This window comes from Meriones unguiculatus, chromosome 10 (assembly GCF_030254825.1).
Source record: "Meriones unguiculatus strain TT.TT164.6M chromosome 10, Bangor_MerUng_6.1, whole genome shotgun sequence".
Taxonomy (NCBI): Eukaryota; Metazoa; Chordata; class Mammalia; order Rodentia; family Muridae; genus Meriones; species Meriones unguiculatus.
Window position 1 is genome coordinate 83,668,319 of NC_083358.1, and position 144,179 is coordinate 83,812,497.

At 46.5% G+C, this 144,179-nt stretch overlaps 1 protein-coding gene and 1 long non-coding RNA gene across 2 annotated transcripts in view; one reads left to right on the forward strand and one right to left on the reverse strand.

The window, feature by feature from the left end:
- Positions 1-1,624: 1,624 nt before the first annotated feature.
- On the reverse strand, positions 1,625-106,240 carry Abca4 (ATP binding cassette subfamily A member 4). The gene is made up of 46 exons (XM_021645014.2): positions 106,124-106,240; positions 99,561-99,758; positions 88,067-88,156; positions 85,176-85,416; positions 83,637-83,776; positions 82,416-82,532; positions 81,589-81,786; positions 67,840-68,045; positions 67,111-67,287; positions 64,978-65,200; positions 60,422-60,643; positions 58,528-58,732; positions 55,337-55,402; positions 52,686-52,775; positions 51,682-51,856; positions 49,432-49,563; positions 47,534-47,673; positions 46,832-46,969; positions 45,521-45,714; positions 44,358-44,442; positions 40,927-41,132; positions 40,524-40,572; positions 38,366-38,628; positions 37,278-37,402; positions 36,699-36,797; positions 35,805-35,991; positions 32,526-32,620; positions 30,758-30,790; positions 28,543-28,648; positions 28,345-28,419; positions 27,950-28,119; positions 26,785-26,962; positions 21,322-21,437; positions 20,219-20,366; positions 19,093-19,216; positions 18,575-18,704; positions 16,038-16,158; positions 15,575-15,637; positions 15,019-15,125; positions 12,941-13,082; positions 10,083-10,217; positions 9,281-9,384; positions 9,093-9,185; positions 6,905-7,154; positions 5,179-5,265; positions 1,625-1,977 (listed from the first exon to the last, which is right to left on the reverse strand). The coding sequence occupies exons 1-46, from the start codon at positions 106,205-106,207 to the stop codon at positions 1,927-1,929; spliced, it is 6,378 nt and encodes a 2,125-aa protein (XP_021500689.2). The 5' UTR covers positions 106,208-106,240; the 3' UTR covers positions 1,625-1,926.
- Positions 106,241-142,766: 36,526 nt separating this feature from the next.
- The window catches only part of LOC132656908 (uncharacterized), a 4,448-nt gene continuing 3,035 nt past the window's right edge, over positions 142,767-144,179 (forward strand). Inside the window, exon 1 of the long non-coding RNA XR_009594706.1 lies at positions 142,767-142,869. This is a non-coding gene — a long non-coding RNA (uncharacterized LOC132656908). The remainder of the gene's footprint in view (positions 142,870-144,179) is intronic.

Below are 144,179 nucleotides of genomic sequence, written 5' to 3' on the forward strand. Positions count from 1 at the left end.
ATGCATCCAGCTCTGCCCGCTGATTCCCACATTAACGTCTTCCTGCTACCCACTTAGTATTTACTGAAAATCTACTATGTAGTAACACATCAGAAAAGAACATATAAAGAGCAGGCTACAAAGATGGGTAAATGCTCGAGATCTAGGATCTTGAAATCTAGTAGAGGATGACAGACGTGAAAGAATTTGTCACTTGAGAGAGTTTACAAACCTTTGAGATGGTTCAACAGGTGTTTACTGCCAAGCCTAATGACCCAGATTCGACTTCTGGGACCCACAGGGCAGAAGAAGAGACCCCATGCTTTTCCGAAACCCTCACATGGTAAGTGACTACTCCTGTCCCCTCCTTGCGTAGTCTTTTCTCCCATGGCATCACTGTTAACCTGCCTCTAGCAAGGCTGAACTAAAAGCTTTCCCACAGGTGTTCACTTTCCCACGTCCTCTCGGCGGCGGCAGTTACTGCCTCAGTGTTTCTGTCCCACAAGCCCTCTGGGACTCCAGAGAACAGCCACATTGTGATTTGGCCTGAGAAGTACCGCTAAAGTGAGGGGTTCCACAACAAAGAAGACTATCCGTAGGTCTGACAGGGGAGACGAACTTGGAAAGAGAAATCTGCTCCCCTTCTTCTCTCCAGGTGCTTGGGAAGAGTTGGGGTTAAAACGATTTGGTTTCTAAATCTCGGTACGTTTGGATGTGAACTGATTGATGTTAGCCATGTTAGCCGTAATCTTCTGATACCCCCGCAGCAAAGACACACCTTAACACCATGGGGTGCATCAGAACAGTCCACGAATGAAGCTGTGTGAGGAGATTTCTGAGACCTCGTGAGAAAACTCCACATGAACAAGACGAGAGTCCTGCAATCTCCGTTCCTCCCTGAAGTGGGCTGCTCTTGGAACGTGATTTCATGCCCCTCCCAGGTGTAGCGGATAGGAGTGAGTTCTCTTTAGATTATTCATTACCGCTGACAGTTCTTATTTGTTTATATGCGTCTACGGAAAAACATGTTTTTGTGGCGTGCAGCTTGTCCTTGTGATTATACACCTGGCTCAGGCGACTCTTCCTAACCCTCAGAGTATAAACTGTCTGATGCTCTGAATAAAGGGGGCTATGGCATGAGACTTCAGTCCACCTTGTTTTTAGACCCTGCTCTTCCAGGTCCACACTGCCAACTAGAGCAGTAAACAGAGGAGACTTAGCATTTTGTAACAAGGCCTTAGCTTCTATAAAAGGACATGCTAGGTGTGATCATCCTCCAAGATTCACCCCTGCTCATTCGTGTCCCCTTTCCTCCTGTCCTAATTGTATCCGAAGGGTGCACATTCAAATATGCTGAGCAAAAATGATGTAAAATTTACCTTCAGAGAGTAGATGTGGACAGAGCTTACATGCATTACCAGATGGGCACTTTCCTTAAACCCTATGAAGATTCTGACGTGTGACATTACAATGATCCCATTCACTTGCAGTTTTGCAGAGTTTTTGCCTTGACTGGTAGGACTGTGTGGGTGACTCTCATGGACGCTCACAGCAACTTAAGATGCACTTACCATCTGAGAAAGCCCGAAACTGTGCTGAACACTAATGAGCTTGTGTTTGCGGGGAGATTAATGAGAGGAGTAGCTCGAGAGGACAGCGCATTTTACTTCTCTCCCCCAAGTAACACCCACACACCTCCATCCATCCCACTCCACAAAAGCAAGGTCCACTTAGAGTGAAAGTGACGCTAAGGCCAAAGCCACTAGTCAGGGGTCTGGGTGAAAAGGTGGCCATGCTCCAGTAGGTCAGTTTTGTCATCAGGAATTCCCGTGAGCCAGTGAGCTTTGGTTTCTTTCTGGAAGAGCCTCCTCCAGTTCACCATGGGTGCCCCGTGCATCTATCTTCTGCTGCGCTGGGGTTGCTCAGATTAGCCGGTTGTTCAGGTGATCATGTGGGCAAAGGCTCCTGGGTCTCCAGCCGCCCAGATTTGCCTTGAAGCTAGACGGAACAAGCAACATGGAAGGAAATCAGACCCGCAGAAATGTGGCTGAACAGTTCTCATCCTGGGTTCCTGGGGCAGTAGAGTTTTAGGTTTAAAAGGGTAGCCACTGTCAGTCTCTGGAGGGAGCACTACTGAAGGAGCAGGGATCCTATCAGGCCACCAGGGTTACAGGCTGCCTTGATTTCTTATCTGTGGAGTGAGCAGACCAGATGTGCTCAGAGATCCATGCCATTTGTGTGTGCATGCCTCTGTGTGTGTGTGTGTGTTTACACTTTAGAAGGAAGCTATACCCTTGGTGCTCTTTCCAGTGGATGCTTTGGAGACTACATTCCCCACTCCCCATGCTGGGGACCAAACCTAGACCCTTGTAGTACTAGGGTCCTGGGGGAATGGACATTTTTCTAATTCAACCTTTCTGTCTAGAAACATCTAATTTCTAATCTTAAATTGTGGGCTACTTTCCTGACCCAATAGCAGCTGGGAGATGGGGCAGTTGGGGGGAAGGGTTGGAGGTGGGCCTTTCAAGTCTAGCTTGCCCAATTCTCTTGTTTAAACATATGACCTCTTACTGATTCCCCACCTCCACCCAGGCTCTCTCTGTGTAACCCTGACTCATTCTGTAGTTCAGGCTAGCCTTGAACTCACAGAAATCTGCCTCCTGAGTGCTGGGACTAAAGGTGTGTACCATATCTGCCAGGCAGAAGTCAACAATGGCATGTAAGGCTGAGCACAGACTCTGAGATGGTTCAAGGATCTCAGTCAAGGCTGTAGGTACTTTAAACACATAGGGATAAACACGATGTGGGGGAGCCTCTGTGTATGAAAATAAGAAGCAGACACCGTGCTGAGTGCCTCCTGATTGTCTAAAGCAAACGTGATCCGAGTGAAATGATCCACTTGTTTAGCAGATTTTGACCAAGACCTTGTTGCTCAACTGTTTCCGTGAGGATGTATAAAGATTGTGAGGATGTATAAAGCCAAATCTCAAGAGATGTTTCCTAAGACCGGGTCCTTTGGAGAGCTTTAAAACATCCCTGATAAGCAGATTTCCAAATAACAAAACATCTGTTCAGTCTCTATTCAAAACCAGGAGCTCTGAAGCCATCAGTCTGCTGAACTTTCCCAAAGCCTAGCTTTCCTGTTTGTTCAGAGAAGGCTGGGGATATTCTTTAGATCGCCTTGAGAAAATTCACCTGTTACTTTTTTTTCAGGGTACATTAAGGAAAATTATTTTTAAGTGGTATAATGTAGATAAGAACTTAATTCCTATCCATATATATATTTATATTATATATATATAATCATATAAAGGATTTCTGTGAACTTTTATAAAGATAGTATGTCATGAGGTCAGAGTTAGATTTTGAATAAAACATTTATTATAAAATAATAATTTAACCAATGTGCTATAGTAGGTTCTTAAACACTGGTAAGAAAAAAAGAGAGAGAGAGAGGGAGGGAGATGACAAACATGACAGTAACATGATTACAGCCAACAAGGGGAAAAGTCGGAACTGACCAGTCCAGACCACAGACCATGGCCTGGTCCAGAGGTTATCTGGTGTTAGCCCTGTAGGAGGGACTGTGCTGTTGGCAGCACACACCTGTCATCCCAACACTCAGGTGCCTGAGGTAGGAAGACCATGGCTTGGAGCCAGCCTGGACCACGCAGTGAGATCCAGTCAACAAACAAATAAGAAATAAATAAATGAATGAATAAATAAAGAGCACGATGTGGTATGCGGAAGGAGCCACAGATAGTTCTTAGAAATAATTTTCCCATCTGTGTATTCTTCGTTATAAAAAGGACTCGCGGACAGTAAATGACTCTCAAAGAATAATTTTCAACCTGTATCAACCGCAACTGCAAGACCTTGAAATGAGAGCTAGTACCTAGAAGATTGGCAAAAGCAAGCCACCCTGGACAGGCATTCTGGACATTCTGGGCTCTCTGGATGGTGACAGATGGGAAGACAGATTCAACCTTGCCAAGCAGCCATGGCAAGCATGACCTTGGAAAGACATGCTTTGCTCTTCAGTTGTATTTGATTTTTCTTGCAATCAAGAAATTAGTTGGCAGGAGAAATTTTATGGGAAATAAAGCTTTTTATATCTGTTCTTTTGAAAAAAAAAAAAAATACTGAATTGATTTGAATTGCTGTCTAGTAGTCCGGAAGGAATGGCTGAGTTACTTTACTTGTCCTTGTAAAGTCTTACGATTAAGCCTAGCTGGCTTGCTACTGGCATCAGGACTTTCTCTAGCTTTCTTCCGATGTAGAAAACTGAGAAGTGGGTATACTCCTGATGAAGGAACTGTGCCCTGCCCAGCAGGACTGAAAGTCCATCCCGGGCATTACCTTGGACCAAAACTCGCACCTTCTATCACTTTCTTTTTTTGGTTTTGGTTTGTTTGTTTGTTCGAGACAGGGTTTCTTTGTGTAACAGAGACCTGGCTGTCCTGGACTCCTTTTGTAGATCGGCCTGCTGCTGCCCACAAAGTGCTGGGATTAAAGGCATGAGTTACCAAGCCTGGCACTTTTATCACTTTCTATGACTTCTTCCTTTTCCATCTTGATACTTCCACGAAGAACAAAGAATCTGCCTCCTAAAACCGGTCCAAGTCTTGGCTCTAACCAGACATGTCTACCATTGAAGCAGAGTGTCAATTAGTTAAGATCAAAGGTGTGACCAAGATGGGTTGTCAATATCTCAGCAGCTAAGAGGTTTCAGTATTCTTTCTTCCCCGTTTATTCCTACAACTTGAAGTTTAGAGATCTTTGTTTTTTGCACTGTTAGCAAAAATTGTGTGGGACGGTTCCTTCCAAAATTATCCTTGGGCCTGGGAGCTGGTATCACTAGCTCAAGGCATGTGCCTCAAGCTTGACAACTTGAGTTGGACACACACACGAATACACACAAATAAATGCTGTTAAAGCATGGTTCATCCACACCATCCAAATGGTTTTCAGATGACAGTAGGGAGCCAATTCAGCTACTCTGTGAAGTGTTTAATTGAGAACAGCTGGGACCAAGCAAGGTGAATTTGGGGCACCACGGGGGCAGGTGGAGATGTGGCAAGGGCAGGCTCTCTGTAGAGCCTCGTCTGAGCCTCAGAGGACCTCAGGTGCAGTGGGCCAGCGAGGCCCCTGAGCGGAGGCCCTATCTAAGCGGTGGTTAAGAGAAGGCAGTGGAAATACCTTGGCTTGCCAGCTGGCTCCAGCAGCTCTCGGGTGCAGAGGGAGGTCATAGGTCTCGGTCTGCTGTTTAGCGAAGTTCACAAATACCTGCAGGCAGGAGACGTGTAAGCAGTTGTTTCCAGAAAGATGGGGCCCTAACACCTATGTGCTTTGTCTGTGTCTCCCACAGCTGATGGACAGCCAGGCTGGTGGAGCTTGTTTCCTTCCGTGGCTTGCCACAAGCCTGCACAGCAGTGCCCTGGACAAGGCTTGCTTCCTGGACTCTGAGTAAAGTAAACGGCTCCCTGCTGTGTCCTCTGTTCCATAAGCAATGTGGCCACATCTCCTGCAGAAGGAGTCCAAGGTGACAGTCACCTGCCTAAGGGTGGCAAGAAAGCACAGAGCTCCTCTAGAGGTAGACACTTGCCTGATTCCACTGCTTTACAGATTGTCTTTAAGGATCTTTATTAAAAATAAAAAATTGAAATAAAAAAAAAAAACAACCACCAATGACCCAGGAAAAAAAATCAAATGTTTACTGATGAATGAATAGATATATAAGTACAGCGTGGATATAGTGACTATTACTCAGTCTTAGAAAGAAGGGCTGACACGACTCATTGTGGGTGTGAACCCTTTGGGGCATTATGGCAATCATAAAAAAATGACAAGTACTATTTGATTGCACTTATAAGAGGTTCACAGAGAGTAGAAGGACCTGAACTTGTATATATTTAGTAATGTGTGTCTGTGTGTATTTTTATCTCTATAAATAGGTAGAGATAGTTAGATGATAGCTAGGTAGATAGATGATATGTAGATGATAAATATATAGAGTGATATATAAAGATAGATAGATATGGACATCAAAAATTTTAAATTTTAAAAGAAAGAAATGAGAAAGAACCATACATGGTGGCACAAGCCTGTAATCCCAGCACTAGGGAAGCTGAAACAGTTTATATATAGTCCTGGATTATATATAACAAAACCCTCAAAAATAAAGTACAATGGTAATTTCCAGGGACTGTCTGGGGAAAAAGAGTGGGAATGCAGTATTTGGTAGACAGCATTTCAGTGACAAAAGATGCAAAGAGCAAAGATGGTCTATGGAGACAACTCAGCCGTTAAAATGCTTATCATGCTAGTGTGAAGACCCTTAGGACCCTCATAAGTGCCTGGTAAGTATGGTGAACTCTAAGTCCAGTCTTGGACGGTGGAGATAGGAAATCCCTGGAGCGGGCTGGCTCCATTGTTATTGGAAAGCTCTGAGTCTGATTGAGAGACTCTTCCTCAAAGAAAAGGAGGAAAAGCAATGGATTCCTATCAACCTTAGGCCTCCAGATGCATAGGCGCGGGCGCGCGCGCACGCGCGCGCGCGCGCACACACACACACACACACACACACACACAAACATCACATCCATACCAATAAAGAGCAAATGTTTATCAAAACTCACTGAGCTGTACAATTAAAGATGTCTATCTTGTTCCTTGAAAATTACACATGAAAAAGTTCATTTGGAAAGAAAAAGAAAACAGCTACCACCATGGGCCAGCAGGTATGAAATAACATGTAAGAAAGAAAAATGAAGTAAAAATAATCAGTGAAGATTGTGGATGACTAACATATTGTTAGAAAAACACTTCTGAAATGCCAGCCTTTACTGTAAGGGACGGAGACCAACAATGTGTTAGAGCTGAAGGCATCCTGCCTGCCTTCCATGTTACCCCTGGGTGGACTTGCCTGGTCCAGCATGGTCTGGGTGACTGAGTATTCCTCGATGAGCAGGCTGTCCTTGTGGGAAATGAGCAGCTGGAAGATCCTGGCCAGGGAGGAGGACGAGACCTGGAACTGGAGCATGCTGTGGTGCCTCTCCCTCTGCACGCTGCCCGGGAAGTTGCCCTGGAAGAACTGCTCCACGGGATTCAAGTCAGGAAGCAAGTCATCCTTCGGGGATTTGATCTTCATCGTGACAATGTAGCCGTCTCCAAACCTAGCAAGTGCCCAGTAGGTGAGGTACTGTTAGAAGAGTACACTCATCAGGCATAATAGGGATTAAAAGCCCACAGCATCGACCTTCCATACATATTTAAACTGGGAGTGGAAAAGGGTTTTGGCATCAGTTTCTGGAAGTCTGTGTGGCGAAGTCAGATGCACACACTTGCTGAAATCTAAGGTGGTTGTGGCCACTGGTGGAAATCCCAGGCACACCCATAAGGACATATGGCCGGAGCACTCAAAGGCTTGGGAAGGCACCATGTCCTGAGGAAAGTTCCTGAAGGACGTTGACCTCTGTTGTGGTTTGGATATGTTATATACATGCAAGACTTTATTGAAGGCTTGGTCCTCAGTGCAGTACTGATCAGAGATAGGAACTTAGGGAATGATATGGTCATGAGAGGCTCTCACTTCATCGACGAAGGATTTCATTAGAGGTGGGGCTTAATTGGAGGAAACAGATATGTCCTTAAAAGGTGTGTGTGTGTGTGTGTGTGTGTGTGTGTGTGTGTTTCTTCATCTCTCCTGGAATCCACCAAGGTAAGCAGGCTTCTCTATAACACATTGTTACACCATGACAGTCTGCCTGAGGCCCAAATCAATGAGGCCAGCCAGCCTTTCCGTCTTGATGTGTTGTTTTTGGTTTTCTTTTTCAGATATTTTGCTACAGGGATATAAAGCAGGCTAACAATGATGCTTCTCCCTTCTCGTTAGGTTTGCTGGTAACCCTATGTGGATCAAGGATGGTCTACCAGGAAATGTATGCGTCAGTGGCTGGAGACTGTGGAGACTTATACCTGGTACAGTGTGTCAGTTAAAGTCTACTCTAAAACTTGCTTTATGAACTAGGCCTGTGTCTACAGTAAGATGCTATTAGCTTTTCAGTTCCAGGAAATCGGTCATTTTCCACATGGGAACACTCTCCCCTTACCTCTCATATCATAAGGACAGTGAGGAATGAGAGGGAAATCAGGAGGATGTCCTCTAGTAGTTGGGCATGGGGAACAGCTGACATGGGTCTGGTGACCTCACATGCTGATGTCCTCATAGATATCTGTGTAGCATTCACATGGTGGCTACTGAAGAAATCAGGGTCAAGTACCCACTTGCCAAATGCATCTTATATATTAGGTCTTTCCTTCCTGACCCAAGTGAAAGATGGTGTTTTCCATGTAACTTGCTTCATGGACACCCCAAGATTTGGATCTCAGCACAGATAAGCTAGGTTCTTTGTCCTTTTCACCAGCTAGTTTGATAGCTTATATTCTGGGCTCTTGATAAGTAGGTTAAATATATGAGTGACAACTATAAAGCTACTCTTTTCCAGGCATATTAGAATGCAAGGAAAGATGAGCCTGTTACATTAATCTCATTTTAATAAGTTGTTATCTAACAAACTTTAAAGAATAAGGAATTATCTGCAACCATTTAGAAGTTTATGGATACAAGATAATCTTGCTCAAGATTACAGGTATAACTAGTTTGTCATATAACATATGGTAATTTTTTTTAAAACTCAATCAGATACAAAGTTGGTTCTCAAGCTTGGTTCGTATTCACTCTTGCATTGGTTGTGGAATCTCATAAAGCAGGCTATAGTTCCTGAATCTGAAGGGAAATGTGGGTTGATGCTGGATCAGTGATGGAGGCCGTCCCCCATCTTAGTCAGGCTCTGCAAACGTCCCAGTCAGAATGCTCCTATCCAGAGACTCCTAGGAGCTTCCGACCGCAAGCAATCAACCCAGCAGAGAAGATCTCATCCGCTTTCCCCATCTGCCTCTAGAGAGTCTGGCCCAGCCACCGTTAGCTAATGCCCGTGGAACGAAGAAGCAAGTGTCCCAAATGCCCTCGATGCCTGGCTGGTCCCATAGAATGCAGTAAAAGGCGTGCTCTCCCCCCCACCCCCCACCCCCCACCCCCCACCCCCGCTTACTTGTACTTGAGGTGTTGAATTGTACCCAGACACTGAAAGGTGCCCTTCACCATGATGGCCAGCCGCGTACACAGCGCCTCGCATTCTTCCATGCTATCAAGCAGAAGAGAGGAAGTGAGGCAGAAGGCAGGAGCACGTTCTCCCCTCCCCCCCCCCCCCCCCCCCCCGCCTCCCTGGCGACCGCTTGCCTGTGGGAGGTGAGAACCACGGCTCTCCCTTCCCTGATGATGTTCACAATGGTATTCCACAGCATGCGGCGAGCCTGCGGGTCCATCCCTGTTGTGGGCTCATCCTGTCGGGCAGCAGAGAGAACGGGACGATATGGACTAGGAGTTGGTCTTTCTCCATCACTACATGTTTCCCGGGCTAACACACGTGCACAGCCATTTCCCAGAAAGCAAGGCAGAGCCATGAGCTATAGGACACAGCGGGTAGGAGGGCAGTGGGAGAGTACAGGAACACGGCGTACACCCGTGGACCCACGTCAGCCGTGAGTGAATTAAGGTCAAGACAATAGGAATAAAAATAGTGTAATAAGAACAACAAAAACAACAATGATAAAGGCTATAGTAGAATTAGCCTTAGGAAGGGTCGGGGAGGGAGATAATTCAAGTAACTTTTCCGGTCCCTTCTATGTCCTGTGTCCTCTTAAAACACAGACTGCATAGTCTCAGGGAGGCTAGTCTGGTCTAACTCATGTGAGGGTCCCCCGAGCCTCTGATTCGAGTCAATGCTCCGGTCCACACAGACTTCCTCATCATAATTCCTACCCAGATACCAACATTCCCAGGAGCTGACAGAGCTTTTCCACTCTGAGTTTCGGGCTCGGGCTCCTCAAGAGACTTCCCAGGCACTGAAGGCCAGACTGCGCTGCGATCAAACACTGGGCCAGTCTGCCTAAAAGGGGCAAAGCGCGAGCAGTCCAGACAAAAGCAAACTGTTGTCTTTTCTAAAGCTGCAACCCAGCCGGAGTGAGGCTTCTGCCCTCACCAGCAGCAGCAGGGGCGGGCAGCCAATGAGTGCTATGGCTGTGGAGAGCTTCCGTTTATTGCCTCCACTGTAGGTGCCTGCCAGGCGGTCAGCGTAGAGGGACAAGCCCAGGCTCTGGATGCCCCAGCTGGCAACCTACGAAAGAGAAGAAATTTCAGTTGATGGGTGATGATCAAGTTAAGGCCCCAGGCGCAGGCACAGTTCAAGGCTGTGCCGGGCCCAGAGCTCTCGCAGCAGCGCCACCTGCTGGCCCGTCCTCATCAGCCCATGCTTGAAGGTGAGGAGGTCACTTTTCCACTCCGGACCTTTGGTCTCACTAGTGTGGCTTCCTTACTTCTGCAGCCCCCTGGGAAAGAGACTTCGGCCTTCCAAAGACTACATTTGTCACTAAGATTTCCAAGGTCTCTTAGAGAAGACCCTCCAAACCCATTGGCTCTACCACCACTCAGCGGGGTCACATCTGTAACCTTCCGGTGCATCTAATGAATATTTACAGAGCATCTCTCCTGAGCCAGGCGCTGTAGTAAGTGGGGAGAGCGGTGGGGTAAATCGTCATTATTGTACTTCCCAGGTCAGAGGTGACAGATTTCTTTCTTTCTTTCTTTTAAATTAAAAGGGTGATGGACTGTTAACATTTCCACAGACTTTGATATTCAAAACATGTGTAGCTCCCTCTTTCTCACCTTCTTTTAAAAGGAATGTTTTGTGTTTTTTTTTTCAGAATTTGCTTTATATTTTTTAATGATAAGATTCAGGTTGTACTCTGTCAGTCAAGATTCTACATAAGCAAAGTTGGAGCCTTCCAGAATATCGTATCTGGGAGCATGCTATGTAAAATTAATTTTGTCCGTCTAATTAACATGTCATCTATTTTTTTTATTGAAAAATTACATACCTACTTTGAAACCAACAAGCAACTTATGCATATGTTATTCTAAATTATATAAAATGCCTCATTTCTCATTTAAAAACTTCCTCAACTATCTGCTGATGATTGTTGTGTAATCCAGTCTTTAACACGGTGTCTTGCTTAGGGGTTTCTATCGCAGCCATGAAACACTGACCAAAAGCAACCTGGGGAGGAAAGGGTTCATGTCATCCAGGCTTCCACGCTGTTGTTTGTTATCAAAAGCATTTAGGGCAGGAACGTGAGCAGGGCCGGCGCCTGGAGGCAGCAGCTGACGCAGGAGCCACGGAGGGGTGCTGCTTACCGCCTTGCTCTCCGTGGCTTGCTCAGGCTGCTTCCTATAAAAGCCAGGACTGGCAGCCCAGGGATGGCACCACCCACCATGAGACGGAGCCTCTCCCCATCAATCCCTAATCAAGCCAGTGCCCTACAGGCTTGCCTGAAGCCCAGTACAAAGGAGGGGTTTTCTCAGCTGAGGTTCCATCCTCTCGGATGGCATTAGCCTGTGTCAAGGTCTCATAAAAACTATTCGGGACATATGGTCATGGCAAAATGATCTTCCAACCCCAGATCCTCCCTATGACGCCCCCAAGTCAGCCCTCATTTGCTTGCAATATATGTACATATGTACGCATATATGAGCACACATACATTATGTACTCAGTGCTGATTGTAAACAGAGAATCTTCTCTTTTGTGTTTATTTACCTGTATAACAGTATACGCTTATAAATGCTTTATTTTCTCTCAATGATTTGTAAGTTATCATGGTAATAAGATTCTACTGGCACATTTTAATGTTGTGTGATATTGAGACTTGTAAGGATATATTTCTTTTCTTTTCTTTTCTTTTTTTTCTTCAGTGCTGGGACTTGAACCCAGGGCATTGTGTGTGCTAGGCAGGCATTCTACCACTGAGATATATGTTCCTTCTTTTTCCTTTTTCTAAATTTACATGATACTTCCTCTATGAAAGAAACTAGCTCCCCAAACATCAACACATTTGTTTACTCAATTCTATTATGTATCTACAGTTATTCAAAATTACTTTGTCCATACCAATATAAAAGGCAAATATATATATTAAAAAATAGCTCAGAAATTGAAGAGCTTTGTCCCAGTCTACCTTGTCCACATCTAAAGATAGATACCTCACCATCTGCATGATTATTTAAAATAGGCTCATGTGTTTTGATTTACAGTCAACACTAGGCTTTTCTTCTGTTTTGACTTTTTTTCTTATTCTTACTGATTCTGTCTTGGTTTTGAATCTGGACAGCATGGACACAATTGTAAAGTTAAACAAAAGGATAGCCTCGGAAAAGCATCATTCTCGCCCGTCTTGCTTTCACTCCCCTTTCTTCCTGTTATCAAATCAACTGTCTGGCGCATTTTCCCTGTGCTCTACCTGTAAATCTCAGCATCCACACAACTGCCTTTTTACTCTCCTGCACTCTTAGTAACAGTAGCATCCCACGTGTTCACTCTCACACCTTGCCTTTCCTCATATAATGACATGAGAAAACATTGGCTCCAAGTCCCTAACAGGCTGAAGAGACCATCCTTACTCTCTTCCTATAGCTGCATCAGACTGTCACATGTATCCACACGGTCAACTACGCCTAAATGTTTAGGTGACGTCCAGTATTTTGTAGTTGCAATTGCAATGAATGACCTTGCGTGTAAGCAATTTGTGCTGCGGCATGTATATCCTCACGATAAATTCCAGAATGTTGCTTGCACGATCAGACTCTAGGGCAGGGATTTCCTGTGTGTGCCTATCCTGTTCACTGCTCTCCCCAGATTCTGGGCCAGTGCTTGGCACATAATAGATGTCACTATTTTCTGGGATGGGTGGGTAGTGTAAAAAATTGGTTAGCCCAGTTTTCTGCCTCTAAACGATTTACTCCACAGAGCAGGCATATATTTTGTCATACTCAACAGTTTTTCACCTTCTCAATTTCCTCTGATGGCACACCCCGCAGCCTGGCATAGAGGTAAAGATGTTCTCGGCCTGTGAGTAGGCCGTCAATTGCATCAAATTGAGGACAGTAGCCCATATTTTGATGGACGTCAGAAATATTCGTTAAAATGCTGCAAAAAGAAAGAGCAATTAGTGAGTTTCCTTCACAGAAGGGGTGACCAGAGAGTGGCTGCGGGGGAGGCTTCGGCCAAATGGCAAGGCCTTCTCTGTTTTAGAAACACACACTGAATTTGGAAACCAAAGTGAGGATTCCTTAGTTAGAAACATGAAACTTCAGGAGTGCTGAGCTTTAAAACTAGTCAGATCCTTTCGGGTTTCCATGGCGAAGACAAACTGTACTTGCCCCTTGAGTGAGCAGTTTGCCTCATCTGGCTTGAGGGCTTAGAAACAATGGTTTAAGAAACGACCAGTGAATCATCAATGGATCTTAATCCCTTCCAGACATTTGGGGGCTTGCAAAAGGTGACGCCTCCCAGTGGAAGTAAACTTCTTCCTCTGTGTTTATTGGCAGACAAATGGGGGCAATCAGCTACCCAGATCAGGAGTCTGGCAAGCAGCAGATTAGGCTTCTGACTTCCCCATCCTTGAATCTATTACCCCACTACAAAAATGTATTGACTTGAGCAACAACAACAAAAAACTGCACAAAGATAATTTCATCCAATCACTTCTGTCTAACCCTTTACAGCTTAGGGCTTATTAATAAAGGGTGGCTACAGCAGGATGGGATACAGAGTCCATTGCAGTTCTCTCTGTGACATAAGTCATTCAAGGCATAGGTAGGTCAGTCAAAACCACCCAGGGAAACAAGGAAGGAATCTTGCCAACACAGGACTTATCCCACCCGAGAGCCCCAGTCTTTAAACCTTTGCTTCCTTTCTAACGTGTGTTTCAGTTTTACCTTCAGATCGCAGGCTCTGTCTCCCCTGTACTAAAACTGGTGTCACCTAACAATGTCCTGTTACATCTGCCAGTGAACCCTCTCTCCATAACTCCTGCTCTTACCACTTCTACCACCACTTGCTTGGTGGCATACAGCGGGGTGGCAGGTGAGGTCCACTTAGCCACGGGCAGGCTCTATCTTTGTCAATACGTTTGCTTCGGACACACCAGGCATTGCCATGGAGGGCTGGGACCCCAGATTCATCTTAACCAGGGTCTTCAGAGGTGTGCTTAGGACTCTCCCTGCCCATTGGGCTGTGCTGAGCAGGGCTTATGGGTAAAGGGGGGGTGCGGTCTCAGTCAAGCAGATGCTGGGGAGCCAGCAGCAGTGCCTGGGTCCACATACAAACTGGAGCAGAGTGCTGTGAGCAAACTCACTGTATGTGAGCATTGCTGTTCTGGAGCAGCCAGCGAAGAGGCCAACCGCTGAGAGGCCATTCATCCTCTATGGCCCTGCCCCATAGAGGACAAGTCTGTTTAAACTCACATTACAGAGGCCAAGGGTCACTCTCCAGGAGCCAAGTATACAGCCCAGCTTTCTCTTTCTCATCTTTCCTTGGTCTGATGAGAACACGGATCAGCACACAAATGGCTAAGAATGCTGACGATGTCCTCCTGAAGCCCCCCAATGAGGACCTCAGTTCAGAAACTCAACCCAGAGAAGGGTGTATCAACCTAGGAGTTCTTAACCTGGGATCCATAGACCGCAGTGGGTTATAGATGTACCCAGGGCTCAGGAAATTCCTCAAAGCTTTGTAAGCTTTCAGGAGGAAGCTGATGGAAGGGTATGAAATATTCTTACAGAGGAAGAAAGTACAGGCCTCATTGGTTGCTCGAAGGAATCTATAGCCCAACGAGATGAGGAACCACCGACTTCGTATTTTCTAGAACTTTCTAGGAATCCATGCTAAGAGTACTCTTTTAACCACTACATTTTAGTTTGGTTTTCCAGCGCATCTATGCCTTGTGTGATTTTCAATCACTTCTGTGGGAGGCCCCCTTCTCCGCATACTCTGGCCTATGACTTAGAATGACGTTCCATATGCTAGAACAAGGACACGGACTGTGGAGGACACCCTGCAACAGAAAGGGCAGAGCGCTCACCTCTTGCCTGCTACAGTGGCATCACCTGATGTCACTGTGGTGTCCCCAGTGAGCATCTTGAATGTGGTTGTTTTGCCTGCACCATTCACTCCCAGGAGGCCAAAGCACTAGGAGAAAACAGAGAACAGGTGTTGCCCTAGTGACCAAGGTTATCTTCATTGCCAGCCCCCAGGCCAGGGTAAGAGCTGGGAGAGCCATCTTATTCCTTGGCCGCCATTACTGAGGTTATTGGCCATGTGTGGTTACCAACACAAAACATTCCTAATCCTAACCAACATGGGTACTAAGTGTGTAACGTTCTGGCTTTGAAGACTTAGAACAAGAACGAAAAATAATCTCAGTAATGTTTCATATTAATTACATACTGAAATAAGGTTTTAGATATATTGGGTGACATAAAAATAGTAAATTTAATGCCCCCACCCACCCCGTGTCTACTAGAAAGTCTGGCTTTCACTAGATTTCTACAGTCCAGCTCTGCTTAGAGGGAGAAGATTCATGGTTAAGGGCTGATTTTCCTCGAGAGCTGTTTCATGTTAGTCTCTTTGGTACCCACCTCTCCAGGGCGGACTCCGACACACAACCGATCTACTGCTGGACTGGAAGAGCCTGAGTAAACCTGTAAGATTCAAAGAAACTGAGCTGACGACCAGGACAGGGGCAGAGCAGGGCGGGGGAGTGAGGGCGAAAGGCAGCAAGGAGTGGTTTGGAAGAAGACCACCAAGGCGATGAGGTCACACATTAACATGGCATTGGGAGAGGAGCCATGGCACCGAGCCATGTAAACGGCGAACCGTGACACGCGCACACACAGAACAGAGAGCAGATGCCGATGCTCAGTTGGAGAAGCTCCTCTAGAGACCGTGCGGTACCCAAGGTGAATGGCGGGGACAGGACCATGAGAAAGAGGTGACAATACAGAGGTGGTCTGCTGTTGTACAGGACAACATGATGGCCGTGTGCCACCTGTGCGCTCAGCTTACGGCTCCAAGATAATATCGCCCACACCTGCTCCTCACCTTGGTTAGTTCATTTAGCTTTAAGATGTCAGTTTTATTTCCCCCACTAATAATTCTTTGTCTTTCTTCAGCTACGTCATCATCTTCATCAAAAATGGGCTCTCTAGTAGGCTCAGCGATCCTAGAGGAAAGAAGGTGGACAGGATCGTGCTGGGCACACAGTAGCCTTCGCACCGATCTTCCCACCCAACTGTCTTTCCCATTTCCCCACTTTTATTCCCCTGAATCTTTCCTCTAAGTCTAGTCTAAAAACAGCTCCTGACAGGAGGGTCAGGGGTCATGGCTTCTGTTCAAATCACTCCCGGGTTGCAATCCCACCTTTACTTGCGTGACCTTATGCCTGTCACTGGACCTCTCTGAGCCTTGCCTTCTTCAACCATGTGAAGGGCTATCTCAGGGTTTTGTGAAGATGAATCCTGGATGACACCCGGCACAGAGGAAAGATGCGGGCACTCTCAGGGCCTGGATGCCAGTGTTGGATTATTAAAAGCTTCCTTCTATGGCTTCTTCTTCCTCCAGCCTTCCCTACCAACTCAATGTCAAGATAGTTTCGTCATCTTATACATGCTCCCAAATCTTTCTTGGTCTAAGCTGTAGGTTCCAAGTCTAACTTCTCCGAAATGCTGTGCCCGGTAGGCAGGTTCCACAGGCCTTTGCCATTTGTACTGTTTTCATTGCACTCCTCTACCAAGCACTGGCACTCACCCCTGGTCTCTACCCCTTGCATGCCATTATCCACCCGCGAGCCTCAGCATGTTCTCTTGCTCCTGCCTTGCCAAGAGAATCATCCCCACCCTTAAAGGCACAGACACTTCTCTGGATATCTTTCTGACACCCTGCGTCCATTGTCTGACCTTTTGACCCCGATATATGACATTGTGTGTTGTGTATTCATAGCTCTCCTTGGATGCATGCAGCCTGTAGGCTCTAAGTTGGACACACCCAGCCTCAGATTCCAGTCTTTCCTTTCACCCTTACTGACCACATCTGCTCTGTGACTAAGTCTTGTCTAACAGACCTTCTACTAATTTTCTCTACCATCTCCCAGTGCCGCCATCTATAACCAGGTCGCTCTTCTCTCTTTGCCTCTCAACATGGACTTCTGCCTCAACTCTCATCGTGGCAAGATCATGTCACTCCCCTGGTTAAAATACCCCATGGATTTCATGTTGCTCTTGGGCTTGAGCCCCAAGTCATCAAGATGAGGAGGAGTATTTCATGACCCAACACTGCCTGCCCCTCCTTACTCATCCCACCTGCTCACTCATCTTCCTGTCCCACGGCTCCCTGGACGTCCTTTCACCCCATGTACCCGCCTTACTCTCTGGGGTTGTTCTACTCTTGGGCAGGCCTCGTCCTCTACCAACAGTATCCTTCTTTCTCCCCTCTCCCCTCTTTGCTTGTTAGTTAGCAGGGGTGTGATGGTGGAGTGTCAGTCAGAGAGCCAGGCCTCTCTGACGCTCTTTAGGACCACTGAGTTGTATCAGCATCAGAGTTTAAAGCTAATTACTTAGTTTTGGTAATCAACCCCACCCCTCTTCTCTTCTGAACTCCATGGCCAACACAGCAAAGGGCTGAGAGGCTCACGGATACAGGCTCTCACAGTCTGGCGCACAATCAGAAGCACGGCTGATTGTTTTACTCCATGTCCATTGTTTTACTCCATTGTTTCTCTCTCAGTCCTCCAGAGAAGGGAAGTGGGTCATTTATAATGCACCAAACCTTGCAGCCTCCCTCCCCCCCCCCCTTTTTTTTTACAGGTGATCAGACTCATCCTGAGAGGAGGAAATGCTAAGAAGCAAATAATTGTTCTAATAGTCTCTTAGGGAGGGCCTGGATGCTCAGGCCACAGGGCCCTGGGGGTGGACATCTGATGGACATCTGAAGGGGTTGCACTCGGGAAACCAAGCTCAGGTTGGCATGAGGCAAGCAGGGTGGGGCAGATCCTGGGAAAGTGTGGCTGGGCAGGAGCACAAGCTGGCTCACCTGCCCTCTGAGATGTCCTGGTAACACTAGGGTTGGCAGATATCTAGATACAGGGATGGAGGCTGGATTGCTTTTTTTTTTTCACCTTTTCATAAGCCCCTGGCTGCCCTCACCCTCATTGGCACAAGGTCCCAATGTTACTCTTTGCCCCACTTCCCTGCCCTGCCCCCAGTGTTCTAGCTAGCAAGGGAGTTTGCTTTGTCTCACTACTTACAGATGGAAAACACTGCTTTCTAATGTCTTGCATACTCCATAAGGATCCTCATTTGCAGTATTGTCATCCAATTTAAGATAAGTATGTAGCAATTACATGCTTAAATATTAGCAATTGAAACGAAACCATTGTATTTCTAAAAGTTGGTTAAGATTTGTCTCTAATTCTAACAGGCCTGTTCTAACCCATCTCTCCCTGTGGTATGAAGAACAGAACAAGCCGGGCCTGGAGAATGAGGAGAAATGAAAGTTTGTGAGAACCATGGTAACACTGTTTCCAGCCCAGGGTTGGAAATGCTGAGCTACCCAATGGCCTCTCAGGGTGTAATAAGACGTACCACCTAGTGAGAAAAAAGTGGTGTTGAATGAGGAGGGTCAGAAGGAAGTATGCCACCCCTTCTATTGCCATAGCAACCAGGTTCTTCCCAATCAGGTCCCACTGGAATGGGTTTGAAGAGTATTCCTCACCTGGGGATGGAAGCAACAAACGGGTCATCAGCAGGAGTAAAATGTGCATCAGGCTGCCAGACTCACCCATGACAACTCAGCTGTGACCCAGATGCCCAGGCCTTATATGAGAGGCTAAATGAACCCCCCCCCAAAAAAAAATCAAGTTCCTCTTGGCTCCCAGGCCAGAGTGCAGGAGGGTAAAGTCCTGCCCCTGGCCTCACCTATAGCTCTCCAGCCATAGAAATAGAGGCATTCTATGCCCTTCCAGGTCTGGCATAAGGCCTGACCAGCAGTTAGGTGCCATTCCAGCCTCTAGGCTGAAGGTCTGAGGTCAGAACCCTTGTTACAATTCTCCCAGCCTGAACGGATCCACGGTTGTGACCCACAGACCTAGAATGCTACCCACCGAACTGGGCATAGACGTCTGTCACAGCTTGGCTCAGTGCCAGATCAATGAGCCCCCTGCCCAGGCAGAAGTGGGGGAAGACGATGAGCAACTTCCTCAACATGGCGTTGAACCTGAGCAGCGTCTGAGAAAGAGAAGCGAGGCTGTTAGGGGTTTGGAGGCTGGGGCCACCTGTCCCTGAGTGAGCAGGTAGACTCCGGACTCTGGTCTTCTGGCAGGCCCCAGGGCAGATGTGTGGACACCCACTGGATGGTGAAGAATGAGGGAGAAAAGGAGAGGCTCGGGAGGCATTTGAAGACACCCCCCTCCCCAGAGAGCTGGAATGCTAGGAGCACAGCCATGGCATAGTATAGCCATAGCAGGACTCAAATACAGTAATCAAAAGGAATGCAGAGCAAAGACAGCCCCCCCATAAGCCACCTACTCCTCTCTTTTTAAAGGAGTCCAGCCATGACCTTCTCGAGATGTCAGGGAGAAGTCAGAGGGTATGGGCAGGGCTTGTAAATGGAGTGATTTGGCACCAAGGCTTCCTAGTCCTTAGATTTCTTTGGGAGCAGGGCAGCACGTGCTAGTATGTTGTCATTTATAAATTAGAAAAAGTTGGGGAAGGAATATGTGTTTTGTATGTCTTCAGAAAACACCAGAAACTAGAATACGGCGGAGTCTGGAGGAGGGAGCTGGGTGAACTGAAGTGGGTAGGGAGGTTTTTCGCTGTCACGCCTTCTTGTCTCTTTTAGATTTGAAGTCACACAAACAGAAGCAAATCCAGTGGCAAAATCAGTTCGTGTGTGGCCTTCTTTGAAATCACCTGACTGTGTCATCAGGTGATTCCCCAGGAAACTTTCTACCTTCAATCTAAAAAGTTAGAATCCTGAGTGGAAAAAATTGTGTGTGTGTATGTGTGTGTGTGTGTGTATCTTAAAGAAGAGGCTTACAAAGCCACGGCACTCAGAGCACATAAATCAGGTATTGAGAGTAGGGAGTAGTGCTTGGTGAGGGTGGGGGAGACAGCCCTGCTCATCTGCGCATGTGCATCTGCTTACACTGTGTTCTCCACAGCTCTGACGACCGGCATATCTGTGCTAACATCCCACTAATTAAACCAAGAAGCCATGAAAGTTCTCACCCGGTTATTCTCAAATAATTCCAGGATGAAGGTGATGGCGCTGCTGTTAATGCCAATGAAGAGGTTAGCGCAGGACAAGGCCACGTAGGCTGTGCTGGGGACATCAAACAGGAAGGATGCAGGGTACATCATGGGGATGACTGCCCACCTGTGCAAGATGACACATCTCAGAGGGAGAAAGGCCCAGGTTCCATCTCATTAGCTATACCTCTGGATATGATGGGACATGTTTGGACTGGCCAGAGTCCCAGGGAGAGAAAGGAGATACTCCATTCCTTGTTCTGTGTGCCTCATCTTCAAAAGGGGTTGGTGATGCCTGCCCTGACCATCTCATGAGTTTTATGAGGAGCAAATGAGGCAGGAGCTATGTGTGAACTTATGAGCTATAAATCTCAGAGGCCACCCACAGTCGTGCCCTCTGCGCTAGATAAAGGACAATTGAAGGTCCCAAGAGCTCATCTTCACAGTTCATGTCAGAGTTCACAGAGTCCATTTTCAAGAGAGATAAATGGAGACCATTGTTCTGGGATGAATGGAGACCATTGTTCTGGGACAGAACCCACTGTTCTGGCAAGACTCTCCTCCAGCCAGGCATCATTCCTTCCTTCTTTATAGTATGGAGTCTGAGGTCCAGATAAAGGAATCATTTGTCCACAGTTAAATGTACAGCATGTAGTAGGCCTGGGGCACACAGCAGCATGTAGTTCTCCATTAGATCGTGTTCAGTCTCTGTGCCCGCCTGTAGCCTGACCTGGGATAGTGTTTGTGGCTTGGAATCCTCTGCTGTGCTCAGATAATTCTTGGCCAGCACAGAGGGAGACTCTACACTGGGCAGCTTGCCCACAGAGCTGGGGAGGAAGTGGGGACTGACTGAGTCCCAGACTTTGGTCAAGGTCACAGTTGGAACTGAAGGATGTTCACGCTCTGCGGCACTCATCCCTTTATCCCTAAGTGGACTAGGACTCAGAGAGACCTACACCTGGCGCCAGACGGGCAGGTTCCTGATTAGCGACCACTGAAGCTTCTGGAGCCAGAGGCTAAACCACTACAGGAAGACCCATGCTTGCTATCAGAAAACGGCATCTCCGCCCCTGATGGCTTACCCATACAGCATGAGCAGAGCGACGAGAGCAGGAAGGTTGTCTGCAGATGTGTAGGCTTTCTTTTGAAATCCAAAGAAGATGCCCACCACCAGGCCCGCACTCACAGCATAATTCACCTTAGAGAGAGGAGGCAGTAAGTCACTGACCGTCTATGACCTGGGGATCAGGCTCCTCCAGCTCTTGTGGTCTGGGATTGGGTCCACCTATTTAAACAGCTTTTGGTTAGCAGATACAGAGTTAAGGCATAGGCTAAGCAGTTCACGGTTCTCTTGTGACCTCTTTCCTACCCCTGTTCAAAGACCTCCAGTGCGTATCTTTGGAAAAGAACAGATATGAAATTCTATCTGATCTCTCTTACTAAATTGACTGTAAAGTCCTGGTGGTTGTTCTTTTTAAACATGTCTCCAGAATTTAGGAAAGCTTAAACTATGGTCCTTCTGTTTGAGGCGCTCACATGGCTGAGGTTAATTCTTCTAAACCATGCAGTTCTGAAGACATCAGGTCTGACGTGGAAAGGTGGGCAGTGTGGTAAGATGACGTCTCCACCAGGGTGAAAGCCTAGTGAGCATGAGGAGGGCATGGTACCGAGGGTACCCGGAATGGATGCCCAAGTCCCCATTGAGACAGACAGGGAACAGCTCAGCAGCCCAGGGCTCTGCTTGGCTTGGGCTATACACACAACCATTTCCAAATGATGCCTGTTAGCAACTTAGGACTCTGGCCTAGATCAGGCTGCACGCATACCTGTTTTCAACAATGGAAATGTTACTCCTCTTAGCAATCCTTTGACATACCCAATTGGAATTCCAGAACTTCCTCAACAACCATTTTGGAGTTATAGGTTATGGACCTATATTGTGTAGCCTAGACTGGGTAGAGTACATGCACAATAAGGCAAAACTGTGTCCCCAAATGAGGCTACCCAACTGGGCACGCACATGATTAAAATCAGACAGGGCATGCGCATTAAGCAAAGATTTACACAAACCTAGTCTGTGTAAATCAGGAACTCAAGCAAGCTCTTCCTCCTCTTGAAGTAATTGGGGCCCTTGCTAGCCTCACTCACTTGGCCTGCTGTCAGTCTTGATACATGTCTCTAATCTGTTCCATTGGTTACTTTAAATAAAATTTCTTTGTTAGTTTGCAGTCTGTGCAGGATTTTAAAGATTTGCTTATTTTTATTTTATGTGCATGAGTGTTTTTGCCCGAGTGCCTTTGTGCTATGTGCACGCAGTTTTCTAACAGACCAGAAGAGGGCATCAGATCCTCTGGAACTGGAGTTACAGTTGGTTGTTAGCCGCCATGTGGGGGCTGGAAACGGAACCTAGGACCCCTGCAAGAGCAGTAAGCACTCTCAACCACTGAGTCCTTTCTCCATCCTCTGTGTAGGCTTTTTAATTATTATTATACTTAAATAAAGGGCCAAGAACCTGAGAGCACCCATTTCAGATTCTGACCCATGAGACCATGGAGTGAGGAAATTGTCTGTATAGGGGGATGGACCCATGTGGAGCATCAGGGCCAGGGTAGAATAAGGAGGACTTCCATGTGGCAGCTAGAGCCGGGAGAGGAGAAAGGTATTCATACAGAGAGGGGACCGGGGCAGAGATGGAGCACTTACTACAAGTGTCTATATCGCTGAATTGGGTAAATGACTGGGGGTGGTAGAGCCAGTTTCTTACTTGGAGAAGAGAGTTACGAATATGGGAAGTCAGAAAGCTAGCACGGACTCTTTGGTTGTGACTTGAGTCAGAGGTGAGCGTCACAGCTAGTGCATAGAGAGACTCCGAAGCACGGGTATAACCCTGCATATGTATGCGAATGTCTTCTCTGGTTCTGTCTACTTAACAGGCTGTCCTCAGTGCTGTCTTGGTGTCATGGAACAAGCCTGGTGCCCTGATCTTGGTTTATGAAAGCTGCTTGGTGTCATGGAACAAGCCTGGTGCCCTGATCTTGGTTTATGAAAGCTGCTTCCCACTGAAATGAACCAGGTCCCCTGGTGAAATATCTTGCTGGGGGGGGGGGGGACGGTTGCAGGATGAGCCTGGGTCTCTTGCCCATCCAGAGGCAGTGGGATACTCCAGGCAGAAGGACACAAATCAGCAGAACACAGCGGGCAGCCTGAAGGCGTTCTTACTGGCCATACTGTTAATTACCTCTATCCAACAGTAGTATCATATGATAATGTGCCAGTTAACAAGAGCTATGGCGGCATAGAGACATAAACGAGTAAGTGAACAAATGGAAAATTGGCTAACAAACCAGTTGTTTGCACATCTTCTCTTCAAAGTTTCTGTTAAAGTTTTCACTAATAACAAAAGGGGAAAGAATAATTCTTCTGGCGGAGAAGCTGCGCAGACACCTTGTGACGTGACAAAGCGAACACCCCCAGAACTAGGACAAGTTGAAATCAGACACAGACTGACAGGATGCAAGGGGAACCCAGCTTCTGCACCTTGGCACTGTCGCCAAGGACTCATGACATCCATCCGGTCATGAGGAGCCTGGGGTAACCCTGAATTGACAGACTCCCTGCCAAGTAACTGGCCTGTAATCTTCCAGCCTGTCAAGGCCATGTGTGTGAAGGGGAGGAGCAGGAACCGTCTCAGGCTGAAGTAGACTTAAGCAGCAACAACCTAGTGCAAGGCGTCGGGGTGGAGGCGTGTCCGTGTTTGTAAAGGTACACATCAGAGGTGTGTGTGTGTGTAAGAGAGAGGGCACACACACACACACACACACACGCACGCACGCACGCACACTCACATACAAAACACCTTCCAGCCCTTACCCCCTGGCTAGCACCCTAAAGACTATAGGACGCCTGGAATTGTGTAAAAGCTGTCAGCCAGCAGGTGTTCCATCAGAGCTCTGGCAGCCTTCCTCAAAAAGCCTGGAAGGCTGAAAGCTCCCGCTTGGGAGGACGCAAACTGGCCAAACAAGAGGTCACTCTCTGTTGTTAGAAGTAAGGTCTCCACAATAGCTGCTTCCCTAGAGCATCAGAGAAACGGTGTCAGGCCCTGTCGTTTCAACAGAGGCTCTAAGAATACATCTTCCAAGCCCGAGAGGGGCTGAAAATGGTGGAAAGTGACTAAGATGAGGGTCACAAGGTGGCACCTCAGGAGCAGAGATATCTGGACAGAATTCCAGGACTGGTGGAAGCTGGCAACCAGAAGCGTCAGAACAAAGAGTCAATAAATTGCTTTGTTCTTAAAAAGAGAAAAGAAAGATACTTTCATCTAACTCAGAAGGCTTCAGGCTGTGCTTGCCACTTCCTTAAGTCTATGATTGCTTCAACATGAAAAACCAAAACCAAAACCAAACAGATGGCACATAAAAGACAAGAATTTACAGTGTCACAGGTGTGCTGAGTGGATTAATTGTTAGTTCAACAATGTCTCCCCAGGCATCCATTGTCTTTCTGCCACTGACTAGCAACAGTAATGAGTACCTTAATTCTAGACCACAGAGCTCAGAGTTCCAGCCAGTGAAAAATCTCCAGTGGCAGGAGGCCTGCCAATGCTGCAGCCACCATCCTCTGGACCTTGAAAGAATGGCCCGCAGGCTACTTTGCCAGTGCTTGGCCCCTTTATCCAACGTGTTCATCCCTTCCTTGTAGCCCTGTCTTTCCACAGGCTCCAAGACCTCTCTGCGTAGCCACATACAGCCCAGGCCAAAGCGTAAATTATATACCTTGTCTTTAAAGTGGAAAAAACAGGAGCTGGGAAAGAGCTCAACAGTAAAGAGCATTTGCAGTTCTTGCAGAGTCCCCACATTGGGTCCCCAGCATCTATATAGCAGTTCACAACAGTTTCAGGGGATCTGATGCTCTCTTCTGGGCATCAAACATGCACCAGGCATGCGTACGTATAGGCAAACATACTCACACACCTAAACTCACATAAAATAAAAATACAGCTAAAAAACAGAAAAGCAGTTAACACTTTTTAACAGTTAGCTTTTTAAGGTAAGTGAGCCCAAGCTCTTTCCTGTTAACATCACCGTGCCGAGAGAAGCTGGTAGCTCCTGAACGGCCCATGCACCTGGGTGCATGAAAAAAGGGAAATCATTCAATTGCTGGTGAAGTCTTCCGGTTTCATATTGTGAGGTGACAGCTATGGTAACAGGTCGAGTGAGGCCAGCGGAACATGTCAGCCAAACCCCTGATATCCAGCATTATTAGTAAAAGCCACAGGAAGAGGTTCATTCACACTGGTCTCCATGAGCTGGTATGTTTCAGCATCAAGAGAGAAGCCTCAATGCTGTTCTTGTAACAAAAGGAAGAGCTCAGGGGCCAGCTAGGGTGACATACACCTTTAATCACAGAACTTGAGTAGCAGAGGCAGGTGGATTTCTGTGAGTTTGAGGCCAACCTTGTCTACATCTTGAGTTCCAAGGCAGCCAGGGCTGCATAGTGAGATCCTGTTTCAAAACACACAACAGAACTACTCAAAGATCTCATTATTCAAGACACCGAGAAAAGGTGGGTTGGTGTCACAGTGGCCCTGTCATATTATAACTAGACTCTTAAAAGTTCCTTTTGGGGGGCTGGAGAGATGGCTCAGAGGTTAAGAGCACTGTTCTTCCAGAGGTCCTGAGTTTGATTCCCAGCAACCACGTGGTGGCTCCCAACCATCTATACTGGGAACTGATGCCCCCTTCTGGCCTGCCAGTGTACATGCAGATAGAGCTCTCATGTAAAATGAATATGTCTTTTAAAACAGCTCCTTTTGGCCCTGTGGCTGTAATGCATTCTAATCTCTCTTTGCCCTCCACCAACCTTGTCTGTTGTCTGCTGCTGCTGAGCTGATTTCTTTATTTTTTATTTTTATTTTTTTATTTTTTCCTAAAGTCTGATCTAATACAGTGAAGATCTGGTCACTTAAAATAACCATTGTGTATGTGCGCATGATATGCATGGGTACACATGCCACAGCTACGTGTGTGTGGAGGCAGAGAACGCTTTTCTGAGGGTGCTTCTCTGCTTCTGCCTTCACACGGGTTCCAGGGGTTGAATTCGGGTCATCCGGCTTGTGCGGCAAGCACCTTTACCCACTGAGCCATCTCACCAGCCCCTGGATACTCTGAAGAAGTACAATGAGGTTTCAGAGCAGTATTTCCAGATTTGGCAAACCAAAATATAGAATGCCCGATTAAATCTGAATTTCTGAGAAAACAACCAGTGACTTTTAGTGCAAGCATGTTACCATGTAACCGTCGAAGTGGGAGATACTCAAGACTTTCGCTAGGAGCTGTTCATTGTTTATCCTGAGATTCAAAGTAGCTATTAACTGCGTCCTGGGGTCTTCTCAGGGATTGGTTCCCAACTGGCTTTTTAAGAAGATGTCAAGGGATGGCAGTCACCAGACTGTTGCCCCAGCAGCCCCGACAAGCTGAAAGCCCTCTCTGCCCAGACGTGCATCAGCTGTGCCCTGTCTTGGAGGTTGGGAAAGGCCTGGTACTCACGATATCCCAGAGGAAGTTAGTCAGCCAGTAGGTGGTGGGGCTCACGCCACTGATGAACTGCAAGTGCTTGGCTTTTGTCACTCTCTCCTGGATCAAGTAAAGCACAAAGCTGGCCGGAACGAAGGACATGGCGAAAATCACACATATGGCCACCACAACATCCACGGAAGTGGTCAGCCTGCGGCAGGACCAGAGATAGGGAAGGTCAGAAACCCAGAGAAGGTATGCGTTGGGCTCTGGGCAGTCCTTATTCAGTCCTATGGTATGTCCCCACGTCCCCGGCTTGAAGCACTGCCTTAATCAAGGCTAAGTGGATAGTTTTATAGGTTGCTTTTTGGGGTTTTGAGAACATCCTAGATAGCCTTCCATTTTATTACGTTTCTACCTGTGTATTATGGTATACACAAATGAGCAATTCCAAAGTCTTCTTAGCTCGGAGGTTTTCTAAAGGCTCTTGAGTTTCCTGCAGCCACAGGCTTACGTTCTATGAAACCACGTCAGAGGAAATAGTCACGTGTAAACTCAAGGAATAGGAGGCGAGTTTTGTAAGACTGGTCTCTGGGACCACACAGAAGGCATTTGGCTTGGGAGCAGGTAGACACTGAATCCTGCCTGAACTCTAGGCAGTCCTGAGAGCTTCCCAAAAGTTTGCACTTCAGAGTGCTTCTCCTCAAATCTCTGTAGGCCTCCAGTAGAGCAAAATGAGTGGCACACGGAAGATCAATGTTCTACCTGAAGCTGAGACATAAGAGCCCAATATTGAGGAAAGCAAACAGCTCCAAAGCATGGCTACCTGATGCAAATTACCAGAAGCTAGAACCATGCCAGGGAAAGGAGCCTCACTGACTATTCCAGGTGCCAGCAGGCTCTTTGTGTCCCGGCAGGGAGGTTACTGGTGTAATTCGGGAGGAACTTGTTATCAAGGGCCCAAAAGTGTAAGTTTATTTTCCAAAATAAATGGGGAGAGGAAAGAACAGCCAAGTAATTTGGTTCAGGAAGCATTTGAAACCAGTCATTCGTATGAGCCCAATGAAATGTCATCACTCAGCCTTGTACCTCACAACACACACACACACACACACACACACACACACACACACACCTCCCTTCATTTTTAAGAGAGAGAAAGAGAGAGAGAGAGAGCCCCCAGGTGGTGGCAGCTCACACTGTGATGTCAGAGAGCTGCTCCTTGGTCAGGTTCAAAGGCTGGCTGATGACAGTGATTCCATACTCCTCGGGGTCCCTGTCCTTGGGCAGGCTGGCACGTAAGATGGCATTGTGAGCCACGTTCAGAAAGCTGACCATTGCATGCCAGCCCTTGTTGTTAAACCACACCTAGAGGGCAGAGACAGGCTGATGGATGCCTGGCCTACAACCCAGGCACCCGAGAGGGGGCACTGACAGGCTGTTTAAAGGAAAAGCTACCAGCAGCAAAAGGAACAATCGTGAGAAGGAGGGAGGGCTTGGCAGGCATTCCTGCCAAGGGATGGAATTTTATTAAGCAGAGCAAAAGCTGTCAACTAATGAGCTCGCAGGAATTTTTAGATTCAGGTCAGGTACCTTAATGTTGTCCTTGGTTTCAAGATGCTTGAGGAAATCTAACATTTCTTTAGCAGCCTCTCTGGTGACAGGACCCTAGAACAGCACAACAAACAAGAAATGTTTCCTTTTTCTCTCCTTCTTCAGTACTTATGGTAATTTCCATCTTCTTTTAAGTAAGTCCAACACTTGACCCCAAAACCCAGGTCCTTTACATACCCCGCTCACATTCATCATCTGGCCCAGGTCACTTAGAAAACCAACAAGTGCTTCCCCAGTGACGGGGATGGCAGGGAGCTTTCCTCCGATGGAAATTCCTCCGTACCTACAAGGGGCAGGAAGATGTCAGTGCCATGAGGCTCATGCCCACCAGCATGATCTCAGCTTCCATAGGGGTACTGCCTGGGCTATGAAGCAACATTGTTCCCCCTCACAAACCTTTCCTCTCCAAAGAGTCCTCCTGCCCTCTAGACATGAAAGCTAATAAACTCACACTCTCGATTCCAAAATATGAGTGGAAGCATATATTTGTCTTTCTAAATCTGGCTAATTTTTATTCACTTCTCTGAAAATTACATGATTTCATTCTTCTCTATGCCAAGTGCCTATGATTTCATACTTCACGTTTTCTTAGGTGGATGTTTTTTAGCTTGACTGTTGCAAACGTGCTTCAGTAAACTTGGATGTGTAAGCGGCTCTGTTGTGTGTTAGCTTATGCTCCTTTGGAAATATGTCAGGGGTGGTTCTGCGTTTGGAGAAACCTCTACACTGACTTCCAGAGTGTCTGAATGTACATCCTCACACATGGTACACAGGCTTCCTTTCCCCTCTGTAGCCTCGACGGCATTTGTAGTTATTTGTCTTCTTCATGACAGCCATTCTCACTGGGGAGAGATGGAATTTCAGTGTAGTTTTGATTTGCATTTCCTTGGCAGCTAAGGATGTTGAACATCTTTCATGTATTTATTGGCTGCTTGTATTTCTTTTAAGAAAAGTGTTCATTTTATTGTTAGTTTATTAGTTTTTTTTTAATTTTTATTTAACATTGTGAGTTCTGTATACATTGTGGCTATCAGTCCCTTGTTGGATGAATATTGTTAAAGATTTTCTTCCATTCTGGAGGCTATCTCTTTCTTGCTGTAATTATTTTCTTAGTTGTGTAGAAACCTTCAATCTGCTCTTCTATCCTGAGGTGTCAGAAACCCTTTGCCTGCGCTTATATTTTGAAGTAGTTTCCCGTTAGTTGTTTCAAAGTTTCAGGACTTGTCTTAAGACGTATTTCCAAGGGGATATAAGTTAAGTTACCATTTTGAATCAATTTTTTTGTATAGAGTGAGAAAGGAAGATCTAGTTTCAGCTGTCTCCATGGGGATAACTAGTTATCCCAGCACCATGTGTTAAAGAAGTATCTTTTTTCCAGTATTTATATATTTTTCCCCAGTGGGGGAATATATATATATATATATATATATATATATATATATATATATATATATGCCATATTGGCATCATTGTCAAAAACCAAGTGGCTGTAGCTGTGTGAGTTTAAGGGTGAGTACTCTATTTATTTTACCCCATTGGTCTATGTGTATATTTTTTTAAATTTATTTTTCAGAGTATAATACAACGACATCATTTCATCTTTCCCTTTCCTCCCTCCCAAACCTCCCACATGCCCCTCCTAACTCTCACATTCATGGCCTCTTCTTTCATTAATCATCGCATGCATTTGCATACATGCATATAGGTATCTTTGAGCCAGCATTATCATGACCTGAAGTCTGAAGCCAGGTGTTGTGATATCTTCATCATTGCCCGTTCCTGGCCTGTTTCCACTTGAAAATTCTCTGAACCTCTGAAACCGCTTGAGCCTCCAGGAGGCTCAAAGAACATGGTGGATTCTGGAGCTGGGTCGGATCTCTCGAAACTTAAATGAAACAGGCCAGGAAACATCTACACTCATGATCTGGGGTCCTAATGTCTCATAAAAACTTGTCTCTTGCCGGGCATGGTGATGCACGCCTTGAATTCCAGAACTTGAGAGGCAGAGTCAGGTGGATCTCTGTGAGTTTAAGGCCAGCCTGATCTCTATCTATGGCGAGTTCCAGGACCATAAGTTTCTGGTGTCTGTCTCACGTGAAAGGTAGGACCTCCCAGATCAGAACATTTTGAAAACTTCCCAGGCCAACACTGTAAAAGTGACTGTGTGGAAAGAGTGCCACCTACTGAAATGAACTTCCGAGGTCCCCTCCAAGGGCTGATTTCCCAGCCTTAGTCAGGGCTGCCCTAACATATTTAGCTGAGAGAGAGAGAGAGAGAGAGAGATTGCTGCACAGTGCGCGTGAACTCATATTATCTTCACCCTCAGCATCAACTAAGTTCATGATCTAACAGTCATACCTGACTGCTTCAGCACTCCCAAATAGTTTCTTACCTCTGTTCATTGACCCAGTATTTGCTCTTTAAGCTGAAAAGCAAAATAAAGTCACGTAATAAATACCATAAGGATAGCATTAGCATTACATTTTCTTTCTGGTCATTGGGACGTCTCTGTCCTAGGTATGTTTTTGCATTTCCTGGTATCTAAGCAATGTAGAGTGGAAGCTGGCATGCCTGGAGACCCAGGGGTATCCCTACAGGGAGAAAGGACTGCTATCTTCTAACCCTGGCTCTCCCGGTTGCCTCCTGCATGCTGGACCTTCTCACTAGCTCTTTGGTGAGGCCTCATGCTGGACCAGTGAACCCACTGTGAACCTAGAAATCATGGCAACCATCATGCCAGTGTGGAGTGAAGCTTGAAGCTTCCCCCTCGCCCCTTCACAGTGCACAAGCAATTCTAACAATCACCTGTGCCCTTGGTGAAAGTTCTAACTTACCTCATTGCATTCAGTCAAGACACTGACTTTTGGGCATTTGGAGGTACGATAACGTGGTGAGGAGACTCTAGTCCCTAGCTTTCAAGCTGGCCCTGAACTGTCACTGTCATCAGCCATTAAGTAAAAATCAAAACTTCTAGATTGCAAGTTTGCTATTGAGCCAGGTTTAGAGCGGTTTGTCGCTTATTGAATTAAGGAGCAAACTCTCCTGCTCCTCCGCTTCTGTTTTTGGATTGGGCAATGTTTGTTTGTTGGTGTTTTGTTTCATCTGTTTGTTGGTTTTTCACCACTAACTTGGCTCTGCTCTCCCAGCAGCTGTTCACACCATCTGCACTTTTCTTCAGCCCTTTAGGTCCATGTATAGCTTATTCAGACTGTGGTATGGGAGGCGACTGTTACACTGTTAACATGACACAGTTTGCTTCCTTTGCAAACCATAGAGCACTTGCAGCTTGCGGAGTGGATCACACTTCCTTAGGGCTCTTTCTGGCAGGTGCTTTCGTCAAGCTGCCTACCGTGATGGGGGCTGCTGACGGTCTTGATAAGAACAGCTGCAGAGCGAGAGATCTAGATAGTAAAGTGTTTGCGGATATGTTCAAGGGTGGTGGTGACAGGTGATAATGAGTGTAACAAGAGCTAGTGCCTGACCCAGGGGCGTGGAACCAGATGCTGTCCCCTGGTCTTTCCTCTCTCAATCTCCTTTTGCTTCTCTTTCTTTTGTCCTCCCCTTTATTTTAAGATTTTTTTTTAAATGCACATTGATGTCTTGATGACATGTATGTTTATGTGAGGGTGTCAGATCCTCTGGAATTGGAGTTACAGACAGTGGGCTGTTATGTGGGTGCTGGGAACTGAACCCAGGGCCTCTGGAAGAGTAGCCACTGCCCTTAACTGCTGAGCCATCTCTCCAGCCCCGCTTTCTTCACTTTTACTCTTCAACTTCCCCCCTTTTCTCCCTACCCCTACAAACTTCATCTCTCATTCTCAACTCCTTAAGGTATAAGGCTTCCTTATTGAATACGTGTGTGTGTGTGCGCGCGCGCGCGCGCGCGCGCGAGAGAGAGAGAGAGAGAGAGAGAGAGAGAGAGAGAGAGAGAGAGAGGGAGGGAGAGAGAGAGAGAGAGAGAGATACTTAAAATGCTGCCCGGGAGAAAATTTGACTATTTATCTTACACTCTTAAGGGACAGCTCAGTTATTTTTTTCTTCTGTGAGGCCCTCACATTCTGCTGACACCCTCAAGGGTCAGCAGTGGGGAACTGACTTTCTGCCATGGTTGATATTGTTGCTAGGCAGCCAAGGACTACAAGTGTGACTGGGTCTCCTACCTGCTTTTTATGAGAGCAGGATACGTTTTTACCAAGTAGTCGGAGATGTTCCTGTTGGTGAGGTCTTGCAGGACTTCGGTGCTGCGCTGTATCCTCTGGGGCAAAGAGACACAGTGAAGATGTGGGGATTGAGACCTTAGAGTTTGTGAAACTGATGTTCTTCTCCAAAAAGCATTATCGACTCAGAAGCTAGGAAACACTGAACCGAAACCCTGACGACTTCCCCATTCCCATATCGTGATGTGGGAGTCATCGTTGGTCCCGCCCCTTTTCCTCTCAATCCATCCATCTGCAGAGAGCTTAACTACAGAACGAACCTCCAACATATCTGTCTTTTGCTTTCTGATCCTGTCATCCCAATCTAAGCCACCACCTAGACCTTGCCTAGACCTCCCCAGAACCTTCCCTGCTGTTTCCATGACTCCATCCACCGTCAGATTGAGTTTTAGAGATGAAAATCACCCATCAATCATTTCATATACCTTCCCAGCGCTCATCTCACAGGAAACATTCCTTTGTCTGAATCAACTCAGTGCCTCTATACTAGCCCACGTATGACATCATCTCTGTGAAAGCAGAGTCCTTCTCTGACTTTCAGTTTTCATACTCCTAGTACCCAGCATGCAGCTATAAAATAATATATTTGTAATGCAAATGAAATAATTTGAATAACACTTTATATGTCACAAATCACTTTCAAAAGATATCCTGAGATTTGGGGGAATTCAAAATTGCTAGATTTTTGGCCACCAGATGGCAATATCACACAGTGTTGAGTTTCTTGGGTTAGTGGCTGGCATAGGTCAGTCAAGAACCTTGGGCAATGCTCCTTGATCACTTCTCCCTGCAGGAATGACCTTGCCAGCCCAGAGAGGATGAGGATTCAGACAGTCCTGATAGGATCTGATAGGCTAGGGTCAGACAGTAGGGGAGGAGGATTTCCCTATCAGTGGACTAGGGGAGAGGGATAGGGGAGAAAGAGGAAGGAGATGAGGGAGGGGGCTACAACCAGGATACAAAGTGAATAAATTGTAAAAAAAAAAAAACATGGGCAAAAGCATGCACTCTGTCCAGATTGCCACACAGAAGTGGCTGACAGGATTAACCTATCGGGTATTAAATCACCATCAAAATGAATTTATTTTTCATGTGTTTTCTAGATCCCTCCCTTTCCCCATGTGATTCCTGCTTTAATTCACATTCTTCGTCACAGGCCTTCTCCGCTAGGTGAAGAAGTAGCAGCCCCTGCACACCCGCAGTATAGCAGGGACTGTGGCAAATCTCTGTGTGGAGGATCCCACCTCTTGCTTTCAGAAAAGAGCACTTTACCAAGAAAGGGGAGTTAAGAAAAGTGGGCCAACTTGTGTGTGGTTGGCCTAAGCTGAGGACCCGCATCTGACTCCACTCTACTGTTCCTCGAATTGGCCACAGTTCCTAACCAAGCAACCAGGGCAGCGGGCCGCAACAATTGCTGATGCCTGGGACAGTTTGTGATGGACCGTTCTCTAAAACTTCCAAACACAACATTCCTGCTTTATGTCTGTATGGAGTGGAAGTCAGGGATGGGGCACCTCACGACGCTGTCGAAGGGATGTTGGAGCAGGAAGGACTGCTGCAGGGCATGGTATCTGCTGCCCTGACCATCCAGATGCTGTTACTGCCAGTTCCCATTCACCACCTCTGAACTAGGGCCTTCCCTCTGCATGGGAAGGTACTAAATGAGGGTGAGCCGATGTAAACGCATGCACACTTACATGTATATGAATGTATAAGCCTGTGAGTGTACGTTTGTGTAAAAGAGGGCGTGGCTATTCAGATGAGCAACATTCAGTTTTGCTCCTAAGGAGACGAAAATGTTAATGAGGAGCGGCAGGGGTGAAATGCAGACCTGCCTAGCTCCTTCCAGGACTGAGCTTTCCCTTAAGGACCAACGGCCAATGCTACTCTGAAGGTGAGTTTCTAAGTTACACAGGCAGGGAAGGAACCTCTGTGTAGCAGGGTTTGAACTTTTCTTTTCCCTGCCCAAATCCTAGAAAGTCAGGGACGCCTGCAATGTGCCAGTCTAGACGTCATCCAAAGAGTGAATATATTGCTTGAGAAATACAAAAGCAAATGCTTTAGATTTTTTTTTTTTTTTTAAGAAAAAGATTGACACGGGGCCGCTTATGAGTCAGCAGCTTTGGTACATGCTATGATAAAATCTAGTTGTCCTATTCTGTCTTCTTCCTGCTGCTATTGTTGTGGCTTTTCCCATGGGCAAAGGCTGTGAGAACGAAGGTGACAGTCCCCAGTCTCTGATACTGGGTTGATAATCGGTCCTGTCCAGGGACAGCTAAGTAGAAGGGCTACGCAGTGCCTGGAAGTCTTCTTTGTACACACTTAAACCATTCGTTGTATATTTTTCTTCATCCCATCACTCTACTTCCTAACAAAATAGGTTCTAACACTCCGGCTGGAGAGCTGGAGGCATGTGGGGCTCCAAGAAACTTCATGTCAACTTTGACATGGGCGAGAGGCAAGCTGGATCTTACGTTAGCCACTGTTAGGTGCCGGTTGCCATCACTTGAGCTGACTCTAGTCCTACATAGTTCATTACCCACATTATTTCTTTGAATCCTTATGGCAAGGCTATGAACTAAGTGTGGCTCTCCTCAGCCTCCAGGAGAGAAAGTGATGAAGGCTCAGAGGCCTAGACACCAAACCATGGCTCCCTTACTCCCGTGTCCTGTAACACATGAACTCTTTAGGAATCATCCGTATATTGAGAAGTAATGAGAGAGGCCATCCAAGGCAGGCTACATACAAGTCACAGGGAGAAAAGCGAGGCTCCCTTGGCCTTGAAGGTGCTCCCTAAAACCTCCAGGAGGCCTTGCTCTGGTCTGGAGCACAGGTCTAGACAAAGCACTGCTCCGAGTACAATCGATGCCACTCTTGCAAAAGAAAAGTTGCTGTCTGTGTGCGCGCATAAACCTAGGCACATAGCTTATTTCCCACCCTATCTGTCCTCCCCACCACCGCCCTGCTTCCTTCCTTGTGATGAACATCAAACCCAGGGCCTCACCATGCTAGACAATCTACCACCAAGCTCCGCCATAGCCTCCATAGCAAGGTTAATGAAAACTGTTGACCAACACGTGGGCATGTTAATACTAGAATATTCATCACAACATTATTGAAAATGGAGAAGAAATTTTAAATCTAAGTGACCAGCCGTGGGAAACAATGTAAAAGCAGCAGAAGCGCAGGAAGAGCCTGCGCCTGTGGGAAGGACGCGGGTACCTGTGGGGGTGGGAGGCCCCCAGCTCCCTCAGGGCACTCAGGCAGCATGGTGAGCTTCTCTCGGGTGCTGCACTTGCAGGAGGGGGAAGGGTGGGCCGCTGTCCACTTCTGCTTCTGGAACAGGTGGGTGAGGTTCGGGGACACGGGCGGCGTCTTCCAGGAGGTTGAATTGCCACAGGGGTACTCCCTCGTGGGGAACGAGAAAATATTCAAAAGTCAATCCCACAGCCTGATTTTTTTTTCTTTTTCTTTAAATTCCTACAAAAGAGGGATGGTCGCTAGCTGAGCTGGCTCTTTCTTTGCCTTTCCTCTCTCAGAGCCGGGAATTTCCATCCTGGGGTTTAGACTGTGCTTAAGGACTATCAGAACTGGGGTCCTGCAGACGACAAAGCAAAGTCTAGGGAATAACCGTCTAGTCTGTGGACGCAGCTTTGTTCTATCTGCTCTTGCTCTTGAGACATGGAGAAACACAATGGAAGGATCCGAAATGTGATTGGATGGAAACAGGTGGTACAATTAGGCTGAACTGTAAAGATCCCGGTGGCTTTTGACTATTTTTTACCACTCTCTTTTCTATAGTTACAGCAATGATGGAGAGCTGGCATAGAAGTAACTGGTGCCTCTCAAGATCCAATTGTATAAAATCACATCCTGCATCTTCTTCCACCCCTGTTTAAAGTTTTGTTTTTTTCCCCAAATGAGTTTGGGTGAATAACGTCAGACAACAAAACATTTCTATATTGAGACATATAGAGCTGTTGATGGTGGAGGCTTCTGAGGATGGAAGGAGAAGCTGGGAAAGTGCTGATCAGAGACACGGACATGACCCATATAACACAGGGAAGGATTGGGGGGGGTCTTTCCCACACTGCCGGGCTGCCTTTGGGGACTTACGGAAGCCACTCTTCCTTTAGACAACGGTTGCCGAAACCTGGCCTGTTCAGGAGGACGTCTGCCAGTACTTCGAAGTGTTCATTGTTGGGCTCATCCATGCTAGAAAGAGAGAGAGGCTTACCCAGTAGTCGGAAGGGCACAGAAGGTCAAAGGCCACTAACATGAAGAGGTAAGTGTTTACTGAATGGCTGGTCCATGCCAGGTAAGTTTGTGAGGCGCTGAACGCCAACTTAGAATGGCTGTGGAGCTCCTGGAAGTGGGGTAGCCTACCACACACCTAGAAGTCTGAGGGCAGATCATCTGTGCCTCAAAAGGATGGAGCTCTGACCCCCTCCCCCAGGCTTCACATCCTCTTCCATTAGCTGCTGCTTATTCCACAGCCGCTGGAAGCACTGTGTACCACACGGCTCAGCAGTCACGGCTACATTATCTCTCCTTCCAAGAACAACGCCAGGACTCCTTCCACCTTGCTGAAGATTCCAGGGAAGCAGGGAGGTCAGGACCCTCCCAGCAAGCCAGTGTTCCAGGAACATCACACATCAGAGAACGATGGTGACTCCAGGGGAAGGATCTACGCACCTGAAGAAGGTATATTGATGCCCATACATCCAGGGGTGAAGGGTCAAGGCTGGAAATTCACCAAAAGGAGGCACAATGACAGAAAGCATCAGAGCCAAAAACACAAAGGTGGCAGGGAGAACAATCTGCAGGAGAAATAGCCATGGAGATACAGGCTGAGGTAGGAGCGACGATACACGCATGCAGGAAAGCATTCAATGCACATACATGTACATGCACCCATGCACACATGCAGCAAACATTCTTTTAAGTGTTTATTCTCCACTTCATATTCAGATGATGGTAATTAAGAACAGGTTTCTAGGGAAACATCTTACACAAATGTATAAGGCAATATATGTAGAAGGAAAAAGAATGTTCCAAGAATCTCAATGTATGCCATGTTCAGCCAGAGTCTAAAAGGCTCGCGAGTCATTTAAAGAACGACTCACAATACTTGCTTCTTTTTGAACTCAGGTTTCTTTTTTTGAATGAAAAATCTATAGAGAGGACTGGGCACATAGCTGAGGTGGGATGAAGTATTTGCCCAGCATGTATGAAGCCCTGAATTCAGTCTGTAGCGCTGCATAAAATTGAGCTTAATGGCGCATGCTTTTATTCCCAACACTCAGGAGGTAGAGGCAGGATGATCAGAAGTTCAAGATCTCTCTTGGCTACATAACAGGTTTGAGACCAGTTTGGGGTACATGAGACCCTGTCTCAAAAGAAGACAATGGTCTTGATCTTTGGATCATTAGAAAAAGGAATGAAACATATAACTCTATAACATATAACATAACCTTTCATTATGAAAAGAGAAACAACACTAGAAAAATAGGATGTGGTACTATCCTATTTTTTACTCTAAGTGAGGCCCAGACCTTACAAAGAAGGTTTACAAATCCCAGAATCAAAATAAAGGTTTGGCAAGGAGGAAGTAGAGCTGAGAGGAGCTGAAGAAAGTGTTCTGGGTGGTGTTTGTACCCACACAAGTGGATGCTCCTGAGAAGATGGAATTGCAGGATCAGTACCACAGACCACCCTTCCCGGGGTGAGGGGACATTGGGGAAGGAAGAGCTCAGTCAAGGCCAAGCTGGCCACAGTGGTACCTGAGCCAGAAAGTCCTTGTGGCTGCGGACAGTGTGGTGGAATCGCTTGACTAGCAGGGCCTGAACATGTTGAAGAATCAGCCGAGCACCTGTGTTGAATGGGACACCGGGATCCTGTGGCTCTGGGGACGGTTGGCCCTTAGGAGGATCCGCTTGTCCTGGGGAGCAGGTGTGGGAGGCCCGAGCAGGCGGCCTGACCTTCTCAGTGGAAACCGAGCAAGGGTGCCGGAGACCACCATGCTCTCTCTTCTGCTGAGTGCCACCTAAGGGATATGGGGTCAATCATTTGAAAACAAACAAACAAACACACATACATGAGAGATACTGTTATATACAAATTTTCCCTTCCAACATCAGTTACTCTTCATTCAGAGAAACAACGGGGCAAGGTCTCACTCTAACCAACTGTACTTAGCTATCCATACTGTGGGAGGTGGTGAGAGTGTGGAATGGAGGGTTGTAGTTCAGAGAATAAGATCCATTAGTCTATGTGGCTTTAGGCCATCATCCTACCTCAGTAAGCTCAGCTTCCCCTAGATGGGCCCGGTCTCTGTTCTACCTTCCTCGTGATATCAAGTAACGCAATGATATCAGGTGTTTTGTCAAGTATAAAGAGCTGTCATGCAAGCATGAAGAGGATTTATGCCCAGGAGGGTCTTGAGAAGTCTTGATCGTGGATCGGGTGCTGTGCAACGCTTTGACATGCATCTCAGTGATTCTCATTTTCCACATGGAAAAACTGAGGTTTGAAGAGGCTGAGTACCATACCCAGAGCCATTCGCATAGTCAAATGATGGAGCTTGGCTTTGATGTTTGGTCTACCGCACTCTACGGTTAAACTTGGAGCATCTTCCCTTGACTGCCTCTGAAATGTGCACCTCTGTGCCCATGCTGACCAGTCTTCAGGGTCTGACTTACTACTCTAACAGGCTAATTACTAAAAAGCAGCATGCTGTGCAGATAAAAACTCCCTAACTTTTGAATCTATGCAGCTTGTGGTGTATTTTAACACGCCTTCATTCTTGCCTTGATTAACGTGACTCTTGGGCTTCGGGTGAGTGCAGAGAATTCAAGTCCTGTCTGCAAAGACCTTGGAAGAGAAACTGGACCCCCGCCGTGAGCTGCTCCTACCTTCTGCAGAGGAATCACCCCTTCCCCTTCTGCCAGGATGACTGCTTCAGCAGGCCTACACATGACCTAGATGGGTAAGCTGGGACAGATATGGGCTGGCACATTCGGTGACTGGTGATAGATGCTTGGTCCCTTAGACCCACATTACCTTAGGATGTGGGAGTAAAAGTAGAAATTCCACAGGGAGGAAACACAGCATGGGAGGCATGATGATGTGTCACACTGGGTAGGAGGAGGGGACTAGTGACCCAAGACAGCAAGGGGGAACTGCTACATATCTTTGCCTCTGAGCATCTGAGCAGGGGAGAGGGCCCAGCAGGCCTATTTTAGCAGAGAAGGTACATGCCTCTTTTTCTATTAGAATTGGTTTGCATTAGGGAGACAAAGTACCCTTCTTCTACTTCCATTCCCTCTGCAATAAGTCCACAACACTCACAATGCTTTGGATGGCCGTGAGGCATCAAAAGCAAAGGGCCCGGGCTGACCCAGGCATATAGCAGAGAGAAGGCCAGAATCCACAAGAATTTGGGTCCACACCATTTCAAAGTCCACAGGTTACTAACTGCGGGTTTAAAAGTGTTTTTTCTTTTTTTTTCTTTATCTTGATCTCAAAGGGGTCAGGAGACTCTAACTAGCATCTGGGTTGTATTAACTGTCATCCTTATCTCTAAGCACTCTCTGCTAGCTATCACTCACACAGAGAAGCATGGACCAGAAGCCTGGTAGAGAGGACGGGAGATGACGGTGACATGACAGGAAAAAAGAGACCAAGGGTGTGGGAGGTAAATTTTAGGGGAGAAATCTGCCAGTCTGGCATTGATAAGAATCTGATTCACTCAGAATGTTCCTATCCAGCCAAATCAAATTGAGTTTCTCACCCACAGGCACCAAGAACACAGAATGCAACACTTGGGGCTCTGGCACTGGGAAGGATTGAATGGCTGCTTTTTACTCTTCCTGTAGATTATTATTATTTTTTTTTTTAAGATCACATCTAGGGAAACAAGGAACAGGACCAGCACCATACCTACAAACATAGAGCCTGAAGCAGAATCCTCCGTGACCTTCAGAAAAATCTGTTGAGACATGAAGAGAGAATTTGGTTCAGACATTCCTACTTCCAGAAAAATCTAAACCTAGTGCCATTGTACTGGGCATTGTTTCACCATGGCAAGAAAGGCAGTCTAACTATCTGAGAATGCAGTCTTCTATAAACGCAAGCACACGGTGACCACAGCTGCAGAAAACATGTATGCATGTGGACTGAGGTAGGAGGAAGCCAGCTGAAGACGGAGAGAGTGGCTACACTGGGTGGGGGGATTACGGCCATTGCTTTTTGTAAGATTTGGCTTTCCGGTTAGGCTTTCACAAGAGCTGCCTCTCATGGCACTAGACGGAGACCCAGAGACCTATTGCAGTCTCTGCCTTACCTCTTCCAGGGGAGTGTCAGAAATTCCAAAGCTGCTGAGCCCTAGGTCAGCCAGCGTCTCCTCCAGCTCTCTGAAAAGGCTGGCATAAGCTCTCTGCTTGAAATTCTTGTTTGGAAGGAGGAAGATAAGTTCTTGACCAATGCATTCCACCAACTTTGCCTCTGGAACATGGTGGTGCACCAAATCCATCAGCTCCTTCACATCTCCTAGGGCAGGACAAAAAGACCGATGTCAACTCTGCTCAACCTGTTCTAGAACCTGGAAGACTGTGAGGTCTCCTGGGCCTCCTATTCTCTTCTACACCCCACTTGAGAAAGGGGCAGATGGCCACCACCACCTCCTTTTCTTCCTCTCTCTACCCATCTTCCCTCCTCTTGTGTGTGTGTGTGTGTGTGTGTGCACACAAAAAGTCAGAAACAAGATCTCAATAGCACAGGCTGGCTTCAAAACCTTTATATATTGACTCTGATCTTGAACTCCTCCTAATCCCACTACCTCCGCCCTCAGTTGGATCAGAGCTGTGTACAAGTACACCGCCCTCGTGGTTTTGGTGTATGTGTGTTTCTGTTTGTTCTGTTCTTGTTGTTGTTGTTGGGACAGAGTTTTACCTTAGAGCCCACCTTGGCGTGTATCTCCATTTGGTATGGCCTGAGCCACCTGAGTGCTGGGATTAGAGGCACAAGCCACAGAGTTGGCTCTCGGTGCCAACTCCTTGCTTTTAGACTTGATATTTACCGAATCTATTCTTAGCTTAGTTGACTCTGGCAAACATACTCCAGGTGGCTCACTGTGTCACCTGAGGGAGGGCCGGTTTCTTCCTTTGTTCAGTCAAGTGTGCTGTTGCCTCAAGGAATGTTAACTTGGGTGAGTCCTTTCCTAGTTCCTCATCTGTGAAACGGGAAAATAACTGTGCCCACTCCGAGACTGTTTGTGTGGATGATAACGTGCACACAGCGCATGGAATGGTTTAACTTCTTGGAGAGCTACACCGCTTTCCCCTGGGCTGTATCTGTCCTCTCAAACAGACCAAGGCTCACTAGCCAGCGACTGCAGAAGGAGGCTGAGAAGCCCCAGGAGAGAATGGGGTTGGCACCGGGAGTGGGGTGGGTAGCACGGAGTATCTACTTGATAACTTTGAGCAGTCAGAACCGGATTTTATGGCCAAGCCTGTATTAGTTTGAAATTGAAAGCCTAACTTTAAAAAAACAAAAACAAAACAACAACAAAACAGAACACGAGTCTCGCTCTGTAACTCAGGCTGGCCTTGAACTCAAAATCCTCCTGCTGTAGCCTCCTGAGTGCTTGGATAATAGGTCTGTGCTGCCCTTATCTCAGAGAGCGCTGCTATTCAAGCCAGTTTTCTCCAAGACTCAGTATCACCCATGGGAGTCTCCTCTTTCTTTCAAAAATGACGTGGTTGGAATATTTCGCAGCTCCCCATTGAGATCCTGTACAGAGCTGTGGAAGGCTTCTGTGTCACACCTGCAACTGTGCGATTGTCTTTAGTCCTCAGTGATCTCATACTGAGACCGGGGAGTTCTTCACTGAAGGAAATAGCTCTGCCCCAGTAGCTTGTAGGGGTCACACTCATTGTTCTCTTAGGAAGGAAGTGGGACCCAGTCACTGGATTCCCAGGAATTGTGTCTTAGTTATGGACCAGTCCTCAGAAGTGTCCATCTGGCAGGGAGGTCTGGGTGTGTGTGTGTGTGTGTGTGTGTGTGTGTGTGTGTGGTATGTGTGTGTGTGTGTGGTATGTGTGTATGTGTATGGTGTGTGTGTGTGTGTGTGTGTGTGTGTGTGTGTGTGGTGTGGTGTGTGGTGTGTGTGTGTGTGTGTGTGTGTGTGTGTGTGCAAGTGAAAAGCCAGCCAAGGAGGTAACTGGAGATGAAGGGATCTCTCCTTCCTAATTGGGGGTACAACTTCTTACTTCCCACCATCACAGCATGCCCATTCTATACAAAGAAAGTATTTTCATAGAAATAAATCCATACTTTAAAAAACTCGTGCCAGCCACAGATACATTCCGACTTGATTTTGATGGACTGGCAGCAATTAAACACATTAGTATTGACTTATTTAAGGAAAACATCAGTGTCTTGACAGAGATTCCAAGGAGACACTTTCAGCAGCGCAGGAGGTACAGCAAGATGAGCAGGACACGAAATCCAGAGACACAATACACAATACAGAAATGCTTTCTGTTCAGCACAGAGTACACAGAGAACGGGGAGTAAATGGTGGCGCTGGGACTCCGAGCACATCCCTCGGGTGTTTGTTGTTATTTGAGGGAGGGTCTCACGGTGTCATCTTAGAACTCCCTATTTAGGCCAGGCTGGCCTAAAACACAGAGAGATCTGTCTACCTCTGCCTTTCCCGGGACTGAGGCTATGTGCCAATGCACCTGCTGCCCCTGCCCCCCACCCCACTCCACCCTACCTCACCTCTTTGCTGCTGCCAGGTTTTAAGCACAGCACATTAATATTGTAAAATTTTCTTGTTCTACTTAGTAGATTCTTAAGGTTTAGGGGGGAAATGCATTAAATGGGAAAGTGTCTTTGACAAGCACACACTTTCCTTTGCTCGTAAAGCTAGGTCAGTACCTAAGTTTAGTTTTGCTTTTACATAGGATTTTAGGGCATGTGGCATTCCACTTGCAAAGGCATCCTCCCGAGAGGCCTGGAGGTGGGCACTAGCCGAGAATGGAAATTGTTGTTAGTAAGCTTTTGGGACCCTGAGCTCTCATCTGACGGGTGAACAATTTCGTGTGCAGTGCACGTATTCCCTGTCTGTCTCTGGAGATAATGAGGGGCCTCTGAGAGGCCTTACCTTCAAAGGGAGGCTCAGTAGGAACATGGCTAGCACTAGAAAGTGTGTGACACTGCAAGAAGATGTCATGCATCCTTTCGACCTACAAGCTCACCTACAGTTCTCCAAAGGCTCCCTGTAAGAGACGTGCAAAGATGGAGAGATGGCTCAGCAGTTAAGAGCACTCACTGCTCTTCCAGGGGCCCTGAGTTCAGTTCCTGGCACCCACACAACGGCACACAACTATCTAGTTTCAGAGGATCCAATGCCTTCTTCTGGCTTTGGCAGGCACTTCTCACTCACTTTCGGACATGGCCATACACCCATAAAATAAACGGTCACACCCACAGAGTAAAAATAATAAACTACTAAAAGGAGAGAGAAGCAGAGGGTGCCTTGGCACCCTCAGAGGAGTGGACGTGTCCACCTCTAGGTGTATGACTTTAAAATCACCTTAAGAACGAAGGAGAAACAGGCTCAAAGAAAAAGATGAGCAACTGCCTCGCATTGGGCTCCAAAGCACGCCTTATGCTCTCTTCACCCCAGCACATCACAACAGAACACACCCAACGACATGGGAGATGCTCACTGAGCCAGAACTCAGATTCAGTCTGCCCAGCCCTTACCATCCAAGGCCTGTTCTTCGGTTATCTCGTCCACGTGGGCTGGACACCTGGTGGAGAAAGCCTTTGATGCGCAGCTGCAGTCTCTCTGCAAGAGGCGGACAGAAAGGACTTGACGTGATACACATCGCCAACGATAGCATCTTCATGGTGCCAGCTCCTGTCACCACCGCTCCGTTTGTCTCTCCTCACCAACTGTGGCCAACATTTTTTTTTTTCCTTCTTCACTCTTTAATTTACTAATTCATCTGAGTGTTTCGAGGGTGTAGCTGCTGGATTTTTAACCCAGAGGGAATGTGAGTCAGGGAGAGAGAGAGAGAGAGAGAGAGAGAGAGAGAGAGAGAGAGGCAGAACCTCAAAGCATCCCTTTGGCTTGTCATTAATCATGCGGCAACTAGAGAGACATTCTGCTCCCCTCCCAACCCCGGTGGAACGAGGCTGTGAAAATCTACCAGGACAGGAAAGCCCACTGATTCCATTTACTCCAGAGGCATAAATAGCACCATGGCAGAACACTTTGAACAATCTGAATGTGAGGGACACCTGTTCTCAAGGAGCCCAGGAAACATTCATGACACTTTATGCCATTTGTCTCCGCTGCATCCCTGCGAAGCAGAAGCCGGCGCCATCAGCTTCATCTTCCGGGTGAGGAATGACGGCAGCGAAGAACAAAATCACTTCCTCGGGATGACACAGTAGACTAGGCCTGGTTCTGAGAACACACAGTGGTCTCTGCTGGTTGCCCCCCACCCCTACCCCGTCCTCACATCATTTTTAGGCTATAGTTCCCAAGGATGTCTTTCCTTAGATTTCATTTACCACTGGGATTCGAGTTTAATTAGGACCATGCATGTTTGAATGAAGGAGCCCCAGCTTAAACAAAGCAGTCTAACCTTGAGGGGCACGGTGCTTTCCTGGTACACCACACCACATATGCTGTTTGGACACTGGTGTGTAATACTTCATGTTATTTAAAATTAGTTGCATCTGTTGTGCTTTGGTGGGGGGCATCTCCATGTGATAATTTAGAACACAGTTACTGAAATCTGCAGATAGTCCCAGAAACAAGCTGATTCTGACAGCTCAAGTGGGTAGAAATGTCGAGAATGGAGGTCCCATCCTGCCTGCCCCTTCTTTGAGGGCTTCTTCCCTCGGCAGACACGTACCTCACAGCCTCCTCTTTGGCTCTGGATGTTTTTCATCTTGCGAACCAAGGTCAGGTAGAAGCCTGTGCCAAAGCAGTTCTTGAGGAAGAGTGGAGTGCCAGAGCAGTAGAGCTTTCCCCGGGAGATGATGGCGATGCGGTCGCCGAGGAGGTCTGCCTCGTCCATGTGGTGGGTGGACATGATGATGGTTCTGCCTGTAAGAAGGAGGTCAGGGTTGTTACCAGGCAGGCCCTGGATAGGATGTACAGCAACCTCCAGGTTAGATGGTCCCCAAAACTAGGAGGTAATAAATAAAAACAAAGCAGCTAATTCTGCAGCAAGCATAACGGCGTAATGGTGATGACAACCAATATATCTAAGCATCCTGCACACTGTAAAGTGCTGTCGCATACAGTGTCTCTGCACTGAGCCTCAGGTTTAATTCAAATAGTTTCACACGCGTGGGACACTAGTCTTGACATTGTTAAACACCACCCCTGTGCTTGGTAAGAACAGACACCACACTCTCTCAGTAAACTGCTATTAAAAAGAGGTAACGCTTTTAGCCTGTAAACCTGCAGTGAGGGGTGTGGGGAATACAGGAAGAACAGAGGAGGGGCCTCTCCAGGCTGCGCAGGGCGAATCACACTGCTGCTTTATCGGTCTCCGAGCTCTGCCTGATGCCGCTTCCAGATGCGAATCCTCCGGAAGGTGTTGGGAACAGACCTCTGGCAAAGAGCTCATTTTAAGGCATTTCTATCTGCCATGGCCTTCCGCTCATCAGACCACCCAGCCCCTGTTGCTAACACCTGGCCTCAGGTGGTCAGGCAATGGCTAGGCAGTTTCTTGGGATACCTTTAGATCCCTTTAGCCAGAGGGCAATTCCACTTCTCTGGATTGGAGGACTACAAGGAGAAAGAAGTTTTTGTCTTGTTGAGACAGGGCTTCACGTAGTTCTGGCTTGCCTTGAACTTGCCGTGTAGCCGCGAAACAGATCTTGGATTTCTGATCTACCTGTCCTAGCTCCTGAGTGCTGGGATTGTACTCGGTCTGCTTTATGCGGTGCTGGGGTTGGACTCGGGGCTTTGCGAATGCTTTGTAAACACTGTACCAACTGAGCTACACCCCCAAACCAACTTTCTAGACTGTTTCGGCAAGTAGGGCACTTCAGACTCTCAGGAGGCTTTCACTTGAACTTGGATTCACTGATAGTCTCGGGTGAGCGCAGCACATGGCTGGTAGAATACACAGCTATAAAATGCTAGGTGTGAGCAAGCAGGATTCCTGGAAGAGCCTCAGTGGCAGCATGGGCTCCTGAGCGACTGCCCTCACCTGAGCGGTACTTCAGGAGCAGGTCCCAGATGGAGCGCCTGGAGTAGGGGTCCACCCCAGAGGTAGGCTCGTCCAGGACCACCACCTTGGAATCTCCCACAAAAGCAATGGCAACGGACAGCTTCCTCTGCATGCCACCTGGAGGCAGAAGGAAGGGAGAAAGGAAGGAAGGGAGATTAGAACCTATCACAGACACCTAGGCATGGAGAAGAGAAAGGCCCAGGGCTGGTGGCATCCGGAGGTTCTCTAGATCTGGCTACAGTTTGATACCGCCACCTAGGATATGCCTACGTTGTAGGAAGCCGCAGTGGCACCCAGGGTTCATCGGTGCAGAAAGGCCTCCTCACACCTGGTCATCTGCAGACCGTACCATTGGCTTCACAGAAGTGTTAGGACGACGCCCGTTCTGAGGCCCTACCCCAGTGGTTCTCAACCTGCCTAATGCTGTGACCCTTTAATACAGGTCCTCATGTTGTGATGAAACCCCCCACCATAAAATTATTTTTGTTGCCATTTCGTAACTGTAATTTTGCTACCGTTCTGATTCGTATTAAAGGGATATGATATGCAGATAGATGACCCCTCATGGGGGTCACAACCCACAGGTTGAGAACCGCTATCCTACACCAACCCTCTGCCAAGGTACATTGCAAGGCAATGGATGCTCCATATGTGGCCCTGTCTCCTCCCAATACCAAGCACCTGAAAGGTCCTGAGCTTCCTCGTTCCTCTTGTGGTGGAGGCCTGTGTCTTCTAACATGGCTTCCATCTCCAGCTGGGCCTCCTCCCAGGACTTCCCTTTCAGCTGAGCATAGAACAAGATATGCTCAGCCACTGTGAGGCTGTGGGAGCCAGATGAGGAAAAAAAGCAATGGGCTAAGCAATTCCCCTTTAGCAGTTTATCTTAGGAAATAAAGACGAAGGTGAAGACTTAGCAGTCAAAATTTTCATCATGGTATTATTTATGATACAAAAGTGAAACAATCAACCAATCCTGCCCGAAGATCTAATGAGAAAGATTACTTAAATAGTTCATTCCAACAATGGAACAGCATGTGAACATTAGAAATTCCTTCTTAAAGGAATATGCAATCACATGGAGAGATATTCAGAACACCTTAGGTTTAAGAAAGCAATTATGGGGCTGGAGAGATGGCTCCAGTTAAGAGTACTGGTTGCTTTTATGGAGGACCTGGGTCTGAATACCAGCACACACATGGTGGCTCACAACTGTCTGTATTTCCAGGTCCAGGGTATCTGATGCTGTCTCCTCAGGCTCTAGGAACACATTAGTGCCCAGAAATATACACACAGGCAAAACACCCACATGCATAACAAAGTAACTCAAATTCATTCACATTCTTAAAAAGTTGGGTTACAAAATTGTACATATACTTTTACTCTCCTTTGTCATTTTAAAAAGTCTCTATGCAGGTCTACACATGCAGAGAAGTTTCTGAAGAATTGAATCTGGAAGTGTTGACAGCGATTAACCTCTGGGTGGTGAAATGACTGGTGACAGGTTTTGTTGTTGTTGTTTGTTTTTCTCTTTTGTATTTAGGTGTCTTCTCCCCTCTACCCCCCTCCTTCCTTCTGTGATGACTAGAACCAGGGCATAAAATATGTTTCAATTGGAAAGAAAGCGAGAGGAGAGAGAGAAAGAAAGAAAGAGGGAGGAGAGGGAAAAAGGAAGGGAGAGAGGAAGAGAAGGAGAAGGAGGAGAGAAATGGAACAAGAAGGGAAATGAAAGAAAGCACAAGCATATATGTGAGGCCAGTCTCTGGCACCAGGAGTCAGCATGGAAAGGGGATAGCATCTCTTCTTTCTGATTCCTGCCAGGGGAAGCAAGGAAGATTATCAGAAAGAAGAGGCTGTCCCTCCTCTGGCTTGGGACAGCTCAGCTCTGATCTCCAGGAGCACCGCCTCATATTCGGGGGGGGGGGGGAACAGTTCTCACGAAGGCAGGACCAGGGTTTTGAAGGCAGAGGCCAGACAAAAAGCATTGCTAAGTTGGGCTGGAGAGAAGAGATGTGTGCTAGGGGCAGGGGCGAGGACAGGATACAGGTGGCTTAGGCTCACTATTGCTGTGATGAAACACTATGACCAAAGCAACTTGGGGAGGAAAGGGTTTATTTGGCTTATACTGTATCATCAAAGGAAGTTAGCACAGGAACTCAAACAGGGCAGGAACCTGGAGGCAGGAGCTGATGCAGAGGCCATGGAGGGGTGCTGATTATTGCCTTGCTCTCCATGGCTTGCTCAGTCTGCTTTCTTACAGAACCCAGGACCAGCAGCCTAGGTATGGCACCACCCACAATAGGCTGTGCCCTCCCCCATCAGTCATTAATTAAGAAAATGCCCACACTTTCTTAATGCCCGATCTTATTGAGGCATTTTCTCAATTGAGGTCCTCCCCACACCCCTTCAGTGACTCTAGATTGTGTCAAGTTGACATAAAACTAGCCAGCCCAACAGGGGTTGTTTCCAATATTTTTGCTGGAGATGAAACCCAGAGTGATGAACATGCCAGGCAAGTACTCTACCACAGAGGCCCCCACCCCACCCCCCACCCAGGAATACCTCAACTCCAGTTCACTTACTGATGAAACAGGATGTTGTGCTGAGGGCACATGCCCAGACTCTGGCGTATTGCATCCAGGCTGGTTTCAATGTCTTTGCCCCCAATGAGCACAGTCCCTGATGTTGGCGGCAACAGACCTGTCAGGATGGACCTGGCAAACACAGGCAGAAGAGAAAGAAAGTCTTTAGGACCCAGTAAGGGAGGAGGGCAACCCCGGGGTCAGAAGGATGCTTGTAGATTCCTGCCCCCTCTCTCTATCAGACCCAAGTGTGCAGCCCCTGAGGGGACTAGAGCTTTTCCACACAGCGTTTGTTTAGCACCAGCGGCTTCATTCAGGCCCTAGTGCCCAGGACTACAAGGGCCTTCTTTCTCTACTTTTATTTCCCCAGCGCTCCCAGGCCAGTATCAAGAGCCTCAGGGATTCCCAGCTTCAGACACCCCATTATCACTCAACCATCCCTGTGGTGGTCAGTTGTAATGCTCACTGGGATGGACGGTCATAGTGGTCACTGTGGTGGTCACTTGTAGTGTCTGTTATGAAAGTCTGGTCACTGTGGTATGATGTGGCCAGCTATAGCGGTCACTGCTTTGTTTTGTCCTGGTGGTCAGTTGTAGTGTCTGCTGTGAAGGCCTGTCATAGTGGTCATTTGGTGGCTATTGATGTGGTCAGCCGTTGTGGACACTGTCACAGTCCCTGTTGCGGTCAGTTAAAGGGCTTTGGAGCCCGCTGCTTTGCCTGGGTGAGCAGCTGGGCTGTGGAGAAGTCAGTTGTTGCCTTTACACAGGAGATGATGGTGAGCTGCGCAGGGAGTCTCCTGACTCAGGAATTACTACTAACAATTTCATTTTTTGGATCCCAAACTTTAAAAGCTCATAATAATGTTGTGAAATTTTTTTTTTCTTCCTTTCTTCAGTAACATAATGACTTTCACCTGCTTGGGTAGTTGGGCTGAGTCAAAACGCCCTTTAACACGGCACCAGTACGAAGTGAAACTTAAAAATTCCCGGTGTTGGTCAGCATTGTGTTTCAGCTCCAGGGGAAGTTGGATTTTGGCACCGAGTGATGTAATGTGTTTGTCTTCGAGAGGTCCTGGGGTTTTGGATGAAGCTTCCTGTTCTCTTAGCATGTGAGCTATCAAGGAGATATCCCTAGGCTGCCACACCCAGCTCTGTCCCGAGCTCTGATAAAATCGCAGGCTGTCTGAACCTGGACTTGAAGCCGAAATCTTTGTTGATCAGCCACTAGAGGGAAACAGTACCAAACACAGTGGCACCAGGCCCGCATTCCATTCACGTTGAAAGGCCCAAGAGCACATTCCAGAGCAGGGTGTACACCACTGTTCCTTCCCGGGGCGCAGTAAGCCAAGGATTTGATGGCTGCCGTCACGCGGCTTGTTGACCCCCCCAAGCCCCTCCTCCACCCGCTCAGAGGGAGGTCTGCGCCGGAACCCTGACATCCTTTTCTCAGCAGGTGGCGCTCGGGCCCCTCCGAGGACCATAGGTCTGAGACCCACCGCCCCAAATCTTCTCGCGCTTGGCATTCTGCCAGGCAGGAGAGTCCCCTCCACTGTTCTCAGAACCGTAACCAACCCCCATCAGACATCCCACCCCAACACTGAAGAAGCCTACCAATTGTTAGGAAAAGGAGCGCTACTTAAAAAACAGACGTGTTCTAGAGACCCTGGACACGGGCGGTCATGACTTTATCCTCACTGTGGTTGACGGTGAATAAGAAGAGGACTTGGGGTGTTAGACACACTTGCGCTCTTTGAATGCTCCTCGCAGAAAGGGGGCAATAAACTTGCGCTACCTTCCCTCATTACTTCTTATGAATATTAAATAAAATAAATGTGAGTGGGCTTTGCATATTATGGCATGCTTAGTTCTTGTTTGTTTGGTTTTTGTTTATTGCGGCAGTTGGGGCTGAGGTGTGTTCCAGACAGGGTCTTACTATGTAGCTCTTTCTGGCTGTCCTGAAACTCGCTATGTAGACTAGGCTGGCAGAGAACACAGAGTTCACCAGACACTGCCTCCCAGGTGCTGGGATCAAAAAAAGGTGTGTGCCAGCTGCTTTGGTGTTTTGGAGACCAGAAAAATATTTGTTTGTTTGTTTATTTGTTTGTTTTCATCAGAATTCAGTGGGGAAGAGCAGACTGAAGTTATTAGGGAGAATGAAGCCAGGGAATGATGGATGGGAGGGGATGGGATGGGAGGGGAGGGGAGGGGAGGGGAGGGGAAGGGAAGACAGCCTCTTTGCTAGAGAACTCACAAGGTGGTCGTTTTCCCTGCTCCGTTGTGTCCCAGGAATGCGGTGATCTGATTCTCATAGAAAGTGATGTTAAGACAATCCACAGCTGGCCGGCTACAAGAATCAAAAACCTTTACCAGGTTCTTCACACACACCCCAGGCACCAACCCTGGAAGCTCACGTTCAAAGAAGGAGTCTTAGAGGGAAAAGCACATTGTAGAAACACAACATCAAAACAGCAAAAGTAATAACTGCATCGATTTAACACTTACTATGATTTAGGCACTCCTAAATCATAGAATCTCCTCTTCATGCTCTTTCTACTTAGGCTCCCGGAGAGTCCAGTCTTCCTCATCATGGCTGGACCCTTGTGCCAGTGTGAGACTAAATCAGAGCCTCTGTGCCTCTCTAATCCTCACCACCACCACCAATATGCATACACTCAGGGATGAGAGAGCTTAGAATTGGTTCAAAAGGGAAGACAGAGCAGCTAAAGCTGGGGGGAATCTTAGGTACCCTGCCCGTCAGCCCAGGAATGATTAGGTAACTTCCACTGCCAGGAAAGGCTTTTGATGGTGGCAATGAATGGGCTGTAGGTTTGTAAACCTTGAGTGAAGTGCAGTCAGCTCTGCTAGACTCTTTCCCCTTAGTGCACTTATTTTTGTCTTTCCTTATAGCTCATATCCGCTTCAAGTCCCAGTGACCCAAGTCATTGTTCTGGCTAAATCCTCGGAAGTCAGCACGTTCGTGCAACTCCCTTGGGATTTGCCAAACAAGGGCACAAACACACTACAGGCCTGGGATTTGCTTTCTCCAGGAAATATGCACTAATGTCTGGGTTGTACCATTCATTCCCCTGTGCAGCTGGACATCAGATTTAAAACTAGTCAAGAGAGGGAGTCAAGAGAGGGAGTCAGCTTCCTGGCCTTCCTCTCACCCATCATATGCACTGCCTAAGCTTTGTAGCCTTTTGCCTTGATTCTGCTCTGCTCTTTTTTTTTTTTTTTTTTTTAGGGGTGGGGTACCATTCATTCCTTCTGGGTGCTCTGGATCCTCCGTTTCCTCTGTTAAGGGTTCAGTCTTTTCCAGGGCCCTTTCTTCTCTGGTCGAACAACCTGAAACCAACCAGAAGTCAGAAGCCCGTGTTACTCTTCAGTAGAGCCAGGAGAGGGGAGGAGGGTTAGAGGGGACACGTGAATGGGACAGCCCCCTCAATAGGTGAAGCCAGTATTGCTGCTGCCTGGCCTTGACCTGCTGCCAGGCCATGAGGTACTCACACCTGACTGAGCCATCTTCACCAGGCCCAGGGGGATTTTATCATTGGAGTCTCAGAGCTGGAGAGTTTTCATTTACTCTGTGGTTTGTTTGTTTGTTTGTGTGTTTGTTTGTTTGTTTGTTTTAGAGGGAGCTGGGAATCAAACTCTGAACTCCCTGCATGCTAGACAAGCCACATTCCCAGCTCTCACCTCTTCCTTTCAATGTGCCAGACAAATTTTAAAAATCCACTTTAGAATTAAATTTGGGTTGGGTGTCTTTTTCTTTAGCCTGCTATCTGGTCCTTTTTGCTCCAACCTAAAACATGTCAGCCATGGGAACGTTGAGCAAAAATCTATCTATAGTGATATGACAGGTAGCCAGCTTAAATCAGAGTTTGATAACCAGCTCCCTTGAGAAAACCACCTATTTGGCACTCAAGAATGTTGGTGTTAACATGAGGCCTGGTGGGTGCACAGGATTACATCATACACACACACACACACACACACACACACACACACACACACACCATAGATATTTTTGTTTTTAAATTGGCATTTGGTCTAAGAGGGTGTCAAGGACATCCTGGAAAGGGAAGAAGCAGAAAAGCCAGCCAGCCGGAGAGGAAGCAGGAAGAAGAGGAAGCCACCATCACCAAGCCCTTAGGGCTCTGCTTCAAGTACAGATGGGTAAGCATCTGGGAGTATTCTCCGTATCAGCCCACCAGGGGCCCTAGATTTGCAGGATGTGAGGGAGCAGCAGGCTGGCTCAGCCCTCAGAGACGTGCTGTCCCTGCTTCCTGAAGAAGTTTTGAGTCGATTCTCTACAATTCCTGAGGTCGACATACCGGTTATCATGCTGTCCTTACGTGAAATGAAGAGCAAGAACAAATATCTTTCTAAGTAACCACTGGAGTGGCTTTCTCCTTGTGAAACGTCCTCAGCTGTTTTAGATTCTGTCCCTAGTGTCCATCAGCCTTTCTGTAAGAAGCTGATGTCTCTGGGATCCCATTTCTTAGATAGTGTGAGGGATTGTATTTATTCTAGCCTCTGAAGCAGGTGAAAAAATATTCCACTTCTGTCAGCAGAAGTGTTTGTGTCTCATTTTCAAGGAACATGTTTCTCAAGATTTTTCTTTTCTTGAGTAGCAGAGTATCTCTTGGGATAATAGAGGGGGAAAGGAGCATGAACCCTGATATTCACTGACATTAATAATGTTTCAGGGACAGTCCTGTATTAAATACTCTTATCTATGGTGGTTGATAACTTTATTACAGTAGACATTTAAAGGATTGGAGATTGACACGATGCACAAAAAATATAATGGAAAAATACTGGGCTGCCAAAATCCTGTTTGTTTGAACTATTAAATATATATATATTTATGTATATATAATATATATAAATATATATTTAATATATACTTATATAAAGAGAAAAATATGAGGGGAGCCCCTCAAAATTTCAAACAAACAAAATCTACACAAGCCTCTTAAACACTCCAGATTAAGCTCCAAGGAAACTTAAATAGTCCTGGCCTAGGCTCAGGCCCAGGCCTAGGCCCAGGAATTCCAGGTGAAGAGCAGATAGTTGAGAGATGAGCTTGAACATCAAGAGCATTTTTTTTTCCTTCCAGAACCTCCCAGTTCTAGGGGAGACTATAGCTCATATCTCTAGAATTTCTCTGCCTTCTCAGAATTCCAAAAGACTGAGCTGAGGTTTTTGTTCTGACTTGTAGAAATCTCTAGGCCTCCTGTTTTGTCTAGGAAGAATAGATAAAGTGTATTTAGAAAGCATTTCATCAAATGTCCTTTTGGCCTTCTTCTCCAACCATAAGAAAGCCTTGGTAGAATTTGCCTTGGAGATCAACAGCACAGCCTCTGTCTCATCTTCAGAGAGGGAATTACTGTGTGTTTTGAGAATATGGAGACTAATGGCAGCTCTTTCCTGATTCACAGATCTACATTTTAAAAGCTGGGAAAAGATATTTGACTCCTAACATGGTGCAACCTTTCAATAGGTATTTAATCCCCCAGGACAAACTGCCAGTTGTCTGCCTTTCGATCTGGCCCTGATTCATCAAAGCTTATGGAGGCTGTGACATCGTGGTACCCTGCTTGCCCACCTGAGTATCAGGAATCATGCACTTGACGCCTTCCACACATCTTTGCACATCCCCCAAAGAACTAATTTCAACCCTGACGTGTTCTACTGTCATTTTGTCTTAATTTTCTTGTTGTTGTTTGGTTTTACTGCAAAGGCCTGGCTGTCCTGGAACTCACTCTGAAGACATGGCTGGCCTCAAACTTGGAGATCTACCTGCCACTGTCTCTCACATGCTGGAATTAAAGGTGTGCGTCACTATCACCTGGCTGCTTTAATTTAAAACAAAAACAAAACAACAACAACAAAAACCTTACCTTCACCTCCAAGCCAGTAAGACTCCTGTAGAAGGAAGTACCAGGGAAGAGGTGTTCCATAGTCTCCTGAAAACAGGGAAGCAAGTGAAGAAAAACCAGCCTACTGCATCATGCAAGCCCTACAATAGACCCCTCTAAATCTCAAATTATAGCTATAGGTATGTTAGAATCACGCCATTATGTAGCTCCTGATACATAAGGCTATCCGACAGACTGTTTCTTTCAATAGCTCCTTCCTTCTTTCTTTCTTTCCTTCCTTCCTTCCTTCCTTCCTTCCTTCCTTCCTTCCTTCCTTCCTTCCTTCCGTCTCCTCTTCCTCCTCCTTCTTTTTTTGAGGCCAGGTTTCTCTGTGTAGCCTTGGATGTCCTGGACTCGCTTTGCAGACCAGTCTGGCCTCGAACTCACAAAAATTGGCCTGCCTCTGCCTCTGTGAGTGCTGGGATTAAAGGCATGAGCCACCACATCCAGCTTTTCAATAAGTTTTCAATCAAAATACCATCGGGTTTTTTTGGGGGGTGTTACCAGCAACATTAACGATGATCTTGGTTGACATCAGTTTTCCAAGAAATGAATGTTATTAAAGAACTAAATCATGCCATTTTTAAAGCAGTTACCAGAAAACAGTAACATTGCTGATTGTAAATATTTGCTAGACTCTATTTATACAACTGGTATATTGTATACTTCCCATGTATTACATCATTGAATTCTGCAGGATGCAGAAACTGAGGTGCACTAACTTTGAGCCATCTGCCCCAGGCCATAGCTAATTAAATGGAAATGCAAGAATTCTATAACACCCCCAATCTAGTTATAATCTCACCATTCTTAACTCTTCCATGCCATCCTACTGGCTTCAGCTGTGTTTTAAGGAAAACTGGCTCTCTACTTTCTAGCTCAGGTCTCTTGGCAACTTTTTTCTCTTTAAAATGTTGATATTTATAAAAATGTGGATATTGAAAAAAGGGGGGGCACCAGAGCCCCAGCTTCTTATCTCAAAATGTGGCCTTGTTTAGGAGGCAGGCGTGCTTAGCTGAGTTAGGTGGGGTCATGCTGGAGTGGGGTATTCCTATTGTAACAGCATATAGAGCCTTCAGAAGACAACAGTCATGAGGAGATTGGAACACAGGGAAAATGTCATGTGAAAATGGAGAATCAGAGCGATGTGCCTGCAAGCCAAGGAAAGCCAGAGGTGGGGGGCACAGCCTTCCCAACAGCTTCATTTCTGAATTCTAGCTCTCAGACAATGAGGTAAATTCACCGCTCTCTTCTTGTGACTGTGAATGCAACCTTGCAAGGGGCTTCAAGTTTCTGCCACCTTGACTTCATTTGCAGTGATCAGCTGTAACTCAGATCGTAAATCAGATATATCATTCTCCCCCAAAACAACGACAAAAACCCTCTATTATTTTAAGGCACACTATTCATGCTATCCATGGCCCCTGTTAATAAAAACTCTAGAAACTACATCTTCCTTCAATTGGAACATAAACCCAAGCTTCAGGACTTAGCCTAGCCATTTCTTCCATTCAGGATTGCTCCACAGTTCTTGTTGTTTGCTTGATCTGGTTCTTTGTTTATGATAGGATCTCACTGTGCAACCCTGGCTGCACTTGGACTCACAGTCTACCACACCTGGTCCCATCCATTCATTTCTGAGAACCATTAGCTTGTTCCTTTGAGGGACAAGACCCATCCTCAGTCTCCCCTATCTGCTTTCAGCCATAGTGTCAAGAGCTAGACGAAGAAGTCATTGTATAGTGAAGGTTCCTGGTTGACATGGAGACGATTCAGATAAAGAGGAAAATGCTAATTTGAAGGAAAATCTGAGTTTCTACAAAGGAGATACAAAACTTTGCGAATGGCTAATTTTGACCCAGTTGCTGATTTTCCATGCTTCAGGTCAGTTAGACACTGAGTCAGTGTCCACCAAATACCAAGCAATAGCCAGTGCTTCCAGGCCATCCCAGTGAAATAAACAGATCATGTTCATGCTCTCCTGGGCTCATATCCTAGGACAGGTGGTAAGTCTGTAAACTCACACACCAGGTGACATTATGTCACATGATGAAAAAAAAAAAAGTAGGATAAAGTGTTAGGGCTATGGAGGGAATGTTGGCCATATAATGACAAAGATCTAGTAGTCTTCAGTCTAGAGAGATCCCTGTGATACGGTGACATTTGAACAGAGACCTGAGCAAAGTGAGGGAGAGAGCCTGTGGATAGAAGGAATAGCCTGGGGAGAAAGGCTCTGCTAGTGAAAACAACAGGCGTGAAGGTCCTGCAGAGGAAGTGAGCTCAGTGTGCTGAACTTCTGTGGGGAGGTCACAGTGAGTGGAGCAGACAGATGTAGGGAAGAAGGGAAGGATGGGAGATGAAGGGGATAGTGGAAAGCAGATAACGAAGCTATGGCAGGCCCGGGGTGGGCTCTATGCTCAGTGCGGGGAATGGACCATGAAGGGATGTGAACAGAGCTGTTAACGCCATCTGCCTATACTGGAAAAGGCTCCATCTGCATCCAGTGAGAAGGACAGAGCTGTGGAAGCGACAGTGGAAGGAGGTTTAGGATGGAAAAGTGGATCGCTGATGACAAGGAAGCAGATTCTGCTTCTGTCTCTGTGCAGGTGTGCGTGTGTGTGTGTGTGTGTGTGTGTGTGTGTGTGTGTGTGTGTGTGCGTGCGTGGTACACACATGTGCACATATGTATTTGGATATACATACTCATCAGCATGAATGCAGAGGCTGGAGTTGTCTTCCTCTATCACTCTCCACCTGATTCCATTGAGGTAGGATCATTTACCAAACTGGAAGCTTTTCTGGCTGGGCATGCCTGCTAAAGAGCTCCTGTGATCCACTTGTCTCCACTTTCACAGCCACCTGGAGACATGTCCAGCTTTTATATAGGTTCTGGAAATTTGAACTCGGACCTCATGCTTGCACAGCAATTACTTTTGCCTACTGAGCCATCTCCGCAGCTTTAGTTCTAGACCTGTTTCTAAAGTGGAGACCATAATTTGCTGGTGGAGGTTTAACTTCTAGGTGTAAATTCTGATGCTGGCCCTGAGAGCTAACGTTCGAATAGCTTAGAGGGGATCAAGCTTAAACTAGAGGATTGGGCCAGATCTCTGCATCTGATATTCTAATCCTCTTGACCATGGGGTGATAAAACAGCCTTACTTCCCCTTGCTTACCTGGAAAAACCTGGTCAAGATACCAAGCAAGCAAACCGTACAGGGCAGCATCAAGAAGGATCATCTTCATGGACAGCAGGAAGCTGAACTCGTCCCCTTCCATGGGACTCTGCCCAATGTTGTGCCACTGCAGACCCAGGCCTTGCTCTTCAAAGCGAACCAGGTACTCGGTGCCAAACCCAAATGCCACTGGAGAGAGCAGGCTCTGCAATGAGCAGAGATAATAAGGAAAACAGACAATTTGGGCTCCAGAGGTCCACAAGGCAGGAGAGGGAGATGACCAAAAAGGGTCTATGTTGTGTCTGAGTGTAAGGCCACTTAGAGAGGGCTTAGAGTGGTCTTTTCATTGGAATAAAATTCTAGAAAGGCTTGGGAGGCCTCAAAAGCTCCTACCTGATGCCTCATGAGCCACCGCTCACCTAGTCAATAGAATATAGTTAGGCTGCAACGGGATGATAAAGAAGCGACATACGAGAAGTACGAGACCCCAAAGGAATTTGAGGTTCCCCCGTTCTCTCCCCCTGACTTCCCCTCTCCCTTCCATTTTCAGGAGAGCACACAGTTCTGGGCAGAACAAAGATGCCAAATCAAGCTGCTTTGTGAGACTCCCAAAGGAAGGAGGCTCAAAGTCATCTTTTCCCTATGGCCAGCGAGGGCGCTAGGACTCATCGTAGGCTCTCTGTGCAGAAACCAGTCCACTGGCTAGAAAGACTGCAGAAGGAAGTCTGAAGAGGAAGTGCACCAGCCAAGTCGCCATGGGTGGTCCCTGACACATCAGAGCATGCTTTCCTTTGCTGGGAGGTTCTCTGTAATTTGGAGGACTCTGGATAGAGTTCAGACTATCTCTCAGCCAAAGGAAGAAACCCACTTGCTATATGTACACACACACACACACACACACACACACACACACACACACTAAAAATGAAATCAACCCAGCTCTTATCTGTACTTGCCAGACCTGAAGCTTCCTGGTAGGTCGGAGAAGCTAACTGTGGCTTCCCAGTACCATGTAACAACCCTAAGATTACCAAAATTACCCAGCTCTGCCCACAGCCTGAGTCACAAGAGTTTCTTACTATTATCCATTGTGCTCATCTCAGAAAACTGAGCTCTATAAATAGTGGCAATTAACTTCTGATTTAACATGAGAAATAAAAGGCAGATGCCCTGGAGTCGGAGTCCTGAGAACAGGTTCTTCTGGCAAAGAGGCAGTAGGTAGTCCTTACCCAGCACCTGAAAACTGCACCCTTTAGGGCTGAGGCTAATGAGAGGGTGCAAATAGCTCACTTGAACACAATTAGAAAAAAGACCTGTATTCATTTGGGAATCCTGAACTAAGAGGTCTCCCAAGCCATCAGAAGCCAGCTTCTAGAGTCTTCTCTTGGCCAGAGAGCCTAGCAGTGGTGGCAGTGGGGCTCTAGCATACACTGCTAGAACACAAGAAAGACACAGAGATTCTCTTAATCCAATATCCTTTGGAACAATGATTCCTGTTTTAATTAATGCACCCATCTTTCTGAGCAGACAGACATTGAGGGCGTTCCTCTCATCTGATGCTTCTCAAACAGGAAAAAAAAGAAGGGTGCAGGGAATGGGTCAGCTGGTTCTCCTCTCATGCAGAAACAAAGGAAGGCAGGAGCGGACTCAGTTTCCCCATGGTTTCCCAGGGCACATTAGTCAAGCAGCGCCAGGCAGGCGTAACTGCGACCTTGCCCTAGGTGAAGGCTGCTTTCACTCCGGCTCCTAAACCAAGCTCTGTGTTAGCCTTTCAAGCTTATGTCCTCTTGAGTCAAAAGGCAAAATGCCCCTTCTTAGAGAGCAGGCCAAGAGGTCACGTACTCATCAGAGGACATCTATATCGTAAGCTAGAGGTCAGCCCCGAGGGCCTCACCACAATCGTCTTCAGGTTAGCTGTCATCCGGTCCTGCCATGCAAAGCACAGAATGTGGGGCAGGTAGAGGGTGAAGTAGACGACCCCGCTGCAGGCTGCTGCAAGGCTGGCCTTGGAGAATAACGTGCTAAGCAGGAAGCACTGCATGATCGTTGCGGTGGAGAAGGCCAATAGGAACAGGAAGAGAATGAAGGGATCGCTGTAATGGAGGATTCTTCCGTGCTGAAATCAAAGAGATCACACGTATCAATAATTCTCACTCGTGCCCAGAGGCAGGGTTCCACTCAGGGGCCTTCCTGTGTGTAGGGATGCCAGAGCCTTCTGCTGCCCCGGAAGGGGCTCCTGCCTGGCAGTGCCTAGTGCTTAAACTTCCGCACGCACACTCAAAAGCGTTGAGTTCTCTTGTCTTACCCATGCCAACACAACTGAGAAACCACCAGGCGGAGCCAGCTCCAGGGCTGTGGGCTCTCAACCAGTAAACCAAAAACCAACTGCCAAGCAATTTAACCCATCAGCCACTGCCAAGTAACTTCTAAGTGGGGACTGTAACCAATGGAGATATTTTTCGTCCTGCTTCCCTGTTTCTGTAGTGGAGTCCTAGGCTACTTGTGGTCTATCTATAGTTGCCTAGTTCATGAAGCACTGATGGTTGGTGCCGTAAAGCTGGTCAAAAGGCCGTGATGGGGTAATAATAGGCCTCAGGTAGGAAGCTACTATCATTTTATCAAACTGTGCTCTAAATACCTACATCTGTACCCAAAGACTTGTGTTGCCCTCAACTTTGGTCTAACAAGCTTCCTTTGCTCTGGGTAACAGTAACAGTTGATGCAAAGACAAAAAGTGGTCTAAGTGCCAGTGCCGAGTGTAAATAACCCTGGGCGCTCAGCTGTGGGTGGGTCATCTCTAGCAACCTCCCACCGCACAGGGCTTGGGGAACTTCATGGCAGAGAGGGTGAGGAGAGGAATGAAAGAGCCGGCAGACGCAGAGACGTGTCAAGTGCTGACTTCTGGCCGTGACGCAGCTGAGGTTAGTGCGCAAGACCCAGGCGGGCAACATTCCAGCATGGATGCAGAAGGGGCTCACAGGCCCCGCCCCACAGAGCAGCTATCGGCAGCTCACGGCTACTGTCCTCTGGGCATTTGGCTGGTGGTAGGTTGGTCATGCCCCAGTGGATGTTTACACCTCCGTGTGCATATAGCTATGACTAAGTGGACTCAGGGAAGTAGTATTACATAAAAATAAAAAAGAGGACATGAAGCTGGGAGGGACATGGAATGGGGGGGTCCTAAGGAGGGTTGGAAGCAGGTGGTCGTAGGTAGATGCTGTCAATATACATTGTAGAAGAATATGAAACATTCAAAGAATAAAAAAATTAAAAAAATAAAAAATATCTCAATGTGCCCAAGTTAGTCTTCTAACGGTAATTATGGGTCAGCTCAGCAAGTTTACAGTGGGAAGGAGATAGTGTTCGGGCAGGGGAGGGGGACCTGAGCACTAGGTCTTTCGATACCACGAGCACCCTGAAACAATATAGAAAAGGGTATCCACGGTCAACAGGTCTGACCCTTTGCCTGGGCTCGGCCTGCTAACTCATCATTAGCGCTTGCTTTCTGAGGTTTGCCACTCACACGGGTGGAAACATCAGTAAAGGGTCCAGAGCCTTTGGAAATGGACTGGTCCTCCTCATCCACGGATGCTGTGCTTTTCATAGAACCTATGTACAAGACCCAGTAGAAACAAACTAGGGACCTTTTCTGAGCAAGCCCATTTACATTGCAGGATAGACTGAGGTGTTCAACTGTCTTAAGTCTTCTTCATCCCCGTTTACTACTAAAGGTCAGCCCCTTTGTTCTATTCAAATTCTGCTTTCCCAAGTACACATCTCATTCTTTTCTCGGGAACACAGAGGTACAAGAATTCTGGGATATGCCTTAGGCTTCCAAGTCAATACTTGCTTGGCCACCTCCCGTATGTTCAATGGGGTGCAGTTGAGTTGTGGTGTATTGGGGAATCAATGCAGGCATGTCACACAGCACAGCATGCCTGAGACCTTCCTACAGTTTTGTCCTTTTTCCTACATCTTTTGGAGCTGCCTCATCTCTAAACAGGCTCTGATCTACTGACAGGGATTCCCTGAATCACTACTTTCCTCTCAGTAGAAAAAGAGACCAATTAGCAATATCTGTCTTGGGCCCGTGAGAACCAAGTGGAACTAATGTGCGTCTTATCTCCCATGAACACCATTTCTCCTTCATGCTCTCGTGCCTGTTGGGCATTAAAGGAACAGATTGAAAACCAGATGAAGAGGAAATATGCAAAAGGGAGGGATGGACAGGAACCACACTTAAGGCGAACCTAAGACTAAGGAAATCTAAATAGGGGTCACGACTGGACTGGAGGGTTTTTATTGTTCTCTGTAGAATGAATTCAAACTCTTAGCCAAGCCCAGAGCAAAGTCCTGCAAACATTTAGATTGTGGAGTTTCTGGTGGTTTTCAAACAGGGGTGCCAGTCTTTCAGCCAGCCTCGCCATCTCCCTGTCCCAGCGTCCTCCAACAGCCACTTTCCTTTCTGCTCCTTGTAGACCAAATAACAATGGAACCTTCCCATTGTCCCTGCTCCCAGCTTCTTTCCTGCACAGTGGAGCTGGGGAGGAAGGGACATGGAAAAAAAGGTAGTGGGGGAGGGGGAAGTCATTCAAAGGAAAACCTTATTTTGGTGTGGAAAGCTCCGTTTCCGTCATTATTGGAACAGTGTTCTGGTTCCCACAAGGAGAAGCTTCTTTGTGCTAGAAGCTCTTGGTGAACATTCTTTGCCTCACGTCCTGAGAGCTTTGAAGTCCTAAAAACCCATTCTTTGGAAGGCAGGTCTCTGTGTCAATTTATCAGTAAGGAGTCAGGGCAAGCCTCAGCCATTTAACCAGAAGTTTACTTACTGGGTCCTTTAATTCTAAAGCTACAAAACATCTGCTGGTGAAAGCCCCTCCCCCCATAAAAGGCCCCCCCACCAGGGTGTGGGGCAGAGCAGAGGGCCCTCTGGGGTATAAGAAGGAGAGGGGGCTGCTCCTCTCACCTCTGTGGAGCTTTGGTATTCTTTGTAAACATCAAGCCACGCTGGGTGAAGGGAGGTTGTTTGAATAGAATCACCTCCACCTAGGCACTGGTTTTAAGGTTTGATTCACACCATAGCTCACTGGCTCATAGTGTAATAGCAGAGATAGAATGCACTAGGTTAAGGACATTTTGCTAGAAAACCAGGGCAGGATTTGGATTAAACAGATATGTGTTGGCCGGACAAGATATATGATGGAACATTCTTAGATCAGATACCCATGATCCAACATGGAATGGGAGACACTCATCCAGCCTGCGGCCCACTGCTTCATGCAGAGTGACACTCAGTATGATGACAGTGACAAAGTCCAACAAACTTGCTAAACCTATTTTAGACACCAACTTCCATCCACTAAAACATCAAAAATCATCAAAAGTGTGTGCCCAGATTCCAACATGTCCAAAGAATCTGCTTCTAGGAAGGAGCTAAAAGTATAAAATGTGTAGGGTAGCAGTGCACTGTGAAACAATGTTCTGTTTTCAGTTCTAGCTCTCAGGGAAGTCACAGACTTGCAGAAGATAGACTGACGTCCTACATGGCACTAAAAACACCCTGTCGCTTAGAAAGGACAGGCTCCAAATTCCCTCTTTTAAAACAAAGTCCTTGGAGCTCTTTGCAGGCAGAAGGAGGTTGCTTAGTGAAGCTAGTGGCCTTGACTACATGAGGATGACTGACAAACTGTCCAGATCCCTTCCTCTCACAACACCATCAATGTCTGCCGCATTCTAACCATAACCAGATATTGGGATGGTAATTCTAGAAAACGCTCTTTAGAAGAGGCAACCTTTGAACCACAACAGTTCCATCCTGGGCTTTGCTAAAAGATACCTGGATCATGGGTATCTGATCTAAGAATGTTCCATCATATATCTTGTCCGGCCAACACATATCTGTTTAATCCAAATCCTGCCCTGGTTTTCTAGCAAAATGTCCTTAACCTAGTGCATTCTATCTCTGCTATTACACTATGAGCCAGTGAGCTATGGTGTGAATCAAACCTTAAAACCAGTGCCTAGGTGGAGGTGATTCTATTCAAACAACCTCCCTTCACCCAGCGTGGCTTGATGTTTACAAAGAATACCAAAGCTCCACAGAGGTGAGAGGAGCAGCCCCCTCTCCTTCTTATACCCCAGAGGGGCTCTCTGCTCTGCCCCACACGCATGGTCATAAAAACTGGAAAATCTATGTAGACTATAAGTGACCCTCTTAGGCAGGAAGATGGAGATGGGAAGATGTCACAATACAATGGCTCTGGTGGAAGGGGGGGTGAGGGTGCTGGCTCTCCAAGTGCCCTGCCTTGTTTGAAAGGCTGGGAAGCTACCTGTCTTGTTATCTTTAATGCTCAGATAACTGGTGCAGGCACACACTCTTTAACAGGAAGGGAGCAGGAGCAGTGAGTGAAACCATTTAAGAAATGTCAGGGGCTTCTGCACCTGGCTTACCATGATGAACAGCGTCAGGAGGAAGATGCTCATTGACATGATAGAGAAGCTGTCCAGGAACCAGGTACACCAAATCACAGCATTAGAAACACCCTGGTTTTTCAAGGTCTCCTTCAGCCTTAGTTCCTTTTCCAAGACAATTCCCTTAACAGTCATGGAGACAGAGTAGATCCATGCCAGCACCATGAAGATGGGGAAACACCGATTCAGGATGATCATAAAACTAAAGTGAGAGGAAGGAAGCATAACAGAGAATTCTGTACCTGGTAGAGATGAAGTAAATATTTGTTCAATGAAGAGTTGAGAATGAAGTCCACAGGAAAGGAAAGGAAAGGAAAGGAAAGGAAAGGAAAGGAAAGGAAAGGAAAGGAAAGGAAAGGAAAGGAACGGAACGGAACGGAACGGAACGGAAAGGAAAGGAAAGGAAAGGAAAGGAAAGGAAGGGAAAGGGAGGGGAGGGGAGGGGAGGAAAGGGGAGGGAAGAGGAGAGGACAGGACAAGAAAGGAAAGGAAAGGAAAGGAAAGGAAAGGAAAGGAAAGGAAAGGAAAGGAAAGGAAAGGAAAGGAGAAAAATAAGTCATTAGACTTTCACTAGGCTGAACTCTTTTCCATTTTCTCATTTGTCACAGGAATGACTGTTTCTTTAGAGCAAGATAGTGTCTTTCCTGACAGCCCAGATGGATGCCATCTATAAATAAAGTGTAGGAATAAAGCCACACCATCACTGTCATATAGTATAGACCTTACCTGTAAAGGCTTATGGGAAAGACTCTAGACCTGGTAATACAGGTTGTGATTGGAACAAATCAGTGATCCAATAGCTACTGATTTCAGCAGCCATTCATAAGTGGAGTAGATCCCAGGATATAGTCTCAGCAAGCAGAACAGATTTGGCACGATGGAATCGCATTAGGCTAAGATTTACAGGTTTTCCCTGTGAATAATACACCAGTAAAGCCCTTGGGATTGTTATCTATTGAAACTCTTGGGTGTTGTCACAGGAAGGGCCCAATGCCAGCGTGGGAGGATAGTTTCACTCAAAATGGCCCTAGGGAGAGAACCGAGCAATCAAAAAGCATGCACCTCTGGGGTTGGCCACCAGGGGACTCTCCCATACTGAATGACCCCATTTCCCACTGCCTCTTCACACTTACCCTTTTCCCTGTCGGCCCCTCCTCTTCTGACCCTGAAAGTGGACCTGGGCTTTTGCCCTTGGCTCTACTTCTCTGCTTCTTATCCAAAGGAAAAACTAACTGCTGAACAGGCTCTGTTATCTCTGCAGTCTTCTGCAGAGCTGGATAACTAATGGGGCCACAGTGCTGAGAGCCACTGTCCTGTGAGCACTCCAGGCTTTATTTTATAAGCTCTCCAGCCGGCAACTGCACTCTTCTCCAAGGTCTCCAGTCTCGGCTTCCCGAACCCCACAGCTATACACACAGGCTGTAGTGACTTCCCTGGAGTTAAATTCCTAAGCCAACTGTAGGTCAGGGAGGGTTACTGACACCACCTACCACAGTAATAAGCCTTCTGAGCGCCTCTCCCTCTCTGTCCCTTTCTCTCCTACTCCAAAATCTATTTTCAACGATAGGCTGTTTGTTTAGCATACCACTAGCCAAAAGATGGACGGGCTTTAGGATGGGGGTGGTCAGAGAAGGAGGCCAGAGCTCATCCAACACATTCCTCTAGTTTTTTTTTTTTTCACCAAACGTACATCATAGGAATGTTAATTAGTGAATGAGCTGCATTATTCTGAGGCTCCTAGGTACCAGACCTACTTGCCATGCAGTCCGAATCTGCTGATCTGGCAATCGCTGGGAAAATGCTCTGACCAGAACCCTTCCACATACCAAACATAATACAAAGTGGAAATGTGAACAGCCAGCGTCCCCCCCCTTCAACCTCGATCCTATTGTTTTAACCTCTAACTTCCCTTTTGTACCCCCAACCCTCTACCGGTTTACTTTCTCCTCTGCTTCTGTCTGGAGCACGGGCCAGCAGCTTCTTCAGTTAGAATCCTATTCTCCCCAGGCTGGCCCCTGTCCCTGGGGTTCCTTCAGGAGACCCTGGAGCCCTGAGAGCACCCCTACTTATTGCTTTTCAGATCAGGGAGGAAGACAGAGGCCTGGGACTCACGAGTCATCCACAAAGCAGGGATAAGGCATCTGCTGGAGATAGACTCCAATTGGAGGCTCTGCCTGGGTCTGGCTCTTTACGATTCCTTGCTCCACCATATCTTGCAGATAGGCAAAGCCTCCCCAGATGTACCGGAAATCTTCGACAGGATCCGCCCTGGGACCAGAATCCCAGTACCTGAAAAAGCATAGGATGAAGGGAGAAAGAATGTAAGTGGGAGATGGCCAGCCCACTCACTCCACAATCCCGACTTACCCTGGAACTCAGTCTCTTGACACATTCTTCTAAATCAGTGGTTCTCAGCCTTCCTAATGCTGCAACCCTTTAGTACAGTTCCTCATCTTATGGTGACCCCCAACCATAAAATTATTTTCATTGCTACTTCATAACTGTACTTTTGCTACTGTTATGGATTGTAATGTAAATATCAGTGTTTTCTGATGGTCTTAGGTGACCCCTGTGAAAGGGTCACGACCCACAGGTTGATAAAGGATGTCTTAAATGTTCCCAGACTATCCAGCTCCTCTTTGGGTCACAGTGTTAACTTCAGCAATGACTATGACTCACAAGGTGATTGCTTCCATCTACTTGGATCCACACGAATCATACTTCCTCCCATTTAGCCCACCTTCCTTGATTTACAGACTGCATTTACCCTTAACCCTCTACTCTCTATCAAATGTAACTCTCTGTGGGTTGTGGAGAAACCCTGCAAGACTGAGCCATCACCTGTCTTTGATCTTATTGGTCTTCTCCACCACATCTATGTCCATCCGAATCTTGTACTTCACGTGGGGAGGTAGGGAGATGGTCCAGGGATACATGTCAGGAAATACCACTCCAGCCCAGAACCTGTTTTCCTCCAGGAGAGACAGGGCTCTCTGGATGAGCTGAACTTCATCATCATAGCTTTCAAACTTATCCAGGACCAGACACTGCAGATGAACACAAAGGTGGAGAGCCTGAGACCTAACTGTAAACAAAGAGGCAGAGGAAATTCTACTGCCTAAGGGGTAGGTCCACCCGTAAAAACACCTGTACACTAAATACATGTTCAACTCCAAGGTCCACCATTAATTTCTTCATGTGCCTAGGTCCAGGGGTGCAAGGGCCCTGGAAATGATGACAGGCTCTTATCCCTGAAGAGTTAACCTCGGAGATCATGCTGCCCAGCTGTCCAAGGCGGTCCAAATATGCAAGTTCTCAAAAATGACACAAATACTCAAGGTTCTCACTCCCCAGCATGGGGAGGCGAGGGAGTGGGGTCATGGTGGACACAGGCTGCTTTGAAGATCAGAAAGCCTGAGGATAAAAGACTTTTAAAGAGAGAAACATTCCTGGCATTGAACCTCGCTGGCTTTCTCCAAAACACACAGGCTAGCCAGCTGTGGGATGGACCGGGAAGAAGAAAGCAAAGAAACAGAAGGCCAGAATGATTTCATCTGAGAAATCATTTTCATTTACAATTTTATGCTGAGTTACCTAATGTCTCTTGGAAGAGAGGGGGAAAAACATAGAAGAAAAAAACTAAGAATTTCCTCTAAAAGGAGGATTGAGAGGTTGCCCACGTGTACAGACTTGCTGAAGTAATCATAGTGTACTGGTCTTCGTTTCACACTGAGGAGGTTTTGTCCATGATTCTTAGAATGTAACTCACAAGAGGGCAGATGGCCCTGTCTTGATTAATTTGTTCGATGAATATTTATGGAGTATTTGTGACATGCCAGAGCCTGCGTGGCTCCATGGGCACGAGGGGAGAAGATAACAATCTCTTCCTGAAACAAACTCAAACCCGATGAGGGAGAGATTGTAGTAAACTAATAAGTTCAGGTCAGTGTGATCAGGAAGGCTAGCCTAAAAGACCCAGGACATCCAGAGGAGGGCTTGGGTCTACTGGGAGGGATCAGAGAAGGCTACCTGGAGAAAGAGTCCAGAGCAAAAGGAGGATAGACAGGGAGGGAAATGGAAGCTAGCCTGACCATGAGTGGCAGCACTCTTTGAGGACCTGCAAGAACAGAGCAGTGGTTTCCATCCTCCCTCAAGCTTCGGAGCACTGTCTAGCTTTAAAAAGACACCAGAGTCACTATTTCAGAATCTTGAGAGGCAAGGCCAGGGCCCTAGCATTTTGTTAAAAATAATAAACAACAGCAACGAAATAAGACAACAAACAAACCTCCCCAGGTAGTCACCACACATGGGAACGAGCATCTCCTGAAACATGGTGAGTGGGGAGAACCGGATCCTTTGCTCTGCTGGATTTTGGAGTCTGGCTGACCAACTGAGGGGTTTCTTAGGACATGAGCTTTCAGGCTAAGACCAGGAGGACTCTGTGGCCCACTGTGGGTTTCTGAGCACAGGTGTGAGGTATGAGATCAGATCACCACAGGGGAGTGGCAAGGAGCATTAGGCTGGACTGCTGAGCATCCTCCGGCTTTAAAGAACGGTTAACTCCAGGAGAGCCTGGAAGTCGGGTGGAAACTTTGCTATGCTAAGAAAGAAGTTACAACTCCGGAGACACTTCTGAACTAAGGGCAGACTGTGAGAGAACCAGGGCTCCTCACTCTCCCACTCTGGCCCGGAGTTCCTCCTGCCACACTGTCGCTCAGGGGCATGGCCTCCTCCACGTCCAGCGCTGTGTGGATGATGGGTGGATCCCTCCGTGTGTTCTGACGGCTGAACAATGAGCAGCGTTTGCCCTCACCTGATAACCCAGGGGAGTTAGGCTCTAGAGCAGTGGTTCTCAACATGTGGGGAGCAGCCCCCTCAGGGCCACATACCGGATATCCCGCACATGAGATATTTATATTACAGTCCAGAACGGTGACACCATTACAGTTATGAAGCCCAACAAAATAATTTTATGGCTGGGATCGCCACAATATGAAGAAACGTATGAAAGGGTCACAGTGTTAGGCAGGTCGAGAGCCACTGCTCCAGAGGACTGAAAACTTCTAGGAAGTGGTAGGAGGAGCATCAGGCCCCTAGTCAGGAGAAATTAAGAAACCGGAAACACAAGTACCAGGGAGCTAAGCTCTACCGTCCTGGCAAAAAGCAGGCAGACCCAGTGTGTTCACTGCAAACCCCTTACTTCTACTCCAGAGCATGAGAACAAAAGTCTTTACAAGGGGCTGTATTTGAACACCAAGGTGTTACAAACCCACCCTCACTGGGTTTTCTGAACTCAGTTGTCCTGCTTACACTCCACTCCCTGGGAGAGGGTCCCATATGGTAGTCTTGGGGTTCTAGATAAAAGGAGAGAAGACAAAGCAATCTACTTTCTCGATGACACGGGCAGGAGAAACACAGGTGCATGCGAACGTCAACAGGGCCAAGGCTTAAAAGGCTTGTAATGTTAAAAGCAAATTGCCCTGGGATTTCTTTAAGAAATACGAGTAAGAGTAAGTTTCTTACACATCACAGAGCAAGAGGAAGCAGGTTTTCTTCAGTCAAACATTGTCTTGCAAACAGGACTTACTCACTAAGCTTAACACTGGCCAGTCCTAAAACAAGACAAAGGACTTTAGTACATCACATACCAGTGAGTTTCCGTGTCTTCCGGGCAGAAGCAGCTTATACTCTGTTTATAGGCTCTTACAACAGCTGGAGAAGCCAGCCTGCAGCTGGTTTGTTTGTAATTGGCACAGCACCCCTATGGGAGACAGCTTAGCAGTTGCTGCTTGGCTGAGGATGCTCTCTTTAGGACTGAGGGGCTGCAGTGAGTTAACAAAATACATGTTTACTATCTGGGCAGCGGTGGCACATGCCTGTAATCCCAGCACTCGGGAGGCAGAGGCAGGCTGATCTCTGTGAGTTGGAGGCCAGCCTGGTCTACAAAGCAAGTTTCAGGACAGCCGGGGCTCTGTTACACAGAGAAACCCTCTCTTGAAAAACAAAATAATAAACAAAAAAATTTACCTGTGGAGGTGAAAGCCGTTTTAAGCAGTTTCTCATGGATATGGCACAGAGAATATTCTTACCAATTCAGCATAACAAGGCCCTGAGATGAAATGTCTTAGAGGTCTGTGGTCTGATCTCCTCACTTTACCAGAAACAAACGGGACCACAGGTATGAAGGACCTTGTCTTATTTCAACACTAGTCAGAAGTAAAATCTGCACGTATGGCCTCAGTGTGGGCCTTGGATGTTCCTCATTGTTACTTGAGACTAAGCCATATGCCATCCACAAAATCCTGACATTACTGGAACACTCTTGCCTTACAGCCACAATGTCTAGTGAAACTTTTTGCAATGATTGTCTTGTTCTCTATCTACCCAGACCAATATGGTGGCCAGCAACCACAAGTGGCTATCGAATGTGAAAGATTTCATGAATGCCATCGTAAGCATTGAGTCTTCAGTTTCATGGGTCAGCACAGCCCCAGTAGTAATAAGTCCCTTTAGGGCAGAGCTATGTTCTGTTCAATGTGTTCTCTGGAAGACCATTTTCCCATGCTAGGGAGTCAACCAGTGTTTTCTGAACTGAATTGGTTTCAATTTGCAAGCCCCTGGTGCTGCAAGTATAGCTGTACCTCTAAGCTTTGAACAAAAATCCATCTCTCTAAGACTCATGAAAAACTAGCAGCGATCCATAAAATGACTTTTGGCCGTGATGCAATTAGGCTCTCACTCTTGGAGGGAAAAGAGCTGATGTGGACAAATACAGTGCTAGTAACGTGACTTCCGGGGCTATCCAGCTCATTCTCTTTGAACCTTATATCTTAATATTCTGGGATAAACAGCTGATGTTTTCGGTGATATTGTTGACTCCTGTGATGACGTGGGCGCCATCCTGGCTGTTTAACCAGGCAGCTGATTCATAGTCATATTTCCTGATGTATTTTCCTAGTTGGGAACCTTGATACTCTGAAAAACATAAAATTTAGCAGGTTCTCAAATGCTCACTTCTGTTCTAAGACACCGGAGCCATTTTAGTTTTCATCACTTTGGGAAAAGGCACAGTGCAGTGTTGGGGTCTGACCTGCTTCTATGCCACTTCCTCTTGCCGTTTCATAATTGTGGCTCCTGCTGCCCTCACTGAAATCTGAGCTGCGCCCAACCTCAGAGGTTCATCCTAAGGACCACATGAGGCAGTTTGTCTCTAAAGGCCTCCATGGGTGCCTCACCGTAAGAATAAAAAGCCGGGTTAGAAGCTCAAGGCCCTGGGTCTGCTTTCCAACATGACCAGAGTATCACAAAAAGTAAACAGCAATGACAAATACTGATGGTTTACTTCATGCCCCAAACTAGTCCAACGGCTTTATTCATGTGAAGACATTTCATCTCCACAACACACGCAGGTCAGTTACTATGGTCATTCAAAGCTCACTTATAAGATGCACTGAAAAATAACTGACCCTACCCCCACCCTGGGGCAGACTCTGTTTTCATCCACTACAATACACTGCACTGTCTCACAAATAATGAGGGCTTTATAAATACCATTTTACTGTTGTTTTTGTAAAATAGCTTTGAACATCAGCAATCAAGTGCCTTTCAAGTTCCTGCCAGGTTAGTCTTCATTAATGACAGTTGTTCATGAGGGAGGAGAGAGGTTACTTTCTTCAAACGATCTGTCTGAGGACACAAAGTGTCCTGAGTTAATCCATAGCACTCTGCCTGGCCAGAACAAGGCTACGGACAGAAGCTAAAGCCACCTGGGCAACGGGAGAGGACGGTGGCTGCTATCTATTAGCTGTTCATTGGGTGAGGTTCCTCTACTGCTGCCTAGGGGAAGGCTTTATAAAACCAAACATGAAAATCATCTCGCCCTCACCAGACTTTCTTGATGAGGTCAAGCTGTAGAAGCTGCTTTGAATGTGAGTCAGAAGCCCCCAAGTGTTCCTTTGAGGAGTGATTCACAATGCATTCTCTAGGGGAAGCCATTTGCCTCACAGCAAGTGACCTCACTCCCTCCTGAGACTTCCACTAATCCCTGGAGTTAAAATCTTACCTGATGGGCATGTATATTAGAACACGTATGTGTGTAAGGGCCAGACCCATGACAAATCCCTCAGCAGAGGTCCTAGATCGGATGTATTTAGTCTATTGTGACAGGCTTGTCACTTACAACATAGTGGGGCCATGGAGTCTATTTTTAAATGCCATCTTGCTCTATGAAATGATGCCATCATGGAGGTCAGGGAAGTATGTCAGGCAACAAGTCTGTCAAGTGCTCAACATAAACCCAGCACACCTAATTGGAAAAGTCTAAGCTTTGAGCAAATGTCACAGCAGGAACTCAGAATCTCACGACAATGCCATGACAATGCCCTCTGACAGCCAACAAAGCGGCAATCAAACACACAAAGGGGGTCTCGTAGTCCACTTCCCCCACTGCCCCCTCCCCACAGGGCCACATGTGAAGTTCACACTGGCCCCTTCCCCCTAGCTAGCTATCTTGGCTTTCTTGTGGGCTCTGGAAGGAGAACCACCCTCCCCCCTCCGGCTGAAGACACTCATTTGTTGACACAGCTAAACATCACCTTGGAGGAGAAGCTTCAGGGGCAGCAGGCCTCCTCTCTTGATATCCAGTTCAGAAACATGAAGTCATAGATCCATGGAATTATCTATTACATACGTGGTAAGCTGTGTCCAGGGGAGGCGATGAGGAAGCATCCTTCTTTTCATTTGAACTCGATAATCAAAGGCGCCTGGCACGTAGTGCTGACAGGTGTGCAAAAATAGCCGTATTTTGACCACGAAACCCCAAAGGCATCTAGGTCAGGCCTTGGGAGATAAGGAAGGCATTGAGGCTTTCTAATCCTGTCTTACATCTTCTCAAAACAGCTGATAAACACTAGTGGGGGCCTCCTGTGGTCCTCATGGTATTCCATGCTGACACCTGGGGCTCCTTTTGAAGAACACCAGTGGATGTGGGCAAACATCCCAGAATTAATTTCCTGGCAGATGTAAACTGCAACCTTCAAGATTTATTCGTAACTTCATGGGAAAAGCCATGGTGTAAAATCACTTTGGGTTATTTGGGTTGTTTGGGATGGTGAATTAGAGGCAAGGTATTGTAATAAAAAGTATCATGTATTCCAGACACTGTGAATAGACTTCTGAAACATTCACTCGCCAAGAGTGAGCAAATGCATTGTAACTAACCAGTAAAAGCGTAGAAAAATACGTGTCAGTAACAAATTTTTTTTTTCCAAAACAAATAAACAAATAAATGCAGCATTGAAACAAAAAGGTGAAGTTGGAACACAAAGCCTCATAAGGGACAAAGCCACCAGGTCAATGCTTTCCACCCAGCTGGTTCCAATGAAAGTTACCATCACTTGACTAACAACCTCCAGACACTTTAGCTTTCCCGGTTTCCTGTCCCATTGTTCCAACAACACCTGGAGGTCAGGGCTACTGTACTGGATAATAATGAGGCCGTGTGTGCCCTGACCACCAGCACTCGGTTCTGCCATCCCGGTGGCTGTCACCCGAATAGCTTGAGCTGTCCTCATTTTCCAGATAGATGTATAGCTATGTTGTCCCTAGTAACAGAGCCCATGCCTAGATGTTGAAGGGTGTGTCTCGTCACACAAAGAGTGAAGCTTTTATGAGCCATGCAGGCCAACTCCAGACACCACCACTACTCAGTGTCCTGTCCATCCCCTGCCCAGATCTTCTGCGCCATGGGAACCTGTCCAGTGGGTTCATACCTCTGAATCTAAACTTTTTATTTTCCTGCCTAAAAGTATCTTTCTGGTTTTGTTGGCTAGTGGATTTAACCTTTAAAGCTCAGCACAACCATTACTTTTCTGCTTAGATTTAGCACTCGTTGGTGTCTATGCCACTACAGATCTACTCGGGAAAGCTGAGAAATCAAGAAGAAAAACAAGCTGGAGTTTGAGCCCTGGAGTGGTCAAGTCAATGCAAGTAGGGAAAGCGTGTGGACAAGTCGTGGTTGGGCTCCTATGGAAGGAATACGCAGAGAAGGGTAGGAGCACTGTGAGACCTGAGGTCTGGATGTGGGTGTGACAAGCCAGTGAAGGAGAGCAAGCAGGGGAAGGTGACACTGTCCAAGCTGAGAGGTCTGGGGCATTCTGATAGGGTGCAAAAGAGCTGTGGAAGCCATTTACCTCCACAGTGAGGAGCTGTATTTCATGGCGGGCTTGGGTTTTAGAACCATCTCATTAAAGAGGATGTGGGAACTGAACAGACACAGCAGGAGCCTGGAGGCCTGGTTGGGGGCTAGGAGAGACTGAGTGGCCTCTGAGAGCAGCCACATGTGAAGAAGGAGAAGCGAGGATGGGGAAGAGCCGACAAGAACTGGATGATTTGTAAATTTGCTTTTGTATTTGTAGAGAGTGAACTTCTGGGGAGTCAGGGGTTAACAGTAACTATTAGATGTTTCTAGGTCAATTTGTGAAATTACCTACAGGAAAAAATGAATTCCAACCTTTTTGAATTCTCATTTTAACCTAGATATTTTTAAGCAAAGAGAGAGAGAGAGAGAGAGAGAGAGAGAGAGAGAGAGACCAACTCATTATTTCAAATACTGTTAAATAATTGGTATCTTTACTGAGTTCAATGTGTAATTTAAGCAAATGATACTTGTAGAACCTCTGGACCTTGTACATTACAGGGAAAAAGAACTTCATCACTGAAGTCAGCACATACAGATCTGGGTTAGAATTCTGAAGTGCTCACTTATCTGCTGTGCTGTAGTGGGAAGTAAAGCCTCCTAGAGTCATTGCCTTAAATTCTACACAATGACATCAATTTATGCCTACCAGGCAGGTAGGAGCATTGCAAGAGATGACAGGTAAAAGTGGCCAACATGGCCCTGTCTCCCACGGCTGTGTAAGTGTCTCTTCTCTACCCATTGTCCCTACCTTCCATCTGTTTTCTTTCCTCTGATTGAGTTCTAGATTTTTGAGAGATCAGAGGCATAAAATACAGTGATTGTCTGTGAGTTGCTTAGGATCTAGTTCATGGCCCTTGAAATAATAATTGCTCTTGTGGTTTAGATTTCTGTACTCTGTCTAACTTCTCCACAATACCTCCCTAGTATCTGGAGTCATTGAGTCAACAGAAGAAAGTACTACGGGTACCCAGCCAATATCTACACCTCCAATTCTACAACATGTTACACAATCCAACTTCATCTTCCTTATCCAATTTCCTCCCTTAAGTTAGCCTGAAAAATAGATTTCCTGAGAACAGCATGGTTGGGTGATGGCATGTAGCCAGAAGTATTAAAGGTGCCAAGGAAAAGTAGTGAAAAAAAAATAGCTGATAATTCAAGAAAATAGCACCATCCAGTTCACAAAGAGTTATGTACATACTCTGCCTGAGCTGATGGCCAAGGAAAAGCAGTTAATGAATATATGGTTTTTTTTTTTCAAGACTTAGCAAAAAGTAGATGTTACTGATTAAAGTATAATTTTATGCTTTTAGTGGAGGTATTTGCATATTAAAGATTGGCTGAATTCAGCTTCCTCATATGAAACTTAAGACCTGAAATTCAAATGTACTAAGAAATTTAAATCTACTGTGAACTGTAAATAGTGTTTGATTTATGCTAGGCCTAACCTTTTGTTGAACAACAACAAAATGAATTAAAGAGGAAAAGTATAAATATTTATTTCAACTAAAAAGTAATAAGAGGAATAGTTTGTTAATTTTGATAACTGTTTCTCTATAGAAAACATATGGATACAGGCAAATATAGGTTATTAATAAAATGTGCATGCATATAAGATATTTACCTATATGTGGGCCAGCAGGATGGCTCAGTGGGTAAAGTCACATGCTACCAAGCCTGAAAACTTGAGTCCAACCCCAAAAGACCACATGGTGGAGGGAGAGAATCACTCTACAGGTTGTCCTCTAATTTGCACATGTCATGGCAGACTCTACGCTGCCCTCCAACACACACACAAAGTAAACAAACAAACATCTCCCCCAGGCATAAATTATTACCCATAAAGCCTTCATTAAACTTCCGGTTCCCTAGATGTGGAGAAGTGGGTGATGGGACAGTGTCTGGGCCACATGTGAGAGATGTGGAGGTCCTCGAATGTCATCAGCATCTCTGTCCCCAGACAACTGTCTACCTTCTAGCCAAGAGGTCTGTGTCACTTTTGCCTTTATTTCTCAGGATCAGTGGGAAGACAGAACTTAGCTATGGGATGCTTGAGAGCCCATGGAAAGCTTTATCCAGAAGGTGGTTGGAGGCTAAAGACAGTTTTTGCCCTCTGGGTCACTGTCCAAGTCCTTCATCCCCCAGAGCTTTCCTCCTAGCCTCTGGAAATAGGCAGACCCGCTGTGACTCTAAGCCATTCACTCACGAGGGCTAAGCCAGAGTTCAGCAAGACAAGCCTTGACTAATGCTTATGAAGTGACTGGGTGTGAGAAAAGCTGCATTCTGTACTTGATTCACACATCAGAGCAGCAGCTGCCGTGCATACATGTCCTTGGTGAGAGCCCAGAGCGTCTCAGGTCAACCCCACAGCCACTGTGGAGAGGGGTTGGTACTACCCCACTTTCCAGATGAAAAGCAGCCCCTCCCCAGCCTAGCGTTTACCGACAGGCCTGATGAATGCTCGAAGTGCTGGGTCCTCGTGCTCCTCTCTCATCCTGTTCTCAACAATGACCTTATGAGGGTCTGTGTACACACAAGAAAATCAAGCCTTAGAGTGTCAGATTTCTCAGGATGACTAATAAGAAGCGGATATTCTGGTCCACAGCCCCTGTGGGACAGGTGAGACAGCCCCATAGGCAGCTGTTTAACTTGGACCCACAAGGCAGAGTGAGGAGAATGGATATCCTTCATGTTGTTCCATGGGGCAGTCAGCAACTAGGGCCTCACCCTAAGCAGGAAGGAAGAGATTTAGTCCTTCTAGTCCCTGAGAAGACAATCTGCCGAATCACTCTCACTTCCCGAAGGGAAGGCTCAAAGATCTATTCTTTGTTCTCAGAGCCTCTGTTACTTTTCAGTATCACAATTAAGTGTTCCATTGTTATGGGTAGCAGAATTCATTTGCCTAATTTTCCTTAAGTGTTTTTGGTTTGGTTCTTAGAACAGGCAGGGTTGTGGGCATTGGCCCATGAGGAAGTGTTCCAGTCTCCTTAGTGCAAGCCCCCTAATGGAAAAGGAGGCACCCAGCTAGAGTTCTTAATTAAGGTAAAGGTGGCAACATACTAGCTTTCTTGTCCTGGGGAAACCTTTAGAACTATGAGAGAGGGGTTTTATGGCAAGTATGCTACTCAGGCATTCTGGAATGGAGTGGTGGATTTTCAAGGTTCCTCCAGACACTCAAAACACAAGAGCAGATGCAGAGAATCTGAGATAGACTGCAGTGCCTTTCTGTCCTTCACTGCCTTTCTCCCCCACTGTAACTTCTTCCTGTCCCCTAACTCCTTGCTTCCCCCACACCCAAGGGCAAGATGATAAGAAACTGAATCATTACTTCTGCCATTATCAAAAGCTTTGTAGGGGTCCCCTTGAGGAGGCCACTGACTCTTGGTCACAGTGGTCTGTACTTCAAAGCCCTGGGGAAATCCCAGTGGCCTAGAAGCTAGGTATATGGTCAGCAGCTTCATGAGCTCAAGAGAGCCACCAGTTGGGCTCAGTGGTGGCTAGGCTGCTCTTAGGCCATGTTTATTTACACTTTAATTAAATTTTGATATTGATTAATGTTTCTTTAATGACAGTATCTTGCACAATTTAGCTTATTTAAATCTCAGAACAAGCCAAGTATCAGGTAACTAAAATTTCACAGAGGTGAAGACTAGAGAATAAATATTAGAGAATTGAGTCTAGGAAAAAAATCTCAACTATTTAAAAGACTGATACCTGTCAAACATCTATTGCCACTATATTAAACACAAGACGCCTAGGAGACAATTCCTTTAGGACTGAGGATATAGCACAGTTGGCAGAGTGTGGAAGGAAGGAAGAAAGGAAGAAAGAAACTTCATATCACCACACAATGTCAAGTAAAGACAAGAATTACTCGTTATGTACCTCACAAAAATGTTGTGAGCGCCACAATGAAAATAAAACACCTCCCTTGTCCACCCATGCCCATGTACAGGCTCTGTCTGTACTAAGATTAGATGGTGGGACTAGCTAGGGCTTACCCGTGAGGGAAGAGATCAATTGGCAACTGTACATGGGTGCAGCAAGCCCCTTTCCCCCAGATCTGTAAATATACATGTGATACCAGGGTTCTTCTATGGAAATTCTGAGTCAGTTGGTCTGGCTCATCAAAACGGGGTTTTTGCTTGCTTGCTTGTTTGTTTGTTTGTTTGGGATTTTCTGAGAGAGAGTTCCTCTGTGTAACAACTCTGAATTGTCCTGGAACTCTCTATGTAGACCAGGCGGGCCTTGAACTCACAAACATTCATCTGCCTCTGCCTCCTGTATGCTGAGATGAAAGGCTCAGGCCACCCAGCTCAGAATATGTTTTCTAAAAAGACAGACACTCAAGGTCATTATTGTCTTCTGGTCAGATGGAGATTGCATCAACGCTGGCTCTGCCGCCGACGCCATGTTTCATATTTGCTGAGAAACGACCTCAGGAGCGTGTGCGGTGATGTCAACGTCCAGGGTTCAGGAGAAGGAGTGGTGGCTCCTGAGCACCAGGGAATCCTCAAGAGCAACCAAGAACACATAAAGCCAGACTTTTCTGACTAGTGAGTTGTTCTTAGGACCCATCATCTGGGATAGAAGAGCTTACTCCTATAGGCCCCAGATTAACTCCCATCCCTATTTCTAGAAGCACATTGAACATCCTAATGGCCTTAGATTTTTGAAGGTTGAGGCCCAGCCTATTGGATGTGATCATCCTTTACAGGTGAAAGCTCCTGGGGCTATGAGGATGAGAATATGATGATGACAAAAATGTGCCCACTGATGCCATACATCTAGCTATTCAAGCCAGAAATGGACAACACAGACAGCTCACTCTACCTGGACGTGCAGGAGCCTGAGGGTTATGAGGAGAGGGCTGCGGATCACGAAGAAGCGAATGTCTAAGCCTAAGTGAAAGTCAAAGGAATACCTGAGAGCCAAATCAAAGTATAGATGAGTAGGACTGGAGAAACACAGCTCTGTCATAGAGCACTTGCCTGGCATGTATGAGGCCTTGGATTTTACCACAAGCATCACAAAGAAAACAGAAAGAATAAATGGGTAGATAGTGGCAAAAGCAAAAGTCATTTCGGGCTTGAGTAGCTATGCATTTGTTTTTGGGAAAATGCCTCCCTCACTTCATAAGAATCTTGCTTAGAGTTCCCCATGGCAGCATTTGTTCCAGGCCTCCCAACTACTCCCCTCTCGAGGCATTAAGGTCCAGAAGCTTGGTGGAGCAGAGATCCCTTTGGGGGTATTGCTTATGCTGTAAGAAAGGCGTTCCCTCCTTCTGTGGAATTTTTGGTGTAAGGATGAGCACTGAGGGCTGTCAGCAGCTGAGGCTCTACCGAAGGAGAGGAACAGGCTGAATGCTTTGGCGTTGAGTCATTGGGTCTTTAAACATTCGAGTGATGCAAGCAGATGTGTGTTTGGAATGCTACACCGGTGTCTGTGTGGAGGGATGCCTGGATTAACAGAGACAGAAGTCTGGAATCCAGGGAGAGAGCTGCTCGGACAGGCTGGTACAAAGGCCTCTAGCCCTCACAGAGCCTGGAGAGCAAGAGGCAGAATTCGGAGACATTTAGGAGGCAGAAAAGACAGAGCGCTGTGACTGGGTGTGACAGAGGAAGAAAGAGGTCATCAGGGCTGGCTCCGAATTCAGGCACACCCAAATTTGGACTCTGCTTGGTACTCCTAATGGCTGTGGGATCTTATTCAACCTCTTTAAGCCTTGGCTTCTTGGTCTACATACTGGCCGTGATAACACGGCACACTTCATGGAATTGCTGGAGGATGAGATAAGGCAACTGGAGGCAAAAACATGTAGCACAGAAATGGCAGCAAGAAATCCTCAGTGTACAACCCAGCTTTCACTGATAATGAAAAAGGAAGAAAGCTTAAAGATGACCCTGAAGTTCTTAGGTTGAGAATCTGAGCAAAAGCTGATGAAATGAACTAGTAATAGAAATACAGGTGCCTACTAGGAAAAGTGGACGTAAGTTTGTTTTGACACATGTGGAGTCTTACACACCCTTAAGGACTTTGGGGTAGGGGTGTCCGGAAATCCATGAGACTCAGACTCAAGGTTTAGTGGACACTGGCCAGCAGAGAGTCATTGGAACAGTGGCAGGTGGGAAAGAACTGAGGACGGACATGTGCTAAAAGGGAGGAGAGAGCCAGGTGAGTCAAGAGTTAGCAAGATGTGGGGAGAGTTTTGTGCAAGCGTAGAGGAACCTCCAGAGAAGATCCTGTTAGACGGCCGTGGAACTCTCACTTCTTCACGGAAAGGATGGAAGACCGAGTCCAACACGAGCTGACTGGCTAACAACAGGTCACTAGCCTTACCCATGACATCATCTGAGGCTTACGACGGTCCTCAGCGGATCCCTGCCTCTTACCTCCAGGTACTGATCAGCCAGGCGTAGGAAGCGGTCCGTGGTGTTAAATATGTCCCTCCAGTCAAAGCTGGACATGTCATCAGCCTGGTTCTCTCGGGGACCGTCAGGGAAGAAGTTTAATATGGCTTCGGTGGTAATGCCTTCTTCTCCAAGCTGCCTGTTTATAAAGTCTTTTACTGTGGGATGCTTCAGGATATCCTTGGGAAAAAGAAACGTAATCACAGAAATTAAGAATTCCACAGGCTTTTTGGCCTTATTCTTAGAACATGTCAGATTTTTAATGTTTAATGACTGGGACACGAAGGCTCACTAAACAAGCTTTCCTCCTATTATAAGGTATATGCACTTTTATCATTTTCTTCAAACACAGGGCCTCTAGGGTAGAGGACAGACAAGATGCAGTATGGGAGGGGTGTTAGTGAGCATGTAAATGATTTCCTTTTTTTGGCTTTCTGTTTTGTTCTTATTTTAATTTCCCTTCTACTGAAAATTCTTGCCTCTTGGCTTCACAAAGTTGCAAATGAGGCCAGGCAGACACAAGTGACCATCTTGGCAGTATAGAGTTGGCCTCTTTAGGAGACACCCTTTTGAAACCTGAGGCCCTCAAGTGAATTCATGGGAAAGATACTGATTTTGCTGTAACTTTTAACTTCCCCCCCGAATTTAAGAAGCATGCTCCCCACCCAATGCCAGTGACTCCATTTGATGACAGTTTCCAGACTAGTGCCTGGGGTTCTGTTTGCTCTGGCTTGGTCTGCCTTGAATAGGGATGAACTGGGTGGCCCTTCTCCTTCTTCTTCCCCATCCTATCTCGTGGGCATCCTTACTCTGATCATGGTCATCTGTGTGCTCTTCTCAAAGAAGTACCAGATCTGGGGTCCCACTTCAGCCCACGTTTTGGCCAGCTTCCTAACTCGACCCAGTTCTTCAAAAGTTGAGTTGGCCTGAAAATAGACACATAGAGAGAAAACAGAAGAAAATGTGAGAAAAACAAAACAAAACAAAACAAAAGCCTTTGCTTTTATTTTTCCTTCTCTTTCCATAAACCCATAATGTTTGGGCAAAGCTCCTCCTTCTCCTCCTTTTTTTCTTCTTCGTTTTTTAATCATTATTATTATTTTATCTTAAGTATATGGGTGTTTTGTCTTTATGTATGTCTATGTATGCCTTATGCCCACAGAAGCCAGAAAACAGTTATCAAATCTTCTGGAACTGGAGCTACAGACAGTTGTGAGCTGTCATGTGGGTGCTGGGAAATGAACCCTGGTCCTCTGGAAGAGCAGCCAGTTCTCCTAACAGCTGAGCCATCTCTCCAGCCCACAAGGCTCTTCTTGGAAGTGCCTTTCTGTTCTGAGTATTGCATTTACCAAACTACAGTATTGACAGAATCTAATTTGTTAGTATCTCAGGGGTACATGCAACAAAGATGTTATTGTTTCCAAGCCTCATTAAGTGACAGTGGGGATCCTAGTGAGCAAATATTCTTCCTCCCCATTTTTGCCTGTTCTGGGAAGCCAGGGATCAGAAAATGCTGAACATTTCCATTAGGAATATAAGTCACACAGTGGGAAAGAAACTCCATCGCAGGCTGCTTCAGAGAGGGTAGGTCCAAGCAGGGCACCAGAGCAAGGCATTCCTACCATGACTGAGCATGGGGGAGGAAACCCAGGAGTCCACTTAGGGGAAAACAAGCAGGGGAGTCACTGGCAGGACCATATTTACACACACACACAACACATACACACACACACCACACCACACACACACACACCATAACACACACACACATACCACAGCACACACACAACACACACATACACACACCACAACACATACATACCACAACACACACACACAACAGAACACACACACACACCACAACACACACACACACAACACACACACACACACACCACAACACACACACCACAACACACACACACAACACACACACACACAACACACACACACACACACACACACACACACACACCATTGTCTTCTGGGAGGTCCAAGACATAAGAGAACTAGACCAGCTGGGATCTTACATTCTGTATTAGCCTTCGCGCAGCAGGGGAATCTGGAGTAAAGAGGATTTTTCCCATCACCAGTGGCTTTGCTGCCCTCCAGGCTATTTTGGTTAAAGGGTTTGACTCCAGGCTCTGGATCAATGAGTTACAAAAGGATGCTGTCAAGAGAGAAGGTACATTTTTCAAAACTCCCCACTGCTCGTAATTAAACATAGTCATTAGTGCATTAAGTCATGTGTCTTACTCTCACTCAGTTCCATGCTGGAGGGTTTGGGAAATAATCTAAATTATTAGGCTGGACCCCACTAATAACAATCATTAGCGACAAATGCCACAGTGTCCCGCGATAATAGCCTCCACAGGGAGACAAAGGGTAGACTTGGTCTTGTGTTTTATTCTGCTTAAAAGGAAGACGTTGAGGAGCCTGCTTGTGATTTTTGCAAGAGACCAAAGGCAGTGAAAGCCCAAACATGCCTCCCCCCACTGGAATCTCAGCTTTAGTGGCAAATAATTGTGTCTATTAACTGTTTCTCTTCTTTGTTATGCGCTGCTGTCTCCGGATCCGACTCCCTTTGCTGTGTCTTTTTTGCTGTCTTTCTGTAATGTCAGAGCCCACCCCACCCCCAAAACAGTGAAAGTGAGGCAGATGGCTTGCCAGGGGCTTGCCAGTGCTGTTGGCTTGCCAGGACCCTATTGACCTGAGCTTTGTTGTGACTCTGGGTTGCCTCCTCGTTTATCACTCTTCTCTTCCTCTGGAACTTAACCCCAGTTCAGTTACATCAGTGGGAAATGTCCCCTCTCTTTCCTTTCCAAGTGGGCTTGGGTGCTTTCCATGGCTCAAGTCCAGTCATCTATGAGCACCACTCTCCTCTACAAGGGGGAGGAGAATTTCTGGGTGACCTCTCTTTGCCCAAGGCCACTTCACGAGAATCAGCACTGAGATTGGTATTTCCTAGGAGTGTTGACTCAGTGGTCCTCAACCTTTCTGACACCGTGATCCTTTAATGCAGTTCCTCATGTGGAGGTGACCCCCCCCCCCGCTACCATGAAATTAATTTCATTGCCACTTCATAACTGTAGTTTTGCTACGGTTATGAATCGTAGTGTAAATATTCGCATTTTCCGATGGTCTTTTTGGGATTGCAAACCACAGGTTGAGAGCTATTGTGTTAACGCATCACTTTTTTTTTTTGTATTAGTGCTTGTGTGTGTGTGTGTGTGTGTGTGTGTGTGTGTGTGTGTGTGTACGGTTTATAAGTGGAATAAGTAGGAACCTACTTGGCTTTCTTTCTTTCTTTCTTTCTTTCTTTCTTTCTTTCTTTCTTTCTTTCTTTCTTTCCTCCCTCCCTCCCTCCCTCCCTCCCTCCCTCCCTCCCTCCCTCTCTCTCTCTCTCTCTCTCTCTCTCTCTCTCTCTCTCCTTCTTTCTTTCTTGTGGATTCTGGGGACTGAACTTGTACTTGTATGGCAAGAGCTTTGCCAGCTGAGCCATCTTGCCCAACCCATTATCTTAACCAACACCAGAATCCAATTTGCCTACGGGATACAGGAAAACTTACTTGTTCTTTTGTCATAGGAATAGGTAGGCTCTTTCCTTGCCGAATCAATCCCCAGGAAGGCTTTGTAGTTATTGTCTTCATACCAGTTAAAGGAGAACACCCGAGAGCCTCCTCCTTCTGGGTACCCACACAGGAGGTCAGACAAGATGCCCATCAGCTGTGTGAAGGTCTCAGGACCGCTGTTCTGAAGGAGAGGTCTGGTTGCCCACAGCAAGTCTTGGACACTTGGCCGATGAATAAACTAGGATGAAAGAAAGGCTCTGAATACTCTTTGTATTGACTTATTTGTTTTGCCTGCATGTATCTCTGTGTGAGGATGTCACAGACAGCTGTGATCTGCCACGTGGATGCTGGGAACTGAACCCAGGTCCTCTGGAAGAGCAGTCAGTGTGCTCTTAATCGCTGAGCCATCTCTGCAACCCTGGCCTTGAATAATCTTAGAGCAGACAGAATCAAGGCTGATTTCCATGTTTAAAGGAAAACATATAATCTTTGTAATTCTGAATCCAGCTGCAGGAAAAATCCCCCAAACCCACTGTCGTCTATGTGGAGACAATCATGAACACCAAGCATGCTAATGTTGTCTGCTTTCCTTTGTTTGGGTTCCTTGGCATTGTGTCCTTGGAAAATGAAGAGAAGATATCTCCATAAGCCAGTTGTTAAGCCCTCAAGGTGGAGATACTAGAAAAACTGAGAACTAAGATAATGGAGAAATGTCTGTGTTCTGGAAGTGCAAAACCATGGCAGATGTCTATGATTAAAAACTTTAGAATTTGGTGTTCTGTATTCGGAAAGTAACCTTTCTGAGATTTATTTTTACTTATGTATATGTGTGTGTCAATGTCTGAGTCTGTGTGTTCTCATGTGCATGCAGGTGACTGGAGGGTCTAGAAGGAGACATCAGCCCTTCTAGACCTGGGATTACAGATAATTGGAGGCTGTTACGTGATCTCTGGTCCTGTTCACGAAGAACGAGTGATCCTAACTGCTGAGCCACCTCTCTGGCTCCACAAAACATGTTTGTATTCATCACATGTGAGTGTGCCCATTCAACAGAAATGTGTGGTTTGAACTCTCTCCCTCCCTCCTGTCCTCCTCCCTCTCTAACTCTCTCCCTCCCTCCCTCCTTCTGTCCCTCTTTCCCTCCCTCCTTCCATCCTTCCCTCCCACCCCACGCCATGTGAGTGTGTGACCATGCATGTGAGAATGCATGTATTTAAAGATCCAGGCAAAGAACAGAAGCTGTCTCACTTATTGGAAGACCGTTTTCAAATTCTGTGTCAACTAAGGGGGAACCTGGGCTTCTTCTCCTCTCTATGGTGTCATCATACCTGTGGCTTCATCCTTGAAAGGCAGATCTGTGATGCTGAGAACTAGGTTGGGAGACGCTGGCAAACAGCACCAGTGCCTTGGTTCCCATAAGGCCGCTTGGCTTTATTTTAGAGAAAGTGTAAAATAAAAACAGTGCCGTGTTTATTCCCTAACCACACCTTACTATTCACGGTCTAAGGTACTTGGAAATTAAAACAAAACAGAATAAAAAACCATTAGGACTCAACCAGGTGTGACGGAAACCATTCTCCCACTTGTAGCAGCGATGTTTACCTGTGGTCTCTCTCTTTGTACACATGCCAACACTTGCTTTCCGAAACTGATGAGCACTATGTGGCATCCACACAGTGAGTCAGGCTTATAATAACAGTCTACGCCTCAGTAAGAAAGTCAGAAACTCAAATTGCTTCAACAACAGTGGGTCTTAGGACCAGAAGGGGTCATTATCACTATTAGGTTGCTTATTTAATCAAAGCACTGAGAAGTGAAGGGCTGTGCTGGGGTCAAACGGTCTGATATCAGTTTAATAGAAACTGGCCCATTTGCTTTAACCTGGTTCACAGATGCTTAAACCTGTTATCTAAACAGGTAAGGAATCTTCTGCAGTGCCCATGCAAAACTGAAAGAGTTGATAACGCTTTGGGAAGCTATTTGCATTCTCTGTCGACTTCATCACTATTATAGAGATCTGGGTTTTTTAAATGCTATGAGGAGAAAAATGTTAGAAGCTCCCATTGCAGCAGGTGGTGCCATGGCCCTTCTCTCACTCTCTCTGCCAAGCAGGGTGGCTGCTTTGCCCTGACTGATGCTTAATTTTATAAGTACAGATTCCAAGCATGTTATTTTCCAAGATGGCTGAGCCTAACGCGGCTGGGAAAATCAAAGAGGAAAAGTCCAGGGAAAATCACATTTTCTGTTTCGCTTCCCTTCTGTTACATCCATCACACTTGAAGAGCTGCCCATTTCCTGCTTCTCTTCCTTGTTGACTGGATATTCAAAAGGGCTTGCGACTGTATCTGTCTATCCTCTTCCTGTCTCCATCATCAATCAACTCCTAAGTAGAGGAGCCAACTTCCATATTTGAGAAGTTTTATGTAATCAGATATTAAACAAGTTGTATACATATTTCATAACAGAACACAGAACAGTCACTCTGGAGGGATGAAGTGAATCCATCGAGGTAAAGTGCCAAGAATTGTAGTCATAATCACTGTGGAAGTATTTGCTAGTGTAATGGGGTGACACAGCGGTTACTGCCCCACTCAGTCCTAGAAAGCCTTAGAGTCAGTTGCAAAGTCCGTGATGAATCATGCTACTGCAGACAAGCTGTAGGTTCTGCTGGTACTTGTGTCTTGGTGTAGCGCCATAAGGATGCTATTTTTTTTTTCACATCCTACCTAGGATGGTTTAGGGCATGCCTTTAAATTACTAGACAGGAAGAGCAAATGAATTTCTGCTTAACAGGAGAGGGGTACAATTCAATAACTTGATATAATGAGTGTGGTTAAAACAGCATGAAGGCATAATAAACCTACTGTTAATGACACTGGGCCTCTTACCTTTTGCATTCTGGGTGACATGTCAGATACTATTTCTCCCCAAAATCTCAAGTTGATTCCTCGAGAACTTTTGTCTAGGAGTGTGGGGAGCTGGAAACAACAGGAAAAAAAAATTACTTTTAGTGCAGTTACAGGGCTGAGGAGATTGCTTATTTAGTGAAGTGTGATTGCCAAGTAAGCACCAGGATATAAATTTGATCCCTGACACCCACACCCTTGGCTTGATGACACAAACATGTAATCTGGTGCTGGGGAGACAGAGATAAGGGGGATCCTCGGGACTTGCTGTCCAGCCAGTCTAGTGAGATCTAGACGAGAGAGAGAGAGAGAGAGAGAGAGAGAGAGAGAGAGAGAGAGAGAGCTCAAAAAACAAGATGAAGAACAACCGAGAAAGATAGGCTATGCGGAGGTCACCCATCTGTTCACCTCCAGGCTCTGCAGACCTTTCTTCATTGCTCATGTCTGTCCCCTTTGTGTCCTTTCTGGATATCTGGGCAGGCTGTCACTCTGCCTCTGTTCACCAATGCTCTGTCATGGGAGATTCCACCAATCCCTCCACTTTTCCTTCAAAGCTACAGTTTTCCTTCAAAGCTTGAATGAGAAATTCCCTGGTCAGTTCTCCATCTGAGAGCAGAATTTAGGTAGGGCTTGCCCAGTGGACAACTCAGAACAGTTTGATCATTTTCTGTCTTGATTGGGAATACCAAAGTCCTCATTATGGCTGCTTTCCAGTCTTAGAGACTGATGTGAGCATCTTGAGCACCGGGTCCAAGTCCTGCGTGGCTTTCTTAGTCATAGCTTCAGAACAGAACTGAATCATTGGCAGCCTACCCTAAAGAGTGTTTTCAGGTTGAGTTCAAAGTATTAAGGCAATGGTTTTCAAATTCAAGGGAGCACCCCGAGTGGCCTAGAAAGCGGCCTGGACAAAGCTTGAATTACCTCCTCATTCAGGTATCTGTGGATCACAAGCCATGAGGCTCGGCCCTTTCACTCTGTACGGTGGTTCTCCTGAGGGAAGCTTGGGCCACTCTAGTTTCCGTCAAGAGCTTAGAAGCAGGGAGTTGAGAATGAACTACTTGAGTTCCTATCTCTGGCCTGTATCCTTGCCTTTCTTTCTTTCTTTCTTTCTTTCTTTCTTTCTTTCTTTCTTTCTTTCTTTCTTTCTTTCTTTCTTTCTTTCCATGGTAGGCCTGCTCTTATGCTTTATGCCCTTGGCTTGACACATCTTACTGAGACTTCTTTTCAAATTGTTTGTAAATAGCTTTAGTGGTAATGGATGGTGGGCAAGTCACCTTAATCCCTGTTTCTGCCATAGGCTGATGGGGTTAAGCTCAGTGGGCAGGAAGGGAAGAAGGATGTAAACAGGTCAAATTACATGTCAGTGAACGCTCTCACTAATCTTGTCCATCTTTTCTCCTAAAGACTATAAGAGATAAGAAGAGACATAGTATTATTGTTGTTATCACTATTATTTTATTTTTTTGAGACAAGGTCTCTCTACAAAGCCCTGGCTGTTGTGGAACTCATATGCAGACCAGCCTCCTTGTCTCTGTCTCTTGAATGCTGAGATTAAATGCATGTAACATCACACATAGTTGTCTTTCATATATATATATAAATATGTCTATGTATATATATATATGTATATGTATATGTATATGAGACAGGGTTTCTCCTTGTAGCCAGGCTGGCCTCAAACTCAGAGATTAACCTGCCTCTGCCTCCTAAGCACTGGGATTAAAGGTGTGTACCACCACCACTCAGCCCATTATTTTTTAATATATCTGTCTTTGTATTTGATCAGTAGTTCTATAACTGTGGGTCATGATCCCTTTGGGGGTCACATAGCCTGCATATCAGATATTTACACCATGATTCATAACAGTAGCAAATTTTCAGTTATGAAGTAGCAACAAAATAATTTCATGGTTGAGGTGAGGGTCACTACAAGTTGAGGAAGTGCGTTAAAGGGTTAAAGTATCGGGAAGCCTGAGAATCACTGTGCTAAACTATGAACTTAAGCACAGAAATAGGCTTTATTTTTATTTTACATCTTCAGCACACAGAGGTGATCCGTGAATACCTGTTGTATTAACGAACAGTAGACTATGATCTTGTAGAAAAGAGCCAGATTCTCTTAAACTTTTTGGCTTCATGAGCGGTGTCCCTGCAGGGGAGGGAGTAGTCAGCTCCACTAGCGGGGACTAGGAAGGTGACACTTGAGCTGATGAAGGTATGGGACCATTGTAAGGGTGAAGGCAGTAGCCTCCCTCAGAAGCCGGTGGGGAGTCTGGAATTCCAGGTGGAGAGAGGAATGGAAAGCCAGACATCTAGAATCAACCTGGATAGATCGCCAGATAAGAACAAGATTAAGAATCTGAGGGAGAGGAAGCCTGGGGCCAGAGCCTGGGATGCATCTTTCTGTCTCGTCAACACTTTGTTTTTTTGATCTTGCTAATAACTGGGTATTACCTGTCAATCATCTATCATGCATTTGCCAAGCTCTGATGCAGTGGTACCCAACCTATCGGTCGTGACCCCTCTGGGAGTCAAATGACCTGTTCATAGGGGTCACATATTAGATATCCTACATATCAGACATCTACATTACAATTCCTAACTGTAGCAAAATTACAGTTATGAAGTAGCAATAAAATAATTCTGTGGTTGGGGATCACCACAGCATGAGCAACTGTGTTAAGGGTCGCAGCGTTAGGAAGGCCAAGGACTACTGCTTTAGTGTGTGTTTGCTGTCCTACCTGCATTTTCCTTCCTCGTTCTTTTTCATGGGGATGATAAATAATGAGGGACTTATGTTTTGGAGGGGCCATTTACACCTCAGAACCGTGCCTGGCTTCCTCTGTGTCTGCTCACCAGCTTTTTAATTGATGTTGCTGTAAATTATAAGGTAAGTTCCTCAGGGCTCACGTCTTCCTTGAATTCCCTCCCCATTTTATCAATTCCTATTCCTAAGATCTGTTCCTGCCAAAAGAACCGAAAGAGGCTGTAACTTTGTTTGAATGGAAATGTGGAAACAGTTCTAGAAAAAGGGTCAGGGACCAAAATGGCAAATAACACTATTACATACAGCTATATCAAGAAGTTCTCTTGATATTTCAAATGATCAATAACTTTGGGTCATAATTGGATTTGGTAAGGATAACTTGAGATTAGGGTCCAATCAGCCTTCTTAAGAAAGACTGGTTATGCAAATAAGGTTGTGGCAGTGTATCTCTGTATCTCTTTTATTAGTTGTGGTTGGTCTGTGTGGCTCCTGAGCAGTGAACTTTTGCTTAAGAAAGTGATATAAAGGTCCTCCCATAGAGGGCTCCTAAAGTCATCTGTTAAGATTCTTGGAGGACAAAATACATTCCTTTCCCCTCAGAATACTCAGTCATAGCCCACCGTGAAATAAAGCATATCAGCTCCCTGAACGTCTTGATAGTTTTTACTGATTCAGTAGCTGTCACTCCCTCATGAGACTATGACGGAGGAATCTTTTTTCTAACTCAAAGAAGCCAATCTGGAAACAACATTCACTTCTAAGTTGAAGAAATACCCAACACGTGGGTAGTTAAGGACCGTCGGGTTAGAAATGTCTTTGTGAGGATAACACGGTCTCTGGGAGCCAGTGAGGGACTCCGGAGTCAGGGATGGGCAGCTTGTCTTGAAAGCATGTGGACCAGAGTTAATGGCAAGTGACAGACAGCCCTGGGCTGCTAGGCTCCTTTCCCAGCAGCTGCTACAGGAAGCCCAGATTTATCCGGGAGGGAAGTTGTTGCTGGGCAACGGGAAGACTGTGGATTTAAGGCATGTTTGTTGCAGCCTGACAGTTGTTGAGCTCTGGATAAAAAGAGAGGAAGCTGCTTTGGCGGTGAGAGGGTGACCAGGAGAGGCGCCCTGCGTGCTAGGAAATGCGTCATGAGCGGAGAATTCAGACTCAGCCACAGGAGGGGTGCGGAGGGGGGGACATGCCAAGCTGTCTCTACTACGAGAGGTCATCCAGATGAGCTGTCTCCTGAGGCTGGAGGAACGGTGTCTGGAGGGCTGAAGCAGAGGGTGGGCTCTGGGTATGTGAACGGACAGGTTACGGGACTTTCTTTAGTGCAATAGGGACCAGGTGTCCTTCCCTCCTGATGGCTTCTGTCCTGCTGCCTGTTTCTGATGAAAGCGAAACTGAGCTGGGAGCAGTGAAAGGTCATTCTGCGAGGTAGAACCTCCTCAGGTCCCAAGGGTCTGAGGAAGGAACAGAGGGACCTTGCAGAGCCAAGTATGCTCTCCCCACCACCTCCACTTGTGTGTGTGTGTATGAGTGTGTGTGTGTACAGGCCAGAGGACAACTTGGGGCACCATTGACCCTTTAATTAATTAAAAATGTTGAGGCAGGGTCTTGAACTGGCCTGGAGCTTGCCAAGTATGCTAGGCTGGCTGGCCAGTGAGCTGTAGGGATATGCTTCGTCTCTGCCTCCCTAGTGCAGAAATGTATAATGCTCTGCCACATCTGGCTTTTTTACATAGGTTCTAGGAACCGAACACTGAACACAAGCCCTTGTGTGCTTGTGGCTTGAACACGTCACTGACTAAACCAGCTCCCCAGCCCCACTTTCACTCTGGTATAATAAGCAAAACGTCTTTGGTTTCAAAGTGTGTTTCCCATCTTTTCAGTAACACGAATTTTACTGCAATTTCACCACGGCATGGGTAGAATGTGTCTTACTGTCAGTTTCACAAATGAGGAAAAAGTAGTCCTCAATAAACAACGGCAAGTTGTCGGAACGTAGCTAGAAAGTAGTCTCCAGACCTCTAGGGAGACACATGCTTTACCTGGGTGTGCCAGCAGGTAGCCCAGGACTCTGGTCCTCAACTACTACACCCACACTCAAGAGCCAATGCTGAGGAGTTTTATGAAAAAACACCCAAGGTCAACCACAACACTAGCAACCAGCGTGGCTTTCTGTACCCTGCTTCTGCCCAGGAGGAAGAACAGACCTGGCGGGTCCTGGGAGTTAGGCAGAACGATGCTGCCTCGGTGCTGAGTTGTCATGGCAACTGTAGGAGCTGAAACTGCTGGACCCCAGATGTGAGGGTCACATCTGTGCTGTGGTCATCTGTCTGTCACCGCCGAGCTCTGCAGGGTGCTGTGACACGGGATCTACCTCGTGGCTGAATTCTGCTGGTGTTCTGATTCCAGGATGTGGGAGTGAGCTCTCTACCTTGTGCAGCTGTGTCTTAACTGTGATTTCCTTCTGTGCCCAAATGCAGATACTCCAGTGTCTGCCCTGTCAGAGCTGTGACACACGCAGGCCCTATAGTCCCGTCACTGAGTGTTCTTGGCCTGTTTGTAATAAGTTCTGTGCACATATGCATCCATATACATGCTTTCGGGAGAAGCAAATCTGTGTCGTCCATGTTCTCACTTTACATTTTTAGAGTGAGTTTAACTCTTGAAAACAAAAAGAAACATCTTGTTTTGCATATGAGACCCACTGGGACTATTTTCTATTAGTGGTAAGGTAGGAAAGAAACTTCACTGCAATAGCTGTTAACCTGAGGCCTGGCTTCAGTGGTCCCATGAGTCCCTACCCCTTCACATCTGTGGGGACTTACATTCCCTAGGGAAAGGCATAGAGCTGGTGTCAGATTCTCAAACATGACCCTAATCCACAAAAAACAATTCAGAGCTACTGTTCTGCAGAAAGCTGATGTATCAGGAGCCAAAATCGTTCCAAAAGTCAGTTTACGCTGGAGTGAGCCTGTTACCGCACATGCAGACATCACATATTGTAAGTAATATTGACTGAACACAGGGGGCCACCAGACCCCATCCTCCAAACTAGCAGCCTTCCTAGGGGCTGGCTTCTGCCCCAAGTCACTTCAGCTTTGCCCACTCAGGAATTCTTTCTTCCTCAGTCTACAAAGTTGCATCTGGTCTGTCAAGAAAGCAAATCCTAGCCTACTGTATACATCTGGAGCCTAGAGGAAATCAAGACAGGCAAATGATAAGACCATTAGCCCCGGGCATGTAAAAACAGAACAAAACAAAACAAAACAAAACCCAACACTCTTCTATTTCTTTCTTCATTGAAATCTATTTAACAAAGGGACCTCAACCCAAAAACCGCTGATCTAGTAGGTATAGACAGGGGGAAAATAACCCAAAACACTATGAATGTTGTTATTCAAATACTCCTAGTGTGACTTATCGGTTTTTAAAACCCTGTTTCTGGCTAAGTTTTGTTTCTGCCTGATACCCCTGGCCCTTGCACACACACACACACACACACACACTGTTTCTTGTCCTGGAATTGGATTTCTTTCTTTCTTTTTCTTCCAAAGTAGGAGAAAGTTACAAAGACACAGCAATTAAGAAGGGGGTAGAAGGAAGGGAGGGGGAGAGAGAGAGAGAGAGAGAGAGAGAGAAGATACCATGGAGGTAAAGTCACTAATGAGACATGATTGTAAAACCCTGGAGAAGGGGGGTTTCCCCAGAGAATTGCACAAAGCAAAAAGCCTCTCAAAAATTGGAACACAGAGTTGAAATTTAACAAACTGCAGCCAGTGACCCTGTGGAGCAGAAAGCAAGGCCAGCTCTCACCAGGCGATGCGCAGTCCACCCCTGTTTATTCCCGGTGACTCAGGAATTCAGGGAGCAGAGCCAAGAGTGAATCGGGACATGGACAGGGGCATGCAGTCAGGACCCCCAAGACTGGGCCTTTTCTTCTTAGGAACTCAGTGTCCAGCCAGCCCATAGTCACAAGGACATGAGGACAATGGAGACAGAAAAGTGAAAGCCACTGCAGCGTGGAGGTTGAGGGAGAGGGGGATAAAGCTGAACTGTGCTACTGGGGAAGGTGTACAGAAAGGAAAGCCATGAGCCCAAAAACCCGTTTTCTTCCATCCACAGCCACGGAGAAGGGGACAGGCAGGGAAATTCAGATTTCCCAGCAGCATGGCAGGTCCTAGCGTCCAGCTCTGCTCACTAGGCTGGATTTCTACAAATAAACATCCACAGCAGAAGGACAGATCTGCTTCTCAGCAAGATTTCAAAGCTGTGCACCAGAGTGGGAGAGAAAACAGGAAGACCGGGGTGGGGTGAGGGTAGAAAACGGGATGGAGGAGGGACAGAGGGGCATGCGCAACCTGGGCCAGATCAGTCAGGAAACCTTCACCCTCTACCGTGAACCTGACTGAAACTGATCAAAGTACTTAAAGTGCCCCACCGTTTTTTCGGTTTGTTTTGTTTTGTTTATGAGGTGCAGACATTTTGGGTATGCCGGCAGTAACGATGCCCTATTCCCTGCTCTGAGCTGTGGGGTTTCAGGTTGCCAGCTATTAGCCTGACAAAGCCCAAGGTGAAGATGAACTTCTTCAAGCTACCAAGCCCGAGGTGAAACCAAGAGAAGCTAAACCGTGGAGCAAATCCAGCCACCTGATTCGTTGTGTGCTCCGCACCCATCTGTCACGCGTGTGCATGGGTTCATGCAAGAGAACGTGCGTGTGTGTGTGTGTGTGTGTGAGAGAGAGAGAGAGAGAGATAGAATGGGTTATTTGAAGATGACAACATTCAGTTCTGACCTCCAAAGGACAGAGGGAAAACACAGCTGGTCCCAGTTGGAGCTAACTCCCACCATGCTCCCTCAGCGCCAGATCCCCAGGTCTGGAGGTTGCTCCCACCCAACCCCCACCCTTGCTCTCTACCCAGCAGGGACAGGTGCCGTCACAGCGGCTTACTGAGATTTTTTTCCCCCTCTTTCTTTGTTAATGAGAACTGACTTGGCATTTAATAAAACCTTGTTTATACAAGGGCTACGTGTGCACAAGAAACAACCCAGGAGAAGGGCCGGTCCACCACCCCCATGCCGGAATGACAGTGGCTGAGCGCCAACCAGCTGCACTAACAGCCAGGCCGCAGAGGCCAGCGATGTTCCTCCAGGGGGCCGTGGGGTCTGCCCTGGCCACCCTGTGCCTGCCTGGGATCATTTTCTTAAAACCACTCCCAGGATGGGAACAGGAAGCAATGAAAGCAAAATCTCATTTAATGCTTGCTATTTCTCTTAGATTCTTTATTAGTAATTTATTTGCTTTTAATGTTTAGCTGCCCTGTTCATTTGTCCTGGGGAAAGCACATTTCAAGGGCACCAGACGACTAGACAAGGTGTTTACCCTTCGCTGGGAGCTCACGTGTTCTGTTTTAGTCAGCTCTTTCCCCGCGGAGGCAGAAGCGGGAGTGGAGAGGATGGCAGGTCTTTGGAGGTCGCCCGATGCCTGCCCCCAGGCTGTTTTCCTCTGGCTCGCCTCCCTTTGGGGGAAGCACCTCTGCGCACTAGCACTCCGTTCTTGAAACCCAGAGATGTTTGGAGTATGCGTATTGCTGTTTCGTCTACAGAAACTGAGATTGTAGCGTCAAACTGCTTTGCTCAAGGTTAATAATTTTTGACCCTGGCTGGAATTTCGAATTATCTGGAAAGCTCTCAAAAATACTAACAAAATACTAACATACACAAGCTGTATCCTATACTAACAGACTCAGGATCTCTGGATTCTAGGGATGGGGCCTAGAACAGTACATTCATCTATGTATGTATCTGTGTTCCATCTATGTATCTATGTATCTATGTATCTATCTATCTGTCTATATCTGTCTATATCTATCTATCCATCCATCCATCCATCCATCCATCTATCTATCTACCTACCTACCTACCTACCTATTTTAGATGGGATCTCTCTTAGTCTGGGCTGGCCATCTATGTAGCCAAGGATGACCTTAAATTTCTAATCCTCCTGCCTCTACAACCCCAAGCACAGAGAACCCAGGCTTACACCACCATGTTTAGTTTTTTGCAGTGCTGGAGATCACACCCAGGGCCTATCAGGGATGTCAGGCAAGTGTTCTACAACCGAACTGCATCCCCAGATCCTGCCTGCAGCTGTTAAAGCTTTCTGGGTGGTTCTGTGTGCAGCTAAGCTGAGGAACTACAGCTCTCAGGGACAAGCATTGTTTGTGCTGAGCTCTCTCAGCGGAGGGGCCACGAACAGGTCTGTCGGGTTGTTTGTGAGCTGAGTGAGAGCAGGAAGCTCAGTGCTGGCTCCACGGCCCCAGCTCAGTGCCTGTCCCCTGCAGGTACCTGCTGCTGCTGTGGATACATGGGTACAGGGGCAGAAGGGATAAAAGAGTGCTGTGGGCCCACGTAAGTCAGTGAGGGCAACTGGTAAAACTTCTGATTTCTAAACACAATGAAAGGTAGAAGGAAGGAGTTCTGGTCTTTCCTGTTTGATAAGTAAACACTCAGGTCAGTGGCCCCAGCGACTAACTATAGTTTGGATCTTGAGTGTTGCACAAAAGCCTGTCTGTTAAAGGCATGATCTCCATCTTGACCCCATGGGAGGCCATGGGACATGTAAGGGACACGGCCTAGTGGGAGGTCTTTGGGCTATTGGGGGGGGCGCTGCCATCGAAAGGTATAGTGGGAGCCCCAAGTCTTTCCCTTCCCCTCAGTCTTTTTTGCTTCATGGCCAAGAAATGAGTTTATTCTGCCACAAGGTGCTACCATATCACAGGACCAAAAATGATGAGGCCTATCAGTCACAGACTGGACTCTCTAAAACAGTGAGCCAAAGAAAACACTTTCTCTGACAGACTGAGGTACGTGTTATGGTAATGCAGAACTGACTAACACAAGGTTTAATCACTAACAGCTAATTCTGTCCACATGCAAATTTTATCTGGCTCTACCCAGGACTAACTGAACTGAAGACTGTGCCCTGGAGGAGGCCGAGGGTTGCTTTTGTAGTCTACTGTAGACAGAGATGTTCCAGCCACAGGCTGTTAATTCTGAATGCAGTATGGGAAGCATAAAGACCATCTCTGAGGTCCTAGACTTTCTGTGGTGGCCTCCTCAGGTTCTGACCCCTTTACTTACTCTGGAGGCCTACTCCGATAAGCCGAGAAAATCGCAGCGTAAAAAAAAATTCAAGTTAAACTCTGCCAAAAACTATGAGGCCTATTTTATTTTGATCCATTTTAAAGAATTTGTCTGTCTTCTTTCCTTCTCCTTTCTTTTTTCCTTTTCCTTGTCTTTTTTCCCTAAAGACACGTAAGATCTCGTGTATCCTAGGCTAGCTGAAGTTGACCATTAAAGAATGCCATTCCTGCCCCTACCTTCTAAGTGTTGAGGTTGCAGATATTACGAATGTTAGGGATCTACCCCCAGCTTTGTGAATGGAAGGCAGGCACTCCTATTAACTCAGCAAGAACCCTGTCCCCAGTTTAAAGACAAGCTGAGAGTGAGAGATAGAGAGTACTAGAGAGAGGTAGAGAAATAGAGAGAGGGATAGAGAACATGAAAGAACAAGAGAGAGCAACAGAGGGAGAGAGTTAAAGAGGGAGAAAGAATGTACCTTTCCTGGGTGTTTATGAAAACAGAAAAACTGTGGATTCTATAATCAACAAGTAATTCTAGAATGTCTCAATTAAGATCTTAGTGACTGGCATTTCTCATGGCTCAATTCCAGAAATTAAAATATAGGCAAAAGGACACCTATACTCTGGGCCCTAGCCACAGCCTATCTTTCCCACGGGATTCTAATGAATACTGCTGAAAGCGTGGCCCTTGGGGGCGCCCATAAGTGTCTCTGAAGAACTAAGACAGCTCCCCACCAGTGGGGCTGGGGACTTGAACTTGCATGCTTCAGCTGCCTCTGATGACATCATACTTCCTAAAGTTTGATACCTCTGTGCTCCACCACAGCCTTCTAGCAAAAGAGGAGACACTCTCGGCCCTGAGAGCCTGACTACAGCCCTAGAGCAGAAGGCTGGCTTAGCAGTCCAGGCTTTCACGATGTTGAGATGATGAAAGGTTTTTTTTTGTTTTTGTTTTTTCTATCTTGTACAACACTCTCTAGAAAGAGCACCTTTGGGGGTTAAGTACAGATCCACAGGAAGGAGCTTAAACCCCTTATTTGCTGAAATTTAAAAGTGCTTTGTACAGTTTTTTTTCTCTCTCTCTCTTTTCCTACTATTTTATACACAGGTATGTCCAACTGAAAGCCCACAGGCTGCAGATTCCCCACAAGAGCTATGAAAGAATCCCAATACACCTGTAGCTGTCAATGTCATGTCACAGTGTCAAGAGGTATGGATAGAGGGACAGAGTCAGTATCTTGCCTGTAACCATGAGCGGGGAATCCACTAGTCTGCAGGTGGTGGCGAGCACGTGTCTCACGTTTAGAGTGGGTTCACACCCACCACCTCCTATGCTTGGGGGTAGCATGTGATCCTTTCCCTTGCTACTATTTCAGAAGGACTGTTATTTTCTGTTTTGTTTTTTGTTTGTTTGTTCCTTTGTTTGTCCCCCTTGGGTGATGGGATGCTGGAGAATCCTCAAGGCTTGCCATGAGCAGCAAGCTTACACCTTCCCCAGTCAATTCTCCAATGGCCTTCCTGCTCCCAGGAATCACCTTCCGAGTAAAGAGCATGGAACCCCTCCCTTACCACACGGAAGAGTTTGAAGAAGTCCACGTTGGCGTACACAGTGTCTTCTATCCACTGTAGGGTGACCTGGGAGAGGGGGCACAGGGCATCCCGGACAGTGTGTGCCCCCCTGTGCTGGCTGAAGATGATGAAGCGCTGCAAGAGGGTCTCGCTGCAGGCAATGTTCTTCAGTTCCAGGTCCGGGACTCCGTAAGCGAACTGCAGGGAGGGGAAGAGATGCTGGAGAAATGCTCGAAGGAAAAATTTCCCACCCTTCTGAACAAAGATGCCGCATCCTGACCCACACTCAGGAGGCAGAGGCAGGTGGATCTGGGAATTTGAGGCCAGCCTGGTCTACAGAGTGTGTTCCAGGACAACCAGGGCTACACTGAGAAACCTTGTCTTGAAAAAGCAAAAACAACAACAGCAACAACAAAACCCCACAGCTTAATTTCAGCCATTCAGGTGGGTTTAATGTCATTTAAGGGCACTTGAGATTGGAAGGCAGTAGAAGAAACAACATCAGAATGTGCTGATGTTGAGAGAAAGGCTTGAAGGCCATTGCTCATCTTGCAAACAGAGGGAGCCTCCATCCAAGGGGTGTGCACAGTCTGTAGAAGGTGGGAAAGACGAGAAAGTAGGTTTCCTTTATGCATCCTGGTAAAGAGTGTGACTTAATGGCACCTTGACTTTCAGACTTCTGACCTGGAGAATCATGAGGTAATAAACCTGTGTTGCTTTAAGCCTTTACGTTTGTGGTCATTTGTTACAACAGTGATAAAAGCCCAAACCCTGCCTCAGACCTCACTGTATCAGAAAGCTTTTTGAAAATTGAGAGATCTCCTTTTAAAAGGATGCTGAGGTGTCATCCAGACCCTCTCCCAACAGCTGAAGTAGAGGAACGGTGAAAACATATTTATAGTGACATTGATCAACTTCTTCTCACTAGAATTACCACATGAAAATTGATTTTGATTTTATCTATCTATCATCTATCTGTCTATCTATCTATCTATCTATCTATCTATCTATCTATCTATCTACCAATCTATCTATCTATCTATCTATGCTTGCTTATTTGAGGCAGGGTCTCACTCTAGCCCAGGTTGACATGAAACTTACTCTGTCGCTTAGATGATTTTTTTTTTTAAAGTAGTCTTCCGACATTACAGGAACAAGCCACCATATTTGAGACAGTTAAATTTCAGGTAAACAACAAATCTCTTTTAGTATGTCTCAAATAAATCCCAAAGGGAGCATAATTATGCTCAAATATTTTATGATTATCTGAAATTCAAAATAAAATATATAACTGGTATTCTATCCACAACTCTAGGCCTAGTTGGCCCACATCCCACACCTCCTAGAAGCTCAAATACAATAATTTGGAGCACCATGACTATGATGGCCTTCATGACTAAGATGGAAAGGAAGAGGGCCCATCCCTGGTCAGTGCCTCTTGCTTGCCTGGAGTGTTTCCTGACATCCTAGCGTTCCAGGCTCTGCACCATGGACAAGTAGAAAGACTGGGTCGTAAAGACACCATGTAATCACATAGCTCCCCATGCTAGAAAGCAGAGCAGGCCCAGGCTCTGCCATCCCCACAGAAACATTGAGAGCACGCCGGCCCCTCCATGGGATACAGTCTGATGGAGAGTCAACCTGGGGCCCTGTGACAGGGGTGTTCCCATAGATCATTCTGCATTTGCCCGCACCTTGTTTCACCTCTTTAGGCAAAAGTCTGCCCTCTCTCTCTCCAGAGGCTGAAACCTCTGGAGATCAATTTGTCTGATCTCATACTCCAGAGGAGGGAGCTGAGGAAAAGGGGGGTTGGGGACAAGCAACAGCACACTTCCATAGGTATCCTAGTTTTCTTTCCACTGCTGTGATGAAACCGTGACTAGGAAGCAACTTGGGGAGAAAAGGATTTATTTTATTTCAGAGCTTACAGTCCCTCATGAAGGGAAGTCGGGACAGGAACTCAGGGCAGGAGGTTGGAGGCCATGGAAGAGTACTGCTTTCTAACTTGCTCTCCATAGCTTCCTCAGCTTTCTTTCTCAAATACCCCAGGACCACCTGCCCAAAGATGCCATCGTCTGCAGCAGGCTGGGCTCTTCCACATCAATCAGCAATCAAGAAAATGCTCCCACAGGCTTGTTTCCATGCCAGTATGACAGGGACTGTCCTAAGTTAGGGTTACTATAGCTGAGATGAAACACCTTGACCAAAGAAACTTGGGGAGGAGAGGGTTTATTTAGCTTATACTTCCACATCATAGTCCATCACTAAGGGAAGTCAGGACATGTACTCAAACAGGTCAGAAACTTGGAGGCAGGAGCCGCTGCGGAGGCCATGGAAGAGTGTTGCTTGCTGGCTTCCTCCTCATGGCTTGCTCAGCCTGCTTTCTATAAAACCTATGACATTGAGGGCACCACCCACAACGGACTGGGTCCTGTTCCATCAATCACCAATTAAGAAAATGCCCTACAGACTTGCCTACAGCCCAATCTTTATGGAGGCGTTTTCTTGAGGTTCCCTCTTCTCAGATAACTCAATATTGTGCCAAATTGACAAGAAGTAATCAGAACAGCTAGCACATGGGGATACCACAAAACTCCCTCAATCCCTCCCACTCCTTCAATCGGTTAGTCTTTCAATGTTATTCACTAAACTCCTATTGTTCAGGGTCCAGAATAGTGACTGGGGATTTAGAGATGAATAACACAGGCTTCCTGTTCTTTGAAGAGCTCCCTGACTAGCTGGAATTATGGGCATTCAGACAGCATAAGTGTAAGCTCAAGTAGAGCAAAGCCAGAACATGGACGGAGAAAAATTATAAAGGTCAGTCAGGGTTGAGAGAAACTTGGTGGCAAAAATACCTGCCTAGTATGTGTGACATTTTGGTGTCAAACCTAACATAGATGAGAGATAGAGAGCAACATAGAGGGGTCAGGGAGAGGGGGGAAGGAAGAGAAAGCAGGAGGATAACTAGTGAAAGTTCCTAGAGTTTACCAGGCATAGCGGCACACACCTGGTGTAATCCCAGCATTCAGGAGGCTGAGGCAGGAAGATCAGAAGTTCAAGGCCATCCTCAGCTGATAGTGAATTTGAGGCCAGCCTGGGCTGCATGGCAGTCCATCTCAAAACCAATAATGACAAAGTACTTGTTTCTTATTAAGAGTGTCTGGCGATATTATAAGTGTCTCATGTATTTTAATTTTTTCGATCTTCCCTTATAACCAGCATGTATGGCTGGCATTTTTGTATTTGCATTTACAAGGGAGGGAATAGAAATAGAGTGGTGCGTTCACGTGTCTGCTGTCACACAGTGTGTAGGTCTCACAGAGCTCTGATTCCTAGGGACTTGCAAATACTTATCAACTCTTTGGTGAGTAAGAAGAGTGAGGATTGGGCAAAGAGAGAAGGCTTATGAGCTTCTTCATTGAGGAAGCAAGATCTCAACTGGGTCCTGAAGCAGGTGTAGGAGTTTTCAAAGCTGGGGGTTTGGGGATGAGACAGAACTGTGCCCCTCTGTTTGTTCAACGATTCCCTAGATGGAAAGAGGTATTGAGATGTTCTCTAGATCTGTGCTCATATGCCAGGAAGAAAGGGCCAGAAGGGAAATCTACTGACGGTGACAAGCAAAGCCTTCCTGTTTAGTAAAGATGCTTAATCGCAGCTTCCACTAGGGACACGGGAAAGGCCTATTGACCTCTTGGCTGCAAGTTCCAGTGGCCATGTTGGGTAAAGGTCACAGAGCTAGATGAGGTGGAAGTCAAAATGGGGGCACATAGCTGACCAGCTGAGAACCAAGGTGGCCAGGGAGGTACAATGGGAGCTGAGTTGGGGCGGTGAGCAGCCTCTCAGTAGTGAGAGGGAGACTGTGGAAGTTACTTCTCTGAGAGCACTGACTACTCCAGTCAGGAGCCAGCAGCACAACCTGGCGATCCTGGCCCCTCGTCCCCTCCAGAAAGAGCCACAGTCCTGATGCCAAGAGGGCAGCAGCTATTGAACAGCAAAGGTCACGGCTGCACAAACTTGAAGGAAATTTCCCCTAAATTCCAACCCTTATCTCTGCCTCCCTTTTATGACCAACTGGAAATCATCACGGGCATTGCCGGGACCGGAGTTTTACGAGCTGAAGAAAAAGCAAATGGGAAAAATGAGCAATAGTTCTGATGACACCTCCCCTGCGATGAAGACAGAAGCCAGGCAGTGCCGGGCAGCCCGGCCAGCTTCCCTGTGCCTCGTCAGCAACTGACTCTTCTTTGCTCGGCTCTTTCCAGGGATAACCACAGGGTCTGGATGATTAGAAAGCAGGCATGGGCTCCTTCATGGTGGCCTGGGGAACCCCTCATCAGCTGTCTCCACCAGGTGGGGAGTGGACTCCTCCCTCGTCTGGACTCAGACAGTGGCGCCCTGTGCAGACCTTCATCTCAAGACAGACACTTGCTGTGAAATTCTTGGCTTATGTTTTGGTCTCCCCTGGAGTCAGGAGGGGGTCCCGTCCACAAGAGCGTTGGCCCTAACACCTGAGATTCTCAGTCTCCTAGAAGCTTGCTAACAAAACAGAAACAAAACAAAACAAGAAAACTCGACTCAGCCCTATCCCAAAAACTTTGGACTCAACTGATCTGATAAAACCTGGGAACTTACATTTCTAACAAGTACTCCTGTGTCACTGATGCTAAAGGCCACTGGGACACAATGGCCAGTCCAGTTTATTATGTATGAGGCACGGGACTAAGCATGGGAACCCCTAAATTCCACTCAGCCTCTGAGTGGAGTTTTTGTTGTAGAAGTTGTGCAGAATAACTCTATGACCAGCTTCCCCCATCTTTTTGTTTCATTTCAGGGATAAAGAAGTAAATAGATGTGAAAGCCATGTTTTTGTGTAAGTATAAAAATTATTATCATTAGTGAGGCACAGTGGTACATGCCTGTAATCCCAGCACTTTGGGAGGCAGAGGCAGGTGAATCTCTGTGAGTTTGAGGCCAGCCTGGTCTACAAAGTGAGTCCAGGACAGCCATGGCTATACAGAGAAACCCTGCCTCAAAAAAGAAAGAACATTTATTATTATTATTGTTATTGTTGTTATTGTTTTTTGAGACAGGGTTTCTCTGTGTAGCCTTGGCTGTCCTAGATTCACTTTGTAGACCAGGCTGGCCTCAAACTCACAGAGATCTGCCTGTCTCTGCTTCCCTGAGTGCTGGGATTTTAAAGGCATGTGCCCCAATGCCCAGCGAGCATAAAAAAATTATTAACATGAATGAAATAAATTTGGTCAGAAATGTCTAGAATGAGCATGCCTTGCACCAGTAAGCAAGCGGCCCAGGAATACAGAGGTGGCCCTACTCCTGCCCTTGTCAGATATGGTAGCTGTGATAGTCAACCTCTACCTATCCGGTTCTTTTTTTTTTTTTAAGATTTATTTTAATTATATTCCTCTGTGTGTGTATCTTTCTGTGCATAGATATGTTCACATGAGTGCAGGTGCCCAAGGAAGCCAGAGATGTTGGATCCCCCAGAAGCTAGAGTTGCAGGAGGTTGTAAGCCACTTGACGTGGGTGCTGGGAACCACACTTGGGTCCTGTCTTTGTCACTGTTTGATCTAGTCACTCTATAGGCTAAAAAGACACGTGACCAGGCAACTCTTACAAAAGAAAGCATTTCATTGGCGGGGGGTGGGGTGGGGGGTAAAGTTTCAGAGGTTTAGTCCATGATTATCATGGTGGGCAACATAGTGGTACTTATGGAACTGGAGCGGTAGCTGAGAGCTACATACTGATCTACATGTAGGCAGAGAGAGACCGGGCCTGGCCTGGGCTTTTAAAACCTCAAAACCCACCCACAGTGACACATTTCCTCCAACAAGGCCACCCTTAATCCTTCTAATCCTTTCAAACAGTTTCACAGTCTGGCGACTAAGCCTTCAAATATTTGAGGCTATGAAGGCCATTCATATTCAAACCTACTTTTTTGCAGGTCCTCTGCAAAAGTAATATGTGCTCTTATCCACTAAGCCATCTCTCCAGCCTCTAACACACACACACACACACACACACACACACAGACAAACACACACAGTTCTTGACTGGAGCCCTTCCCTCAGTTGCTTGCAGGTCAGCTTTCTCCTTTGTAAGGGCACTCTTGTCCTCACATGACTCCTGACAGCTAGGAAACACAACAGAGTCTCTGTTTACATCAACCCTCCTCTGGGATATAAGTATCCTGAGTCAGGGCCTTTGCCTGCCTGGCCCATACTGTTCCAGTTCCTATAGCTGTCCCTGAAGATCTGATTAGGAAATGAATGGTGAGATTCCCCCACTCTACGGGGTAGGTTCAGCCTCACGATTGTTCTGCTTCCTCCAAGTTTCAAAACCTGGGGAGTCTTATGAGTGCCAGTGCTGCTTCAGAGTTCTGTGATGGGATTCTCATTGGCTCAGTAACCCCCAGGTGTGTCCCTGAATCTGGAGCATGAGTCCTGGATTCTGAATATGGACGCAGAAGGGAAAAGAAACAGAATCACCCTTGTCTCTCTCAGGCTCAGTGCTTTTCCCTCCTCTTAACAGGCCTCACTTACCTGTTCCACACGAACTTGGGAGCTGACCAGAAGATGGGCAACTGAGTCAGACAGGCCAATGTTTTTCTTGAGAAATAGAGTCATTGTCTCTTCATCTTTTAGGATGTCTCGGATTTGTAATCCTCTTCCTGCACATGAGTGAAAGAAAGAACAGGATGTTGAAGGGAGATGAGTCGAAAATAAGAAAAGCAGCTAGAATTGACTGGAAATATTTCTACTTGACTCTTACAAGAGAGCTGTGTTCTTGGTTTCCTTGGGAACTCTTGGAGGTTAAGGCTGCTGCTAGTATCTGCCACCCATCCAATCATACCACTTACAGCTAAAGAACATGGCACAATACAGTGGAAAGGCATAGAAGGTGGGGGATGTTAACCTGGGGTGGGTGAGGTCTCAGGTGCTTTTTAGGGTTGGACTAAGACAGGGGCTTTCAAGAGAGTGAAGGGTAAGGAACTACAGAAGGGGAATTTTGGCTATATTTAGAGACATCTTTGGGCAGTGTTAGTGGGGAGAACTCAGGGACATTGCTAAACCTCCATAATGTACAGAACAATGCTCCCTTCCCCAAAGAATCGCACGCCTCCACGAATGCCAGCTATACTAAGGCTGGGAAAACCTAGTCTATCCATATTACCCCACCAGAAAGTTTGTGATTTTGATAACTTCCTGCAAAACAAGAGGATTACCAAAAAGATCAACCAAGAGCTACTAAAATCAGTGGCTTTTCTATATCCAGATAGCAAACATTCTGGGATAGAAATCAGAAAAATAAATCCCATTTACAGAAGCATCAAACAACACCAACTAGCCTATAAATGAATAACAACAACAACAACAACAAAATCATAGAGTAAACCTAACAAAGAAGGCCAACTATATCCACAATAAAAACTTTAAATCACTGAAGTAATAAATGGAAGAGGATGCTATCAGATGGAAAGATGTCCTATGATCTTGGACTGGTAGAATTAATACTGAGAAAATGGCTGTAACAACCAAAGTAATCTATAGGTTCATTGTCATTCCCATAGAAATTCCAATGATGTTTATGGTGGTTTGGAAAAGAATAGCCCCATAGATTCATATACTTGAATGCTTGGTCAGAGGGAGTGGCACTATTAGGAGGTGTGGCCTCATTGGAGGAACTGTGTCAATGTGGAGGCAGGCTTTGAGGTCTTCTATGCTTAAGCTACACCCAGTGTGGCACATAGTCTCCTTCTGCTGCCTGTAGGTCAAGATGAACTCTCAGCACCATGTCTGCCTGCATGCCACCATGCTTCTCATCATGATCATAATGGACATACATCTCAAACCATAAGCCAGTCCCAATTAATGTTGTTTTTTATGAGAGCTGCCATGGTCATGGTGTCTCCTCACAGCAATAGAACACTAAGATGCCATTCTTCACAGAATTAGAAAAAAACAGTAACTCTGAGTTTCATATGTAAGCAAAAGGACATCAAATAGCCAAGGTGATATTGTGGATGAAGAACTCAAGTAATACAACAGAGCCATAGTCAAAATGGTACTAACAGAAAAACAGAGTGGTAGCCAATGGGATAGAACAGAGAACCCAGAAACACACCCACACAACTTTAGCCACCTGATTTTGGAGCAAAAATGGTGAACACATACATTGAAGGAAAAAAAAGTTCTTCAGCAAATGGTGCTGGAAAAACTGGACAGAAAAATGAAACTGGATCCATACCTCTTGCTCTGCCCAAAAGTCAACTTCAAATGAGACAAAGACCCCCGTCAAGGTCTGAATCTCTGACGTTGCTAGATAGAAACACTTTAAGACATAGGCACAAGTGAGAGCTTTCTAAAAGGGACCCCAATTGTTAAAGAAATGATTTCAAGAATTAATAAATTGAATTTCATGAAATTAAAAATCTACATAGAGAAGGAAACAGTTAACAATGTGAAGGGACAGCCTACAGATGGGAGAAAACCTTTGCCAGCTATATATCTGACAGAGTATTAATATCTAAACCAAGAAACTGCTCATCCATGAATATCGCATCACTATTCACAGCAGAGGGATCAGCCTCAGCATTCATCAGTATTCATCACTAACAATATCTGGACAGTGGTGGCACACACTACACACTCCAGTTCCAGCGCTCCGGAGGCAGAGGCAGGTGAATCTCTGAATTTGAGGCCAGCCTGGTCCATGTCAGCCAGGGATACACAGAGAAACTCTGCCATGAAAACAAACAAATGACAAACAGAAAAACGCAAACCAAAACAGCAACAAGACCAATAGATAAAAGAAATGTGATTGGTTCATATTCTCTGTCTCTCTGCCTCTCTCTGTGTCTCTCTGTGTCTCTGTCTCTGTCTGTATGTCTGTTCTCTATCTCTGGAGTCTTATTCAGTCATAAAGACACTGTTGTCGTTTGCAGGAAAACACAGAACTAGCTGTCATTATATTAAACAAAGTCAGTCAGACCCTGAAGACAAAATATTACATCTTTTCTGTCGTGTCGCAAACACACACACAGTACATAAAAACAGAAGGGGAAGTATTTGGGAAGGAAAGTGGGGAGAGGGACAGAGAAGGGTAATGGGGAATGAATATGGTTAAATTTCACAATGTAATTAAAGAAAAAAATGTCCTCATGAAAGCCATCACTTTGTGCAACAAATATACACCAGCAAAAAAGAATTTTTTTTTTAAGGAAAAGAAAAGCCCTGTTTTTAAATTGGAGATGTGTGAGCTCTTCTCACAGCAGTTTTGCTGGGTGGAAAACCCTTCTTCCTTTCGTGGTTTCTGTCAGCTCATCTCAGGGTTGAAATCCTGAGCACTGGCATAAACGGGGCAATTAAGGGCAAGAATAGCTTCGTGTTAGGGGGAGTTTCAGGCCTGTTGCCCAGGCTTGTCCTGGTCAACCTTTTAGAAGCAGGAATTCTTTCTCAAGGAGGCATAAAGGTGTCCCTGGAGCCTCTCTCCTCATGATCACAGTCAGTTAGCACATAGACTAGATGTGTAGGGGTAACAAGGGATAAAGAAACCTGAATCACCTAACCGGCAGGCCAGAAAATAGTTAGGACTCAATAAATGTTCACTCTGACTGCGCTGATCTCATCCCCGTCCTCCTGGAGTCATCCCGGCACCTCTCTCTTCTGTTGCTTCCTGAGCCAGCGTCAGCCTCAAGCTGGCTGTTGCTACAGTTTATGAGATGTTGAGTAGGGAAGAGTCCACAGGCCCAGTTTCCAGAAGCTATCTCCACATGATGTCAAAGCCCTGGATCGGTAACGTCATGACAGCCAAGCGCTCCAGGTGCCTGATGCCCTACTAAGCTCCAAGCGTTTCTCCAAGGGTCATGCTCTTCCAGCACCCCTGCTCCTTCTGAATCCAGCTCCACAGTAAGCAACACCTCCCACCCCAACTTTTCCCTCTCCAGGCAAGTGCCTGACAACCTCCATTGCTGCTTCAGGGTCGTGATGTGTCTATGTGGTGACCTGACTTAGTCTAAGTGCCAATGATAATTTCCTGTTGCAGGCCACGGTTCAAGCCCATACATCCGCCAAAGTCTAGGAAGGAGCAACTGGCCCTGGTGTTCTCAGACAGCAGCCTCTTGTCAGGCTGGGTGTCTTTGAGAGCTGGGCCAGTGGGTAACCCAGTGTCACTCTCCTTTGCACAGGAAACGTCTAAAGGCTTTGGGGGAACCTGAAAGCAGGGTCCCCCTGGAGTATCGGGGCCTGGGAGAAGGCACTGCATTTCAACTCTGTCTTCCTTACCTTTGGGTAATATACATGTCCTGTCATTTTCCAAGCAGCTTCCTCCGTTCTCCTACCTCTGGGGTGCTGGCTCGACTGTTCTCTCACAGTTACTCCTTCAGATACAGACTTGAAGGCTCTCATTGCACATTGTAGATTATGTGCACATATACAAACATGCATACATAAGCATGCACATGTGTCTTTTTGGCTTTTTTGAATCTCTTGTCCCGCCTGGCCATGTTGGGTACACAGAGGTAAGACCTCAAGGTCATTCTCTCTCTCTTTCCCTCTGTCTGTCTTTCTCACCCAACATCAGGGCCTAACCTGGTATCAAGTCTTCAATAAATGTCTGTTGAATGAGTCTAGGCACTCAATAAATACCTGTGCTCTTATCCCCAGAGTGAAATCCCATTTGGCTGTTTATTTTTTAGTTATTCTTTAACGTACTCAGCTGCCATCGCATACAAACGCTTCGAGAGAAGGGGCAAGACAGAGAGTCATTTTGCCTGAATATCATAGAACTGGGGCCTGGCTGACTCAGGGGTGGGGTGGGAGAGGAAGGACAAGGACACGCGGTAAAGCATATACCTGAGGAGGGTGTGGGGGCCACTCTGCCTTCAGAGTGTGGGGCCCAGGGTCTGAGCGACAGGGTGATACCAGACAAGCCCTTCAGTAGATTCCTGAGGGAGAAGTGTACACGGGGGTGGGGGTGAGGGGTGGCTGGGAAAAGAAAACTACATTTCATTGAAAATGTGGTTCTGCTTGTTCTCCTCCCTGGGAAGATTAGAGGCTGGGAGTGGGGGGCGAAGGGTAGTTGAGGGTGAGGCTGCCTGAAGAGGGCTATAGCGATGATGGAGACCACAGAGCTGGCTGGGGACAGGGGGGCTATGTCTGCAGCTGGTGCGCCCCCATTAATCCTCCCCTGCAGAGAATGCAGCCATACAGGTTTACTGTGAGCGGAAAGCGCTGTCTGGGTCAGCCCAGGCATACTTTCCCAGGTAACTGGGAACCCCACAGGCAGAAGCAGCAGTCCAGCCCACTCTGCATGACTGAGCTCCTCATGGTGACTTCAGAATTCACCATGACCAACAACCTCCTTCTGCCATCTCCACCAGAGTTCAGTGCCTGGCCGGAAATTCCTCCAGAGACCATGTCATTTACTTGGGTATGGTCCCTGGACCCCTGTCAGTTTCTGTCTCTACTACCTTCTGGGCAGCTTGCAGAAGAAAGAACCACCCTTGCAAGCTCATTCACCCTCAAGTCCTATTTTTTTTTGGCTCAGAAAGTAGTGATTTGGGTTCTCATAGACACATTGCAGCAACCACAGAGAACTTCTGCTTGGAATGAATTCCCTTCCACTTCCTGCACCCAGACTCAATTTCATAGTCAGACGCTTCAGTGCAAAGCCTGCTTCGTGGCAGGCCCTTCTGAACGGTGGGAGGAAAGTCACCTTGAGAACAGGACAGTAGTTGCCAAGCTCATGTACTTAGCCTTGGTCAAAACATCTTCATGGTTGGCAGGTTTCCCTATTGATTTCTCACTATTAAAAGGGAAATAGTGAACCAGGCACAGTGGCTCATGCTTGTAATCCCAGCACTTCAGAGACTGGGGCAGGGAGATTGCCACAAGTTCCAGACAAGCCCGAGCTACGTGAGTTCTGGGTTGGCTAAGCTAAGTAAGAACCTGTCTCACAGACAGATCAACATATAAATACTTAAATAAATAAACAAAGTGCCAGTTGTGTTTCTGCCTTCTAGAGCCCTTAAAACTCAAGCTAACTGAAGTAAGTACTTCTCCAGAAGAGCAAAGACTATAGCGTTTGTAATCTGGGATGTAGAAATGATGACCAGCAATATGTGCTCTACTGTTTTGGAAGCGGCTTGAATGTAACTAAGCAATCCTAACCCAGCGATCTGAATGCACTCCTGTGTGCTGTTGCTGGTCCAGGCCACAAAGGCAAAAAGTGGCCAGATGGAAGGGGCCCAGATTCTCTTGCCAGTCTTCTCCCCTCCTGACTCCCCATGTTCTCAAAGCCCCCTCACTTCCCCATATGGTGATGGGCATCACTTCCTACTTCTGTTCTCTGGGTGTGCGCATCCATCTTTCTATTCCCTAGAGCCTAGGCCAGGATACAACTCACAGTAGGTGCCTAGTATGTGCTGAGTGTAAAGGAGAGTACCACATGCTCAGGTGAGGAGGGCTGGCTGGTCAACCACCCTCTTAACTGTTTGTAACTCGGATAAAAAACTGCTCTATCTGGCCACTCTTGCCCCTTGGCTTCCCTTGGCAGTCATTTTCTTATCACTGTCATCCTCTTAGGGTGATCTTTATAGTCACCCGCCTTTGTCTTAGGAAGATGTATATGTCTACAGCGTCAGCTGCTGCCCCTGGACTCCGTTCTTTGGAAGTGTGTTCACCCACTAGCAGGCATTTCTTGAAAGATATCCTCTACCCACAAGCCTGCAGCAACCCCTAAATTCCCGAGGCTTTTTCCTCACAGCCTCTGAATTACAGAAGCTCCGGCAATGGGCTCCAAGGGCCACAGCTTGTCCTCACAGGTGTCGAAGGAGAAGCCCACTGACGATGAGCCAGCCGCGCAACCCTCATGCAAGTCTTGTCGCTATTGGTTATCGTTTGCCTCTTGTTTCCCCTCTGAGGCTGAGAGACATTTCCACCTCCCCCCTTGGCTGTTCCTCATTTTAAGTAACTTTCCTGCCTATGCGGCTGCCTCTATCTACCTCCTGAGAGCTGGGATTAAAGGCATGGGTCACCACCACCCAGCCTTATTTATTTACTTATTTTTTAAATTTACTTTGGTATTTTGCCTCATGTTTGTCTGTGAGGGCATCAGATGCCCTGGAACTGGAGTTACAGGGAGTTGTGGGCTGTGGTGCTGGGAACTGAACCAGGGTCCTCTAGAGGAGCAGCCATTGCTCTTAGCCATTGAAGTGTCTCTCTAGCCCTGGGGTGTCTGCTCTTGCTGTCTTTCTGCACAACCAGTGTCTGTGGCAGCTCGAAGCCTGGTTCCTCATTTCCTTCACCATTCCCTCACCGGGCACTGTCTCTTTCTCTCCATTTCACTGTATCCACCCCTGTGGTACTCATCGTGGCTGACTCCCTTTGATAGTCTAAATTCAAACATTCTGACTACAGCAGCCAGTCCTTCTATCTTGCTCTTTTTCCATAAGTTAAACAGGATCCTAGAAGCCACCAAGAATTCTGTTCCACCTCTTTCAATTTCCCCCAGCTAACCATGGTTTCTGGCTTCCCATGCAAGCTCAATGCAGCACAGACAAAATGTATACAGTACAATCTCTGCCTTTAGTGGCCAGGGCCTCCTTGATCCTTGGTGGTGCCTCCTTAGGAGCCCTCCATGACATATCCTGTTCTGAAGAGACCCACCCACTTCATTCTGGATGCTAATTATTGCAGGAAATGTGCATTTAAAAAGTCTTTGTGTATGTATGCATGTGAGTCTGTGTGTGTGTGTGTGTGTGTGTGTGTGTGCGCACAGCATGAATGTAGGGGTCAAAAGACAACTTTGTTTTCTTCACTGCTGTGTAAGACAGAGTAGCTAGACCACAGCTTCTGAGGATTCTCCTATTTCTACTTCCCATCTCACCATAGGAGTGCTGGGATTACAGGCATGCTCCTCTGATCTCTTCTCCTGGGAATCCTTCCCTCCTTGTTAGAAAGATCTTTAGTGTCTGGTATGTCAGGCTGACTCTAGAGGCAAGTACAGGACAGGAACACTGACACCCTGTTTACCTGCAAATCTCTCGGGGTGAGTCCGCAGGGCGTCCATGAGCTGGGACAAGGTGCGGAGCTCTGTCCAAACCTGGCCAAGGTGCTGGATCTCTGGTGTGTCCATGAAGAGCTCCTGAAAGTCTCGATACACTCTTGCTAAGCTGTAAAATGGAGAAAGGTTTATACATATAGATAAATAAATAGCTATAATTTTTATAATGATACAGTAACAGTCTCATACTGTTTTTAAATTGTTGCTTGACTTGTTGCTTGACATGGCCTCCATTTGATGAAGATTTATAATTCTAACACTGACAAAGATGATGCATGATTTGTTCAGTTTTCGAGTTAGAGCCAGGTAAGATCACCTTAAACCCCATTTTCTCTGAGTCTGTTGTTCTGAGGGTGTTGCTAGGTAACACTGGGGAGCCTTCCCAGCGTTCACTCAGTTCTCTGACTTCCTCTCTACCACCCACCCTCAGGGATGGGACCTGGCACCACGCTCCAACCCCAAGGTCTGCCCTGGGCATAGCCATCATGGTTGACTGGACAGGGAGAATGAAGATGGGCAACAGGATGTTCAACTTTGTGGGTTGAAAAAAAAAAACACTCCGTGTGAGCCGTACCCCAAGATTCTGTCTCTCAAGTAACTAAACGAAGGTTTCGGCAGAGGATTTGGAACTCATCATTTTCTTCCAAGAAAGTAAACTTCACCTTGTAAACCTGACTTTCTGCTTTGTTGTTGTTGTTGTTGTTGTTTTTGCAATGTTCCTTCCCTTGTGCCCCCATCAGGACTTAGATGTCTAAAGACACCTTTGGAGGGGACAGAGGTGGCTACCGGTAGCCTGGGGCAGAAGGTGAAGAAAGTCAGTTTTTCTCACATAGTACTTCCAACTCAGCATATGGATGACCACAGAGTACTGGACCCATCACAGCCAGGGCTGCTAGGAGATTCTAAGTCACCATGATGATGTCCGTGTGGCTTAAGTTTGAAGGTTTCCAACCAGATGGCCTGCCATTAATAGATCCATTATTCCAGGCCGGAAGTGCCCCACACTCTTTTAGAGCTCCTCATTGGGCAGGTAGGTCCACACCCTCCCATGGGAGGAGAGTGGAACAGGGCGCAAGTTCCTCCCCGCAGGTGGGAATCGCCACTTACATGGAGTTGTTATAGTTCGACACAATTCCAGGAGCTTCTCCTGGGGTGGGGTTCTGAAAACAAGGGTTGTTCATATTGCAGAAAATCCCCTGGAGCCATGGCAACATTCCCGCTGAAGGCATCGCCTTGTTGGGAAAATGGCCTTAAGACAGGAAATGAAGACAAGAGGGAATTAGTCACAGAGGCCAAGTGGGCCAAGAGCGCAGACTGTCAGACGCTTCTCCTCTCCCTTTGTTTATGAAGCAGGAGCATCTAATATAGTTTAGGCCCTGTGTTATGTACTGGGGCTCCGTGGTAGGTAAGGGTGGCCTGACACCATCGGAGAACCACATTACAATTCGTAACAGTAGCGAAATTATTGTTATAAAGTAGCAATGCAAATAAATGTTTAGGGGCCACCACCACGTGAGGAAGCATATTAAAGGGTCACAGCGTTAGGAAGGCTGAGAACCACTGTCCTAGATGGTCGTGTGGAGCGGAACAGAGGCTAGGAAGGTTTCTGGAGGAAGGCCGAGAAGGAAGGGTTAGGGGAGTTTCAAAGGCTGCTGGCGATTACAGAAAAAAGGTCTGTGAGTTCTCCCTACAGCAGGCGTGGAGGCTGTGCACAGAAAGAAGCAAGGGTTTTCTGGACAGAAGGTTGGCAGACAAACAGAAGTTGGAAACTCAAGAGCAGGGAACTCAGCAGCTCTGTAACTCTTGAGGCTTCCATGTCAGGTGCCTAGAAGGAGAAGACAACACCCTAGCCAGAACCCACAGGAAACCTTCCAAAAGGCCTACTGTACAAAACAGGCTTGCCTGAGGCTTGCTGATGTCTTGAAGCTCCAGAGTATAAAATTTACTAAGTGTGAGTCTGTGCTGTTTCTTTTCACTCCACCTGCCACCACTGGTACCATGTAAAACAAATCCCCTAAATCAGTCACCATGAAAAAGAGAACTAAAATTTTAACGTAGGTAAATTTTGACAAACAACAACAACAAATCAAAAAATTATACACACAAGGCTGCACTTGATTCCCAGAACTGCCAAATGAAAGAAATGATTAAACAAATAGTACACCTTTCCAGTACCTCACTACAAGCAAATATTTACTTGGGCTGCACACATTTCAAGACACTAGACTTTGTGCGGCGCTGGTGAACCTGGTTTATACTCTGCAGCCTCTGAAATGGCAACACATGTGATAGCTCCATCCTAAGAGGGGCATCCTAAAGGGAAGGATGGCCAGGTCTCTCGGGGTCATACTCACATTCATGTTGACTGTAGAGTGGGTTGGCATTCCTCAGCCAGATCAACACCAAAAACAAAGATAAAGGCCACACGAGTTCCACTACAAAGCGAATCTGGAAAAAGGAGAAGAGAAAGAGAAAGACCCAGGGTGCTAAGAGATTCAAAGAGATATACAGTCAGAGAAGACAGGCCTTCTTCTGTGTACTGTCTAAGTATCAAAACTGGGCTGTTGCACAATCATATCCCATGAACAGTTTAGGCAACAACGGATCACATATCCCAAGGTGGCCCCATAAGTCCTGATGGAGCTGAAAAAAATCCCGCTATTGACTTAACATTGTAGTGTCTTTGGTGATGTCACATCCCACAAAATTACAGTGTATACAATTATGTATGGCAATGATACTCAGTAATGACAGCGTGACTGTTATAGGCTTATGGATTTACTGTGTTTCCATCATTGAGAGAAAGTGTCTATTCATAAAAAACAAACAAACAAAAACTAAGAGAAATTAGAAGTTTTAATCGGAGTGTGATGGCACATGTCTGTAATGACAGCACTTGGGAGGCAGGAGTTCAAGGCCAGCCCAGCCAAGTTAGCAACTTTGAGACCACCGTGTCTCACTGTAAGAAGTTTATTGTTAAATCAGCAACAGCCCTCCCGCATCTTGTGTTCATTGTCTCTTGGTTGCACCATTTTGTCTTGTCCTGCTTTAATCTTGTGTTTATTATGGCTCTAGGAGCAGCAGACTACGCTATCTGTAAATATACACAGAGCCCATAGAGCCATGTGGCCTGGGTGTGTAGGAGGTGCTGCTGGGTAGGTTTGTGTGTGAGCACGCTTTACAATGTGCAAATGGTGATGAAATTACCTACCATGGCTATTTCCAGGATACGCCCCATTGTTAAGAGCAGCCTGACTACTTACCTGAAGAACTGACTTCCTTCTTCACTCCTACACCACCTCCTGCCTGGTTCATCATATCAAGCAGATTCTGTGTCCATCTGCATGCTACCTGTGTCTATTCTTGAAAATAGCATCGACACAGGACTCCCATGAAGGATCTCCGGCGTCAGGGCGTGGCAGATGCAGGTGCTGGGGGTGGGAGGTTGTTTTTGTTGTTGCTACTGTTGTTGTTTTATTTCTTAGATTGGTTTTATGTCTTCTTGACTCTTGAGACAGGGTTTCTCTGTGTGGCCTTGGCTGTCCTGAGACTCACTCTGTAGAGCAGGCTGGCCTCGAACCTACCTGCCTCCGACTCCTGAGTGCTGGGATTAAAGGGGTGTGCCACCATAGCCTGGCTCAGGATTCGGACTGATAAATTCTGTGTAATGCTGGTGTCTCTAACAGTAACCATCTCCTAATCTCCCATTCTGTGGATGAGTGTAGAGACCTGCAGAGGGCAGGTGACTTGGACAGTGTCAAAACAGGAAGCAAAATCCAGCCCCCTGCCTCCAGGGCCAGCACTTTTCCTACCCCTACCCATTGCTTTGCCTTCTGGCGCATGGTAGACCTTGCCTGAAGGTGGATATTGAATTAATGAATGAACTAGAGAGCAAATGACTCTGAAATACCATGCCCCGAAGCCATGTCAACAGAAACCCAGTTGGCCAACGGTTTGTTTTCCTTCAACGAGGTCTGCTGTTTAAAAAGGGAAGCAGATACACCGCCATGGTTCCTCCTCATCCAGCAACCCAAAGAGGGAGCTGGTCAACCTATCGCTGACCATTGGCATACAGACACAGGCTTGCTTTATGGTCAGAGTTCTCCTGACTCTAAATGAGGCACCCGATTGGTGCTGCTCCCATCCCGGCATTGCGCATAGCGGGAGGGCGGAAATGTGGAGTTGAGGAGAAGAGGGAGAGGAGAATGTGAATTAGGGAATTAGACACAAGTGTTTGACATTATTTGTGCTGCTTGAAACAAAACCCACAAGACCGGGAAGTTTGCTGGCAACCAAGGTCTAACATATCTGAAAGTGGGTGGTAGAAAGATCACACGCCAAAGGGAAGCCAAACTGTTTGTAGGTGCATGGTAACTTAAAAAAAAAAAAAAAAAGACTTTACTCAACACCTAAATAGGGAGGCTAGGTTAGAGGAAGCACACATACAAACAATGTGAGAAGACAGAACAGTAGGTTTCCCTTAAGGTGCCTGGGTTCCAGAGCTTTCCTATGCCTTTTCCGACAAGATTGCGAAACACCAATATTGGGCAATTCCCACCTGCTGTTTAAGGAGACTGCCCCGGGAAGGCTGGCTGGCAATTAGAATTGCTGGCAATTGCCCTCAGGACATGCACATGGCCTGATCTCCTGCCTGCTCCAGATCCGTGGCACTATCTCCCAACACTCACAGGCACACCTGTCCTCCACTGAGACTCCAGCCGCCCCCCCAAGGCAGGATCCCCCGGCAGTTCCCAGCAGATTGTCTCTGGAACGCAGAAGTCTTAGTCAAGTCGGGCCTAGGATGCTTCTCTGGGAAGCTGGAGTTGACCCAGAGGTTCAGGCCGTCAACAGCCTGAAGATTTAAGACACTGCACCCCACAAAGGCATGTGTGCCAGCTTCTCCCTCACCTTCCATTCCAGACCATCCTGTAGGGATGGTGGGGGAACAGGTTTGGCCGGATAGCAGTGTGACAGGTGCAGGCGAAGAAACTGGAGGGGTTGCTCTCGGTGTCTTCACCAAGGAAATGAGACAACCAGTCCAGAGGGTTTGCACTGACTCCTTCTGAGACAATGGCTTGAAATGTTGGCTCCCCTACCGAAGAGGTTGCTGCCTTCTCCTGGCCTGCCTGCCTGTGAGTTTTGTGGGACGCTAAGTGCCACCCATGCTGATCTGGGAATGTGAAGATCTGTGATTCAACCACTCTCAGGCTTGCTTACTTTCCGAGTCTCAGTTTTCTCATCTATAAAATAGGGGTGTTGTTTTGTCCAATAGTGTGTAACGAGAACCGATAACAGAACACTCTGGGGCCAAGTACTGGGGTTCGTGTCGCTGTGAAGCTCTGTTAACCTCTCCGTGACACATCTGTCAAAAAGGAGTGATCCTGGGTCTTGTCTCCCAGAACTGTTGTGATAATGAAATATACTTAACATGCCCAACACAGAAGGCAGAGCCTGGCCCACAGACCATTTATTATTGTGTCATAGAGTCATGACAAAGGCCACAGAAGCACAGTGGGTGACTGCAGGTTACGGACAGAAGATGGAAGACATACAATGAGATCTCACAGCAGCCTCGCAGCCCCTCCCCCATCTCAGCAGAGTGGTGGTGGTGGCTGTCTTTAAGAAGCACTAGGGAAGCTGATGTTTTTCCTCTGCCTGGGATCTGGAGGGGCCGCACTCACCGGCTCCTCTGCACAAACACCACCTGTCATTCTTTGTCCACCTAGCAGAGGCAGGTGGGTCCTCCCAGCAGCCTCTTCCCCTCCCCCAGAACCGGTACCATCAGCCCAGAAGGACATTGCCCGTGCTACTCAAGTATATGTAGGCATGCCCTGGGGAGAAATTCCACATTATAATAAAAGACATGTCTCCGGAGTCCCCCTCCCCGCTTTAACCATGTCTGTAACTTTAATTAAGCCCAGTCCAAGCTCAGAAGCCCCCTCCCCCCATGGAATTTTTAAAAACTAAACTGGTATTTCCTTCCCTACCCTCCTGCTCCCCTCTCTACCATTCGGCCTATGCAGGGGAGGAAAGGTTCCTGGCCAGGGCAGAGTTGTGCTTGTTTTAAAACAGCCAGCGAGGTTTCCTCCCATCCCTCTATGTTTTCAATTTAAAAGAGAGGTAGTCAGAGCTGGAGAGCGACAGTGCTGATCCTCCCTCCTGGGCTGAGAATCCAGCCGGGACTCAGGCCTGGCCCAATGCCACCCAGAGCCTGGCACATCAGGAGCTGGTGCCCAGCCTCACCACGCCCCAAGTTCTCTTCCCCTGACGCTGGGCCCAGCACTGAGGCCATAGTGATACCAGGCCTGCAACTCTAGAGTTTAGGAAGTGGACCTGCTTTTTTTTTTTTTTGGTTTGTTTGTTTTTTGTTTTTTTGTTTTTTTGTTTTTTAGACAATGTTTTACTGTGTAGCCCTAGTTGTCGTAGATATCATTCTGTAAACCAGGCTGACCTCGAACTCACAGAGATCCATCTGCCTCTGCCCACCCCCGCCAAGCGCTGGGATTGAAGGTATGTACCATCACCATCCCACCTGCCTGGGAACCCCTACTTTTATGAGGCCTGAGGCCTTTATCAAACATCTTGTCCTCCTCTGGAAGTGGGGACATGAAGACTAGAAGGGATTCTGGGATATGTAAGCTCAGAGGCAAGAAAAACTGGCACTAATATGCTTTGCAAGCCCTCTCAACCCGCATGGGCAGATGATGATCTTGGACAGGGTCTTTGGGAGGCAGAGGTATGTGGGTTAGGCTCCCCAAGAAATCTCCTCTGAGCTCCTGGTCCCCTCCCCCACCTCACGCTTCCTCCTCTCCACTCGTGACTGCTCCTTCTAAATGCCTCCAAATTCCATCAAGCCAAGGGCTCTGCTCAGTTCTTCATGCAGGTCAGACATACGCCCAGGCTACAGATCCGATATTAGTTTATATTTATTGCCCTGGTAGGTGATAAATTAGCCAGTCACCCTCTCTTTGTGGTCTCTGTGATGGTCTGTTAGTCAGGGCATGGATCTTGAGGGCTACATCTGCTATTCTGAAGTCACACATGGTTTAAACGGGGGTCCATCTCATTGTAGTCTTTATAAAGCCTCAGTTACCACGTTGGTACCCACAGGGATAACCAAAGCCTGCATCATTGGTACCATCAGGGATAACCAATCCTCTCCAGCCTTACTGTGAGGGTTAAATGATGTAATGCATTTAGTACCAAGCCAGGTACTTTGTAATACCAAACAAGTGCTAACAGAAGATGGGAAATGAAGGAGGGGAACAGGCACCTGAAGACTCCCATCCTGGATCCTCCCATCCCCTGAGGGGATGAAAGAAGAGGATGAAGAACCTTGGCATTCTTCGTATTCTCATTTGTTATCTGCTCTTAATAGTAAGCACCTAAAATATAAATGTCTGAGGAATGGCTGAGTTATTCTGAGTTATGGGTCAGCCATGTTGCACTTTCTATGGTCACCACTTCCTAGAGAAAGATGTTTCCAGAACATCCAGATGCCTTGAAAGAAGCTACGGACCTCCCTCGCAGAGCTATTGGGGCTTTAAAAAAAAAATGCTTCCATCCTACCCAGACAGCCTGGACACATTGGCTATCTAGAGGCCTAGAAAAGATCTCAGTTTCCGGGCCAGGATATCAAATACAGGCACCTCCCCCCACCCCCCAGCTTAAATGAGACAGGGCTCACAGCATGAATGGCTCCATCCCCTGTGGAACACACAGTGAATAAGGAAGTCCCCATCCCCCCAACAGGAATACGCTTGCCAATGCCAGGGAAAGGCTCAGCTTCCTGAGGCAGTCCTGCCTCTGGAAACCGTGTTGGCTTGCCACAGCAATGGGAGCATGGCTGGTCAGCAGTCTTGGTGCTAGCGGAGGGGTGGAGAGGATGTACGGGAGATTGTGGGCAGTGGCATACTGGATCTCCTTGGCAATCTATAGAGTATTTGCACCCTGGGAGCAGAAACTGAATTGTCTCATTTATCACTGTGGACTTAGCACCTGGCACAGTGCCTGGTGACTGTTATTTCGAGACTGAATGAGTGAGTGAACACAATGAAGTTAACAATGAATCTTGCTCAGGTTTTGACAACATTTTCATTCAGGAAGGGAAATTTTTGGAAGGGGTTGAGCCTTTGGTTACTGTTAGCACTTGATCCCTGGGGGTCTCAAATGACCTCAAGGCTAATTTGAAATGGCACCAGCCTTGACAAGAAGAAGCAGCCATAAGACAATGGTGTCTCCATGGGTAAGCTTGGTCTCTTCTCTCCAACCTCCCTGTGTACTGTCTGAGCCACACCGAGGCCTTTGAACAATCTGTGTGGTGTCCTTGGCTTCTCCCATAGGTTAGCTAAAAAGCTATCGTCTCTCAACCCATCATTCACCAGCCAGGGCTCTTTCTCGTGGGTCTGGGCATGATGCCAGCCTCAGAGATCACTATTTCAGCTCTACAGATCTCTGGTTCTTGCTTCCATCTTAGTGACAATTCCTCTCCCTTCCGTAGGCTTTCTCACCTGGAGCGAGGCACCTTCTCCCTGCTCACCGTCTTACAGTTTTCCTTTCCTCTCTCAGCTCCCAGTTTTGTACTTAGCTGACCAAATCTACCTAAGGCACGCACAGGTCTTCACACACCCCAACACCTGGTTCCACACCCCCTTTCTTCCCTAACCTTCCTTCTCCCGCTACAGGAACCCACCCCAAGCCATCTCCTTCCCCACAGCCCGTCTCCTTCCCCGTCCTCTTCATGAGGTTCAGCTTTCTTTCCTTCTTGTGTATGTTGTGTTGAATACATGTTTGTATGTATGCACCTGTGTGTTAGGATGTGTGTGTGTGTGTGTGTGTGTGTGTTTGTGTGTGGAGGCCAGAGTTCCACAAGGGGTATCTTCTTCAATCCTGGGCCCCATCATTTAATCTCAGTACTCCTCACCTCTCATAGCAAACCCCATCTCAACCCCCATCCTTACCCCATCAGGTCCTTAAGCCATTCCATGCTTTTAGGACTCTACAGAGCTCTGGGTACCTGACCTTCTTCCTCTCTCTCTCTCTCTCTCTCTCTCTCTCTCTCTTTCTTTCTTTCTCAAACAAGATCTCCTATATCCCAGACTGGCTTTGAACTTCCTCACTATACTATTATATAACCAAAGACGACTTTGAATTTCTGATCCTCTTGCCAGGTATACACCACCACACTCAGCTTACGAGTTACTGGGGATCAAATCTGGGGCTTAGTATTAGGCAGGCACTCTGCTAACTGAGGTACGTCTTCAGCCCCGTTTCTTTATGGATATGCATTTGTTCCTTATCTCTTCACAGAAAACAAACAAACAAACAAACAAAAAAACCAAAAACAAACTAGAGAAAAACCATTTGTAGACTCTGGACGGGCTCTGATCTTCTGCAGCTCTCACCCGGCACTCCTCTTGGGACGTTTTGCATTATTTTATATTACTCTGGGGTCTCAGAACATACTTCAGGTTTCCCCAGCCATCCTAGAAACCAGTTAGGAGGAAACGCACGCTTTATACCTTCAAACCTTTAGTCTTGCCCAGCGGTTTCTGGTCACTATAGAGTTCTGGGGAAATCTGTACACTCAGCTGAACCTTTAACACAGTTGGAAGATGCAAGGTCACTTTTCCTCACCGTAGGGACAGAAACAATGTGTTCAGCGAAACTGTGGCTACTCTGGCAATCGCAGCCCAGTTCTAGGAATGTTGTTCGTATGTGAAGCCATCCTGCGTGCTAGAATCAAGGAAATTGACCTTATTGAGCTCCAAAGCTAATCAAAGCCACCTCACTTTCCTATGAGGTTTCTCTGAGGGATCTGGATGTTTCCACTGTGTGGTAAGAGCTCTCTCATGCCAAAGCTGGAGGAGTGGAGAGTGACGGTGGATTCCTACGCTGGGCAGGGGACAGAGTATTTTTCATATAGTCAAGGACAAGGGAAGGGTGTTATCCTATGGGAGGGCGCTAGGTCACAGAGGTTCACTGAGCAGCTAAAGGCGCCCTCAGAGCTAAAGGGCAAACTAGCTTTAGGCCCCTCCTCCCTCCTCACACCCCACCTCCACCCACCTCCTCCACCTTGTTACCTTTTGTCTTTTCCTCAGAGTCCAGTTCTTCCAAAGCAAAAGCTGGATCTGTCTGAGGAAGCCCATGCTGGACCACCGCAGCACCGGGTGGTCACCCTGAGCTGGGGGCTCAGGCCGACACAAAGGCCACTGGGACTGCCTCCAGCTCAGGCTGCTGTGTCCTTCTGGTGATTAAAGGCTGCTTTTCCCCTTCAAGCATAATCCCTTCTAATTACCTGTAAACCCTTTGTCAGGGAAAGGAGGCAGGCCTGGGCTCCTTTTTAGAGGGAGAAAAGCCCTAACTAAATACACAAGTGCTGAAGGTACAAGAGATGGGACATTCAGTGGCAAACCAAGCGCCTCAGGTACCCTCCTCCATCAGACAGCAGAGGGGCTCCTGCCATTTTCGAGAAAGACGCTCTGGATATCTCTGAACCATTCCCTTGACATATCTAGAGGCCGGACGTTTGCCTCCCAGTGATCTAACATGGGCCAGCATCCCGAATTTGACTGGCTCCCCTTAATAAGTGAGAGCTAAATTGACCTCTTCTTTTTCAGCCTTTTGTTTTGCGCTATGACAACTTCAAGTCTGATCAACCAGTCCTGGCTGCCTGGACTAACCCAGACTCAGCAGGACAGTAGCGATGCCTGCCACAGGTACTTGTGACCATTTCAGCTCAGCAGGGGGTGTTGCTAGAACCGCCGAGCACTGGGGGAGGCAGCTGGGATCCCAAAGGCCCCTAATCATATCTCCTTAGTACTTCCCCATTGAAGTTTTGCCTCTGCCTTCTCAGATTTCAGGAATATTTTCTCTCTAAAGAGTCGTACACGTGAAGACCTCAAGAGGGTGGAAGGAGAACCATGGGGTGGGATGGTTGCTGACTTGGTGGAATTCACAGCCTGTTTGTAAACACGGCCATGAACTCAGATAACCTAAGTGAATGTAGGCTGGCAGCCACAACGGCTGACTGGCTGTGCTTGGCAAAGCTTCCATGACAGAGTGAGTTTCTGCTTTGGGTGTTCAAAAGGTCCCTTGGAGGTAGTGGCATTTAATAGTGGCTTTGATCAATGCAAACTAGCATTTTACATGTAGTAAAAAACATATAGTAGTACATTTAGGATTTGGTATAACTGTAAGCTGCCTTTGCGTGTCCTGTCGTTATCGTTACAGTCTTGTGAGGTAGCTGTCTGCTATGTTTTACAGGGAAGCAATCTGAAACCTCATGAGATTCAGTACTTTGCTGATTGTCACATGTGATGATGCTGGATTATTGAACTAAGTATATCACTAAAATTACATGGTGAGACGAGGAGGCAGAAATAGCTTAGGAAAACCATGAGGAAGAAGGATGGCTCCAGTAGGGTGTGGGTGGGAGCCACTGGGAGAAGAGGCTATACAAGGGAGACAGAGACCAGACTCAGAGAGTCCTGATGATGACTGACTCAAGGGAGATCAAATGAGCAACTATGAAGTGATCTCTGAGTGGGTCACAAGTGCAGGGCACCCGCTAAACAGAAGCAAACTCTGGGCGGAATCATTAAGGGTTTCTTACATGTGAGGGTGTGGTTTTTAATCACTCAGGAAGAGATAAAATACTCTAACCCAGTGCCTACCAAAGACAGCTACGTGGGGCAGGATGATCGAGAGAAAGCAGGGAGCGACAACAGTCATGTAAGAGAAGGGGAGGGTTTGCAGTGACTGGAAGCAAAGATACACAGCAGAGGGCTGAATGATTGGAACTGAATGGTGAAGAGTCAACCAGAAAGATTGGGGTTGGAGCCTGACAGGCTGGATAATGAGGAGGTGGTAGGCCCCACTGAGAGAGGAATGAAGGGGCGATATGAGGGGTGGGAGGAGATTTGCATCTGACGGTGAGATTTTTAAAGTTGGTGTTTTGGCCTGGAATTGGATATATAGCTGAGGATGACCTTGAACTCCTTATTCTCCTGCCTCTGCCTCTCATGCACTGAGATGTCAGGCTGGAGCTACCCCATCCGGACACATTGCGGTGAAGCCGAAGCCCCAGTGGTGTGAGATGTTCAGCAGGCAGCAATACCTGGGTCTGGAATCATGAACCGAGTTCTAGGATGAAGATTTGTGACTCAGCAGCACATGGATGAGTGACTGAGTCCTAGGCATGATTGATCAGGTTACCAATGGTGAGGTGAGGTTATAGTCAGGGACAGCAGGTGAAGGACTAACTAGGTCTTCTTCCAAATTACCCAAAGATGGGGAAAAGTTAGAGCCATCAGATTATCCGCTATGTAAGTTGTCACCTATCGTAATTTAAGTAACTCGCTCTTAACTGAACTTTTAATTTAGATGGGGGGGGTGTTTAACTAATGGGGAGCATGCTGTTCTACATCAGTCGGTAACAATGAGGTAGCATTGTTCTCTGACTGGGGCTCTTCTTATCCAAACAAATGTTGGCTGAAGTTGACTGTTTCTCTCTTGTGTGTGTGTGTGTGTGTGTTTCTCTCTCTTTTTTTTTTCATTGTGAAATATGCACAACATAAAATCACCGTTTTAGTCAGTTTAAAGAACATAGGTCAGGACTGCAAAGAACATGTCCCTGGCAGGCGGTGGTGGCAAACACCTTTAGTCCCAGCACTCTGGGAGGCAGAGGCAGGAGCATCTCTGTAGCCTCATCTACAGAGCAAGTTCCAGGACAGCTAGGGCCACACAGAAAAACCCTGTCTTGAAAAAACAACCAACCATGCAACCAACCAACCAAACAAACAAAAAGAACAAGTCCCCGTTCAGCCATCACTACCATTTTCTCCAAAAACTGTTTTTCACTTTGTGATATTAAAACCCTGTGGCCATTAAATAACTCCTTGCTCTCCTCTTCCTCCAGACCATAAAAGTCACCATTTCCATTTCTGTCAATTCCATGGAGTCATATGACTTTTGTCATCTTTATGTCTGACTGACTGTGTTAAAGGCTATCTATGTTGTAACATGTCTTAACCACTTCAGGCTTCGCTGACAAAATGCCATAAATATCAGATGAACAAGAGTTTTTGGTTTTGTTTGGATTTTTTTCCCTCATAGTTCTGGGGGCTGTGTGAGACTGAGAACAAGATGCTGACAGACGTGATGTCTGGGGAGGCCCCCCTTTCTGGTTCCTCGACAGTGCCATCTGTGTGTGCTCACAGGAGGGAGGGGTGAAGGGCTCCCTTAGGCTTTTATGAAATCACTGGTACCACTCATCAGGCCTCTGTTCTCATGATGAATCCCTCCCAATTGCTCAGACTTCTAGTGCTATCACACTGGGGGTTAAAATTTCAGTTTATGGATTTTCAAAGGCCATATGCATTCAAGCCATAGGACCTGGCCAGTCCAAATTTCTTTCCTAAGACCAAATGGTATTTTAGTGCACACATATTCCTTTTTACTTACCCTTCTGCATTTTGACTATTATGAGCAATGCTGCTATTCTACAAATATTACAGTACATAGCACAGGCTAGCACAGGCTCTAAGGCTGTGTTCCCAGGACAACACAGCTGATATCAAAGGGAAATTAAGGGACACTCAGAGAGGATGAGAAGGGTGTCCCGGCCTCAGCCAAGTCCCAGGCCAGCTGTCGGTAGGCACAGCTGTGCTTCTGCATCTCAGGCAGTTTAGCTGTAAGAGATCCCAACGCTAACGCTGCTTCCCTTAGCTGAATGAGTTCAATTCTGGCTCCCACCACTTTTAACTTAAATATTCTTGACTAATGTACGTTATATTAATTATGAAGGACATATTGTCCACATAGACCACACACACACACACACACACACACACACACACACACACACTGTTGGATTGTATTCCTGAATGGTCTACAATCATGATATTAATGTAAGAGGGAAATTCTATTGAGTTATATAAAGTGTCAAGGAAAAAAAGACTTGCTGTGTGTCACACATATATATATATATATACACATATATGACAGACATTATGAGACACACACACACATATATATATATTTGACATAACATGATATGAAGAAACCCATAGGTACTAAGTTTCAGTTAGGAACAAGTACTACTTATTACACAGTCAGGTGACTACAAATAGCTTCGATGAACTGTGCATTTCAAAAAGCCAGAAGAGATTCTGAATATTTTCACCATCAAGAAATGGCAAGGGGCCCGGCGGCGCTAGTGCACGCCTTTAATCCCAGCACTTGGGAGGCTGGTGGATCTCTGTGAGTTTGAGGACAGCCTGGTTTACAGAGTGAAGTCCAGGGCAGCCAAGGCTACACAAAGAAACTCTGTCTCAACCCTTCCCCCCAATGCCTAAGAAATGGCAAGGGTGGACTGGGAGTGTTGCTTAGCTTGCGGAGTGATTGTTTGCTATCTACGGAGCCCTGGCTTTGACCCTCAGCACAGCATAGAACTGAATGTGGCGGAGTGGTCCTGTAATTTCAGCAATGAAGAGGTAGAGGCTGGAAAATCAGCTGCTCCAGGTCATCTATGGCTACATAATAGCAGTGGGAAAACAGGGTAAATGTTTGAGGAGATAGAAATGCAGATGTTTACTGCGTCTTAAATATGACATGGTTTATGTATGCATAGAAAGAGAGCATGGTTCTTCAAATTTCTATCCAGCGTTTATGTTCTTATATAACATTTGGAAACATGTCAGGATAAACTAATTTTAAGTTTTAAAAAAGGAGGCAGAACTCCCAAATAGTCAATATTTTCAATTCCAATTACAAGAAAAGGCTGGCAAAACTAGCTAGGTCAGTTACAGCGCGATATTTAAAGAGAAGTGTGGCAGGTTCACAGCCCTCAGCCAGTCAACGCACATTCTAATCCAGGACCAGACAGTTTCATAGATGATCAAACATAAAAAAAAAAAAAAAATTAAGGGCTGGAGAGATGGCTCAGTGGATAAGAGCACTGTCTGCTCTTCCAAAGGACCCGGGTTCAATTCCCAGCAACCACATGGCAGTTCACAACTGTCTATGACCCCAACTCCAAGGGATCTGACACCTTCACACTAATACACATAAAATTTAAAAAAAATTTTGAAAAAAGGGCTGGAGAGATGGCTCAGTGGTTAAGAGCACTGTCTGCTCTTCCAAAGGTCATGAGTTCAATTCCCAGCAACCACATGGTGGCTCACAACCATCTATAATGTGAACTGATTCCCTCTTCTGGCAGGTGTAAATGCAGATAGAACACTCATATACATAAAATAAATAAATCTTTAAAAAAAAAAAGAAAAAAAATTATATTAGTTTGAGGTGTGCTGAGACCACTAAGTGGGAAAGAGTGCTTGTCACACAAATCTGCTGACCTCTGTTTGATTCCTGCCTTCCAAAGTGGAAGAAGAGAACTGATTCTGACATTGTCCTCTGATCTCCATGCATGCACTCACTACACACACACACACACACACACACACACACACACACACCACTAATATTAAATTTAAAAAAATTATATTTAATAAGTGACTTTTTCAGTGCTTTGGTAGCTGATGAATCAAACAAGAGCAGAGCTAGCTCCCAGCTTTGAGTTTTGTTCAAGATGTACTTATCAGCCACTGAGTGCCACCAGAATTCCTCGCAAGAGCCTCAGAGTGGAAATATAAACACACTTTCCCTCTGTGTTTAGAAGTGGAAGCAATGCCACACCGTTTATCACCAAAGAGGAGTGATGAATGCTTCAGAACCATTTGGCATAGAGTAGAAGATTTTTTTTTCTTTCTCTAAAAACATAATCTCTAAAAGCCCCATAAGAAAGAACGTCTTTGGAGAAGAAAATAAAATAAACATCATGAAAATGTGGGTATCGCCCCTATTTTCTCAGGACAGCATACATGCATCACTATGGTTCTCTAACTGTATTATTACATTTAAACATATAATTTTTTCCTAGAGCAATTATACTAAATTAGAGTAATCACTGAACTATTTAGTACAGGCAGGAAGAGTGGGACACTCAAATAATTCTGTAGGGATGTCATACAAATGCAATCCCAGAACTCAACATTAACCTACATCTGGGTAGCTCAGTTTCATTGCTTTTTTTTTTTTTTAATGTATTTATCTTTATTTTATGTACATTGGTGTTTTTCCTGCACGTATGCCTGTGTGGGTACCAGATCCCCTGGAACTGGATGGTTATAGATAGTTGTGAGCTGACATATGAGTGCTGGAAATCGAACCCAGGTCCTCTGGAAGACCCGCCAGTGGTCTTAACCACGGAGTCATTTCTCCAGCCCCCAGTTTCCTTGTTTAATCAATCTTGTCTGTCCTCTTACACAACATGGCCTTTGTTTTTGTGTGTGATGTCGTGTGTGGTATGTGCATGTGTTCATGAGTGCGTGTGTGCGAGAATGGACACATACATGCTGATGTGCATGGCGGCCCCCAGCTGTCTTCCTCAGTCATTCTCTCCCTTATGTTTTGAGGCATGGTCTCTCACTAACTTGGGTCTCAGTGATTTGGCTGTGACATGTTTATGATGAGCCTTGTAGCTGGGAGCTATTTTGGATTCCTTTGATTTGGTCTGTCATTGAGACAAGAATGGCAGGTCTGTTTTCTACTTTGTCTTGCTAAGAACATTCAGTGTTATTGAAAAGGTCCAGGCACAATTACTAATTGTTATGAAACAGAAATGTACGATCAGGGCTTTTGCATGTAAGCATAAGGACCTGTTTAATCCCCAGGACACACTTTAAAAATGTCAAATGTGGTGGTGTGAGAGTGTAATCCCAATATGGAGGAAGAGAAGACAATAGACTCCTGGGGTTTGCTGGTCAGCCAGTAGGTCCCACTTGATGAGTTTCAGGCCCATAGAAATGACATCTCAAAAAACAAATAGGACAATGCCTGAAAAATGACACCTGAACTTTTCTTTGACCTCCACCAACATGCACAAACATGTGCACCCACTCACAAACGTGTCTGTACACACACATACACACACAAATCAATGATCAAACATATAATGAAGGACTCTAGTCATTGTAAGAAATCATTGGTCCTATGGGGGGTGGATATCTTATGAACTGAATTGCTCCTATAAGAATTTGATACATCAGGTAGAAATGATTTAATTTTGCCTGAAAAAAGATTCTGAATATCCAGACTTCTCTTATTGTTGGGTTGAAATGCAGATATAAAAATTTAGTTTATAAAAACAGTGTTTGGAAAAAAAAATGCGCCTGAACATTCCATGAGCTTCTTTCTTATCAAGATGTTTTTACATCTAAATAGTCTTTGACCGTCTCATCCTTCAAATCTCAGACTCCTCTGGGCAACTCCACTTGGGAAGATAATCTCAGGAGCTGGAGGGAGCTGGTCTTTGAAAAACCAGGGACACATTTCTTCACAGCATCCCCCTTTTGAAAAGCAAAAGCCAGAGATTTTTATAAATGTTCATCAGACAGGAAGATAAATCAACTACGGCCAATTCTATTTTTGTTGTTGTTTATTTTGTGCATGTGTGGGGGGAGGGAGTCTTGTGCCATAGCGCGTGTGTGGAAGTCAGAGAATAACTTGCAAGAACCAGTTCTCTCCTTCCACTAGAGATCAAACTCAAGTTTTGACAGCAAGCGCCTTTACCTGCCAATCCATCTTGCCAGCCCTTAACTGTGCTATATTTTTTCCCACCAACTCTCTTACAGCAATGAGAACAAGCTATAACCATAAAAAATGTGGACAGAGCATGAAGCCAAGTGCTCACAGGCAGAACTCACCTGTGGTGGGGAAGGAGGCATGGTGGTATCTTAGAGGGAGGACCGAAGCTGGGAAGGATACCTGATGTGTTTCTAGAGGTCTTACATACCTTCTAGCATCTGCCTTGGGTACCTGTCACATGGACTTGCTCAGCTTGTGAGTTTAATTTGAGCACTCGTATGCACGTAGGTGATCTTTCAACGATTTGTTTAAGCTACAGGTGAGGAAATAAAATCCAATAAGGCAGCTGAGCAGGGACAGCAAGAGACGGTGGGAAGAAGCGTGGAGGAGGAATTTCCATGGAAAGAGAAACGTGTCAAGGAGGAAGAAGTAGTCTGTAATACACAGTGATAAAAAAAAAAAAAGTCAAGCAGGATAAAGGCTGAAAGCTGCCCATCAAATTGGATCTCACAGTTGACCATGCAGAGAATAGTTTTAACAAGAAGCAGAGAGCAGACAGCAGAGGGCCACAGAATGGGATGGAAGCACCGGCACCGTAGCTGCTCTTTCATACAATTTGATTGAGAAAGGGGTGGTGGACACAGTAGCTAGAGGGTCCACCGGGTCAGGGAGGGCTTCATTTCCCTTAGGACAGGAGAGATCGGCCTTTTTAAATACGGGTAAGCCAGCTGGCAGAGAGAAGCTAAGATTACCGCCAGGTGATTGATGGGGTCCCAGGGACGGCGGCAGGGAGGAATTAGCCTTGGGCAGGGGAAGGGCATCTTACATTCCGAGGACACTGTGGGAAAGGAGGCCATCAGGGCCCAGGTGCAGCATCCCGGAGGAAGCGGGGCAGGATCCGACAAAGCTAGCTCTGCAGCCCCAGACTCCACCATGAGGTCAACGGGGGCACCAAGTGAGACGCCGTGGAGATCCCGTGTGAATTATAAATTGGTCACAAATGTGAGAGACCAGCTCATCTAGCTCATCGATCTTTTGACTTCTTTCTACTCAGCCGCAGTGTTTGTGCAGTGTTCCTCTCTAATGAGGAAGCACTTATCCAGAGTGTGAAGATCCAAGGGGCAAATTCTTCAAGCTACCGCTCTCTTTCCTCACCACTGCATTCGTGTCATTGGTCGTCAAATCACAGAGAAAGGCTGTAGCTGTTCAGTTCATCTTAAGCCTACAACCCAATAGTCAGAACCAAATGTACTTTTTCCCCATTTGATATTCTTTCTGGTCCCAAATAGCTGGACCCTTGCAGAGGCCTGCTGACCCTTGGGGAGTGAGGCCTAGCCATAGGTCGGACTATGCATCACTGTGCCTGCTGCCAGTCCCGACCCATTCCTTTCTCTGGAATTGTCCGGTGTCAAGGCTGTGTGAGGGCTTCTCCTGTCACCCAGCTCTATCAGACCAGACTAACCTGAGGAAATGATACATCTGGAAATGAACCAGAAACATCAGCCACCTTGGCCTCACACTGTTGGAAAGTCTTCCTGGAGACTTTCAGGAGACAGAGAGATGGAGAAGAGGTATTTCCCAGGATGAAGAACTTCACTTTCCTTTGGCAGAGGAAAGCCAAACCAAGGTGTTATCACAAGGGAGAAGGTGGCTGCCTATCTCCAGCGCATTTTATTTGTTCATTCCAAAACTATTTAGAGGTTTGCTGGCTTGACATTCAGAAAAGACACAGAGCCTGGAGGCCTTACATTTTCTGGGTATTACACACAGAAGTTGCCAGATAAGCACTTTAAGGGCCTGTGAAGAACACTTCTCAGCAGAGCAGGAATCTGCGATGTTATCATTGTGGGGGCCTGGGTAGCTCACGGAGCACAGCCTGGAAACCCTGAGTAGCCACACCTCTGGGGTCAGGCTCACTGCTCTGAACAGGGGCTGGGTGGGGAGGTGTGAGAGGGGGCTGGCTGGGGGAGGGGTTCCCTAAACCCATCTGGAGCTGTGCACTGAGGGGCAGACATTCTAAAAGGCTCTGGCCAGAAGCTAGCGACACCGCCAAATGACACACTTAATGGCCGTTCTAGTGCCAGGAAATAACTTGTGAGAATCAGAGCCTCAGACCAGTTCAGAACAATTTCTTTTTCATGATGCACTTAAAATAAACAAGATAAACAAGGGAATCTTTGGAGTGTGATCCCTCACAGGCAAAGGCACCCTCCGATCTGGGGAATGTATGGTCAGGAGGTTAGAAAGTGGCATTTTCAAGGACTCTGGAGTTGGCAGGTGCCTGGATGGCTTTCAGTAACAGACACCAAACACGACTCCTCCACAGTGTCACAAGGAACCAGCAGCCAGAAGGAGCTCTTGTCCTGGTTCCCGACAATGACAAACAGTGGCCACAAGGCCTATCTTTTTTTTTTTTTTCCAGCAAGCATTTGGAGTTTGGCGACAACAAGAAGGAAAACGGAAAGTACCGACACAGCATTTTGTGAGACGGAGCAAGCCGTGTGGGAAACTATGTCTGTGGTTCCTGCCTGCTCGGGCTGACAATGAAGGCGTGTGTGATGTTTTCAGATTCCTTCCATTAAATGTGTCATAGGGAGAAACCGGCTCTCTAGAGAGAACTTGATCTCCACGCAGCCTTCCCTCCCAGCCACCTTCGTGACTCACACTAGCCGCGATCCTCTGTCTTTTTTCTTGGATGCTCCTTGAGGCCAGGAAGCAGAAGAGAGAAGAGAGTTAGGAGCCGAGCTGCAAGCTGTGTGCTGGTCTTACTCCCCACCAGGGACTCTTTCCAGCTCTGTCCCAGTGAAAATTTCACACGGCCCTCTTAGCAAATGCAGAATCAGACACAGAAGCATCGACCCGAAGCCCAGGTAGACCCCATCATCCCAGGCGCCCGCATGAATGTGTGAGAAGCTTCTGTGCCCATGGGTGAAGAAAATTCTAGTCTCTAATCCTTTGCTAAGTTAACGTATATTAAAAGTGCTATTCTCGGGGGCTGGAGAGATGCCTCAGAGGTTGAGAGAACTCTCTGTTCTTGCAGAGGATCTAGGTCCTGTTCCTAGCATCCACGCAGGGCCTCACAACTGCCTGTAACTCAAGATCCAGAGGCTCTGATACTTGCTTCTGACTTTCCAGGGCAGCCTGAGTGTGTGTGGTACAGATGCACACACTCAGGCACACACACAGAAAAGAATAAACAAGTTCCCAATGATGTCCTAAGAGGCCTGAGGTCACCCAGAGGGAGTGACTGTAAAGTAAGGTGCTCAAGACTGTTTTTCTTTTCCTGTACTATGGATGTCTTTACTACCTAATGTCTCAAAATCAGTGATGACGTAATTAGCCTTTAAAAATGCAGGTCCATCTTCACACATACGAAAATATACCCATGAGACCAGAAAAGTCCATTCGGGTCTTACTGCATCCTATCAAACTGCAAGAACAGACCTTGCTTCATTTTCAGGATTCAGTAGGCCATTGCTGTCCATACAATTCCTTCACAGAAGCAAAACACTACACACTGTGTGTGCCTGTGTGTGTGTGTGTGTGTGTGTGCGTGTGTGTGCGTGTGTGTGTGCATGCGTGCGGTATGCATTTGTATGTGTAAGGAACAGGCATATGAGAGTGTAAAAAGAGGACAAGTTTGGGTGTTGGCCCTTGCCCTCTTCAGTAGCTGCATTGGTCAGGCTAGCTGGCTCATGACTTTCCTGGGAACACAGGCACGCACTGCCATGACCTGGTGTACACAGGGCCTGGGGAGCCACACTCAGGTCCTCGTCCTCCAGTTGGATAGCACGCACTTATCTGCTGAGCCATCTCCCTGGCCCCCCTACCCGTGTCTTTAAAGGTTTAAGATGTATGTTAACTCAGGTATTCTAACTCACTTGTCCTTCACAAATGCCCTTCAGTGAAGAAATTACTTGCATTTCACAGACGAGGAAACACATTCCAAAAAGGTTGGATGCCCTACAGGGGTCACACAGAATATAAGTAAAACAGCTCATAGGGGAATGTGAGCTTTCTTATTCTTTCCAACCACATGAATCTTACCAAAGCAGGAATTAAGTACACAGTTGAACCTTCCTCCCACTTAGGTCTCCCCTTCTGGCTGCCTCATGTCACACGCTTCTGAAGACAGAGCTGCAGTGACTGAGAACACATCCAAAGTCACCAGCACAGAAGACAGAATACGCTCACTCCCCATCCTCAGCCAGCACGGGCTGGGCCGGGCCTGGTTTTGAATTCTTTTATTCAAATAGGAAAAGCAGTCGGTTGGAATGGTTCGTGCTCCAGGAGGGAAAACTTAGTCACTTGTTTTTCGCTGGTTTCCATTCTAACCTCCTCGTTGGTGAGAGATGGCCAACTGCCACGGACCCTTTGTGACTCACTCACTTTGGCAGCTTGTCTGGATTTTAATTCAGTTCCAGGAGACCTAATTTCCTATGTTCTCCTAGTTCAGAAATTGTCACAATGAACTTTGGTTATCACGATAAGCCTTCAAACAGAAGAGAAGATTGGGAAGGTTCCACAAACTGTTGTTCACGCTCTTTCAGTCCGGAAGATGGGAGCTTTGAACTGAGGCCTACACTCAAAGTGTATCTCCCGTTATGTTTACTTATTTAATTTTTGCTGTCTTTTTTGTTGTTTGTTTTGTCTGTTTATTTAAGACAGCGTCAAGTAGTCCAGCTGTCCTCAAATTTACTACCCAGCTGAGGCTAGCCTCAAACTCATAATCTTCCTGCTTCACCTCCCAAGAGCTGGAATTCCAGACAGGTGCTACCAGCCCCAACTCCTTCACAATGTATGTAAAAGGGCAGCTAATCACATTCAAGGGAAGGCTTCCACATCATGGACATCACTGCTACTTCTGAGAAAAAAGAAACAAAAAATAATAAAGGAATGTGTGGGGATGGAAAAGGAAAGGAAAGAAAGTAAAAGGGAAAAATACCAGGAGAGCTTCATAGGTCAAAGGTAATGGCTGCAGGCCCTTCTAACTCCCCATCAAGCAGGGAAGTCTCAGTGATGCTGGGGCTGGTAAAAAAAAAATTTGACCATTGTTTTCTGCCTCTCAAGTCTTCCCACAAAGGCTTCGTAGCCCAAATGGCCATAGTCGGTCCACAGCTGTTCACTGTATAGACCTGTTACCCTGTCAGGTTACTGAGTAGCTCTCTGTAAGATTAGAAGTCACATTTGACCTTGGGGAAGGCTGTATCTTATCCCATTCGGACAAAGGGTAAGATTTATGAAAACATTCCTGACGGCTTTCCTAGTGGCTTCCCTAAGGGAGTGTCAGGCCCTGGTGTAAAAGTGGCTTTTTAACTTCTGCTTCTTTCTTCACTCTTCTACCAGGTTGGCTGTCCTCTCCAAATCCTTTGAGAGATTTGCCCTTCCCCCCTTGCCAGTCATTTTGAGTTCTAAAGAGAAACCCCAAGTAAATAGTTCAGTTGTTAACTGCTAAAGATTTTTTTTTTTTTAGCAGAACATCTGGTGACTGAGGTAATGATCCCCCCTCTCCTCTGTACTTCTCCATGTCAATGAACAAAACATGTAAATTAATGAGGTTCAACCTGAAGTAGCATGCTCCCCTTCCTTTTTTTAATGCAGGAGGACAAGCAGGGTGCCCTGGCACTCACCGTTAATACCAGCACCATGCAGGAGGCAGAGGAAGCGGATCTCTGAGTTTGAGGCCAGTCTGGTCTACCAAGAGGGTTCGAGGACAGCCAGAGCTACATAGAGAAACCCTGCCTCCAAAATCCCAAACCAACCAAGAACAGCACAAACAAACAAACAAGCAGGAGGTTGAGGTCCACAGTGATGGAAACACGAAGACCCAGGTCCTTGACAGTGAAGACCTCTTAGCGTGGAGCCTTCTTGTGCGTGGCTTCTTGGTGGTACCCTGCTTTCCTTCACAGTACATCATGTTCCTACTTCCCCAAATGCAGCTTTGAGGCTGATGGCCACTTCCGATCTGGTTTGGGACCAGCCTATTGAATAAATCTGATTCCTTCTTGTCACCTTCTCCCCTGAGTTGTGGCCCCTCCGGCGGCGAGCAGCCCAAGCATTATTTCAGTAATCACAGGCTTGAAAACATTGGCTCCAGGACTGAATTCCAACCAGAAATAAACGTACTTAAGGACTATATAAAGTTGTTTCTCAAATAGATATATTTCTTGAACAAACAAATACCAGGGTTTTATTTTACTTTTACAATTTATTCAGTTAATATTCTGATTGTAACCTCCTCCCTCATCTCCCTCTCCCTCCCCCCCCCCCCCGGCCTCCCTACCCCTTCTCAAACACCAGGTTTTAATAAAACAGTGAAACAATGTAAGGTATGCTTACCATGAATGAACTCCCACGATGGCCTTGGCTGTCAAGGTCTGGGAGGGTATGTGTGTGTGTGTGTGGGGGGGGTCCTTCAGTTTCTGGAACTTACAAGGCAGAGCATGCTTTCTATAGGTGTCATGAGACCCAGACCAGAATCAACCAGCTGCGAAGCCTGCAGGTCACCTATTAAATGAGGCCTTCTGGTGTGTCTGTGTTTAACAAGCTTTCCAGGTGACCCAGAGACAACCCATAATGACAGCCCAGAAGAAGTTAGACAGACAGCCTAGGCTCTCACTGGGGCGCGAGCTTTTGCCTTTAGGCTCTCTAATGGTGTTCAGGGAACTCACCGAGCTTCAGAGATGCTGCAAGCTCCTCACTGCTGTAGGCATAGAATTTGTTTATGTGAGAAACACAGCGCTAATATTTATCACACCATCAGGCGGGACATCAAAACAAAGCAGGAAGCTATTGGGGAGGTTTTTGCCGAATCATCTGACTCAGCTCTGCAATCTTTTATGTGAAATTTTTATTTGAATACCTAGTTATCCAGTCATAGGAGAAGAAAAAAAAAGACTTATTTGTATGAGTGTTTTGCCTGCATGTATGTTTGCATACCATGAGTATGCCTGATGTCCGTGGAGGTCAGAAGAAGGCACCAGATGCCCTGGAACTAATGTTATGAATGGCATGAGTCACCAAGCTGGGAACCAAATTTGGATCCTCAGCAAGATCAGCAAGTGCTCCTAACCACTGATCCCTCTCCCCAGTTCCGGTGACCTATTTTTAATCAAGGAAAGACTATAGAAACGTGAAGAATGTACTATAAGAAGAAAGTATTTATTTTCTCTATGATCTTAATGATGGGAATCTCCTTACCACCTCCCTTCCCCACCTCCAGATCTAATTACAAAAGAGGTTAGGCCTGTCCGGGTTAAGTCAATAACTTGGTGGGCTCAGGCGACAGAACTCCCGAAGGTGCAGGGTGACTCTGCCAGCATGTTATTATTGACTCAGAACTGCTGCAGTGACTTGAGGTGGCCATACCAGTGGAAGACCACATCTTGCAGGGCCAGCTCTAACGAGCTGACCAGTTGTAGAAGGAGCTTTTGAGGACGTCTATGTGCCAGACAACTAGGCTGCGACCTCTAGGAGGAATTACGCATACTATTAACTGCCTGCCCCACCTCTTTTAAAACTGTGGCTTTCGCCCAACACTTCCTGAATCGGGGCCTCCTTGGGGAAGTACCTAGGCAGAATCGTAAAACTTCTCCTGGCGTTCTTAAGGGAAAACAAGATAAACAAAAACAAAAACAAAACAAAACAAAACAAAAGCAAAAACAAGCCACAAATAAAAGGCCCACTGTCCAGTCCTCTGGCAGCTTTCCCCTTCAGAGAATGTCACTCTCCGAGAAGGAGCATTGTCATAAGAACATGTAGGAAGGACTTATCTTGGACAAAAACCCAACAGTGATAGACAGCCTAAAATATGGTGTAAGAAGGAAATATATAGATGGGAAAATAATTATTAGCTATATAGAGGTTAGGGGAAGCAGGCGCATGCTCCATCCACTGCTTCCGACTGATGGGAGAAAAAACAAGCTCCGCCAGTCAGTGTCCTTCCTAAGGCTTCTTCTCGGGAGGCCTGGTTTTAGCTTAACAAGCGCGGCTTCAACTTTTTCACGGCTTTCAGGTAAGTTTTTGAAACGGCATAAGATAGTATGAAGGAATAGAGTGGGGCCAGTGAAGTGGCCTGTGGCTAAAAGCACTTGTGCAAACCTGTCTGGACCTGAGTTCAATCCCTGGAGCCCATGTAAAGGTAGAGGAAGAGAAGGGACTCCCAAAGTTGTCCCCTGAGCTCCACTGTGGTGTGCTGTGGTACCTGCCCCAATCCTTACCCTGCTCCATCCTGGGCTTCCCTGCCCTGCTCTCTCTCTCTGTTTCTCAAACACAAACACACACAGCACACATACAGGTGAATGAATGAATGAATGAATAAGTGAAAATTAGAGTGCATCCAATGTAGAATAATCTACCCAGCATTTAACTTTCAGCTGAGGACACAGATACAAACAATGAAGTCCTCCGTGACCTCGCCCATGTTGTCCAGCAAAAACGAGAAGTCTAAACTAACAGACTGGGAATATGTGTCAGTTACGTTTACATCCATGTTGAAATGTTGAAAAGAAATCAAAGGTTTTCGGCGAGGCTAGCCAGAGGTTCCCTGAAGGGCACACTGTGGAACGCACTTCCCTTGGCAGTTGCTCTAATGGACACAATTCAATTTTAAGCAGATTTCTTTAATCCTGGCCTGTAACTGGGTCAGAGCCGACTGATTTCAAGCATTATTCAGGAGACACATGCTCAGTTATTACTGAAGCAGTTACAACCACCTTTTCTTTGGAAGTCAGAAAGCCCAGCTTAATATTTTTGAAAAATCACAAACACCTCTGCTGTAGGGGAAGGGACCAACAACAGTGTTGCCCTTTAGACGTGGCCCTGAGATGGTAAACGTGCCAAAAATTCCACTGAGGGTTTTTTTTTTTCTTCCTAGGCTGCCGAGGAAAATGCTTAATTAGCTTGCTGTAGTCCTTGTATCAGTCCAGGAAGCTTCTGATTGGTAGTTTGAGGGCCTGGTCCTGAGACTTTTAGAGTTGAAAGGATGACTATAAATTTGAAACACATAGAAGATGGGGCTGGAAAGAGATGGCTCAGCAGTTAAGAGGGTTTGCTGCTCCTCCAGGGGACCTGAGTTCAGTTTCCAGCACCCAAATTGGGCAGCTCACAACTACTTCTCACTCCAGCTCCAGGGGTCCTGACCTTCTCCTCTGGCCTCTATTGTTGTGTGTATGTGTGAGCACAAAAGCGCTTGTGTGTATGTGTGAGCACAGAGAAACAGGGATACACACACACAAAATTTAAAATCAGGGTATCTACATGGGACAATTACCTGTGTGGTTGTGTCACCAACGACACTCATCAGGTAACCAGTAACAACAGTTCCAGGTAACTTTTAGGTGCGGTTCATTAATTTGGGCTCTCTTTGTACTCAGGATCCGCTTACCGCATTCTCCTTTAACTCAGAAAAATGACACCACCTCCTGCCAACCAAATATGGAGGCATGCCCCGAATCCCAAGAACTCAGGCTCTGAGTTTTAGCCACCTTCAGCCCACAACTTGCCACAGCTGCTCTGCCAATAAACTGTACCGTCCACTGGGTCAAACCAAGGTTGAAGAACCAGCTCTAAGGAAACCGCTGCATTCCCCCACAGGCTATTTGCCCCTGATTTCCTTTCTTCTTTCTCCTTCAGTCTGGTCCCGTGCTCTGCGCTCTCTCTCACGCACAGTCAGCCACCGAAGGCCTTTCTATGATAGTGACTCATCGTTTACCGAACAAATCAAATCCTAAATGAATCTGTCAACACACTGCCTGCAGTCATACCTATATTCTTCTGAAATTATACCCTCAAACGTTATAATTATACTCCGAATGTAATTTTGACCAAGAGTACCTTCAGCATCATTCCAAAGGAGTCTGGTAAACATTGGTGGAAACTTGAACAGAATTGAATGCACTATTTAATGAGTCCGACAGATTATAGCCTAGCCCAAGTATGATAAGGTCATAGTTTGGTGCTGGAGTACTAACCTGGAATACATGAGGCCCTAGGCTCAACACCCAGCATTGCAAATGATTGTAGTAAATTAAAAAAGGTATTGGGCTATATATTATTATTATTTGCCCTATAATTATCATGGCGGTATTATCTAACCCGTTATCACGAATAATAAGACACGGACACCAGTTAGATTTTATAATTGCCTTATTGACCTTGGGCTGGTCAGATATTCCTACCTGTGCTGTATAAATCTACTTTACCATCCATCTCCCAGCCCTCATTCAATGCCATCCTCCTTAACCATCCTATCTTCCAACCATAATCTTCTAAACACTTGAATTTATTCTTCATCTGGACCTTTTCTCACCATTATTGGAGTCCTTCTTCCCAGCCCCACGTGGTTTCTTCTCCAGGTTAACCCATCATGGCTTCTTCCTTCTTCCTGTGATTCTCTCTTCACCCCCAGAAGCCCAGGAACCTTAGACATGCCTACCCCATTCTTCCCTGCTCGGGTGTAGGCCATTTAATTAGCCAATCAGGTATGTTTACACAACAAAGGTAGGTGTACCCAGATCTTGAGGGCTAGTAACATGCATCAGACCAGCCTCCAACAAGTGATAAATAAACAAAACTCAGGTAAAAATAAATCTCCCTTTAACATAAACTCTAGCTTAAAACAATATGACTGAGATGTGCAGGGCTTGGTGGTGCACTTTTCATTCTAGTATTTGAGAGGCAGAGGCAGGCAAATCTCTGGGTTTGAGGCTAGCCTGGTCTACAGAGTGAGCTCCAGGAGAGCTAGAGCTAGATAGAGAAACCCTGTTTGAAAATAAACAACAAAAAACAAACAAATAAAAAGCATTGTGGGATCAGCAGGGAAAGAAAAGACATATTAGTAGGTAACCAAAATTCGTAACTAATAACAACCCACACAAGCACTTTATGGAATAAAGTGTGTTTGCTGCATGGAGTCTTACAGGGTCTCAAACAGTCCAGGACTTTCTCCAGACTGAGCTTTACTTTGCGGATAGAATTAGAATGAGCTGCTAAATATTTATGCTCAAGTCACATTTATGCTCAAGTGCATTCAGTAGTGCACACCTGAAATGGTAGCCTCTGGCAGGCTGGTTTAGTGAGGGCATCTTTTTGGAAAAACAATTAGACTCACATCTTGTGTTCTGAGAATAATCAAAGTTTTGTGTTTTGAGAGAGGTTTTCCCTGTGTAGCCCTTGCTGTCACTCTGTAGACCAGGCTGGCCAGCCTGCCCCTCCGCCTCTGCCTCCAGAGTGCTGGGATTAAAAAGGTGTGTTCCACCATGCCAGAGAGAAGTTTGCTCTTTTTTAAAATTGCAAATGACTATTGACTTTAATCAAACCAGTGTGTGTGTGTGTGTGTGTGTGTGTGCGCGCGCGCGCGCGTGTGTGTGTGCGCGTGCGCACCCATGCCAGGGGTCACTTTGCGTTGATCTCTTTCCACTTAAAAATGTTTTTAATGTATATTAATGTTTTGCTTACCTGTGTGTATGTGGACAGGTACCTGCAGAGGCCAGAAGAGGGCATTGGGTCTCCTGGCACTGTAGTTCATGGACTGACAGGTGGGAGCTCGGAATGACTCAGATCCTCTGCAAGAACAGTAAGTGTTCTTTTTTTCCCCTCCCTTCCATGAACAATTTACATTTATTTGCTGACAACTTTAGTCAAACACACTTCAAACTTAGCAGAACTTGGAGGCTGTTTGAAGAGTGGAGCCATTGCTTGCCAATATATAGGCAGTCCATGACTGGTAACTTGAAACTCTTCTTTAGGCTGTGGCCCCAGCACCAGGCAAACAGCTTGATAGTTGAACCTGTTCCTTCTGGCTCCTCAGGGGAGGGGGGAGGTGGCAAAGGCTTACTCCTTGTTCTCATTGTTGAGCTTTGTGTGTTTGCTCAGCGAGAGTGTCTGCTCCCGACCGACCACCGACCGAAGGCACTCTGGAAGGAAAGGGCATCTCTGCGAAGAGGTCTCAGTGTGTGTCTTCCCCACTGAGCCATCTCTCCCGTCCCTTCTTGCTGTTTTCGGAGGCATGTTTTCTCACAGAGCCTGGAGCTCCCGATTAGATTCAGCTGGTTGCTCTGTGAGCTCCTGTCTCTGCCTCACTGGCATGGGATCAGAGGTACACAACCTCACCTGGCATTTTAGGTAGGTAGTAGCCAGGTCTCCATGCTTGCGTGGCAAGCACTGTACTGAATCTTCCCAGGCCTCAAACTCTTTTTTATAATTTGTATGCATTAAAGTAATCATCTTTTTCTCCCTTTAAGATAATGTGGTCAATTACATGGGACATTTTTACAAAACCTACGGTAAACGGAACTAAGCCAGTGAGAATTCAAACGAGACCTTATCTCACTGGGTAGTCACAGACTACTATGCGCTTTTCTGTTTCGCTAGTTTTCTTTTGCAGTTAGCAGTGGTCTTTATGAAGTTTTGTGCTGAGATAAGAACTAGCTATGAGATATGGGACTATTCTCCTTTGGTCTCCTGGAAGGTTTTTTTTTTTTTTTTTTTAATAAAGTGGCCTTTAACTTTTTGACAGGGTTTCTTTGTGTAGCCCTGGCTGTGCTGGAACTCTCTCTATAGACCAGGCCTGCCTCAAACTCACAGAGATCCACCTCCCTCTGCCTCTCTAGTGTAGGGGATTAAACGTGTGTGCCACAACAGAAGCCATAAAGAAAGCCTTGGAACATATCAGAGGATTTAAATGATGCAAAATATGTTTCCCCACCTCAGGGGAAATATGCTGGAAATTAGTAAAAAAAAGGTAACTAGAATCTTCAGATACGCCTGAGCTGGAAGTTTGGACTAGGTTGGCTGGCCATTGAGCTCTCAGGATGTGCCTGTCTCTATCCCCAGTGCTGGGCATGGTAACAGGCCAGTGTATCCGTGCCTGGGTTTGTACCTAGG

Excerpts from the sequence above, each read along its gene's own strand:
- Abca4 (XM_021645014.2), bottom strand. The coding sequence starts at position 106,207 with ATGACTCTATTTCTCAAGAAAAACATTGGCCTGTCTGACTCAGTTGCC. Across the intron at positions 10,218-12,940 it reads CATCAGAGGAAATTGAGAAG|GTTGCCAGCTGGGGCATCCA; the intron begins GTGAAAAACTGT and ends TCTCTTTCGTAG. Across the intron at positions 7,155-9,092 it reads ATTCAACACCTCAAGTACAA|GTTTGGAGACGGCTACATTG; the intron begins GTAAGCGGGGGT and ends GGCACTTGCTAG.